This window comes from Molossus molossus, unplaced genomic scaffold (genome assembly GCF_014108415.1).
Source record: "Molossus molossus isolate mMolMol1 unplaced genomic scaffold, mMolMol1.p scaffold_m16_p_6, whole genome shotgun sequence".
Lineage (NCBI taxonomy): Eukaryota > Metazoa > Chordata > Mammalia > Chiroptera > Molossidae > Molossus > Molossus molossus.
Window position 1 is genome coordinate 54,787,352 of NW_023425399.1, and position 124,388 is coordinate 54,911,739.

Consider the following 124,388-nt stretch of genomic DNA (forward strand, 5'->3'; position numbering starts at 1 on the left):
TATATTCTTCCTGATTGGTGTTTCAGGCTTCTTAGGGTATATTCCCAGCAGTGGGATCACTGGGTCAAATGGGAGTTCAATTTTTAATTTTTTGAGGTAGCACCATATTGTTTTCCATAGCGGCTGCACCAGTCTGCATTCCCACCAGCAGTGTATTAGAGTCCCCTTTTCTCCACACCCTCAACAACACTTGTTGTTTGATGATTTGTTGATGGCGGCCATTCTGACAGGTGTGAGGTGATACCTCATTGTTGTTTTAATTTGCATCTCTCTGATGATTAGTGATGTTGAGCATTTCTTCATATGTCTCTTGGCCATTTGTATGTCCTGTTTGGAGAGGTGTCTATTCAGCTCCTCTGCCCATTTTGTAATTGGGTTCGTGTCTTCCTTTTGTGGAGTTGTATGAGCACTCTATACATATTGGAAATTAACCCCTTATCTGATTGGCAATGATGTTCTCCCATACAGTGGGTTGCCTTTCCATTTTGATGATTGTTTCTTTTGCTGTGCAGAAGCTTTTTAGTTTGATGTAGTCCCATGTGTTTATTTTCTCCTTTATTTCTGTTGCCTTAGGTGATGTATCAGTGAAAATTCTGCTCCGTATGATGTCCGAAATTTTGTTGCCTACATTTTCTTCTAGAATTTTTATGGATTCACGGGTCACATTTAAGTTTTTTATCCATTTTGAGTTTATTTTTGTGTATGGTGTAAGTTGATGGTCTAGTTTCATTTTTTTGCATGTAGCTGTCCAATTTTCCCAACACCATTTATTAAAGAGGCTGTCTTTACTCCACTGTATTATGCTCTTGCCACCTTTGTCAAATATTAATTGAGCGTATTGCCTTGGGTCCATTTCTGGGTTTTCAGTTCTGTTCCACTGGTCTATATGCCTGTTCTTGTGCCAGTACCAGGCTGTTTTGGTTACAGTCGCTTTGTAGTATAACCTGATATCTGGTATTGTGATCCCACCTACTTTGTTCTTCTTTTTCAAGATTGCTGTGGCTATTCGGGGTCTTTTTTGGTTCCATATGAACTTTTGAAGTATTTGTTCTGTTCTATGAAATATGTCGTTGGTATTTTGATGGGGATTGCATTGAATCTATAGATTGCTTTGGGTAGTATGGACATTTTAATGATGTTAATTCTTCCAATCCATGAACAGGGTATGTGCTTCCACTTTTTTATATCTTCCTCTATTTCTTTTTTCAATGACCTGTAGTTTTCTGCAAATAGGTCCTTTACTTCCTTGGTTAAGTTTATTCCTAGGTATCGTAATTTTTTTGGAGCGATGGTAAATGGGATTGTTTTTTCAGTTTCTCTTTCTGTGAGTTCATCATTGATGTACAAGAATGCCATCGATTTCTTGACGTTAATTTTGTATCCTGCTACTTTGCCAAATTCATTTATTAAGTCTAATAGATTTTTGATGGAGTCTTTAGGGTTTTCTATGTACTATATCATGTCATCTGCAAATAATGACAGTTTCACTTCCTCCTTTCCAATTTGGATCCCTTTTATTTTTTCTTCATGTCTGATTGCTGTGGCTAAGACTTCCAGTACAATGTTAAATAAGAGTGGCGAAAGTGGACATCCCTGTCTTGTTCCTGTTCTTAATGGAAATGTTTTTAGTTTCTGTCCATTGAGTATGATGTTGGCTGTAGGTCTTTCATATATGGCCTTTATTATGTCGAGATATGATCCCTCTATTCCTACATTGCTGAGCGTTTTTATCAGAAATGGATGCTGGATTTTGTCGAATGCTTTTTCAGCATCTATTGATATGATCATGTGGTTTTTATTCTTCATTTTGTTTATGTGGTGTATCACGTTTATTGATTTGCGAATATTGTACCAGCCTTGCATCCCTGGAATGAATCCCACTTGGTCATGGTGAATAATTGGCCTGTAGTTTTCTTTCTTCGTAGTGTCTTTTTCTGGTTTTGGAATTAGAATTATGCTGGCTTCATAGAACATGTTTGGAAGTCTTCCTTCTTCTTGAATTTTTTGAAATAGTTTGAGGAGAATGGGTGTTAGTTCTTTTTTGAATGTTCGGTAAAACTCCCCCGTGAAACCATCTGGGCCTGGGCTTTTGTTTGCTGGGAGAGTCTTGATTACCTCTTCAATTTCCTTAGTTGTCTGTTCAAGTTTTCTATCTCTTCCGGGAATAGTTTTGGGAGACTGTGTGTTTCTAGAAATTTGTCCATTTTGCTTAGATTGTCGAATTTGTTGCCATATAGTTGTTCGTAGTAGTTGTTAACGATCTTTTGTATTTCCGTGGTGTTGGTTGTTACTTCTCCTCTTTCATTTCTGATTTTGTGTATTTGGGTTCTCTCTCTTTGTTTCTTGGTGAGTCTAGCTAAGGGTCCATCAATCTTGTTTATCTTTTCGAAAAACCAGCTCTTTGTTTCATTGATCCTTTGAATTGTTTTTTTGGTCTCTATGTCATTTATTTCTGCTCTTATCTTTACTATTTCCTTCCTTCTACTTGCTCTGGGGTTTTCTTTTTGTTTCCTTTCTAATTCTTTAAGTTGTGAAGTTAGACAGTCAATTAGAAATTTTTCTTGTTTTTTGAGGTAGGCCTGCAGTGCTATGAACTTCCCTCTCTGAACTGCTTTCGCTGCATCCCATAGATTTTGTATTGTTGTGTCCTCATTTTCATTGGTTTCCAGGAAGTTTTTGATTTCTTCCTTGATCTCCTCGGTGACCCATTCATTGTTTAATAACATGCTATTTAGCCTCCATGTGTTGAAATGTCTTTGCATGTTCTTGTTGCAATTGATTTCTAGTTTCATGCCATTGTGATCTGAGAAGATGCTTGATATGATTTCAATCTTCTTGAACTTGTAGAGATTTAGTTTGTGTCCTATCATGTGGTCTATCGTTGAGAATGTCCATGTGCACTTGAGAAGAATTTGTATTCTGTAGTTTTGGGGTGTAATTCTCTGTAGATATCTATTAAATCCATTTGGTCTAGTGTTTCATTTAGAGTCTCAGTTTCCTTGCTAATTTTTGGCCTAGAGGATCTATCCAGTGCTGTCAATGGGGTGTTGAAGTCCCCTGCTATGATTGTATTGCTCTCGATTTCTCCTTGGAAGTCCTCCAGAAGATTTTTAATATATTTTGGTGCTTCTATATTGGGTGCATATATGTTTATCAAGGTTATATCTTCCTGTTGGATAGATCCTTTCAATATTATGTAGTGGCCGTCTTTGTCTCTAGTTATGGTCTTCATTTTGAAGTCTTCATTTTGAAATCTATTTTATCAGATATGAGAATTGCTACCCCAGCTTTTTTTTGCTTTCCATTTGCTTGGAAAATTTTTTCCATCCCTTTACTTTCAACCTATGTGAGTCTTTTGTTGAGAGGTGGGTCTCTTGTGAGTCATGCTTTCTTATCCAATCAGCTACTCTGTGTCTTTTTATGGGAGCATTCAATCCATTTACGTTTAAGGTGATTATTGATATGTACTTATTTATTGCCATTTTTGTTTAGTGTGGTTCTATTTTTCTTCCCATTTCTACTGCTAATTACAGCAGTCCTTTTAACATTTCTTGCAGTGCTGGTTTGGTGCTAATGTATTCCCTTAGCCTTTTTTTGTCTGGGAAGCTCTTTATTTGATCTTCTATTTTGAATGATAGCCTTGCTAGGTAAAGTAGTCTTGGATTCAGATTCTTGTTTTTCATGACTTTGATTACTTCATGCCATTCCCTTCTGGCCTTTAGTGTTTCTTGTGAGAAGTCAGCTGAGAGCCTTATGGGGTTCCCTTTGTAGGTAACCTGTTGCTTATCTCTTGCTGCTTTTAGGATTCTCTCTTTGTCTTTAATTTGTGGCATTTTAATTACTATGTGTCTTGGTGTGGGCCTGTTTGGGTTCTTCTTACTTGGGACTCCCTGTGCTTCTTGAACTTGAATGCCTTCTTCCTTCACCAAATTAGGGAAGTTTTCTCTCACTATTTTTTTGAATATATTCTCTATCCCTTGCTCATTTTCTTCTTCTTCGGGGACTCCTATGATGCGAATATTATTACGTTTCCAGTTGTCCCACAGTTCTTTTAAGCTGTCTTCCTGTTTTTTAATAGTTTTTTCCTTTTGTTTTTTTGATTGGTTGATTTTTTCTACCCTGTCTTCTAATTCACTGATCCGGTCCTCAGCTTTCCCTACTCTGCTTTTTAAACCTTCCAATGTGTTTTTCATTTCTGATATGTCATTTTTTATCTCTTCTTGTTGGTTTTTAATTTCCATTTGGCTTATTTTCAGTGTCTCTGTGTCCTTACTCATGCTGTTCAGCTTCTTCAAGATCATGGCTCTGAATTCTAGCTCTGTTAACATGCCTAATTGCTCCACATTGATCTCATCTTCGGTGGAGGTGTCTTGCTCTTTCATTTGGCTTCTGTTTCTGTGTTTCACCATTTTGGCTATCACTGTGGGCTTTGGAGCCTGTCAAGTTCTCCCTGTGGGTGTTGGTGTTCTGCTGTTTGTGGCTCCCTCTCCTGTGTTTAGACGAGCGAGGGAGGACCCACGTTGAACACCACTGTCAAGTCTTACTTTCCTGGTTAAAGTTGCCAGCCCAGGAAAGGTACTGTTATCCTCTAGCTTTTTGCCTGGAGGCTAGCAGTCTAGGTTAATTGATCAGTTTTGGGTTGTCAGTTGATTGACAAACTCCCTCTGGTGCTCAGCCAAGGGGCTTTCAGGAGGGTGGGGCAGATGCTGGTTGTTAGTGAGCCTCAATTAGCACTTCAATGGCCCACAGGGTGGGGTTGCATCTCCGAGGGAGGGGCTGCTGCCTCTCCTCAGAGCCCTGGGAAGGAGCAATGTGGCTACCGGTCTGGTTGGCAGCAACTCAGCCAAAGCTCTGAGCACCCTCCAAACCCCGAGTGTCCCGACGCAGTTCCAGTCCAGTCTGCCCTCTCTCTGCCGGAGCCCAAGGTGAGTGGCTGTGGCTGTTTCAGCCTCTGTCCCGGCGGCGCCGCTCCCAGCTAAGGCCGCTGCCGAGCTGCCGACCCTGGGCTCCCAGCCCCGTCTCGCGCCTTCGCAAGCCTACCGGGATGGAGTCTGTGTCCCTCGTTGTATGGTCCTCCAAGCTGCTTTTCTGTTGGTTTTTCCCGTCGATTTGTCTGTGTTATAGTTGTAATTCCAGTTTGGTTCTGGGAGACGGTCTGTGTAGCTCCGTTCACTCCGCCGCCATTTTTCTCTACCCCTCTCTGAGTTTTAATTGTATCATTTGTATGTTCTACCAATCCAGAGAACTGGGATGATAGGCACAATGAAAATATTAAATACTACTGTAGAATAGAGACCAAATATTACAAATTGGTTGCCTTATTTGCCCAGTAAAATGAGTCCCTTATTCACTGTAACTCAGAGGGAATTCCGAAATTGAAAATTAATTTTTTCTAATAATTTATATACCATTAATTCTCTTGCTCTCCTACAAGAAAATGCCTCAACCCATACAAAATCATACCTAATACATATTTGTATTCTTGAGATGGTGGCATTTGGATAAAATCCAATTACCATACCTCACATGGATCTATAGGAAGTGGAAAATGTCCTTGGAACCCACGGAATAATTTTCTAGGATTATAGTTGGTCAGATAAAACATTTGCTACTGCCCTGGCCAGTTTGTCTCAGTGGTTGAGTGTTAGCCTGTGGACCAGAGAGTCCCGGGTTTGATTCCTGCTAGGGGCACATATCACAAAAAAATAAAATAAAATAATGTTGCTACACACTTAATGTGCTACAGGAGCAGTAATATTGTCTACTCCATGAAATCACCTTTTAGGACTCCAATGTTTTAGCTCATGTACATGTTAATGTATAGGTAATTACTCCCCTATAGGTAAGATTGGTTTCTGATTGGGTTCAAGCCATATCTATTAGCCTGAGACAAAGTTTTCCCCCTTTTGTTCCTATATCCTCTTTTCTTCTGCAGCTGTCCATTGAAATTATAAAAGAGAATATTTTAAAAATTAATTTAATAGGAAGTAAGAAGCATTCTCAGGTCTGGGTAATTTGGTTGTTTAATGTTCCTGTCTATCTGCAACAGCAGCTAAATAATTTTCTTTTTTTTCCATGGTGGTAGCTTTAGAATGTCCTGAAATTTTGATAATAGCCAATTATTTTTATTTTTGTATGTCATTTAATAATTCTGCAATCTATTTTTCATTCTTTATGGGCTGCCCTGAGAAAATTAAGAACCTTTATTGCTTTAACTATATTCTAAAGTTGTGAGCTACACCAAAGGCATAGCTACTGTCACTAAATATTGGCAATTTGATCTTTGGCCAATTGACAAGCCCAAGTTAGAACAATCAACTAGGCTTGTTGGGTAGATCTTATTCAGGTAAATAAGAACCTTAATTATGTCAACCATAAAAGTTATTGCATATCCAGCTTGGTGACATCCCTGTTTATCTTTTGATAAAAGCCCATCTGTAAATCAAATTAAGCCAGCATTATCAATAAGAGTTTCCTGCAAGGAAGACAAAGAACCCAATTAAAAAATAGGCAGAGGGGCTGAATAGACACCTCTCCAAACAGGACATACAAATGGCCAAGAGACATATGAAGAATGCTCAACATCACTAATCATCAGAGAGATGCAAATTAAAACAACAATGAGGTATCACCTCACACCTGTCAGAATGGCCGCCATCAACAAATCATCAAACAAGTGTTGGCGAGGGTGTGGAGAAAAGGGGACTCTAGTACACTGCTGGTGGGAATGCAGACTGGTGCAGCCACTATGGAAAACAATATGGTGTTACCTCAAAACATTAAAAATTGAACTTCCATTTGACCCAGTGATCCCGCTTCTAGGAATATACCCTAAGAAGCCTGAAACACCAATCACGACGAATATACGTACCCCCATGTTCATAGCAGCACTATTTACAATAGCTAAGATCTGGAAACAGCCCAAGTGTCCATGAGTAGACAAATGGATAAAAAAGCAGTGGTACATATACACAACGGAGTACTATGCAGCTGTAAGAAAGAAAGATCTCTTGTCCTTTGAGACAACATGGAGGGACCTGGAAAGTATTATCCTAAGTGAAATAAACCAAGCAGAAAAAGACATATACCACATGATCTCACTTATACACGAAATATAATGAACATAACAGTCTGAGGAATACAGTAGACCCAGAAACATGGAAGTAGGGCACAGACTGACATCCCTCAGAAGAGGGGGTGGGGGAGTGGGAAGAGATAAACCACAGAACTTATATGCATGTAAGCATAACCAATGGACATGGACAACAAAGCTGGGGATGGGGCAGGGGGGGAGGAGTGGGGTGCCAATGGGGTAAAAAAGGGGAAGCATAAATAAATATATTTATTTTTACCTATTAAAATATATCAATTTTAAAAAAAATCAAAGAGTTTCCTGCAAAACATTCTTAGGAATAAGAAGGTGGTCAGTAAGCAAAATGTAACTGTGAATGCCTTCATCCTGCCAAGGTAGCAAAGTTGCTGGGTTAAGACTGTTACATCAAGTTCACATAAAATTAGATGCAGAAGGCAAGAGCCAGTCAACTGACAGAAGTGTTGTATAATTGCTGACTGTAATAGCCAATAGGTTTATGATAATCTCTATCTTTTGTAGTTAAAACCTTTTAAGTATTTTCTTCATTTTCATGTATAAAAAGTTAGAACGTTTATAATTAAAGTGTCCCAAAGTGAAAGCATTAGGTAATTCTTTATAAATTTTGCAGCTTGTTTTCCTGTGAGTTCCACTGAATTGGATCAGGTCAATTTGATATTAATAAGACATATGGAGGTTGGGCCATTAATAAAAAATTGAAATCTAATTGCAACAATATCCAGTCAAACCCAAACCCTCTGAGCTGGTTTTTTTTGTTGTTGCTTGTTTTTTATTTTATTTATTTTTAATACTCACCAGAGGATAATTTTTTTCCATTTATTTTTCGATAGAGTGAAGGGGAGGGAGGGAGAGAGAGAGAGAGAAACATTCATGTGAGAGAAAGACATTGACTGGCTGTGTGCTGGCATGTTTAAAATCCCATAATTGATGATTGATAAATTATTGTGCTGCTCCATAAATGATGATTGGGAAAGTCACTGTGTGCCCTCTAGCTGAACCCATTTAGTCAAAATAACCTCAGTAAATTGGAATACTCCCTGAACCAAGAAATTCTTGGGAACTGGCTACATGTCTGACAGAGTCCACAGAGCCTAGAGATCTTGAGTCAGAGACTTGACCTCCCCCACAATCTCAAGGAATTAAACTTGCATTGTGTTTGTGCAGCTCGGGGCTAAGTGTGACTCAATGTACCTTGAAACACCTAAAGTACCTTGATGTTCCTTGGGTGTGCCTGGGTGTTCCTGGGTGTGCCTGTTATCTGCAAGGCAAACTAATTTTATACAGCATTGCTGTAGCCCTGGGCATTATATCAAGAAGATCCTATTTTCTGTATGGTATAAAAGGCATGTAATAAAGCATATCATGGCTGATTCCGAAGACTCTGTCACAGGGGTGTTCAGAATTAGATGCCAGCCGGCTAATAAACGGCTCTTATTTGGACTTTAATTCTCTAGTGGTCTTTCTTTGAGTCTGGTGCGCCACAACATTTGGAGGCCCCAGGGCTGGTTTTTGAGAACTTGGAATTAGTCGCCAGCCGGCTTTGCTCTCTATTTGACTTTTATTTGGCTCTGGTGGTCTCTTGGTTCTCTTGTGCCACAACAACTGCCTCCTGCACAACCCTAAGCAGGGCTGGGAATGAACTGCAACCAAGGTACGTGCCCTTGGTTGGAATCAAACCCACAACTCTTTGGTCCATGGGCCAACACTCTAACCACTGTGCCAAACCAGCCAGTGCTTTATTTTTTAAAGAGGAAAGGATACTATTCCTCTGAGTCTTTCAGTATTAATTAATAGCCCATTTTTAGATATTAGGTAACCAAATTATTTTGCCTGGGGTAAAGAGAATCAGAGCTTGTCCTTTGATATTTATGTCCCTTTATAGCTAGCTCTTGTAATAGGTAAATTCTGTCCTTTAGGAAGTCTAATAATTTCCTAGAGCATAAAACTAAATCATCCACATACTGAATCTCTAGGAAATTTAACATTATTTAAATCAGCTTTTAGTATCTAAGACAATAGGTGGGTCTATATATCCCTGGAGCATTACTGTCTAAGTAAACTTGTGATCTTCCCAGGTGAAAATAAAAGGAGTAGGAGAGAATAATAGAATAAAAAATTAATCATAGTGGGATACTAGCCATACTTATAATAAATGGTAATCATTCTCACTCTGTTAATTGTAATTGCTCTGTTCTGATTAAAGAAAGCACATCTGACCTGGCTGAGAATTATATGCCCTGGGACCCAGGAATTAACCTTGAAATGTGACCCATTCTTCTTATCTGAGAACTGCCCCCTTATTATAAAAAGACTAACAACCTTGGAGTCCTGGAGATGGTGCACCAAAGACAAACCTTTCATAGTCCCCAGCTCACATTTTCTAGCCCACATTCTGTCTCCATGCCTGTAATCTGTAACCATTTTACCCATTGTTATTTCTTTTGCCTACTTCCTCCATGTAATATCTGTCCTTCCATCCAATATAAAGAGCAGATTATACAGGATGACCTGGCTGCTCTCCCATACTGCCAATGTTATTGGAATAAGTGCTCATATATGATTCAACCTTGTCTCTGCTTAATTGGCTCAAGTAGTTACAGTCAGCCCAGACCTATGTGTTGTCTGGGTTCATATTCTGGTGACTGTGGCAGGACTATAATAGGGACCCCTGTGGGATGAGTACTGAGATCCCACTGGCTGCGTGGATTTGGGGTTACTGAGGCTGAGGTCTGGGCTCTTTTATTCACAGTGTTTCCAGGAATTTTTCTGTTTTGAGTCCCACCTTCAGCTTCACCTAAGTTGAATTGAGCATTCTCTCACTCTGTCATGGGATGTGTCTGGTATCTGTTGCCTCCCATTTGATGTGAGCCTGATTAGCTCCTGGTTGCCAGTGACCTCTCATGGTCCTTGAGTGGTCTCCAAACCTATGCCTGATCAGCTCAGGATTTAGATACTCCTCTGCATAGTACAGGGTATTCTGTCTGGTTCCTGGCCTCTGAACCTGAGCCTGATTGGCTCAGGGTCAAGGCATTGCTCTGTGTGGTGCAGGGCATTCTGTTTGGTATTCTGTCTGGTAGTACAAGCAAAAGGGCATGGGAAGCCATAAAGCTTTCATTTGTCTGTTGTGTGCACTTGTAAATATTATATATTAGGGTTTTTGTCTTATGTAACTGCTTGTGGTTTTGCTTAATGTCTAAAGATGGGGGTATATTTCACTTAGTTGAGGGCCTTAGCTGTTTGTGGTCAGCTAATCCCATGGGAGGAATTGCAGAAACTTCCCAGCAGCTATTGAATTTTTTATCTCAGGGACCATTCCTGCTCTCCCTCTCAAGGCATCAGGCACCCCAAAACATTTAGCTAGTAAAAAAAACAAAAACAGGTATATTCTATTTAAGAGCTAGTAAGAGTTGTTTTCTGTCTGTAACATAACTTTGGTTGCTTTCTTTTTTTTTAAAGCTTTTTATTTATTTGTTTTATACTTTTAAATATTTTTTTCTTTATTGATTTGACAGAGGAAATGAGAGGTAGAAAGAGATAGAAACATCAATGAGAGAACATTAATTGGCTGCCTCCTGCATGCCCCCCACTGGGGACTGGACCCATAGCCTGGGCATGTGCCCTGACCAGGAATCAAACCAGTGACCTTTTGGTGCATGGGTTGATGGTCACCCAGTGAGCCAAACTGGTCAGGTATGGTTGCTTTCTTATCTTTTGGAGACTTGGTTTGCCCTTTGCTATTTTATGAACACAAGGACTCCTCTGTCTCTACTGTTTCGGCTTTGTGCCACTTAGACCTTGTGAGGGTCATTTTGCTGTGCTGATTGGTATGAGATAAAATTCTGAAGCTAGTGTCCCAGTTCATACTTTTGAGAGTACTCATTTATTTACTTTAGATGTTGTTTCTGTTTTGAGATAGGATAGAATCTCTTATGTGTAAGATTTCATGTTGTTACATCATCAGAATTTTACTCAGAAAGATCTAAATTGATGGTTCAAAGAGAGAAAAAGGTTTCACTCCCTGCCCAGGAAATAAAAATATATATATATTTTTTTCGTGGTACTTGCCCCTAGTGGGAACCGAACCCGGGACTTTCTGGTCCGCAGGCCAATGCTCAACCGCTGAGCCAAACTGGCCAGGGTGAAAAATGTGATAAAATAAGTCTTGTTTTTTTATTTTTATCCTCACCCAAGGATATTTTTTTCATTGATTTTTAAATAGAATGGAAGGGAGGGAGGGAAGGAGAGAACAAAATTGATGTGAAAGAGACAGGTCAATTGATTGCCTTCAACTAGGGCCCGGAATTGAACCTGCAACCCAGGTACATGCCCTTGACTGGGAATCAAATTTGTGACCCTTCAATCTATGGGCTGATGCTCTAACTGCTGAACCAAACCAGCCAGGGATAAAACAAATCTTTAAAACACTCTAAATCCTCCTGGAGGCCCAGGAACTACAGAAGTCCTGGGAATAATAGGGAAATTAATACCATCCCCAAACCCTGTGCAGACTGTGGAAGCAGTAGGGGCCAGTGTGAAGGAAAAAAATGGTACTTATAAATTCAAGCTTCTGGAGGCCTGGGAGTTGCTTCTGTCCCAGGAACAAGCTGCAGGGCCTAATATCTTCTTCTGCCTTTTCTCTATCCTCCTAGAAGCAGCCAAGAACACAAGATAATTAAACATCTCACTTTTGAGCACACTAAAGAATACAGTAATCACCAAGAATCCAAATGTGTGACTTAAGTTTAATTGATGTCTTTTAAAGTTATTAACATAAAATGTTTGTTTTTAATGGGTTTACAAATAGGATTTATGTTATCTCTGCTATGGCTCTTAAAAATAAGTGTATTTTCCAATAGGGGTAGGGGGAGCCTATTTCTGAAAGTCATAAAATATATTCATAAATTTGCCATTCTAAAGAATGGCAATTGTGCCTGGCTGGTGTGGCTCAGTAGATTGAGCATCATGTCATGGACTGAGAGGTTCTGGTTTGATTCTCGGTCAGGGCACATACCCAGGTTGTGGTCTAGATCCCCAGTGGGGAGTGTGCAGAAGGCAACTGATGGTTCTCTCACATGAATGTTTCCATCTCTCTCTCTCTTCCTCTTTCTCTAAAAAATTAATAAACAATTTTTAAAAAGAAAAAGAAAATGAAATGGGACTAGGAAAGTTAGAAGATTGCTGCAAGTTGCAGAGGGTTTGTGTAGAGAGAAGAAGCAAAAAGAAAAAGAATTAAGAATTAAAAATGAGAAAGGATAAAAGAAAGGGACAAACATATTACAGGAAGAAAGAACATTGGAGGAGGAGAAATATTTAAGAAAAAAATGGAAATGGGAAAAAAATAAGAAAGAAAAAAAAAGGCATATAGATAGTAAAGTGGAATGGTAATTTAAATGACAAATGAAAAAGCCCAGAAGCTCCCTTTGATTTTATAAAACCAATTGTAATTTCTCTACCAGACACCAGGTACAATTGACAGTGGGGAACAAATGAATTGATTTTTTAGTCTGATTTGTAATTCTGAGATTTATTTTATTTATTTTTTATTTTTTTCCTCTCAGTTTTTACTAACTTATTTTTGTTACAGATGTTTCTCCTTTTTACACCTTAGACACCCTCCTCCACCCTAGACACCAACTTCACAACATTGTTGTCTATGTCCATTGGTTATGCATACATGCATATAGGCTCTTTAGTTTATCTCATCCACCCCCCCCCCCCACACACACACCCCTCCTATGAGGTTTATCAATCTGAATCATTCTTCTTTCTATGTCTCTGTGTCTATTTTGTTCATCAGCCCTCCTTGTTTTTTATATTCCCCACAAATAAGTGAGATCATATGGTATTTGTCTTTCTCTGATTGGCTTATTTTGCTTAGCATAATGCTCTCCAGGTTCCTCCATGTCATTTCAAAGAATAAGAGATCTCTCTTTCTTACAGCTGCATAGTGTTCCAGTGTATATGTACCACAGCTTTTTTATTCACTCATCTATTGATGGACACTTGGGCTGTTTTCAGATCTTAACAATTGCAAATAGTGCTGCTGTAAACATAAGAATACATATATTCTTTCTGATTGGTGTTTGAGGCTTCATAGGATATATTTCTAAAATTGAAATCACTGGATCAAATGGCAGATAAATTTTTAATTTTTTGAGAAAACACTATATTGTTTTCCACCAGTCTGCTTTCCCACCACCAGTGTACTAGAGTCCCCTTTCCTCCATATCCTTGCCAGCACTAGTTTGGTGATTGGTTGATGGCAACCATTCTGGCAGATATGAGGTGATACCTCATAATGTTTTCATTTGCATCTCTCTGATCATTAGTGACATTAAGCATTTTTTCATATGTCTCTTAACCATTTGTATGTCCTTTTTGTAGAGGTGTCTATTTAGGTCCACTGCTCATTTTTAATTCACTTCTTTGTCATCCTTTTGTTGAGTTGTCTGAGGACTCTGTATAATTTGAAAACTAACCCCTCTTCTAATGAATTGTTGGCAATTATGCTCTCCCTAAAGTTGATTTTCTTTTCATTTTCATGGATGTTTCTTGTGCTGTGCAGAAACTTTTAGTTTAATGTCCCATGTATTAATTTTTTTTCTTTCTCTTGCCTTAGACATTCTATCAGTGAAAATTCTGCTGCATTTGATGTCTGCAATTTTGTTGCCTACATTTTCTTCTAAAATTTTTATGGATTCATGAGTCACATTTAAGTCTTTTATCCATTTTGAGTTTATTCTTGTGTTTGGTGTAAGTTGATGGTGTGGTTTCATTTTTTTTTTTTTTTTTTTTGCATGTAGCTGTCCAGTATTCCCAACCCCATTTATTAAAGAGGCTATTTTTACTCCATTGTATGCTCTTGCCACCTCTGTCAAATATTAATTGAGCATAATGTCTTGTGTTGTATCAACTTCTGGGTTCTCTGCTCTGTTCGATTGACCTATATACCTGTTCTGGTGCTAGTACCAGGCTGTTTAGATTACAGTGGCTTTGTAATATAACCTGACATCTGGTATTGTTATTCTTTCTACTTTCTCCTTTTTCAAGATTTCTGTGGCTAATTGGGGTCCTTTTGGTTCTATATAAACTTCTGAAGTGTTTGTTCTAGTTCTGTGAAATAAGTCATTTGTATTTTAATGGGTATTGCATTGAATTTATAGATTGTTTTGGGTAGTATTAACATTTTAATGATTTTAATTCTTCCAATCCATAAATAAGGTATGGGCTTCCACTTTTTTACATCTTCCTCTATTTCTTTTGTCAATGTCCAGTTTTCTGCAAATAGGTATTTTACTTCTTTGGTTCAGTTTATTTCCAGGTATCTTAATTTTTTTGCTACAATGGTAAATGAGATTGTTTTTCTACTTTCTTTTTCTGTGAGATAATTATTGATGTATAAAAATATCATCAATTTTTATGTTAATTTTGTATTCTGCTACTTTGCCAAATTCATTTATTAAGACTAGTAGATTTTTTTTTTTTTTATCCTCACCCGAGGACATTTTTCCATTTTTTTGTTCAGGTAGAGTGGGAGAGAGAGAGAGGAACAGAGAGAGAGAGAGAGAAACATCGATGTGAAAGGAACACATCGAGTGGCTGCCACCCGCACAACCGACCAGGGCTGGGGACAAACTGCAACCGAGGTACGCGCCCTTAGCGGGAACCGAACCCGGGTCTCTCAGGACCGCAGGCCGACGCTCTAACCGCTGAGCCAAACCAGCCAGGGCAAGACTAGTAGATTTTTGATGGAGTCTTTAGGGTCTAATATGTACAATATCATGCCATCTGCAAATAATGATAGTTTCATTTCCTCCTTTCCAATTTGGATCCCTTTTATTTTTATTTCATATCTAATTGCTGTGGCTAAGCTTCCTGTACCATTTTAAATAAGAGTGGCAAAAGTGGGCATCCCTGTCTTGTTCCTGTTCTTAAGAGACATGCTTTAAGTTTTTGCCCATTGAGTATGATGTTAACTGTAGGTTTTTCATATATGGACTTTATAATGTTAAGATATGATCCCTCTAGTCCCACATTGCTGAGCATTTTTATCAGAAATGGGTGCTGGATTTTTTTTAATGCTTTTTCAGCATCTATTGATATGACCATATGGCTTTTTTATTTTGTTTATGTGGTAGATCACATTCATTGATTTGCAAATATTGTACCAGCCTTGCATCTCTGGGATGAATCGCACTTGGTCATGGTGCATAATTTTTTAATGTATTGCTATATCCAATTTGTTAATATTTTGTTCAGGATTTTGGCATCTGTGTTCATCAGGGATATTGGCCTGTAGTTTTCTTTCTTTGTAGTGTCTTTATCTGGTTTTAAAATTAGCATTATGCCAGCCTCATAAAACAAGTTTGGAAGTCTTCCTTCTTCTTAAATTTTATGGAAGAGTTTGAGGAGAGTGGGTGTTAGTTCTTCTTTGAATGTGCAGTAAAACTCCCCCATAAAGCCATCTGAGCCTGTTTTGGGGTTTTTTTTTGCTGGGAAAGTCTTGATTACATCTTCAATTTCCTTAGTTATTATTGGTCTGTTCATGCTTTCTCTCTCTTCCAGGTTCAGTTTTGGAGACTGTGTTTTTAGCAATTTGTCTATTTTGCTTAGATTGTCCAATCTGTTGCCATATAATTATTTGGTATTTGTTAATGATCCTTTATATTTCTGTGGTGTCAGTTGTTATTTTTCCTCCTCCCTCCCTCCCTCCCTCCCTCCCTCCCTCCCTCCCTTCCTTCCTTCCTTCCTTCCTTCCTTCCTTCCTTCCTTCCTTCCTTCCTTCCTTCCTTCCTTCCTTCCTTCCTTCTTTCTTTTCCAATCCTTACCCAAAGACACTTTTTGCATTATCTTCAGATAGAGACAGGGAGAGAGGGAGGGAGGGAGAGAGAAACATCGATGTGAGAGAGACACATCGACTGGCTGCCACCCACATGACCCCAACTGGGGCTGGGGACAAACTGTAACCTAGATATGTGCCCTTAGCAGGAATGAAACCCAGATCTCTCTGGACCATAGTCCAATGCTTTAAACCACTGAGCCAAATGCGCCAGGCCTCTTCTTTCATTTCTGATTTTGTTTATTTGTGTCCTCTCTCTTTGTTTCTTGGTGAGTCTAGCTAAGTTTCCATCAATCTTGTTTATTTTTTCAAAGAACCAACACTTTGCTTCATTGATCTTTAGAAAAAATTTTTTTTTCTCTGTCATTTATTTCTGCTTTGATCTTTACTATTTCTTTCCTTCTACTTGTGCTGGTTTTTTTGTTTGTTTGTTTGTTTGTTTGTTTGCTTGCTTGCTTTTTAGTTCTCTAAGTTGTGAGGATAGATAGTCAATTAGAAATTTTTCTTGTTTTTTTGAGGTAGGCCTATAGTGCTAAGTTCTTCCTTGATCTCCTTGGTAACCCATTCATTGTTTAATAACATGTTATTTAGCCTCCATGTGTTCAAATGTATTTGCATGTTCTTGTTGCAATTGATTTCTAATTTCATGCCATTGTGATCTGAGAAGATGCTTGATATGATATGGTTTCAATGTTTTTAAACTTGTAAAGACTTAGTTTGTGTCCTAACATATGGTCTATCTTTAAGAATGTCCCATGTGCACTTGAGAAGAATGTGAATTCTGCATTTTTGGGTGTAATTTTTTATAGATATTTATTAAATCCATTTGATCCAGAGCATTCTTTAGAATATCTGTTTTCTTGTTAATTATTTGTCTAGAAGATTTATCCAGTGATGTCAGCGGGGTGTTGAAGTTCCTTGCCATGATTGTATTGCTGTCGATTTCTCCTTTGAAATTCTTTAGAAGGTTTTTGATGTATTTTGGTGCTTCTATATTGGGTGCATATATATTTACCAAGATTATATCTTCCTGTTGAATAGATCCTTTCAATATTATGTAGTGGCCTTCTTTGTCTCTAGTCATGGCCTCCTTTTTGAAGTCTGTTTTATTGGATATGAGTATTGCTACCTCAGCTTTCTTTGCCTTTCTGTTTGCTTGGAAGATTTTTTCCATCCTTTAACTTTCAAACTATGTGAGTCTTTTGTTGTGAGGTAGGTCTCTCGTAAACATATATGTCAGTCATGCTTTCTTATCCAGTTAGCTAGTCTGGTCTTTTGATCAGAGCATTTAATCCATTTGTATTTAAGGTTATTATTGATATGTACTTATTTATTGCCATTTTTGTTTATTGTGGTTATGTTTTTTCTTCCTAATTCCATTACTAATTACAGCAGACCTTTTAACCTTTCTTGCAGTGCTGGTTTGGTGGTAATATATCCCCTTAGCCTTTTTTTTGTTGTTGTTCTGGGAAGCTTTTTATTTCACCTTCTATTTTGAATAATAACCTTGCTGGATAGAGTAGTCTTAGGTTCAGAATCTTGTTTTTTATTACCTTTATTACTTCATGCCATTTCCTTCTGGACTGTAGTATTTCTGTTGAGAAGTCAGCTGATAGCCTTATGGGGGTTCCTTTGTAGGTAACTTGTTGCTTATCTCTTGCCGCCTTTAGAATTCTCTCCTTGTCTTTAATTTTTGGCATTTTGATTATTATGTGTCTTGGTGTGGGCCTTTTTGGGTTTTTCTTACTTGGGGCTCTCTGTGCTTCTTGAACTTGATTGACTCTTTTTTTTTTTTTTCACCAAGCAAGGGATGTTTTTTTGTCACTATTTCTTCAAATATGATCTCTAACCGTCGCTCATTTTCTTCTTCTAGAACTCCTATGATGCAGATGTTGCTACATTTGCAGATGTCCCACAGTTCTCTTAAGCTGTCTTCTTCTTTTTTAATTGTTTTTTCTTTTTGGTTTTCTGATTGGGTGATTTTTTTCTACCCTGTCTTCTAAGTCACTGATCCTGTCCTAAGGTTCCTCTCCTCTGCTGGTTATTCCTTCCAATGTGTTCTTTATTTCTGCTATGTCATTCTTCATTTCCAATTTGTTGGTTTTTAATGTTTCTATATCTTTACTCATGGTGTTGAGCTTTTTACTCATGCTGTTGAGCTTTTGAACTCTACCTCTGAAAACTTGCTTAACTGCATTTCAATTATCTTCAGTAGAGTTCTCTTGTTCTTTCATTTGGGATTTATTTATTTGTTTCACCATTTTGGCTGACTTGGTGGGTTTTGGAGCCTGGCAAATGTTTCTTGTGGGTGTTTGTGTTCCATTTATTGTGGTTTCCTCTTCTGGGTTTGGATGAGTTTGGGAGGACCCACATTAAACACCATTGTCAAGTCTTACTTTCCTGGGTAAATTTGCAAGCCCTGAAAAGGTTCAGTTATCTTCTAGCTTTCTGGCTGGAGGCTCTTAGTTTTAGGTACTTGATTAGCCTTGGGTTATAGTCCTCAACTAAATAAAAAATTCCCTCAAGTGTTCAAGGTAAGAGGATTTTTAAGAGGGTGGGTCAGATGCTGGTTGTTAATGAGCCTCACTTTGCATTTCTCTGGCCTGGCCAGGTGGTGTTAAATTTCTGAGAAGTTGTGGCTTCTCCCCAGGGCTCCTTGGAAGGGGCTCTTTGGGTAATGTGGCTACTGCCCTGTGAGGGAGTGATTCAGAAAAAAACTCTCATTGCCCTCTTACTTCTCCCAGCTCCAGAGTCTCCACACAGTTTTAGTACAATCCATCTTCCCTCTGCCAGAGCCCAAGGTGAGTGGCTATAGCTAATTTAGTGCTCTGTCCCAGCCCTCTGCCCTGTGGATCAGCTTGGAATTTTAACCCCAAGGGAGTGGCTCACAGCAGAAACAGCTGCTGTAAGTAGGCTCCCAGCTCTCCCTCTCACACCTCCCCAGGTCCTACCAGGCTTGATTCAGTGTCTTTTTTTCTTGTCCCTGTTTATATGGGTCCTCTTCAGCTTCCTTTCTGTTGCTTTTTTCTGACAATTTGTCTTTATTTTAGTTGTAATTTTAGTTTGGTCCTGGGAGATGGTCTGTGTAGCTTCTATGAAATCTATAATTGAAATCTATAATTCTAAGTTTTAATCTTTAAAATATTGTTACAAAATAAGTAATTTTTTAAATTTGTTTCATCTTTTAACTCATCTTTATTGTTGAATGTATTATAGATGTTTCCCCTTTTTTATCCCATTGACTCCCTACTTTCCAGTTCCATCCTCCTCCTGCCTTCCCCACACTATTGTCAGTGTTCATTGGTATGCATATATGCATAGAAGTTCTTTGGTTTATCTGATCCTACCCTTCTTCCCCCCTTTCCTTTGAGGTTTATCAGCCTAACAACAAATTTGTACTTCTTAAATCATTCATGTTTTTCACCCATCCCCCCAGCCCCTGCCCATCTGGCAAGCAACAAAAAGTTCTCTGTATCTATGAGTCTGTTTCTGTTCTGCTTGCTCGGTTTGTTTGTAGATTCAATTGTTGATAGATATGTATTATTTGCCATTCTATTGTTCATATTTTTGTTCCTCTTTTCCAAGAAGACCCTTCCACATTTTGTATAATACTGGTTTGGTAGTGATGAACTCCTTTAGCTTCTTCTTGTCTGAGAAACTCTTGATATGTCCATCAATTCTAAATAATAGCTTTTCAGGATAGAGTAATCTTGGTTGTAGGTCATTGCTTTTCATCACCTTGAATATCTCTTGCCACTCCTTTCTGGCCTGCAAAGTTTCTTTTGAGAAATCAGCTGACAGTCTTATGGGAGCTCTTTTGTAGGTTACAGACTGCTTTTCTCTTGCTGCTTTTAAGATTCTTTGTTTTTAACCTTTGGCATTTTTATGATGATGTGTCTTGGTGTGAACCTCTTTGGGTTTATCTTGTTTGGGAGTCTCTTTGCTTCCTGGATTTGTATGTCTGTTTCCTTCACCAAGTTAGGGAAATTTTCTGTCATTATTATTTCAAATAGGTTTTCAATTTCTTGCACTCTCTCTCTTCTCCTTCTGGCACCCCCATGATGCAAATATTGGTATGCTTGATGTTGTCCCAGAGGCTCCTTATAGTCTCCTCATTTGTTTGGATCTTTTTATTATTATTATTTTGCTGTTCTGATTGGGTATTCTTTGCTTTCTTATATTCAAAGTTGATGGTTTGCTTCTTGGCTTTACCTACTCTATTATTGATTCCCTGTAAATTATTTACTTCAGTTAGTGCCCCGTCATTTCTGATTTTTTGTTGTTGTTGTTGTTTTACTGATGTTGGTGTTCTCAGTTTCTTGGAGTTCTCCTTAAGTTCCTTGAAGGTCTCACTAAGTTCCTTGATTGTCTCACTAAGTTTCTTGAGAGTCCTTATAACCAGTGTTTTTAATTCTACATCTGATTGATTGCTCACCTCCATTTTATTTAGTTCTTTTCCTGGAGCTTTGTTCTTTTTTTTATTTGGGACATGTTTCTTTGTCTCCTCATATTGGCTGCTTTCTTGTTACTGTTTCTATATATTGGTAGGCTTGCTATATCTCCTAGGTTGGTAGGGTGACCTATTGTTGTAGGTGTTCTGTAGAACTTAGTAGAACAGCCTCCCTGATCACCCCAGCTGGGCCCTTGAGGTGCACCCCTCATGGGGACTGTACATCTTTCTGTTGTAATTGAGTCTTGCTTGCTGTTGGCACATCAATTGGAGAGAATTTACTCAGGCTGATGAGCTGCAAGGACTGGCTCTGCCCACTGACCACTGGCCTCTGACTACCTTGAAGTGTCAGTTGTGCAGGTGCCCACTGCATAGAACAAGACTTATTTCAGTAGGGCTCTGGTACCCACTGAATCCGCTCATTGAGTGTGTCACTTGTGGAGGTATTTAAGTGGTGGTGCTTTGATGTGGTCTGAAACTATCCACTGGGTGTACTGGCTCTGGGGAAAGGTTATCCACGGACTGTGTTCTATTTGGGGCCAACCAGCATAAGCTATAAAGTGATCTGCCGATGGCTGCTTCTTTTGCTGGCCTTAGAGGTGCCCAGGAAAAGCCATATTGTGAACCAAGGCTGGTTGCTTCTTGTGCCAGGCTGGGGCCACTTAATGAGAAGTATAGGGCTTGCTAAGACCAGGTGCTGCTTATTTGAGAGATTTTAGGAAAATCTGAAGGAGGATCCAAGACAAGCTAATCCTATGGTAAAACCTATGGAAATAGCTTGGGATGGGACAGGACCTCAGGGAATCACCAGTGTGGGGCAAACAGTGTGTTCTAGGTATCTGGAGTCCCAGATATGGTGGCTGTCTACTGCCTCAGGGAAGGGCTCACCAAAGGAACAATGGCCTCCAAAATGCTGTCAAACAGCTCAGTTCTTCTCTGTATGTTTCTGGTGCTTTTCAAGGTGCCTCCCCTCCAAGCTTAGAGGAAGTAAGTCCAAGTAAGTTCATGCACAGGCCCTTTAAGAGGAGCTGCGTGGGGCTCCACAAGCCTCAACCTCCCTCAGCCTCATTTCCCACTGGTTTCACAGCCAGAAGTGATGAGGACTTCTCTTCCTGGCACTAGAACCCTGAGCTGGGCCCTAAGCAAATTTTTAAATGTGTTTCATTAGAATCAAATCTATAACCATGTCATTTTAAGAGTTTGTTTGTTTGTTTTGTCATTTACAGACCATCATTGTTTTGTTATAAGGCATTTGCAAAGATGTTACATCTTCCGAAAGATCCATGGAAAGGACTCTGATTTTAAGTTACATATCTATGAGAATAAATGTTCAGATAACCCCTTGAATTGGATGGAAAGTACTAGAACTCTGGGGAACATCTGAATTTATGGAAGTACTGGCAAGAAAATCAGGAGAAGCAGAATTTGGTTATGGGACTGAATGAACCAAAAATAATTATAGTTTTTGTAATATTTTTTAGTATTGCTGATGTTTAATCTTTTTATTTTCCACACATAAGGAAACTTATTTATTTTCTTAAAGCAATTTGGTAAATTATGCTTTCATAAGCAATATTGAGGCATTTGTATTTTTCTCCCTACCTGATCCCTCCAAAATTTGGAGCTCTTATTGAGTGATTATTGTTGTCATGGCAATATGTTTGCTTGCAAAAATACAATAAAAATCTAATTTCTTCATAACAGGACATAACACCAGTTTCCAACTATGGTTTAATATTCCAAGACTTTGACTGGAATGTCTGAAAAACACATGCCATGACTCTAGAATGTCATCAGAAAACTTTAAGGAATAAAAATTATCTTTGAAGCCAATAAAGCCCTTTGGAGAAAGGGTCTCATACCTTGCTTATTCATATGGTTCATGACCATCTTTCCAAGTAAGGGACAAAGGTTGCTTTCCTGGGCGATGGCAAGAAAAAAACCTCAGGACATTTTGTGAGCCTCAAGGACTGAGGAAATAGCCCAAAACTGTAGGTATTTCAGGCACCATTTAATAACATTGTGGCTTTAGCTTCTCCAACCTGAGAGGCTGACAGTTGACTGCTTACTAGAGCTCAATCTAAAGATTCCTTATGAATGAATAGTATTCTATCAAAGTAAATTTAGGAAAACCTATCAATTGCTAAGCCTTGTTGTGTTTATGCAAATAATTAAGCCAAACTAGAACTAAACTGAATACAGTCTCTTTAACAGGAGGGTACTATTAGGGAGAGGAAAAAAAAATTTGTCTCAATGAAAACCACAATACCCAATTATGGGTATTGAACTCTAGTGCAGTTAACTGTCTTCAAAGTCCTGTTATAAGGCCATATCTGTGTGTGCCATACATGCCTCAGACATCACCAGATGTCTGATGACATCACCAGAGATGTTCTAACTGCAGACAATCTATTAAAATGTTATTGTGTGATTTCATTTTGGAAATAGTCTCAATTTGTTTATAATTTACTGTATATATTAACCTTTATATTTTGTGTTCTTCTGTAAAGGATGTATGCCTATGTCCTTGTTTACCTAATTGCTTGCTCACACAGTATAGGCCTTACTATAGAAGACACTTGCATCACTGTGTCCTGAAAATAAGACTCAACAATTTGGACTTCTGATTGAGTCAGTGAAATACAGATAGTCTATTGGCTTCACTTAAAAACTGCTTCCCCCGCCCGACCAGTGTGGCTCACTGGTTGAGCACTGACCCATGCACCAAGAGGTCGCCAGTTTGATTCCCAGTCAGGACCCATGCTCAGGTTGTGGGCCTGATCCCCAATGGGGGGCATGCATTTGGCAGCCAATCGATATTCTCTCTCATCAATGTTTCTATCTCTTTCCTCTCCTCTCTCTAAAAATATAAAGAAAAAATATTAAAAAAACAAAAACAAAAACAAAAAACTGCTTCCCCCTTTTGGCTCCCCCATTCTTTTGTCAGGCATGGAGAATCTTAGGACTCCATCTCCCATCAGCAGGAAGCAGTTACAGAAGAGACCTAATGCTCCTTTTCCTTCAAAGGATTCAGAGCCAATATCCATAAGGGGAAAATATAATAGGCCAGGATAATACTGTTCAAGAACCAGACACTTTCCATTTAAAACTAATCTCATAGATATGAGATGATAAAATCAACAGGAGAGAATGAAAGAGGCAGGAGAGAATAATAGCATAGAGAACTAATCACAGTGGAGTACTAACCATTGTTTTAATGTTACTCATCCTTGCTCTGTTAATCATGACTGCTTTGTTCTGATTAAAGAAAGCACATTCTGCCCTGGCCAATTTTGCTCAGTGGTTAGAGCGTCCGCCTGCGGTCCCCAGAGACCCGGGTTCGGTTCCTGCTAAGGGCACGTACTTCAGTTGCAGTTTTTCCCCTGCCCTGGTTGGGTTGTGCGGGTGGCAAGTACTCGATGTGTCCCTTTCATGTTGATGTTTCTCTCTCTCTCTCTCTCTCTCTCTCTCTCTCTCTCTCTCTCTCTCCCCCACTCTATCTGAACAAAATATTTTAAAAAATGTCCTCGGGTGAGGATAAAAAAAAAAAAAAAGAAAGAAAGCACATTCTGACCTGCCTGGGAATTGTATGCCCTGAGACCTGGAAGTTAACCTTGAAATGTGGCCCATTCTCTGAAATGTGGCCCATTCTCAATCTGAGAACTGCTTCCTCATTATGGAAAGACTAACAGCCTTAGAGTACTGGAAGTGGTGCACTGGAGACAACACTTCATAGGCCCCCGCCCATATTCCTCAGCAGGCATTACTTCCCCCCATGCCTGTAATCTTTAGCTATTTTACCCATTGTTATTCCTTTTGCCTACTTCCCCATGTAATCTTTGGCCTTCTAACCAATATAAGCAGTTAGTTTATGAGAAGAAGGAGCAGATTTTACAGTATGACCTGGCTTCTCTCCCATACTGACAGCATTTTTGGAATAAACACTCATATATGATTCAATCTTGTCTCTGCTTAATTGGCTCAAGTAGTGACAGGGGGCCTGGACCTGTTTATTGTCTGGTTTCAAAAACACTATAAACCTATCACTGAAAAATACTGGCAGTCCACAGAAATAGCTGGTAATAGGTTTTGTGGATTTGGAACTATAGGATGTATGAGAATATTTTATTTATAGCTATGGATTCTGTACAAATCTCCATCCTGTTTCATTGAGTTTCTTTACTGGAAGGATAGAAGAATTACAAGGGCTCATACATGGAATTATAAGCCCCTTTTTAAAAGTAATCTTGTGCCCTGGCTCAGTGGTTGGAGCATAGACCTGCTGACCAGAGTCCCGGGTTCAGGTCCCGCTAGGAGCACATACCAAATAAATAAATAAATAAATAAATAAATAAATAAATAAATGTAATCTTGTAGCCCTGGCTGGTGTTGCTCAGTGGTTAAAGCACTGGCCTATGCACTGAATGGTCAAGGGTTCAATTCTCAGTGAAGTGCACACACCTGGGTTGCAGGTTTGAGCCCCAGCCTGTTCAAGGCATGTGTGGGAGACAAGCAATCAATGTATCTCTCTCACAGTAATGTTTCTTTCCTTTTTCTTTTCTTTTTTATCCTCACCTGAGGACATTTTTTTTTTTTTTGTTCAGATAGAGTGGGAGGGAGAGAGAGAGAGAGAAACATCAACGTAAAAGGGACACATCGAGTGGTTGCCACCTACACAACCCAACCAAGGCCGAGGACAAACTGCAACTGAGGTATGTGACCTTAGCGGGAACCTAACCCAGGTCTCTCTGGACCGCAGGCTGATGCTCTAACTGCTGAGCCAAACTGGCCAGGGCTCCTTTTTTTTTAAATCCTCACCTGAGGGTATTTTTCCATTTATCTTCAGATAGAGTGGGAGGGAAGGAGGGAGGAAGAGATAGAGAAAGACAGAAACATCAATGTGAGAGAGACATATCATAGGTTGCTACCCGCACAACCCCAGCCAGGGCCAGGAATGAACTGAGGTATGTGCCCTTGTCTGGAAATCAAACCCACGACTCTTTGGTCCTCGAGCCAATGCTCTAACCACTGGGCGAAACTGGCCAGGGCTAAATATTCGAAGTGAAATAAGCCAAGCAGAAAAAGACAAATACCACATGATCTCACTTATATACAGAATATAATGACATAACAGTTTGAGGAATACGGCAGACCCAGAAACATGGAAGTAGGGCACAGACTGACATCCCTCAGAAGAGGGGGTGGGGGGTGGGAAGAGATAAACCACAGAACTTATATGCATGTATACATAACCAATGGACATGGACAACAAAGCCGGGGATGGGGCGGAGGTGCGGTGGGGTGGGGGGTGCCAATGGGGTAAAAAAGGAGAAACATCTGTAACAAAAAAATAAATAAAAAATTAAAAAAAAACTTACATATAAAATAAAATAAAATGTATTATAAAAGAAACTTTAGATAGTTTCAAATAGTATCTGTAAAAACAGAGAGAGAGAGAGAGAGAGAGGAATTTAATGTACTAGTTCATTTCCCCCTAATAGCTATTAAAAGAATTGCATAGTAATATAAACTTTTTTTAATGTTTAAACCTCTGACTACATACCTTGGCACAGGCAAGGTTAGTGTGGTCTGAGATGGGACTTGTGCCTCTTTTAGGCCACTAGCCTGGCCTCACCCTTCCTATGTGTGTGTCCCAGAACAACCAGAGTGAACTTTCAATTTTTTAAAAAAATTTATTGATTGATATTTAAAGAGAGAGGGAGAGAACCATTGATTTTTCCACTTACGTATTCATTTGTTGATTCTTATATGTTCCCTGACCAGAGATTGAACCCAAAACGTTGGCATATCCGGACAATACTGTAACCAACTGAGCTACCTGGCCAGAACCCAGAGTGAAATTTCAAAGATGCAAGTCAACCCATCACTTCCTGCTCATACCCCCTCTCTAGGTGCTCAGTATTTACAAACATATTAGGCTCATTACAACCAGTGCTGCTCTGAGTCCTTCACAAATAGTAGCTCAACACCCCAAGCGAGGAGAGAATTACTATCAAATCACCTCCCATTTATAGAGAGGCAAACAAGCAGAGTAGCGACCAGACAGTAAGAGAGAGCCAGGGTGGGAACTCCTGGCCTCTGGCCCTGGCCCTGGCCCTGGGTTCCGGCCATGCTGATCCCTCCAGTCTCATGTCAGGCTCCTTCAGGCTCCCAGGACTTTGCACAAACCCCTGCCCTCCATCCAGCAAGACCACTGGTCAGCTTGGTAAGCTCCCTGTCCCTACCCCTCCTCCCTGCCTGAATGCTAACTTATTCAACTGACCATTCATCTTGGTCATTCAGACCTTATAGCTTCCCCTACAACCAACACAAATGAAATGCACTGGGGAAGGAAAGGAAAAGATCCCCAAAGTTCTGGAGAATAACAAGAGTAAAAACGTGGGACTTGTGGGGTATGAGACAACTGCAGGAAGGGCCAACATGCCCAGCATTCAGCCTGTGAAAGAGCAATAATCTTCTGATGTTTCCCCAGGGCTGAGGGCACCACTCTGATTTCAGCCTGCTGTTTCCAATGCAGGATGGAGCCAAGAGGCCTTGGGGCATGGCTCTGTGTTGCTGGTAAAAGTGGGTTCTTGCAGTGTCCAGAGAAAAAGCACTTTTAGCAACCCACAAGGGAGGATAAGGTATGGTGGTAAGATTTGGGTGGAAACAGAGGTGGCCCCTGGGTTCCCAATGTTCCATCGCTGACCATCCACCATGGAAAATTGGGGCTGGAAATAGGGCCAATGTCAGATATTCTGTACCATATTAAATTTTAGTCCAGTCCAGAGTTTGTCACCATCTGGCTAGCTTAGCTTGTGTTCCTGGCTGCAATCCATTGCTATGCTGCTGTATCCAGGCTCCTGCCTGGAGCCTGCATTTGGAATCTGTGTGGCTGTTGAACACTGGGCCACTGGGCCACTAAGGCCACATGGCTACAGAGTGTGTGAAGGAACAGGGTGAGCTTGTGTTGAGAGAGAGAGAGAGAGAGAGAGAGAGAGACAGACACTGGCTTTGTTCCCTGGAGTTATATTATCTCAGGCTTGGGAAGGACCAGGACTTTATTCAAAATAATCAATCAATTTCCTAAGTTTTTTGGGGGGTGGGGGAGAGACTAATGAGTCTACCCTCTGATCAATCCATTCTTTCCCTAGGCTAGACTGACAGACCTCTATAGTTGTCATTTTGACTTCTGTACATGTGCTTACCTCCCTCTTCATTGTTCCTTCCCCCAGTTATCTGCAGAATGGACTGGTGGTTTCCTGGGAACTGTGGGAAGCTGTAACTTCCTGGTGAAACTGTGTCTGATTCCCTTTGCTCTTTAATAAAATCTAGCTACCTACACTAACATCTGGGCCTCAGGAACCAAATGGGGTGGGGTGGGGGATGTGGAGGGTTGTAAGCCTAAAGGACATCCTGAGAAAGCCACCTCTGACTTCCCCAAATAATGTCATAGCCTTGCAGGAAAGGCCAGGAGGCCCTCCTCAAGGAGGAGACTGGCCAGAGGCTGAGAGAAAATGGAGGTACAGTACCCATCCTGGAATGAGGCCCAACACAGCCAGAGGCTAGTGGGGTGGAAAGTTGAAGGAGCCAATCAGAAGGTCTCCTCCCCCTTTCACATCTCTTCATCAGCTTCTCCCTGCCCTTCATCCTGAGATTGCAGAGCAAGCTGCTACCAGGCTGGCCAGGGTTCTTCCCTGGTTCTGACTGTGGCTCATCCTCAGTCCCTGTGCCTGTGAAATGTAAGGCAATGATAATTTAAACACTACAGCTGTATGAACAACATTTGATATGTAGTAAGTGCTCAATAAGTGAGTGCTAAAAAGATTTATGGCTCAGAAGCCAGTCCTTATCAGGCCTGAGGGGGAAGCAGCCTCTGTGTCCTCAGTCAGTCTTATCCCACTAAAAATCTACCAGGGCTCCCAAGGGCAGGTAGTTGGGTGGGTAACTTCACCAGGAGGAGCTCAGAGGGGAAGCTGTGCCCTGAGAGGAGTCCTAAAATGTGGGGAGGGGTGTGATGAGGAGCTCAGCTGGGAGATTTTAGGACTCCCATAAACAAGGGCTGCCAACTCAAGGCCCATATGTCAGGGAACTACCTAACCCCTGAGGAGACCCTGCTGGGCAGCCAAACCTCTCCATGAGGATCCCCAACTCCAGAAACTGCCCCCACCCCATCCCCACCCCACCCCTTTCACTGGGGCTCAGGTTCCCAGTGAATTCAAGGTTTACTGCCACATAGACTCTCCTCTTACTCCCTCCTGGTCATCTCTGTGCCTATGAGAAGGTGGCTTGGATTTAAGAAGCACTCAGCAAGGAAGAACCAAAGTGGGGTGGGGAGGGGGTCCTGGGGAAGGAGGTTAAGAGATCCCACCCCAGGCCTAGCCCAGGGCCTTGGGGGCTGGTTTGTGCACTGGCAGAGGGAGCTCATTCCTAGGTGACCCTCCCTGGGACCTCTAAACACACCAGAGTAGGAAGCCCCAGTGAGCCTCTTCCACCTACCACAATGCCCTGGAAGGTGCAAGGAGCACATGGTCAACCAAACCACATGTGTAGTCCACAGGGAGCCTATGGCTCAGTGTCAGTCAGCAGTCCAGGCCAATGGACATCAGCAGGTCCTCAAGTGCGTATAACTGATGCTCCATCTCCTTCATGTTACTGTAGGTCTGCATCATGCTGGTCATGAGAAAATGATATCATCTATCAGTGGGAAGGAGTCTTACTCCGGCAGGGCCACCACGGCTGTTGCCTCATCCCTCACAACTTCTGAGAAGTCCTGCTCCACCAGCTGTGAACAGGTTGGCTCAGGGCTTGCCACTGCTCATCACCCACCACAGCCTGCCCCCATCCACTGAAGCTCCTACCAGTCCACCTTCTTGATAACTTTGGCCATGTACTCAGTGCACGGATCCTCAAGGCATGCCAAATGGAACAGCTTGGCCACATGCCACATGCCTACCATGCTGTCCTCATCCAGCAGCTGGGCCAGACTGCGGCCACACAGTTGTTTCAGGCTCAGTAACAGGTACATGTTGGCCATACTCAGTACGTTGCAGGCCACCTCGTTAGGCACCTGCAGTAAAATAATGGATGAAGGAGGGTGCACCCTAAGGTCACCAAGGCCTCTTAAGGGCCCGGCAGTAAGGCTGGGACCTGCTGGGCAGAGAGTGGAGGCTTTAGGCAGAGCAGGAGCTCCCTACCCTTACCAGGTGCCTGCCCCAGATCCCTGCAGCCACCTGTGGGACTAGAAGGGACACAAGAGTCTGGGGTTCCCATGCCTCAGGCAGGGCAGAGCCTGTGCTTGGATAAATCACTTCACCTCTGAGCTTCATATCCTCTGTGAGATGCAGACAATTATGCCTGCCTCAAAAGGCTGTCAGAAAAGTGACAAGTTGCTTCTCGAAAAACTGAGGCAGGGACCCTACTAAAAAGGTGGGGGAGTAACTATTTACTAGCTCCCTCACACCCATAGAGGCTGCAGGATTTAGGACACAGCCATAGTTGTACCCTGTGCTAGGAGAAACCACATGCTCAGCTCTGGCCCAGACTTTGCATGGCCACAGAGAGCAGGCTGGAAATAGAGCAGATAGGACCTCTGCTAAGCCCATCACAGGCAATGGTGCATGGTGCTTACTTGTGCCAGGCACTGTACTTGCAACATGCACATTCATTTGCACAAAACCTTAGGAAGTAACAATTATCAGTGTCCTCATTTTCTACAGGGGGAAACTGAGGCACAAAGCAGTTGAGTATATAGCCCAAGATCACACAGCTCTGTGGTGAGGGTGGGGGCAGCCCAGGTTTGGAGCCCAAGTCCTTGCTCTGAGTCATTAAGAAGCTGCCTTCTGGGTGGCAAAGCTCTTTCTGGAGTTGGGATGAGCCAGGGTGGATACTAGGTGGCAGGGGCCAAGGAGCTGAACTATCCACAGGAGAAATGAAATAAGGAGGTAGGAGGAGTTCTCTAAAGGGCTAGGTGGTTAAGTACTGTGTATTATAGGGTTTCTGTCACAGCTGTTCAGCTCTACCATGTGCAAAAGCTGCCACAGAAATGAATGGGTATTGCTGTTCCAGTGAAAATCCATTTACAAAACAGTCTAGATATGGCCTGCAGCCCAAGATGGAGTGGACAACCAGCAAATTGCTTCCCTGGGGGCACTCAGATCCACATGAAGGAGAAGTAAATTTCTCTCTTCTGTAAGTTACCATATTTGGGAGTTTCTTTGTTACAGTGGCATTTACACACACAAACACACACACACGTGTACCCTGGCAGAGAACACTTTTGGTACTATCTGCTGCCTACTCTGTCACCCTGTGTTAGGGAGGCTTTGGGGCAGGTGAAGACACAGGGAGGAAAAGAACCCCAGGAGTCTGCAGCAAACTAAAGGCAGGAGGCTCAGGGCTCCCTACTATTGTGGGAATCCAGGGTTACTGTCCTATGGCTGAAGTTAGGGACCTCACATGGCTGACACTATGTCCCCAAGTGTCATGTGCTCATGACACAGGTCTTGTCACTCTTTCCTGTTCTGGAATCTACTGAGGACCCCTCTGAAATGAGCCCCACACTTCCTCTCCAGCCTCATGGTAAATATGTCCCTCAGAGCCAGTCGGGACCTGGGCAAACCCTTGAAGCCCCACAGTGACATGGGCTATGTAGTGCTGACCACTGTGCCCTCCCACCCCTTGCCCCTGGCACAGTGCACACAGCCCACTTTAGCCTGCACCTTAATGTGATTGCTGAATATGTAGTGAAGCACATGGGTGAAGACGTAGGGAGAGAGACTATGCAGGGTGATTGGGGGAGGCCACCAGAGGCCTCTAGCCCTTTGTTTTCTCAGAAGTGGTCATCCAGCAGGGCCCAGAAGTTGTCACTATAGCCACAAAAGAAGTCCTGTGGGCAGGGGTCTAGGCTTAGGAAAGGCCAGGGCCAGGGCTGTGCCCAGAGAAGCTAGCCTAGCGCTTGAGGCAGGGGGTTAATGGGCTGTGAGCTGGACAGCACCTTGTGGCGGAGGAAACTGCAACCCTCCACTTGGAAGCAAACATCAGAACAGATGTTGAAGCCATCAGGGAAAGGGAAGGGCAGCTCCCCAAGATTGTCCTGGGGGATGGGATAAGAGAGGCCATTAGAGTACGTGAGAGAAGGCAGAGTGGCTGGCCTCAGTCAAGGGCCCATTCTAGCTTGGTCCTGGAGGGGCAGATTGCAGATTTAAATACAAGACAACAAAAGTAAACAACTAGGCTCAGAAAAGGAAAGTGACTGGCTCAAAGCCACACAAAGAATTGAACCCAAATGTGGGGCTTACCTACCACATCTCTGTCTCCAGATAAGTCTCCTGCTCACCAGGTCCAGTCCCAGGTCCATGTGCTTACTGGGAGTTCAGGGACCAGGACGCAGTCGGCCAATAGGGTCAGGTCCTCCAGAACCCAAGGGTCCTCTGAGGGGCCTGCTGCTCAGAACCTTCACATGAGTGTCTGGTTTGGATGCCACTACAGAGGAGACAGTGCAGCTTCAAGGTGCCAGGTTGGCCCTGCCAGTTCCTGCCCAAAGCTATGGACCCCAAAGCCTGGATGCACAGAACTCAGACACTTCCCTGCACTTGGCCTCCAGGTCATCGAGCAGATATAACAGCTGGAACTGCTTGGCCAGGTGCTCACATTCACTAATGTGTTCCACACTGATGTCCAGGCCACCTGGGTGCAGCGTAGGAGGCTCAGCCTGAAAGGGGCCATAAGCAGTACCCAGGCATATAGTTTCTTTTTTTTTTTTTTTTTAATTTTTTTTTTTATCCTCACCCGAGGACATTTTTCCATTTTTTGTACAGATAGAGTGGGAGGGAGAGAGAGGAACAGAGAGAGAGAGAGAGAGAAACATCGATGTGAAGGGACACATCGAGTGGCTGCCACCTGCACAACCGACCAGGGCTGGGGACAAACTGCAACCGAGGTACGCGCCCTTAGCGGGAACCGAACCCGGGTCTCTCAGGACCGCAGGCCGACGCTCTAACCGCTGAGCCAAACCGGCCAGGGCCAGGCACATAGTTTCATAGGTGGTCTATTCCACTCAGATACTTGGCTGCAGGACTGGGAATTCTGGGCCTATGCTGCCTTAATCAAGAGCCACTGTCTGAGTTCTACAGACCTCAGAACAGATAAAAGGGGGGCTTAGTTTGTGGGTGAAACAAGCTCTTGCTTAGCAGATAGACCAGCTCATTGTCTCCCAACCCAATCCAGGAGACAACAAGAACTGCCTCACACTGCAGGGACAAAGCACCAGCGGCCCAAGACCATAGCTAGGTCTGCTGTTAAACAGAAACGCAGCCCCCTCCCTGTCCACCCAACCCAAGTCTGAGGGGGTCACCTGTGTACAGGTACTGCAGCAGGGCCCTGAAGGCCACAGGGCTGATCTGCAGGCAGAGAGAGCTGGGAAGGAAGGTCAGAAGCATGGCCCAGCACAATCCCCCAACTGTCCCCCTGCTCTCCTACCCCAGGGAGGAATGCACAGTGCCTGAGGACCACGATGCTCTTGCCCTTACATCTGGTGTCCAGTGTGTTGGCAAAGAAGGCACTGCATGCACCCAGAATGGGTCCAGAAAGGTCTGTGCACTATGAAAAGCATATCACTGGATGCCTTGATACAGAAGCCTGGACAGGTGGAGGGGGACTCAGCAGAGTACCTCTCCTCAGTCTCACTACTCTTCCCCCATCTCATTCTGTAAGAGAGATCTCAGCTCCATGCAGCCCATGCCCATCACAGACCCACTGGGCAAAGGCCATCCAGATCCCTGGTGCTCCATCTGACCACTGCAGGAAGCTGTCATAGTAGTTTTGCCTCCTGCAGGAGGCTGTTACTTGCTTATAATCATGCAGCGCCTGGTGGATGATATCACTCACAGCTGGCTCCTGAGGGCAGCAGGGCTCATCAGTTAGCAAGCCCACGGGGCTGCTGGGTAGGGACCCGGGGAAATCCTAATCTCCATCCACCTCCTCACCTCCTCCCCACACATAGGGCATATACTCCTGGAGACTCCCTCCTAAATGACCTGAGTGCAGTCTGACCCCAGGGCTTAGGCACACAGGCAAAGTCCTATACATTCACACACACATTTACTCACACATACTACATAAAACAGAGTAGGCTCAGAGGCTGGCCCTGTTCCATGCACTGGGGACACTGCCATTAACAGACAGACAGGTCCCTGTCCTCACTGAAGTTACATTCTAGTGGGGCAGAAGAACAATAAACAGATAAACAAATGATATCAGGTGCTATGAAGAAAAACAAAGCAAGCAAGATAAAGGTTGACAGTGATGGCAACTGCCACAGAGGAAGACCAGAGAAAAGCACTGTGGCAGTGACAATGTGCAGAGACTTAAATGAAGTGAGGGAGTTGGCCATGCAAAGATCTGGGAAAGGGCAGTCTAAACAAGAGGGATAGCAAGTGCAAAGGCCCTGATGCAGAAGCAAATTTGGAGCACTGGGGCACCACAGAGGAGACCAGTGTGGCTGTAACAGTGAGCACCTGGGAGAACCAAAGAAGAGAGGCCAGAGAGGAAGGAGCAGGTCATGTAGCAGCTCTCAGGAAAAGCAAGGCATTCTAGTTCTATGCTAAATACAGTGAGAAGCCATCCGAGGATTTTAATAAGCCCATCACATTTGTTGAGCTTCACTTGGCTACAATATAGAAAATAAACTAGCTGGGGCGAAGGGGCAGCAGTAAAACTAGTGATATGATTGGCACTATATCCAGGGAGATGGTCCAGGGAGAGGTGCAGTAGCTGAGTTGGGCAGGAGCAGTAGAGATGGAAAGTGGACAGAGAATAGGTTCTGAAAGTAGAGCGCACAATACTCACTGGCTGTGTGTAGGCGTGAGGGAGAGGACTCAAGGGTGTTTGCAAATGTGTAGCACTTCACCACTGGCCAGAAGGTAGAATACCAGCTCTTCATGCCCACTTAAACAGACACAGTACCTGAAGGGGTGAAGGAAGGAGTACTAGGAGGCAGCTGTCAGGACTGAAGGGGCTGCTCCACCCATTCTGACTACTCATCCACCTGGCACTCACAAGGGGGTGCTATTGCACTAGTCCCATACATTCACACCCACTTCTCCCTGCTCCAGCAGGTACCTGGGCAGGAAAGGGGGAGGCCAGAGCCTGGTTCAAGACAGGCTTATGAGGAGAGGGGCCTGGGAGAGCATAGTCTGGGAAAGGAGACCTATGAAAGGGGAAAGACAGAAGACATTCTTTTTAGCTGAAGGAAGTCTCCCCCAGATGAGGGCAAGCAACAGGCTGACCAGAGCAGGTAAGGCATTCCAAACAAAAAGAACAGTGAGAAACATGTGGAAGTGGGAACACAAAAGGCAGACCCTAAACATCAGAGGCCAGGTCTCAGAGCTGAAGAGGCTGAGACTGGCCTGAAGGCATTTGGGATGAGGAAGTGATGAGGGCTCTTTTTCTGCCAGGACCCTCTCGCAGCTTGGGGAAGTTAGGTTGGCAGGAGGCAAGGGGACCAAAGAAGTTGCTTGTTGGAATTCTGGTAGTGTGGACACATGAAAAGAAGCAGACAGATTCTAGAAGGTGGAAGTCAGGAGACAGCCAATAGAATGTCAAGTTAAGGGGGTCCTCATGGATGGTGGTGGAGCCATCACTGAGCAGGGCAGCCTTGGGGAACATCCAGATTGAACCAAGGAGTGCTGAATAGCATTCAGCTTTGGGAGTTACCAACTAACTCCTAGTTGGCACCTGATATGAGGGAAGGGCCCAGGTAACCTGTGGAAATAAGTAATGGAGAAGGAAGGGCCAAGGAAGAGAGGTTCCCCACATCCCAAAGAGGCACTCTCTGCCATCCCACCAAAGCCATGGATATGGTGATTTCAGAGCTGCATTTATAAATTTCCGAATCCCTGGTGACCAGTGGCTGATTTTGGGCCCTACGTGTTACCAACGCCAGGTCCAGAGGCATCAGAGAGGGGAACCACATCAGGAGTCCCAGGTCTGCCCCAGTCTGGCGCCAAGTGCTCCTTCTCTCCGCCCACTTCTCTTGCCAGCCTCCTGTGGCAGTCTTCTCCAGGAAGTCCTACCCCTTACCCCGGAGTAAACCACCACCAGCACCCGGCCCCCGCATGCCCCGCTTGTAATGCTGCGGAGGTGTCGTGTCCCCCCCCCCCCCCCCCCATCTACTGGCGAATGGTCTTTGGTGGGTCGGGTGCTGAAGCCAAGTCACCGCCCGGCCCGTTCCATGGTTAACTGCACCCTTCACAAGCCGGGACAGAGGCGCTCTGAGGGCGCAGCTCCGCGGGGCTGCGGGGTCCTCACCGCACTTGGCCCACTCTCCCAGCTGGCGAAGAGATCGCTGATATCCGTGGTGCGGAGGGGGTGGACACGCGTGGATCTGTCACAGGCAGCGCTGACTGCTACAAGCCGGACTTAAACAGGCCGGCCCTGCCCCCAAAGTTCCCACTGCCCCGCCCGTTCTGCCCACCCCACCAGCACCCACCCCCGCAGCAAAAACCAGTCGGGCAGGCGGGCAGACTGGGCCCGGTGTGGGCTCCGGGCTGTTTTAATGGGGGTCCCGGGACCCACTCCTCGGGATGTCAGGTGTGGGTGGGGAGGGCTATGCCAAGACCGTTTTGGGTGGGGAGCAGGCGGAGCCGGCACCAGGCTGCAGGAGAGCGCAGGTCAGGAGGGAGGGGGCGCGACTGCGTGCCCTGGGTCCACCTTGCTTGTGCCAGCGCAGCGCCAGCGTGCGCCCTCACAGGTGCGTGTCCTCCTCAAACACGTCCGAGTCCTCCGGGTCCCGCTTGCCACCCAAGAGCACGCTCCAGCCCCCGGGACCGTTGAGGGCCCCGCCGCCGTTCAGGCTGGGTTGCTTCTCCTGCATCTCCGACTGGCTGTCGCTGGCCACATCCAGTGTGGGGTTGTCGTGGCAGCCGTTCTCTACGAAGCGCAGCTCCTCGCCGTGAGACTGCGGGCCGGGACCAGGTTGCTGGGCAAGCGCCTTGGCCCCGGCCCGACCCCGGCCCAACCCACCAGCTGCACATATGTGTCCCGTTGACCTGGCCTGTGACCTTGAACAAGTCAGTTCATTGCTCCTTCCCTGGTCTGTAAAACCCTACAAAGGGAACCCCAGGGACCCTCAACAGACGCCTCTTCCCTGCAGTTATGTTTCCACAGCCCAACTCCTTTCTTAAAATAATTCTACTGATTCTTTGACTAAACAAGCCTGATTCCACCCAACAGCCTCCTTATAGACTCCAGGGTACTACCAGGAAAAATGGGAGTCTTGCCCTGCCCTTTCCTTTGTGGGGAGTCTTTTCTTGACCCCTGGATACTGCTGACCCAGGACTTCTCTGGTGAGACATCCAGATGAGCTCAGGCCTGCAGGGCCACTCTGCCCCAGGAAGGGCTGGTGCCATGGAGGGCTCCTGCGGGTGGGACTGGTGCCCTGCACAGAAGGTCCACTGAGATGCAGGCACTGGACAAATGGCCTCACTCGCAGTGTCCCATCCCAGGACAATTACTGACAGCCCACCTGAAATGAAGACACTGAGTCTGCAGATGACAGAGCTTGCTGGGCACTCCCATCTCTACCAGCACTGTCCCCAGCCCACAACCTCTGCCCCACCTGCCCCTGCGCTCACCACATGTTTGAGCTTGGGCAGTCGGCGCTGCCAGCAGTTGTAGAGCAGGCCCAGCACAATGATGATCACGCAGATGGCACCGATGACCACCAGCACCACAAAGAGTGTCCCGTAGTCACTACGCACCTGGCTGGCCCGGGCCTGGCAGCTGCTTGTTGTGGAGTAGTTCTGGATGCCAATCTGGAGGTGGGAGGGCCAGGCTCCTCAGCTGAGGTCCCGGGGTTCCATGACTCCCACCCACTTGGGGTTGGGGCTTAAGATCAGGGATAGGCTTTGAGAAACAGCTGGCACACTCCTGGCTCCTGTGCTCATGAGGGACTCTCTGCCCTATTCCTGCCCTGTTCATCTGGGGGCAGCTTCAAGCCTCTGTACCTCACATTTCCATTTCCTGCCTCCACTCACATCCCCACCATGGCACTGCCTGACCCTGACCCTGACCTTGCTGGGAAAGAAGTCTGACTAGAAATCCATCTGGTTGTGACCCTGACCCCCCACTGAGTTTGCCCATCCCCATGCTGCCAGTCATAATCCAAACTAGACAGTCCCTATACCTGTCCCATAGTTTAAAAAAGAAGAAAACATAAGGGCAGCTAATCCCCTTGCCACACATTCTCCACTACACACCACCACTGAATTAGTCCCTTGGGATACTTCTACCTCGGGGGGAGGTGGGTATTCTAGTATCATTATGGGCCAGAGACAGTGCAGGAGATGCTGGGGACAGCCCACATCATGGGCCACCCTAGCCCCCCAGCTTCCTCCCTTTTCCCACTGGAGTCATCACCAATAGTATTTAGCTGCCCAAACTCACTCCCACATTGCAGGTTGTGTTGGGTGGGCCTGCTTTCTCTGGCCCAGAGGGTGCTATGCCCTGACCCAGCTCAGCTGATGTTCTCTCCCTAAATCAGCACCCAGGCAGGAAAGGAGCAAAGAAGGTGAGGTGTCCTCCTCAGAAGACAGGTGCCAGGATGAAGGTGTTCTCTCCTGGCTCCTAGTGCAAAGACCTGGGAGCCCCCTTTTTGCCTTGCACTCCCCTTTCTAATGCCAGGTATTCAGGTCTTCTTTGGTTTCTGTGAACCACCTGTATATTTTTAGTACCTTCCTCTATTGACTTTTTGTTATCAAGGATACATATTTCCTGCTTGCTAAATTTTCCCACTAATATGCTTCTAAAAGCCCGGCATGCCTTTGGCCACGTCAGTCAGCATTGAAGTATCCAGTAAAGCCAGAACACTCAGCGGCTGGGAGAAAAGTCAGGAGAGTCTATAAAAAAAAAGGTTAAGTCCAGCCTGTCCCACCAGCTCCTGGGGTACACAAACCCAGATGTTCACAGCTGGAGCAACCCTTACTATAATCATTCAGGCCTGGTCCAAATCCTGACTCTACCACTACTAGCTGTGCAATCTCAGGTGAGTCACTACCCTTCCCTGGGCTTCAGCCTTAACCTTAAATGGGGTACCAATAGTACTCAATAGGGTGCTTAATAGTACTTAATGCTCACAAGTCCTGAGATGGTGGTGAGGGAACCAAGCACAGTCTGGCACTCAGTAAGGATTCAAAATGCAAATTTAAAAAACATCTCACAGAATCCACCCCTTAACCTTGAGTGTACTAAATGAAGAGGTAGGACCACAGTCATGCACAGCTCACCTTTGTTGTCAAATATTGCATAGCCCTCAATAAGAAGGAGGACTGATGACAGACCACTGGATTTTACACTGAGTGAAAGGGGTTTTCTGTCCTCAAGAAGAGAAGTGGATGAGGAGCAGGAAGAAAAATGGGGCCCTGTCCCTCCCATCAGCCATGGTTCTGCTTCACCCTGCACTGGTGTCCAGCCTATCTCCTCAGCCAAGGTCTCCAGAATGGGCCAGACTGGGTTGGGGTGAATCTCAAAAAGGCAGGGCTGTCTGCTATGTCCTGAGCCCCACCTCTCAGCCCCAGCTGGCCAAGCACTGCAGACTCCCATGGTTTCTAAAGAAATGCCCAGACCTCTTGTGCTTTCTTTTGTGGTTCTGGAGCCACAGAACATTCTCCAATCTACCAGGGTTCTAAACAGTTCCTTGGCCAGACATAGTGTTTATCCCACTGTCTACCCAGAAAACTCCCACTTAACTATCCCCTAACTGTCCTATGCACAGCGCAATTGATAGTTAAGTGCTTGTACACTCTGTCTCTCCCATGGGAACTGTCATAGGAGATCTGAAAAGATGAGCCACAGAGCAAGAATCTGTGTTTTGCTCCTTTAAACCACATGGTACAGGCCACCCTCCTGCCCTCAAGGGAGTCAGCCCTGCTCACAGAGCTTTAAGGAACAGAAGGGGAACTCACCCCTGCCCTCTTACCTCCACCAGGCTCCTTCGGATATCACCCAGAATAGAAAGGACATCTTTAGTGGGCACCACCCCTAGTGAAAAACATCATCATCAATACAACCTTAGCCACTGAGGCACTCCCCCAGCAGACTCCTGGTCCCCTTGGATAGCCTCTGACCTGAGCTTCACTCCCTGGCTCCTGACCACACATAGATCTCATGGTGCATGCACAACTACTCTCTCCTCTGCTTGCTGCCCACTGATTGATTCATTAAAAAGATTTAGTAAGTGCCTGCTAAGTGACAATTTTGATACCAGACAGTCACTTCCACAGCTTCTTAAGGCTACATTCTCAACACATTCCTTCTCAGTCCACTTCAAAGTATACAGTGCCATTGTCTGGCACCTGTACTGAAACTATACCTCTTCCCCCTCCTATTCCCAATGTTCCCACCTTTCTCCTCCTCCTGCCTCCAAGCTTGCTAGTACTCCTGGATCCTAAACTAGGGAGTTCAAATAGCACCTCATCCTGCTATCCTAAAAGCCCATTCTATATCCAAAATCCCAAGCTGCATTTTTCCACAGTTCTGCGGGAGAGTTCTCATGGCTTTGGGAAATGTCTGCTGATTTGGCCTGCCTCCCACTGCTTTCTTGGACCCTCTCCTCAGACAGGCCAACACCCCAGTCCTGTGAGTGCCCCTCCACCCCCGCTCACCCTGTTCGCCCACCAAGGTCATTAGAAGGTGCTGCTCCTTCTCACTGGGCTTGCTCAAGGAGATGTGCCAGTCCCCGTGCTGGCCACTACCATGGCGGGGTAGCACCTCTTCCACGAGGGCCAGGAGCTGCAGCCCCCAGTGCTGCCGAAACACCTCCTAGAGGGCCAGAAAGAGAGCCTATGCTCAGTAAGGTAGACAGCTCCAATTACCCCTGCCTCTAGGCCCAGCCCCCACTCCAACCACTCCCCATCAGCCAAACACTGGGAAAGGCCATCTGGCTATTTCGGGGGGGGGGGGGGGGGCTGCTGTGAACAACTTGCAAGGCTGTGAGCTTGGCCTTTGGGAGCATTGTGGGTTTGTTCCCTACATGCATCCAAGTGCTCCTTTCTGCTTTGGCTTTGTACCATAAGGAGGGCTAGGGGCCTGTCCAGGGATACTTGCAGTTGAGCTTGGGGTACAGATATGCCCACATATGATGACATGTCCAGGAAGTAGGTGTGTAGTATGTGAAGGAGTATGGAAGACTGCTCATGGTGCCTGTGTGTTCAAGTGTAAAGTGCAAGGGATGAATATTTTGGGGTGTGGGGATAAGGAACCAAAAGATATTTACAACCATACAGCCACCAAAGACCAGGAGAATAGGTGGGAAGCAGCCTGTGCTCATCTCTCATCTGTCACTGTAGAGATACAGCACAAAGTTGGGGAATCTGAGTATTCTAATGGTGGTAGTAGTGACTAGAAAACTAAGCAGAGATGGTTAAAATGATAACACCCCACCACCACTGGAAGCAGGGCTGGGAGCAAAAAGAGAGGTGTAAGGAGACTGCTTTCTCATCTGACACTCCTACTGTTTAGATCTTCTTGACCTTGTATATACATAAATATATATATATATTGGAAAGCAAGATGCTGGCACTGAAGAGGAACTCAATGAGTGGCAGGAGCTCCAGCTGGGACTGGAGACCAAGATCTGCCTCTGGCTCCCAGGCTGCCACTGTTCCTACTTAGCCCGATCTAGGAAGAGACCCTCATTTGGCCCTGTGACTATTATCCACTCTCCATCTCCCCCGACCCTGAGCTCCTCTCCAGCAGCCTCCTTCCTGTATCTGGGAAGTCAATAATACCCTGCTCCTGGCCTCCAGAGCTCCCTTCCAGACACCTTTCTGTCAGCTGCTCAGCTCTCTGAGTGCCCTTCTGTGAAGCTGCAAGCCTGTGCTGTGGTCAAGGCACAGGCATCTCACCAGGCCACCCCCCTGACACTCCTATTCTCCTTTCTGTTAGAGCCCAAACTAATGAGCTTTCCCTGTGTGTCATGTCAACATGAAGGCCACCAGGGTAAAGTTCCTCATTACCATGGCAAATGCCAGGTTCATGATCAAGCCTTGGCGCTCACTGGCCTACCAGAAACCTGACTCAATTTTGAGAGGAGATTGGTACCTGGAGAGAGCCATATGCAACTAGGAAAGTCCTAGCTCCTGAAATGGTTCTTGCCATCTTCATGTGTGTGTGTGTGTAGGGAAGAGATGCATGCCCACACCTGCCTGAGTAGGGTACATAGAATGCACTGTGACAAAGCAGCCCCATTGTTTGAAAAAATAAACAAAACCACCCTCCTGCATAGGTAATGTCTCTCCCACCATGCCATAGCTCTATCCTCCACCACATGTGTATGCCCCACATTTTCGTGGGTCCAACTGTCCGCCAGGCTTAATCCTCACAGTAAGCCCAGGCTTTTAGTACCAATGCCCACATTTTCAGATGGGGAAACTGAGGCTCAGAGAGGTGCAGTATGTTTACTAAAGATCATGGAGGGGATAAATGGCAGAACCAGTATTTGAACCAAGATTATTTGGATTCCAAAGCCAGGGCTTTTCTCTCAGGCCACTGACACTTAGTTTCTACCCACAAAATGTATGGTATGAAATATATATTCATCAGATTCTTCCAGAAGTGATATTGTGGATCTGTGGGCTTCAGCCAGGCAATCCATCAAGCTTTGTACTTAAGATCTGCTTTTCTGGATGTATATTGTAAGTCATTAGAATTTTCTTAAGTGCAGTACACTCATGTGTATAAATTATCTTCCCTGCTGACTCCTAGGCAGATGATCCTTCTCACAAATCACACAGTTTTTCCCACTGTAGGGGCTCCAGCTCCACTGGTATGATTCTTATAAGAAACAGGAAGGGATGTATCATTAGTCATCAGATCATTTTGACTTTTGGCAATATGACAAAATTGAAAAAAGCTCTGTTCTCCTACCCTGCTATAAAGACATAGAAATACTGGATAAAGTACAACAAAACAATTAAGATGTTTTTTTGTTGTTGTTTTTTAAAACATGTCCAACCTCAAGCTCAAAGAAGGCAAAAACAAAGGGAATTCAAAGCCAGAAGAGTAAGCTGGCACTAAAGCCACAGTAATTCCTAGGGAATCCAAGACCCCAACATAGGATCCAGCAGTTGGAGACCTGATTTTCAATGCTCACATGGAGACAGAAAATGTAATCCTGGCCCAGGCGAGGTGAAAACTAGAACAAAATACCAGGACAGAGCTTCAAAGAAAAGCCCTTTCAGTGAAATGGGGACTCCAAAAACTTCCTACTCACTTGGAGGAGCTATGTATGCCATCTGCATGTGTCCATGGGTAGGAGAAAAAAAAAGTTACCTAAGATCACTTAAAAACCCCAGGCTTGCACTTCACCTGAAAGTGGAGTCCAAATGTGTAGTCTTTCGTGGTATAGACATCTAAGCCAAGAAATAAAATTAAAATAAGTCTAAGACTATTAGAACTCCTGAGGGTTCCTTGCAACCACTCTGTAGGAATTCTTTGACAACCTAGGGTTCAAGATGAGATCACAATAAATTAAGATGCATATGAGAGAATAAGGCATAAATGCAACAGACAGGAGAACTGACATGCCAAGATGTGGTGTCACTAAATATAAAAGAGATAATAAAATAAGTGTGTTTAAAATAAAGAATTAAAGGAACAGAAACCATAATGAAAGAAGAGAAAACATTTTTTTGAAAAAGGAAGAGATTTGAAATCAAATAGAAGTGCTAAAATATAAAATAGTTATCTATATTAAAGACTCAATGGATGAGTCAAACAGAAGATTAGACACAACTGAGGAGAGTTACTAATTTGGAAGCTAAAGCTAGGAAATCACCCAGAATGCATCAGAGTAATTTTGAAGACCTAGAATACATAAAAGTGTCTTATAAGACACTTTTTTTGTAGATGAACAAATAAGGCCCTAAACCTCTAAGAAGAATGTCAGAGAAATGGGAATTTGGCAATATCAACCTCAGTTCTAAGAACTTACTCTGAATATACAATTCCAACAACTCAAATATACATGCACACATTATTTACTGCAGCATTGGAAGTGATTGCAGAATATTGGGAACAACCTAAATGCCCATATAAAGGAAATTTGATAAACTGTGATACACAAACATAATGGAGTTATTATTCAGTTGTAAAAAAAATTATTAAGAATGATCTTCATAAATGCACACATGGTGATTTCCAGAATATATTGTTATGGGGGAATAAGACAAACAAAATGCAATAGTGTTGCTAACGACTGAGCTATATCCCCTTCAAATTCATATGTTGAAGTCCTAACCCCCAGTATATCAGAATTTGGCTATATTTGGAGACTGGTCCTTTAAAGAGGTAATTAAGTTAAAATGAAGTCATTAGTGAGGGCCCTAATCCAGTGATTGGTTTTCTTACAAGAGGAAAAGATGAAGACATAGATATGAACAGAGGGAGAATCCTGTGAGGACACAGGGAGAAGACAAGTCATCTACAAACCAAGGAGAGAGGGCTCAGGAGAAACTAAACCTGCCAACACTTAATCTTGGACTTTCCAATACAAATATAAATAGTATGTTGCCTTTTCTGCAAGAAAGAAAGAAGAAATTACACATCTGCTTGTTTCTATATAAAGGAACCCTGGAAAGATAACCAGAAATGAATGGGATTGGTTGTCTAAAGGGAGTGGGTGGGGTGGAGTGAAAGAGATAATGGGGGAAAGTGGTGTTTCTCTAAGTATACACATACATTTGTATATCATTTGGATGTTTAGAACCACAGTAATTTTTTTACATAATCAAAAAATACAATTAAATCAACAAGGATGAGAAAAAAACTAAAATTAAATAAACAGACAAATAAACCTAACTATACTTCAAATGTATAACTACACCAAAAGGAAAAAAAAGAACTAACCTATGATATTTTAGGTGAAAGAAGAGAAGCCAATGAGTCTACATTGCTCTTTCTAGATCTTGAGGATCAAATTCCTCAAACTGAAGCTCCAACTTGCAAGACTTTCCCTATACAACTATGAGCACTTTTGTCCTTATCTTTTTCTGAAGATGTGTTCTCTGTATAGCCCCATCATTTTTTATGCACTGCTGTTACTTTTTGATAATGTCAAGGTCATTAAACACAAAGAAAAGACTGAGGAACTGTTGTTCCAGATTAAAGGAGACTAAAAAAACATGACAACCAAATGCAATGCCTGATCTTGGATTAGATACCTAACCAAGGGAACAAAAGCTAAAAAGGACATCAATGAACTACTGGTAAAATACAAATAAGGTTTATATAGATTATAGTTTTCTATCAGTGTTGATGCCCTGATTTTTATAATTACACTGTCGTCTTCTTAAAAAAAAATTCTTATTCTGAGGAAATACACAGTAATATACTTAGGATAGGAGCAAAAGGGAATGATGCCTTCAACATACTTTCAAATGGTTTGAAAAAAATGCTAACAATGAATCTGGCTGAAGGATATATGGATTTCTGTGTACTATTCTTTCTGTAAGTGTGAAATTATATCAAAATAAAATGTTACAAAAAAAGAACATGAGAAAATGAAAGACATTTTTACATAAATAAAGGCTAAGATATCTTTGCAGAAAGCACCATATAAGGATATATTTCAGGAAGAAGGGAGTTAAACCTAGAAGGGCTGGGAATGTGAGAAGACATGTGAGCAAAGAAACAAATAAATATGTTGATAAAGCAAAATAAACATTGACTATTAACAATAATGATATGCTCAACATCATGAGAGAAATGCAAATCAAACCTATAATGAGATTCTACCTCACACCAGTTCACACCACTATAAAACATACAAACAAACAAAAACAAAAAATAACAAATATTGTTGAAGATGTTAAGAAATTAGATCACTTTTCCATTGTTGATGAGGATGTAAAATGGTACAGCCACTGCAGAAAACAGTATGCTAGTACCTCAAAAAATTAAAAATAGACTCACGACATGATCCAGCAATTCTACTTTGGGTCTACAGTTGGCCCTTGTTTTTTTGCGGTTAATAGTTCCAGACTCTACAGTGATAAATAAATTCCTACAAAGTAGAATTCTTTATTTATATACAGTCGTCCCTCCCCACTTCACACTTCAACTTCACCACTTCACACTTTGACATTCGCGGCTTTACTCTATCATGGTTTTTTGAAAAAACTGCGATACAGAGAAGCCGCTTAAGTCAAAGTGTGAAGTGGCGAGGAACGACTGTACACACAGAAGAATTAAAAGCAGGGTCTCGAAGAGATATTTGTACACTAATGTTCATACTAGCATTATTCACAATAGCCGGGAGATGGAAGAAACCCAAATATCTACTGATGGATGAATGGATAAGAAAACTGTGGTCTAACCATACAACAGATGATTATTTAGCCTTAAAAAGGAAGAAAATTCTGATATCTGTTACAATTTTAATGGACCTGTAGAATATTCTGCTAAGTGAAATAAACCAGTCACAAAAAGACAAATACTATATGATTACACTTCCATGAGGTCCCTAGAGTAGTCCAAGTCATAAAGACAGAAAGTAGAATAGTGGGTGCCAGGGACTGCGGGGGTGGAAATGGGGGGATTGTATAGTGGGTAAGTTTCCGTTTTGCAAGATTATTTGGAAAGAAGAGATATATTATCCCTATACTTTATTGTTCAAGTATGCACACCAAATATTTAAGGGTTCCCAGTACCTTTATTGTGGTCTCTAAGTACCATTTTTCTTTCCTTTTTATCCTCACCTGAGGACATTTTTTTTTTTTTTCTTGCATTTATCTTCAGATAGAGTGGGACAGAGAGGCAGGGGTAAGAAAGAGAGAGAAACATCAATGCGAGAGAGACACAGCGATTGGCTGCCACCTACACAACCCCAACCAGGGCCAGGGACAAACTGCAACAGAGGTATGTACCTTAGTGGGAACTGAAACTGGGTCTCTCTGGTCCATGGGCCAATGCTCTAACCGCTGAGCAAAACTGGCCAAGGCTCATTCTTTATTTTTTGAGGAACCTCCACACTGTTTTCCATAGTAGTTGCACCAGTCTGCATTCCCACCAAGAATGCACTAGGGTTCCCTTTTCTCCACATCCTCTCTAACTCTTGTTGTTTGTTGATTTTTTTGATAATAGGCAGTCTTACAGGTATAAGATAGTATCTCCTTGTGATTTTGATTTGCATTTCTCTGATGATTAGTGATGTTGAGCAACTTTTCATCTAAGTCAGGAAATTCTAACTCAGTCCATCCAGACTTTGTTGCTCTTATCTCTTCTGTTTTGTTTTGGTTTTGTCTTTGTGGTTTTAGACTTTTCTAAAAATGATTTACTCTCCCTGGCTGGTTTGGCTCAGCGGTTAGAGCGTTGGCCTACGGTCCAGAGAGAGCCGGGTTCGGTTTCCGCTAAGGGCGCATACCTCAGTTGCAGTTTGTCCTCAGCCCTGGTTGGTTGTGCGGGTGGCAGCCACTCGATGTGTCCCTTTCACGTTGATGTTTCTCTCTCTCTCTCTCTTCCTCTCTCTCCCTCCCACTCTGTCTGAACAAAAAAAATGGAAAAATATCCTCAGGTGAGGATAAAATAAATAAATAAAAAATAAAAATAAAAATAAAAATAAAAATGATTTACTCTAGTGGGTTTGAGGGAAGTGAAAGTACATTCCTATGTTTAATCCAAAACTGATCATTGAGGTGTTTTCTTTTTTCCAGCATCATTATAAATAAATGGATTTTAAGATATTGATATATTTTAATCCATCACAGTTATTATTCTTATTAATGTTCAAATACCATGTCTTTTAGTCAGTGAAAGCCTCTTTGAGTTGGCTTCTGAGTCCTTTTGACCAACCTATTAGTGTTGGTAGTTTCCTTGCTTTTTGGCATAATAAGATGTTCCAGGCTCATCTTGTATGTTCCCTCCCCCAGATTCAGAATCAATATTTCTCCAAGCTCTCATTCCTCTTATTGAAAAATGGCACTCAGCCCTGGCCAGTTTGGCTCAGCGATTAGAGCATCAGCCCGCAGACCAGAGAGACCCGGGTTTGGTTCTTGCTAAGGGCACATACCTCGGTTGCAGTTTTTCCCTGGCCCCAGTTGGGGTTGTGTGGGTGGCAGCCAGTCGATGTGTCTCTCTCACATCAATGATTCTCTTTCTCTTCCTCCCTCTGTCCCTCCCACTCTATCATATAAATGCAAAAATGTCCTCCAGTTAGAATAAAAAAAAAATTAACAATGTAATTGCCTTATGACTCAGCAATTCCACTTCTGGGAATATATCTGAAAAAATCCAAAAGACTAATTTGAAAGTATATATGCACCCCTACATTCAATGCAGTGTTATTTACAGTAGCCAAGATATGAAAGCAACCCAAGTGCCCATTAATAGATAAGTGGATAAAAAAGCTGTGGTACATTTACACAATGGAATACTATTTAGCCATAAAAAAAATGAAATCTTACCTTTGCAACAGCATGGATGGACCTAGAGGGTATTATGCTAAGTGAAATAAGACAGACAAAGAAAGACAAATACCATAGATATTTCACTTATATGTGGAATATAAAGAACAAAGTAAACAAAATAGAAAGGCTCATAGATATAGAGTATAGACTGACAGTTATCAGAGGGGAGGGGGCATAGGAGGGCTGGGCAAAACAGATGAAGGGATTAAGCAATATAAATTGGTTGTTCTAGAATAGTCAGAGATGTAGATTACAGCATAGGGAATATATTAATAATATCATGATAACTATGTATGGGGCCAGGTGGGCACTTCAAGCATGAGGGGACCACTCTGTAAAGTTCATGATTTCCTAACCACTTTGCTGTACATCTGAGATTAATACAGAATAATATTGAATGTAAACTTTAATTGAAACTTTTTTAAAAATTTAACTTTATAAAAAGGGAATTCCCTGATTTAGCAAGCCCCAAAGAGCTGAATCCTAAGCCCAAAACAGAGAAAGTTGAGAAGCAATTACTTATACTGTTGAACTTCCCAAATGCTCTGGAATAAGCAGCATTGTTTACCTTTGCAAGAAGGGATGAAACCATACTAAATATAGAAAAACTGTTTAAAAGTCTATTTAGGCAGCTGCTGGATCCCTAATTCCTCTCCCCAAAACTGAACAGCTGACAAATGCCTCTTCCCCCTAGCAGAAGACTGGAAGTTTATTCTTTAAAGGGGGTAAAACAAAGAGTCTCTAACCCAGCAGACACCAGGCACAACTATGGAAGGAGGCTCACACTCTAAACAAGGGGAGTAAAATATATTTATGCACACATGTTTCTAATACTGAGACTCCCAGTCCTCTCCCCACCCTGGCTCCCAGGATACTGGCAACCAGCCCTTTATACTTCCAGTAGAACAGAAATTCCCTTTTCAAAGAATTAATCACCTAGGAGGAAGGACCTAAAGATGTTGAGATTAGAAATTTTCAAATGAAATGACCAAGCCAGACTACCCTCCTGGGAAGCCATAGTTAAGAAACTCCATCACCACTCTCAAAACTTCTAACCAACTTTCTGGTGGCAAATGCCACCAGATATTTGAGGAGACTGTGCATGTGGAAAACCTGAGACTGAAATAAAGAAATGGGGAAAGCAACCTATATAAGGAGAAAATATTTTTAAAAACTATTTCAATATCCTCAGAGAGAAAAGATATTGTACATATGAACAAAACTATTCCTTTAAATTAAAATGGAGGAGGCAAAGAACAGAAGAGCCCTTAGAAATGTGAAAATACGAAAGCACTATTGGATATTGGTGGGCTCATGCTCTGAGTTAGGCTGGGGCCTGCTGACTTAAGAGCTAAGCCTTTTACCCCACCCACTGCCCATTTCCCAGTGCCTGCCCACTGTCCCCACTCTGCTCGCCTGCAGTCCTCAGCCTAGTTTGGCACTCACACAGTCTATGTTCTTTGTCATGTTCAGAATGATGTAATTTTTCCCAGCCAGATTGCTCCAGTCTTTGCAAACCACCTGTACAATGAAACAGAAAGAAGAGTGACAGTTACAAAGGCATAAGGAAAGGCATCCAGAGACAGCATGGGTAGAAACTCTTAGACAAGCTAGGAAGTGAAGGCTAGGTATAGGTCTGTGATAGCTGGTTGGGAGTTGACAGCCTCTGCAAGGTGATATGCCCAGGATCCAACCTATGGTTCACAAGCCCATATGTCTTCAGGGAGCAAGTGAGAGGAGGAGGCCAGAGTGACACAAAGGAAGAGGAAACTGTGCCAAAGGGGCCAGTCTACAAAGAGCTTGCCCCAGCTAGAAACAAACTTGTTTTTAATATTTTATAGGGCAAACAAAAACATGCATGTGGGTCAGATGCACAGGCTAAAAACTTAGGACCTCTTTCCTTTCCTTCTGATGTTGGAGGGTTTGAGCACTGACTTAGGCGTGTGTGTGTGTGTGTGTGTGTGTGTGTGTGTGTGTGTGTGTGTACTGGGCAGGGATAATGAGAAAAGGAGCAGAGGTCAACTGCTTATGTGGTAGTGGGCATGGAAACAAGGCTAGAGACAACACAGGTCAAGCACAAATTCTTGCCACTGCCATAAGTAGTGTGGAAACAAAGGGTACCAGCAGTAGCACCTGAACAGATGAAAACCATGCCAAGGTACCAGACTCTTCCAAAGCTTCTACTTTGCATGGTAAGTGTGGCGAGGACACCCACTGTTGAGCCATGAATCACTAACAGTTCTGCTGAGGCTCTACATGGTGTCAAGGGCCTCCATCCTCAGCCTGGCAGACCTCCCACCGCAGCACAGCCCCAAGATAGCCAATGGCTTGCAACCACCTCCACGTTACCTGAGTAGAATCCCAAGGGATTCTGGACTGAGCTTCAGCAGCCTGCCTTTCTTGGGGCTGCTGGCTGAGGTCTTCTTGTCCCAAGGTAGCAGAGGAAGGTGTCAGCTCCATGTCTTGGGGGTTCAAGGGGAAGGTAGCTGAGGCTCCAGGGTAAAAGGAGTCTTCATCAGGGGTGTCAGCCCCACTGGGGACTTCAATTTGAGGAAATGAGGCCAAGGACAGCACCCCTCCTTGCTTGCCATCCAACACAGGTATTCCCATGGTAGCCTCCTCACTTGCCTCCTGAGGAGCCTCAAACTCTACCTCATGCCCTGCAGCTGGAAGCATTGTGCCCCCTTCCTCCTGGTTGGTAAAGTCTTGACCCCTGAGAATCACTGTACTTGGGGTGACTGAGGGTGGTGACAGGCTTGGCTCCATGCTGCTCCCTACCTCCACACCCGAGGAGGCCTGGTCCCCAGAATCGCCATGCCTGTGTTTGGGGGCCAGGGGAGTCTGGATGCTGCTGGTGGGAGAAAAGTCATGAACCTGAGTTTGGGCTTCTTCTTGGGCTCTGTTCACAGGCAGCAGTTCCTCCTTCTCCTCCTCCTCTTCTTCCTTCTCTATGTCCTCCTCTCCAGGAGCTATATGCCAGGGTGGCTCTACCAGGTTCATCTTAGACAAGGGAAGGGGGAGGCTTGATACCTCTTGACCCTGGCTGGTGTCTTCTATGGGACCTGTCTTCTCAGTCAAGTCGGGGAAACCATAATCTAAGAACAGAGATGAAAAATTCATTCACTAGTTTTATTATTCATTGATCAGTATTTGCTAAATAGATGAACCACAAGACCCTTGAGGGAACACTGGGGAGGTCATGCTATTGGTTGTGTCTGAAAAGAGTGGGACATATGGCAGGGGAAGGGGAAGGAGTAGACTGCAGGGGAAACAGAGACTAGGCTGGTCCTCAGTTTCCTTCATGATAATAAAAATGACATAAATCTGACAAAAAATCCATGAATACAGAAATGTATAAATTAGAAAGTTTGTATGATTACACCCCTCAGAGATAGCCCTTGTTAACAGTTTGATGGATATCTTCTCTATTGTTTTTATCATTTGTTTGTTTCCTCATCTGGGGATTTCACCAAGAAGACCCCAGTAGGAAAGGGTCCCTTTATGAGGTCTAAGGACATTCTGATCACAGGAGCAGATGAGACATGTAGATTATGACCATTGTTCCTAAACTGTGCATTTATCCTGGAACTCAGGCCTTCACTGGGAAATGAAAATGATGCAAGGAAAACTAGCAAGAGGCTAAGGGCTGAGCCCACAGTTTTTAAAAGCCTTCCAGAACTTACAGGGACACAGTTAACAGTGGGTAAGAGGGTTTTTATTCTCCCTGCTATTCTAGGAAATATATTTTGAAGCAGAGAAATTAGGAGACTTCCTGGAAACCAGGACATTTTCTGGCTTTTCAGTGAATCCTAGTCCTCTTCAGGATAATGACATATGAAAAATACAAACCAGTTTTGTTGAAAATTCATTTAAAATATCAGAAGCTATATCTAGGTAGCAACTTTTACTGGCTGCCATTTTGTTTCAAAATAATAAATATCAACGACAGTTGTAAAATACTTTTTAGAAATGAGAGAGGTGGGAATAATTTATGGTGGTGAATTGGGCCTACTCATTCCCTTCCTCCTCTCCCTCTACCTCTTCCTCCAAAGTTTCTGTCAAATACCAAATGTTTTTTCCACTGTCAAAATGAAAGTTTTAAAAGTTTAGATAAATTTCTGGGGACATAGAAAGCAGATGAGAGCATAGGAACAGATAACCCCCCAGGCAAAATAAACATTGAAAAAGGTAGCAGTGGAGGAGAGAGGCACTCTTACCAACAGTTAAAGGACAAGGAACAAACTATTGAATTATTAAGGACTTAGAATATAGAAAATTCAGGAAACAGAATACAATTAATTAAAAATTCCAATTACCATCCTCAGAAAGAGCCAAAAATATTGCATTCCTAAAAAGAAAAAGTTCTTGGAAATTGAAATTCAGTTGTTGAAATGTAAAAATTCCATAGAACGTTTAGAAAAAAAAAGTCAAGGAAAAGTCTTCAAAGCAAAAGCAAAAAGACAAGATTTTTTTCTATGATTCCCAAAAAGATAGAATGAATAAAATGGAGATAATAAATAGCCAAAAAAAGAAGAAAATTTCTAAGGCCTGGAAGCAAAGGGTATGAAAACAAGGTGAATGATAGAAGACCACACCACGCTTCATTCTTATGACAACTCATAACCCTAAGGGGCAAGAGAAGATCCTAAAAACTCTCAGAGAGAAAATAAGTTACCCATAAAGGAACAAGAAACAGATTATAAAATTATTATCATGCTTCTAATTAATAACACTAGACTGCAGGAAGGAAACAGAAAAGTGCATTCCAAATTCTAAGGGAAGTTTATTTTGAACCTGGAATTTTGTACCCAACTAAACTATCATTCAAGTGTGATTTAATAATAAAAACAATTTTATATACACAATGACTAAAAGGTTTTATTATCCACAGATTCTGAGAAAATTGTCTAAGGAAATACTCCAAAAATCCACCCCCAACCCCAAAAAGACATGGGAAATCAAGAAACATGAGAGGAATGTCATAAAAATAAGCCTCAGGGTATAAGCTATGCAACAGGTCTATAGAGCAATTATTCAAATTAGAACAAAGATCTGGAGTTCTGAGAACCATTATAAAAAGAAAAATTGGTTCTGGGTGGTTTGGCTCAGCAGTTAGAGTGTCGGCCTATAGACGGAAGGATCTTGGGTTTAATTCCCAGCCAAGGGCATGTAACTGGGTTGCAGGTTCAATTCCCAGCCCCGGTCAGGGTCATGTGGGAAGCAACCAATCTATATGTCTCTCACATAAATGATGCTTCTCTCCCTCTCCCTCTCCCTCTCCCTCTCCCTCTCCCTCCCCCTCCCCCTCCCCCTCCCACTCCCCCTCCCACTCCCCCTCTCCCTCTCTCTCTCTCTCTCTCTCTCTCTCCCTTCCCCTCCTTTCCACTCTATCTAAAAATCAATGGAAAAGTATCCTTGGAAAAGGATTAACAAAACAAACAAAAAAATTGATTCCCTAAGAAAAGTATGATTTTTTAGAAGCTGAATGATAGTGATAATTGAAAGCCCACTATAATATTTCTGTTAATTCTCACCTGAAGAAATTTTTTCCATTGATTTTTAGAAAGAATGATAGGGAGGGAGGAAGGGAGGGAAGGAGGGGGAGAGAGAGAGAGAGAGAGAGAGAGAGAGAGAGAGAGACATCAATGTGAAAGAGTCACATCAATTGGTTGCCTCCTGCTCATGGGATCAAACTTGCAACCCAGGTATGTGCCCTTGACTGGGTATCTAACCTGTGACCCTTTGGTGCATGGGCCAACACTCTAACCACTGAGCCACACCAGCCAAGGCTCACTATAATATTTAAGTGAATAATTACAATATCCTACCTACCCCTCTTCTGTTAAATATACAACCCTTTTTGAATAGTACAGACTTAGTAACTTAAGATCTTCCATTATTCTAACCCCTGCACACACTCTGTAGGGAAGGATACCTACTCCCCACACAAAGCAGCAGGTCATGACATTCAGGAGAGAGGCCTGCTGCTGGAACAGTGACCACAGAACTGCTGAGGAAACCGACACCAAACTCTAATACTGAGCAATCTAGTATCATTTTTATAGAGGTGAAAAAACAATCAAGGTTCACAGGACATTTGAGAAAAGCTGGGTTTATTAAAACGCATGAGGACGAGAAAGCAAAGTAACTAACCTCTGACAGAAGAGTTAATATAGTAAACAAAATAGAACTTAGAAAACTTTCTTATTAACATCTTCAGAGATATTCAAGAGGAAATTACACCCATAAAACAAGTATATAAGGGAATAAAATATTTGACTTCAATATAAATAAAAACTTTATAATAGACAGATGTGTCTAAAATTGAAACATGCCCAGCTGGTATGGCTCAGTGGATTGAGGGTTGTCCCATGGAATGAGAGGTCCCAGTTCCTAGTCAGGGCACATGCCCAGGTTGCAGGCTTGATCCCCAGTGTGGGGTGTGCAAGAGGCAGCTGATCAATGTTTCTTTCTCACATCAATGTTTCTATTTCTCTCTTCCTTTCTCTCTCTATAAAAATCAATAAAAACATAAAAAAGAGAATAAATCTCATTAAAAATAATAATCAAATTTGAAATGCAATGCATAAAAACATAATTCAAATGGGTTGGATGACCACTTGGCAGGAATACTGTAGAATGGACTGTCAGATGGGTATGTGGGAAATAAAACAAATATAATCACTAAATTTCATTACTAGAAAATTAATCTGACCGCAAAGTGCAAGAATTAGATGAAGGAGGGAATGAGTGAAAGCAGAGAAAAGTGTTAGGGGGCATGTTGCAAGGGTTCAGGAGAGATAAATGAAGGTGATGATACTGAAAATGATGAGAGAAAAATAAATTCAGGACACGGCTGTGAGGTAGAACTGATAAAATGTGGTTGGCTAACAGAAGTTAGCACTTTGGCTGACTGTGGGAATAGCCATGCCATAACAGAAGTGGTGAAGTCTAGAAGAAAAGTGCATTGGTAACCCTTGGGAAGCACTTGAGTGAGCCAACAGATTAGAGAAAGTCTTAAATGTGGCAGGATGGTACTCACCAGCAGAATCTCATTGTGGAGGGCAGGGGGGCTCCCAAGAGGTCAAGCTGACCAAAACAATCCCTCTATTCAGTTTGATGAAGACTTCCCAAAAGTCTCCATACACCAAGGGAGAACCTGGCTCCCTGCAGAATTCCCTAAACTGTTTACACCCTCCTCTAAGATGGCGAATAATAGCAGTCGTGCTGTTGATGACATAATCTGGGAACCAGAAGATTTAACTACTTAAAATTAGTATCAGTTTTAAACCTGTCTAAGCAATTATCTGGGCTTCAGTTTTTCATTTGACAAATAAGGATGCTGGTATGTGTGATTTCTAAGGTTCTGTCTAGCACCAGTGTTCTAAGTCTTGGAAATGATTTTGATAAATGTGTCTTACACAGATGGCATTAAGAACAAACTCTTCTATTATCCTAAATAAGAATAAAATAGTCCTCACTAGATTACAAACTCTTACTGAGAAGCAAGGTGGTTTTCTTCATCTCTAGATTCCTAGCAGCTATCATAGTGCCTGGCCCAGAGTGGGGTATGCAGGAGGTAGCTGAAAGGACAGTGATGAATATTTGTCAAACTCTTGATTTTCATCTTCTGCCTCCTGTACCCAGGACATGTCTTGTTCCTTTAGGGAGAGAATAGAGCTTCCAAGCACAGTACAGACTTCCCTATCTGCAGGAGCTCCTTTCCTGTTTCCCTAAATGTGATCCCTCCCAAATAGTGAGCTTTGCCTCATCATTTCCACACATTTTTTTCCTACAGGTTTTGCTTCCAAACACTTTATCTATTGTCTCTATGCTAAAGGCTACCAAATCTATACCCTACCACCACCACCACCATCTCCCTTCACCCTTTGCAGCCTCTCATCTCCAATAATTTGACAAATCACTAAATGCTTGCTGGCACTTGGAATCAGCAGAATTTTTCCTAGTTCTTTACCACCTCTCAGCATTCAACATAATCCCTTTTCCTTTCACTGTGTGATCTCAGTTCCACTGCTTATTAACTGTGTGGCCTTGAACATAACACTTCACCTTGTGTGTTACTCATAATGCCACTTACACCAGAAACAAGAATCTATAGGGAGACCCACTTGGGGTACAGACTATAAACAGGAGTTGTGACAAGAAGTCTGCCAGGAACACTGAAAGTTTACAGGTTCAATTTCTGGTCAGGGCACATAGCTGGGTTGTGGATTCGATCCCTAGTTGGGGCACATACAGAGGCAACTGATTGATGTTTCTCTCTCACATCAATATTTCTCTCTTTCTCTCTTCCTTCTTCTCTCTAAGCATGTCCTCAGGTGAGGATTAAAAGTAAAAAAGAGCCCTGGCCAGTTTGGCTCAGCGGTTGGAGCATCAGCCTGCAGACCAGGGAGTCCTGGGTTCGGTTCCCGCTAGGGGCACGTATCAAATAAATAAATAAATAAATAAATAAATAAATAAATAAATAAATAAATAAAAGTAAAAAAAGAAACCAAGCTTTATCTAACAGTAGAACTATGCTATGATCTACTGAGAAAAATACAATATCACTTCTATGACATTCCTGCCAAAAATGCAGAACCCAAGTCTGAACAAAAATTCAGGGGTATTCTATTAAAAAACTGGCCTATGAACAATGTCAAAGTCATGAAAGACAAAGAAAACCTGGAGAATTTTCCAGAATAAAAGAGACCAAAGAGATATGACAACTAAATGCAGTATATGATTCTGGACTGGATAGTGGACTAGAAAAAAATATATACTTTTTTCATTTGCTATAAAAGATACTACTGGGAAAACTGGCAAAGTCTGTAATTATATAATAGTACCATATCAATTTCCTGATTTGTGATCATTGTACTGTGGTTTTGTAATAGAATGTCTTTGTTGTTAAGAAATACACACTGCCCTGGCTAGATGGCTCAGTTGGTTGGAGCATCGTCCCATGCACCAACGGGATGATGGTTCAATTCCTGTTCAGGGCACAAACCTAGCTTGAAGGTTTAATCCCCAGGCAACTAATTGATGTTTCTCTCTCACATCAATGTGTTTCTCTCTCTCTCTCTCTCTCTCTCTCTCTCTCTCAAAATCAATAAACAGATCTTCAGGTAAGGATGTAAAAAAAAAGACACACTGAAGTATTTATGAGTAAGGGAGTATCATGTCTGCAACTTACTGTCAAATGGTTTAGAAAAAATTCTATGTCATATGTATATGTTACATACATATACATATACAGAGTAGTAAAGCAATGTTAACAATAGAGGAATCTGAATGAAGGCTATATAGTAATTACTCTTGCACGTTTTCTATAAATTTGAACATTTAAAAAAGTAGGCAAGGGGGGGGGGAAGACTGAAAATATATCATTTTAACTACTACTGAGTGTGGTAGAACCACCAGAAGAGAAGAGAAAGAAGGTGTGGACAAGGCTGGTTGTCCTGGGCTAAGAGCTCAGAGTACTCCAGGAGGAAGGAATGCAGATGCCATGAGACAGAGAACAACCCTGGTGGAAAGGGAAGACTGCTTTTCTCACTCAGGTGTCCAAGACAGGGAGACTAGACTTCCAGGGACTTTCAACACTAAGAAGGGAAAAGAAGCCTTAGCAGTCATTTTGGAAGCAAAAGGGGAGTAAATTGGCAATGGAAGAAGATAAAAAAAAAGAAGTGAGATGGATCAGGAAAAGGAGAGTCAGAGATATGGAGAGAAAAGAAAGGGAGCAAAGAGGAGGGCACCAATAAGGGTAAGGAGGAGAGAGGAGGGAATGGGACTCCTCTCTAGGAAAGGGAAGCCAACTCCCAGTCCTCCAGTCTCCCCATGCAGTGATGGGCCCACTGCCACTGCCACAGAGAGCTGTGACTCCACACAAGGATAACTTGTTCTGTTTAGTGCCCTTCCTGGTCTGCCTTCCTGTTCCATTTACTGCAAGTATCTGGAGGTGGGACAGTAGGGCCCCACAAACCCCAAAAGCCTGTCTGAGATGAAGTCATACCCGCAAAGCACTCCTTACTTGTTGAACATATGTGTGAACAAGCAGAAGTTCCCAAAAAACATGTTGAAGACAGCAAGAAGCCTGTTTCCAGGAAAGTATCGACACCTGGGGCACTGAAAGAGATGCAAAAGGTCCCCCACAGCTCAGGCTCCCGGGGGAGTTCAACTTGGCCCCAAAATATGGAAGATCCAGGAATGGCTAAAGCTGCAAGGGGACTCAGAAGCAGCTAGTTCAGTCCTCTTCATTGTCTGAGAGAAATCAGAGGATAGCCAGTGCCTTGCTGTCCTCTAACCCTCCACCCGCAGGCTCATGAACTTCCTTCCTTTGATGACACACCAGGCAACAGCAACATGAAGCTGCAGTCCTTCTGGTGGCCATCATTGGAAACAACATCTTCCATAAGTCCTGGGGAAAATCCAGTCCCTCATCTCAGAAACAGGCTATCAGATAGGGAGGGGCCCTGTGAGATCCAAGGACCCATTGCCCTCCTCTTACAGATAAGGAAACACAAGCTTGGAGAGTAGAGAATACTTTCTCTAAGCTTTGAAGCTAAATTGTTCATGTAAAGTTGTTAAACCCAGGCTCATATGTGGTCAAAGCCAATCTTTCAAGACACCTTCTTGTCCAGCCAGCACTTTAGATACAGAGAAAAACAAACTGACAGCAGTAACATTACCTCTCCAAGTTCATCTGTACCTCTGGCCACAGCCGATCTTTTTATAGCTGGATTTGAATCACCGGACTAGATGATATGTGAGAGCCAAGGTCACACTTCAGAGTTCTGCAGGCAGGGACTAGAATTCTGGATGATTAGCCTCTAGGCTCCCCACACCCACTCTTGACACATGAGGCTCAGATGAAATGACATAATGAATGCAAAAACCCCTGGCCCATGGAAGGTACTCTTTTCTCCCCAAGGCAATCTCTGAAAGTCATACTACATGTCTTGTACTCCTCTAAACTTTCCACACAATCCAGCTCCCAGTAGGTATACCTGTGGTCAGCCTGTTATTATAATGGGACTGCAAGAAGTCCAGGGTCCTAACTCTAGGAGGCTATCTGATGGCCTCAGCCCTCTGGCAGGTGGCTAGTACATCTAGAAAAGGTAGGTTGGCAATCCTCTTCAAAAACATGTCTTGGCCTTCTTAGAGAGGAATTGCTGTGTCGTTGGCTTTTTTTCCTCCCTAATTCCCTTAAACCTAACTGTGATGGTTCATTTACAACTTAATAAGCCCATTTCTGTTTTATCTACCAAGTAAGAAACACCTGGGAAGCATCTCCTTCAGGATAAAAAAAACCCAAACCCTACACATTGTTTTAGTTGCCTTAATTTAGCCTTCTTTCCCTGGGGCTAAACAACCTTATTCACAACCCTTTCGGTGGTTTTTTTGTTTGTTTGTTTGTTTAATTGATTTTTAGAGAGAGGGGAAGGGAGAGGGTGAGAGAGATAGAGATATTGATGCGAGAGAACATCAAATGGCTGCCTCCTGCATGCCCCCACTGGGGATTTGGCCCACAATCTGGGCATGTGCCCTGACCAGGAATCAAACCGGAGACCTCTTGGTGCATGGGTCAACACTCAACCACTAAGCCACACTGACTGGGATTTTTTTTTTTTAACCCTTCCTGTTAATATTTTTCTTCTCTTGTGAAAACTCTGGATTTGCCACAGTTTTAACAGTGGTTATACAAAATCAACAGAGTAGTTGCACAACAAATATTTGCTGAATGAATTGTTGAAACTAGATGAGATCCACTAACTAGAGGCTAACTGATGCAAAATGTAAAGGTTCTTAACTCAGGTAACATCATTTATCAAGCACTTAATCTGCATTCTCCCCAGGTGATGTGATAGATGGCTCAGAGCCTGCTAGTTGTCACTAGGATGAAGAAGCCAGACAACGAGAGGTCTCTAGACAACTTGGATTCCCCAGGACTTCTTTTCTTTTACTCTCACTATGGTGCTGGCCTTTGTTCCCTAAATAGATCATGTTTCATTATCTTCCTCCTATATTTCAGCACAGTTTTTTTTTTTGTTTTTTTTTAGTCCTCACCTAGGGACATGCTTTCATTGCTTTTAGAGAGAGAGGAAGGGAGACAGAGAGAAACATCAGTGTGAGAGAAAAACATCAGAGATTGAAGCTGCAACCCAGGCATGTATCCTGACTGGAAATCAAACCCACAACCTCTTGGTCCACGGGATGACGCCCAACCAATTGAGCCACACCAGCCAGGGCTCATCACAGTTTTATTCCTTCTAGGAAAGCCAAATTTCAGAGATGACCTTTGGTATTAGCTTAAATATTAATGAACTGATTCCTCTGGTTAAGACATGGCATTAAAACAGGCATCAGGGTCAGTGGCCTTGAAAATCACTTTAAATATCCCTTTAGGTTAATGTCAAATCACTGAAAATTGTCCCCTGAATGAAACACTCAAGCCAGTTTTTCAACCAAATGCTAACATAAAAACACTCACAAAATTCATAATGGAACTGTATAAAACAGAGGTGCAAGGGAAGAAGCTTTCGGTATAATTAAAAACTATTTTGTGTTTGTTTGTTTGTTTATCCTTACCCGAGGACATTTTTGCATTTATTTTCAGATAGAGTGGGAGGGAGAGAAAGGGGGGAAGAGGAAGAGAGAAACATAGATGTGGAGCTGGGAACAAACTACAAACAAGGTATGTGCCCTTAGCAAGAACCAAACCCGGGACTCTCTGGTCTGTGGGCTGATGCTCTAACCGCTGAGCCTAACTGGCCAAGGCTAAAAACTACTATTTTTTCAAACTTATCTGTATTGTTGAATGTATTACAGATGTCCCTCCTTAATTCCCCCATTGACCTCCTCCTCCCTGCTCCTGCCCTCCTTTGAACTTCCCCATACTATTGTCTGTGTCCACTGATTATGCATATATGCATAAAAGTCCTTTGGTTTATCTATTCCCACTCCTCTGCCCCCTTCCCTTTGAGGTTCATCAGTCTAACAACCAATTTGTACTTCTTAATCCCTTCCCCTTTTTTGCCCATCCCCCCAAACCCCTCCCATCTAGCAGCCAACAAAAGGTTCACTGCATTTATGAGTCTGTTTCTATTCTGCTTGCTCATTTGGTTTGTAGCTTCTATTGTTGATAGATATGTATGTATTGTCATTTTATTGCCCATATTTTTTATCTTCTTCTTCAAGAAGACCTTTCAACATTTCATATAATACTGGTTTGGTGGTGATGAACTCCTTTAACTCTTTCTTGTCTGAGAATCTCTGTGTATGCCCATTGATTCTAAATGATAGCACTGCAAGATAGAGTACTCTTGGTTGTAGGTCTTTGTTTTTCATCACTTTGAATATTTCTTGCCACTCCCTTATGGCCTGTAAAGTCCTTTTGAGAAATCGGCTGACAATCTTATGGGAGCGCCTTTGTATGTAACTAACTGCTTTTCTCTGGCTGCTTTTAAGATTCTCTCTTTGTCTTTAACCTTTTGCATTTTTATTATGATTTGTCTTGTTGTGAGCCTCTTTGGGGACTCTCTGTGCTTCCTGGACTTGTATGTCTGTTTCCTTCACCATTTTAGGAAAAGTTTTCTGTCATTTTTTCAAATACGTTTTCAATTTCTTGTTGTCTCTCTTCTCTTTCTGGCACCCCCATTATGTGAATGCTGGTACACTTGAAGTTATTCCAGGGGCTCCTTACACTCTCATTTTTTTGGATTCTTTTTTCTTTTTGCTGTTCTGACTGGTTGTTTTTTATTTCCTTATATTCCAAGTCAATTGTTTGCTTCTTGGTTTTTCCTACTTTACTATTGATACCCTGTAAATTATTCTTTATTTAAGTCAGTGCATCCTTCACTTCTGACTGGTCTTTTTTATGCTCTTGAGGCCCTCACTAAGTTCACTGAGCATCCTTATAACCAGTTTTTTTTTGTTTTGTTTTTTTTTTACAGATGGGAAAGGGGAGGGATGGAAGCAGAGAGACAGAAAAATTGATGATATTTGGGGGCCCTGCATTGGCAGTTATTTTTAAGTTAAAATGTTTGTCTCTTCTCTTAGGCAGACAGAACAATAAGTGGGTAGGAAACTAAGCCTTTTTATTCAGGGCTTCCAGTTTTTTGTTTGTTTGTTTGTTTGTTTTATCCTCACCCGAGGACATCTTTCCATTTTTGTTCAGATAGAGTGGGGGGGGGGGGCATTGACGTGAAAGGGACACATCAAGTGGGCCACTTCCCGCACAACCCTAACTGGGGCCAGAGACAAATTGCAGCCGAGGTATGTGCCCTTAGGAGAACTGAACCTGGGACTCTCTGGACAACGGGCCAATGCTCTAACTGCTGAGCCAAACCGAAAAAGGCTATAACCAGTGTTTTAAACTCTGCATCTGTTAGATTGCTTATCTCCATTTCATTTAGTTTTTTTCCTGGAGTTTTGTTCTGTTCTTTAATTTGTGACATGTTTCTTTGTCTCCTCATTGTGGCTGCCTCCCTGTGTGTGTTTCTATGTATTAGGTAGAGTTGCTATGTCTCCTAGGTTTGGTAGAGTGGCCTATTGGAGTAGGTGTCCTGTAGAATCCAGTGGCACAGCCTCCCTTATCACCCCAGCTGGGCCCTCAAGGTGCACCCCTTGTGTGGACTGTACACCCTTCTGTTGTAATTGAGTCTTGACTGCTGTTGGCACATCAATGAGAGGGATATACTCAGTCTGATCTGCTGCAAGGACTGGCTGTGCCCACTGACCACTGACCACTGACCTCTGACTACCTTGAAGGATCAGCTGTGCTGGGGCCCACCGCACAGAGCAAGAGTTGCTTCCCCAGAGCTCTGGTACTCACTGAGTTCATTCACTAAGTGTGCCACTTGTGGAGGTGGTTGGATAGTGGCACTTCAACGTGATCTGAAGCTGTCCACTGGGTGTGCTGGCTCTGGGGCAAGGTCAGCCATTGCCTGTGTTCTACCTGGGGCCACCAGGCATAAGCCATAAAGCAATCTGCAGATGGCTGCTTCTTGTGCTGGGTTTGGAAGTGGCCAGGCACAGACAAGTTGTGAACCAAGGCTAGCTGCTTCTAGCACCAAGCCTGGGCCACTTAGATAAAGGTATGGGGCTTGCTGAGGCCAGATGCTGTTTGTTTGAGAGAATTTAGGAAAATCTGAAGCAGGAGCCACAACAGGCCAATACTATGGTAAAGCCACTGGAAACAGCTAGGGTGGGCCTGAAAATTGGATGGGGCAGGGCCTCAGGGAATCACCAGGGTGGGGCAAACAGTGTAAGCCAAGTTGCTAGAGTTTCAGATATAGCACCCATCTACTGACCCCATGGGGGAAGAGTTCTCCAAAGGAACAACAACCTTCACCAGCACATCTGTCCAGGAGAAAGCTGCTTCTCCAGCTCTCGCCCCGATGCCAAACAACTCAGTTCTTTCCTGTATGTCTCTGGTACCTTTCAAGCTGCCTCTCCCATGCTGGAGCCTGGAGAGAGTGAGTCTGAGTAAATCCATGCTTGGTACCTTTAAGAGGAACTGCCTGGGACTCCAGAAGCCTCCATCTCCCTGAGCCTCACTTCCTGCTGGTTTTTACAGCCAGAAGTTATGGGGACTTCTCTTCCTGGCACTGGAACCCTGAGCTGGGGGGCCTGGTGTGGGACGGGGACCACCCCCCACTTTTCAGGGAGGACCTTCACAGCCAAGGTATCCCTCCTAATTTTTTATCCAACACAGGTGGGTGTAGGACCAGCCCATCCATGTCTCTGCCCTTCCTACCAGTCTTCATGTAGCTTCTTGTTTAATTTTGTAGTTGTAGGACTTCCATTCAGCAGTTTTGAATGTGAGGCAGTTCTGAATAATAATTGTTCTGTAGTTTAGTTGTAATTTTGATGTCTAAAAACTACTTTTTAATGGTCAATCTCAGTTGTCATGAAAGAAATGTAAATTAAACAAAATGATAAATTTTTGGCCTACCAACTTGAATATATATATAATAGCCATTATTGAATCAGTACTGACTGGAACAGAAATCAGGCCACATTTTGGAGGGGGCACAATATGAATGAAAAGCTTTGAAAACATACATTATGAACCCACAATTTCACTTCTAGAAGTTTGCCCTAAGGAAACAATTACAGATGTCCATAACAATTTGCTTTTAAGAATTGCCATCATGGCACAGTTCACATAACAAAGACTGGAAACTACCCAGCTCTCACACAGCAGGGGGTAGACTGAGAAATGGGAGCCCATCACTTGAGATACTGTAGTTCAGCCCTACAGATGAGGTTGGAAAGCTGTGTTTACTGGCTTAGAAAGCTGTTGGTAACTGAAACAGCAAGCTCTGTACACTATAATTCCATTTTTTAAATTTTTTTATTTTGGTAAAAGCATATTTTATATATTTCTTAAATGGAGAAAGTTCAGAAAGTTATACAACATGCTAACATTTGTTAAGTCTGGGTGATAGGATTATAGGTAGTTTTTATTTTCTTCTTTAAACTTTTTTGCTTTTTCTAATTTTCATATAATGATATTTATCACTAGCATAAAACAAAAACAAATTTTTTTTTGGTGTCTAGGCAAAAGTGCTTCTGTCAACTGGTCCTCCTCTTGCCTGACTCAGAAGGTTAAATCATTCTATAGCAAATACAATCTCAACAAAGATTAACTGTATAGAAACCATGCCTAGGTCCCAGCAGACAGCCACTTTGACAATTTGGTTTCCACAAAATTCATTATAGGCAATAGTAATAAAAGTACTTTCATGAATGATTTCATATAGAGAAGGAGCAGCAGATCTTGAAGTAGAAATCTCAGATTTGAGATTTAGCTCTGCCATTTATTATTGCCTGTGTAATGTAGTGCCACTTTTAAACCTCTCTTAGCCAGTTTCCTTATCTATACAGCAGTGATACTAATCAGTCATGCTTTTACAAATTTCATCAGGTTGCTGTGAGGTAAAAAAAAAACAAATGTGAAAATAATTTATAAAATATAAACACTTTATGTTCTTTACTCAGCTGCAATGTGGTTTATGCCCAACCATCATTTCATTCCCATCTTTTGATTAATGGCACCTCAATTCTCCTTTGGGAGACACTCCTCCCCTCTTCTTAGTCCAGAAGTAGGGGTCCCTACCACGTAGCTTAAGGGGAATTCAAGACCCACTCTGAGCCAGTGAGAGAACTCTGTCCCCATGGCCTTAGGATTGGTTCAGAGATGGGCTCATGACACAGACCAAACTGATGAGCTTCCCCTCTAAATTTTTCCAAAAGTGATGGAAAGGCAGAGTTGTCTTATGCTGGGGTTGTTGAGTGAAAAAAGAATAAAAGTACAGGTACTGGAGGCTCTCGAAGCCACCATACAAAATAGCCTGCCTAAGAATGAAGCACGGTGGAGCAAGGCAGGCTCTGACTCAGGTTCAACCCCGGGACCCCACCTGCTTGGAGTTCTGCAGTTACTAAGCTAGAAAACACCTATGTGCCTGTTTGAGTAGGGTTTCTAGTACTTGCCAATCACAAAGAGTTATCTCTTTTTTTGTAGAACACCAATTAGCTTGTTCACTGAGGAAATTAAAATTGCTTGCAGAGAATTTTATTAAGGAGCTTTGAAAATAAAAGGAGTACAGGGTGACAACAGAGACAGTCTTGAGATGAATAGGTAACCTGAGAATATATGTTTAATCATTAACAATGCTGCATAAGTTAACTGATCTGGCATTATGCTGGCTTCATGCTAGCTGGTAGAGTGATAAGTTTACATTACATTTAGTTTTTCCTACTTTGTTGAGACTACATTTTTTCAAATGAAATATCAGAGAATCATAATATTTTAAAGCTGGAAAAGACTTCAATCTATCATTCCCATGGTCTCACAGATAAAGAGACTGAAGCCAAGATTAGAAAATGAACGCAGTCCTCATCAGTCAAGCAGAAACTCCACGAGCTATTTTTGCCATTGGACCCCTGCACCCCAAGACCTCTGCTACAGAAGGAGAAGAAAGGCACCAGCTCTAGTTCTTCAAAGCCTAACAAATTAGAAATTTGAAGTATAATAATATTAGTAACAATAAAATGTACCAGTTTCCGTCCTCACTTTGGCAGCACATATTCTAAAATTAGAATGACACAGAAATTAGTATGGTCCCTGTGCAAGGATGACACTCAAATTCATGAAGCATTCCATATTTTTTCCAATTTAAAAAAATGTAGAGAGGTCTCCTCTCTAACACATACCATCAACGTGCTCCCATGGCAAGAACCCAGGTCCATAGATGCCACTGCTCAGGGGACAATGATTCTAGACTCAGCTCTGCTGCACACAAGCTGTGTGACCTTGGGCAAAGCTCTTGCTGTAGGGAAGCACACCAATGAAAAGATGAGCAATGAAGGAGTCTGGACAAAAGCAGCTCTCCTTCCTGCACCTGCTCTTGGAGGGCATTTGTGTCCCTACCTCACAGTTCTTCAGGTATGTACAGTAGAGATAGGAAAACAGACCTGTGTTGTGAAGCTGGTACGTTGTGGACCTAGCAAGAGCAGGAGAATGCATGAAAAGTGCCCATTACATGGCTTGTGTTCAATGAAATAATAGGTATTTTTATTATAATGACATCTAAAGAAGCCAATGGGATTTAAAAAAAGAGGAAGTGAGAGAAAAAGAAGGGGAAACAAAGTGGGGAGGGGTACAAAGCAAATCTGAGTTTATTAAAACCAGGGCCTTCCTGCTGTGATCCTGAGGAAGGTCTAAGTGACTGCTTGTCTTAGACTAGACTCTCCATAGTTTGAACAAAAGGAAAAGCCCAGAGAAAGACTAAGTACATATAATTGTCTGGTACAGGTAAAAGTGGAATTTATTTTCAATGGTGAGAGGACAGACATCATTGGAGGCTGCTGCAGCAATAGGTTATATATACGTATGGGGAAAATGAATTAGAACCTATCTTACACCACACACCAGAATAAATTACAGTTAGAATAAAATATAAAAAATCAGGCCCAAAAAGAATAGAAAAAATAAAGGTGCATATATCTCAGGGAGGGAAAGGTTTTTCTAAACATAAAGCAAAGACAAACATTTAAAAAGAAAGATTGTTTTAAGCGTATAAAAATTAAATTTATATATATATATAATTACTATAATAAATATAAAGGTAATTGACAAACCAGAAAAATGTTTTAATATATGTCAGAGAAATTATTAGTATCCTTTTTTAAAAATATGTTTTGATTTTTTAGAAAGTGAAGAAGGGAGAGAGAGATAGAAACATCGATGTGAAAGAGAAACATCTATCAGCTGCCTCCTCCATGACCCCTGCCAGGGATCAAGCCAGCAAACCAAGCATGTGCCCTGACCAGGAATTGAACCAGGATCTCTAAGTCCATGGGATGACACTCAATCCACTGAACCACACTGGCCGAACATTAGAATCCTTTTTATATGAAAATGTGTAAAATGATAAAAATTTAAAGCCTCTGTAGAAAAAAATAAAAAGTAGCTAATATTTACAGAGGACTTACAATGTGCCAAGCTCCATGTTAAGCACTTTAAATGTATGATTTCATATAAATCTCACAACCCTATGATACTGACACTGTTATAATAATCTAGTTACTATTTAACAGGAGAAGAATAAAGGGAAGACCACATAATATAGGCGTGCCATTTATATAGCTTTGTCAGAAAGCTATAGTTTAAGACTTTTCAAGTCTGTTCCTCAGAGATTGATGGGGGAAAGGACTGGACAAAGACAGTTTAGACGCATGCCCAGTAAGGTTTGGGTGACGTGGAAGGTGCCTACTTGTCAGTCACACTTGGGAACAAATTAGTGGCCAGAATAATTGTGGCCAGTGCAAGGGCATGAAACCTGAATATTTAAACTCCTAGACAAAGGGAGTTACTCTTTCTAGCCTCTTGGTTCTCCTGGCCCTCTTGGGACTCTAGTTACATGGGAAACATTTCCCTGCATTCGCCCTCATAGCTCATGGCCATGTGGCACCCCCATAATGAACTCATGGACTGTGACTAGCCTGATGCTCTATATCAGACCCAGCTCCACCACAGAACTCTGGACACTGGCCCTGCTTCTAGCTTTGCTGAACACATAGCTGCCCTTCTTTCAGGACTGGACCAAGGGACATGGGACTCTGCAACCCATGAAATGTAACTCCATGCAAATAAAATATTTTGCCACATCTCATTCTCTCGTGGAGGCTTCTGAAAATGCTTATTTCAGTGGTACCAGGAGTGATGGGGAAATCTGGCCCACTGATTTTTCTCATAACAATACTACTATTATCCCCATTTTTTAGATGATAAAACTGAGGCTTAAGTTGTTGTCAAAAAATCACACAGCTGTTCAATGGTAGTGTTGGAACTGTGGAATCTGCCTGAATACAAACCTGTTCTGTTAATTACACTATACTTCAAATCAAATAGGAATATTATAAATGGACAGAATATGTATATTTCATATATAGAAAAAGACAATATAGAATATGTACATATATATGTATATGAATATATACATATATAAGTTAAAATTTACTAATAATCAAAGACCATTATAATCTTGTTTATCAAATTAACAAAATTCAGTGGTGGGAAGGGTTCAAAAAACTGGCATTCACTATATCTCTGGTGGGTATGCAAACTGGACTCACCTTTCTAGAGGGTGATTTGCAAATGCTAAACAAGACCCTGTTGAAAGATTCACATCCTTTGTGTCAGGCATGCACCATCCCCTACAGATCCAATCTCTACCCTTTTCTACCCTGCCTTTGCCCAAGAAAATGGATCCAGTGGATTATATCAACAGGCTATGCCTTGCTTCCTGAACTGACTCCTGGGCAAAGGAGAAGGGATAATTAGGGGGGTCTTGGCAGGAGATAGGAGAAGGGAAGTTGAGTCCTTATTCTCCTGGTTCCTTTCCTGTCTGGCCACCTATCTCCACCACAGTCTGTCCTTTTAGGTTCCTTTCATCCTTCCCTGCCTTGTCCCTTTGGGTGTAGGACACTGATAGTTCTGTTCCTGTTGGCCCTGGATTGCTCTGTGGTCACCCATGCCATGCTCATACCTTTGTAAATTCACTGCTCTATAAATAAACTCTCCTTAGATTAACTTAGTTTGATCATGTCTTAAGTTTGTGGCTGGGATGCGGACTGACACACCTTTAGACCCAGCAGTTTTATTTTACAAATTTATCTAAACAATCAAAAAAGTACAATAACATATGACGATATTTATAGCAGCATTAAAATTAAAAATAACCTAAATATTCAAACCTGTGATCCTTCAGTCTGCAGGCCAATGTTCTAACCGCTGAGCCAAACTGGCCAGGGCTATAATCTGATTCTTAATGACTACATAGTATTTCATCATGTGGTTCATCATATGTATGTACCTGGGTTGCAGGTTGAAGCCCCAGCCCTGGTTGTGGTTGTGCAGGAGGCAACCAACCGATGTGTCTTCCTCACATTGATGTTTCTTTCTCTCTCCCCCTCCCTCCCTTCCACGCTATCTAAGAACTAATGAAAAAATATCATCAGGTGAGGATTAACAACAACAAAAAAATCAGGTTATAAAAGACTATTAATGATGTGGAAATTCATTTATGAAATATTTTAAGTAAAGACATTATGTCCCCTGTGATTCCAATTTTGCATATAAAAGTAATTAGAAGGATGTACTCCAAACTATTATTAGTAGTAATTGTCTTTTAGTTGTGAGATCATGGGAGGATTTTATTATATTTGTACTGTTTTTGTATTTTCATATTTTTTATAATTTCAATAGATTATTTTTATAATTAGAGAAGATGAATCCAAAATATTATACATTTTAAAAAGAAAAATTAAGGATAAATTTTGTAACATCCCACCCCACGTGCATGCATGCATGTACACACACACACACACACACACACACACACACAATTTGACAGTCTAACATTTCAAATGAACTCCTGCTGGCCAAAGACATATGCCAGCTGCTTTAGCTAGAAGCATGGAAGCTCTGTTGCATCTGTAACCAGCCGTGGTATGTGCATTCGTGCTGAGCCCAGGTCCTACATGTCCATCATCCATGTTCTGTAAGTCCAGAAACTAGCTCTGGTCCCTGACTGAGGGCAGGGCAGTGAGAACACTTTGATGGGGCCAGCAGACTTAAGGCAGGACATGGCATGTGTGGCCCTCTGGGAACTTTCAACAAAGACAATACAGCACCGTACAGAAAAACAAACAAACAAACAAACCCCAGACCTCAGCTTGAATCATGACTTGAACATATAAATAGTTGTATGACCGTAAGCATGCTTTTAACCTTTGTAAGCTTAGTTTTCTCACATGTAAAATGGGGTTAATAGTATTAACACAGAATGCAGGGTCACTAAATAGCAGTAAATATTTAAGAGAAAAGGGCCTCCTGAGCAAATAAGACATTCAGAATCCCAGAAACTTGGCTTTGATACACAGAAAAAGCTGGTGAAGAGAGAGAGAAATGATGTGATTTGAGCAAGGAAATGGCCCTTTGGCATTTTGCCAAGACTGCCTCATACTCAGCTGCAATTAGCATATACATACTCTTAGGTAAGAAGAGCTACCTGCAGTGGGTCCCAGGTCCAGATTAGAGGCATTCAGCTCCTCCTCCTCTTCCCAGAAGTACTGTGGTGGCTGCAGAATTCGGGACTCTTCACTGTCTTCACTGGAGAAGCCGGACCCAGGGGCTCCCAGGCCAGCTCCCAGTCCCATGGCCTCACTGGGCTCCTCTGAGTCCAGCCGCTCCAGGCCAGTGGGCAATAGAAGGTCCATCAGGGAGGTGGAGGTGAGGCCTTCTGGGCCAGGTTCATCAGACCCAGCTGCATACACACCCAGGGACACCCCTGCACAAATACAAAAGCCAAATGGATATGAGAAGGCAGAGGACAGGCTGCTGTTGGGTTAAAACATGTGCCATAACAAAGAACTGAGTGGGAATGGGACTTTGGGGGATAGTCCTGACACTCAGCGACTGTGAGGGGATTCTGAGAAGCCATTCTCATTTTAAAAGAGCCAAAATGCTTAGCCCTCCCAGTGGATGGGACAAAAGGGAGACAGATGGAGATAAGCAGGAGAGAGTGAGAAATAGATTGACTCAGCATCCACTGGGCATCAGCTCACTCAGAAACGTAGACAGAGTACCCATTCTTCGCCACAGCTGTGATAGGTGCTAGGGGCACAAATGCAGCTAAGAAGAAGTCCCTGTTTTTAAGGAACTTGTGTGGACATTGCTGCTATCCTAGGCTGAAATGTTTCCAAAACTTCATTAGTGTGATTTGTATTTCGGCGATATGGCATCCTGAACACAGTCTTTAAAAAATCCATATGAGCCCAGCTGGTGTGGCTCTGTGGATTGAGGGTACTCTCATGGACTGAGAGGTCTCGGTTCAATTCCTGGTCAGGGCACATGCCCAGGTTGCAGGCTGCATCCCCAGCAGGGGCCGTGCAGGAGGCAGCCGATCAATGTTTCTCTCCCACATCAATGTTTCTATCTCTCTCTCCCTACCTCTCTCTCTAGAAAATCAATTAAACCATATATATAGCCCGCCTGGTGTGGCTCAGTGGATTGAGCTTCATCCCATGGACTGAGAGGTCCTGGTTCAATTCCTGGTCAGGGCACATGCTCGGGTTTCGGGCTCAATTCCCAGTGAGGGCTATGCAGGAGGCAGCGGATCAATGTATCTCTCTCACATTGATGTTTCTATCTCTCTCCTTTCCTCTTTCTTTAAAAAAATCAATGAAAACATATTTAAAAAAACATATATATAAAAAACCATGTGAGGTCACAGCAGTGTTGGTATGATATAAGTTTGTTCAGAATCTTCAATCCCTCTCTCCTATTTTACAAAACAAATTAAAAATAATGAACTAAAGGGCATCTTTGTTACAAAATAAACAAACAAAAAAATCAAAAGACATCTTTTCCTTTCTTTATATCTATATATCTATATCTGTGTCTGTGTCTGTGTCTGTGTCTCTCTATCCATCCATCTATATCTTCAAGAAAGATGTTTAAAACTTCTGGGTCTCTCAGTATCCTCATCCAAAAAAATGAGAGAGGTGAATGAAATGACCTCTAAAATTTCTTTTCTACAACTAACATTCAGTGATGCAGGAAAGAAACAATTTCAGGAGTTATTTCCTGCTCTGCCCCTATTATGCACTGTGACCTAACTTGACAGTAGTTCATGGAAATTTTTAGTGATATTTATAATAAAAGTAAGAGCTAACATTATTGATGCTGTGTGCTAAATGCTTTGCAAGCATTATCTGAATTTTAATCTTTATAACTACCTCATGAAATAGTAGGCCATAAGCTTGGCATGTGCCAGCACAGTGACTGGCCACTGAAGAAAACAGGGCATTCCAGACTCAGAAATAAGTTCTGTTCTATCAAAAATAGAATGAGAATCCCAAATAAGATAAAGTCTGTGCATGCTATACACAGTCAGACAACACACAGGTGCACGAATAACATCCAGTCGTAAGGACAGCATTCTGGGGTATAGTGAAAGGGATTTAACAAAGTAAAAGTTATGCAGATGAGGATAAATAAGTTTTGAAGTCAGACACAGAAGGATGTTGTAGTGGAGACAATTTGTCGCCATGAAAGTAGGTTTGCATTCTGGTTCCCTAGTTGAGTGACTTTGAGTAGCCACTTTGCCACTAGTAGCCTTAGTTTCCTCATCAGTAAAGAAAGGACAATTCCTCCAGCCCTCACAAAGGCAGGGACATCAAATGAAGTAAGCACCATGTCATGTGTATGAACTGTGCTACAAAGAGCAAATTATATTCTACAAATGTGTTATTAATCTATACAAAGAACAAAGAATTGGGACATTTTTGGCCAGAAAAACAGAACATTTAAGAGAGACAATGATCAGCATCTTCAAATATATATATATATATATATAATGTTGATATGAGCCCTGACCGGTGTAGCTCTGTTGGTTGGAACATCATCCTATACACCAAAAGGATGTGGGTTCAATTCCCAGTCAGGGTTGTGGGTTTGATCCCTGGTCAGGGTGTGTGGGGGAGGCAACCGATTGATGTTTCTTTTTCACATAAATGTTTCTTTCTCTCTCTCTCTCTTTCTTCCTCTCTCTAAAATCAATTTTAAAATGTTGATGTGAATAATACAGATCAGCTATTCTTTGTATCTTTGGAGAAAAACTAAGACTAATGGATGGAAACATGGGACAGCATCAGAGGGCCCAAAAGCCTTTAACCAGAAGCTGGTCACCTCTACCCAACCACCCGCCTAACTCTTTCTCCTGCTTCTAGCTCAGCTTCTGAGAAGTGTTCTCTGGCCACTCCTAATCTATGCTAGGTTCTACTCCTGTTACCATAGCCTTCTGAACAAATTACTTTTCTCACTAAATTATAACAGACCATTTTATAGGCTCCCTTAATGAATATTGAGACCAAAGTCAGTGGGTCCTTTCTCAGATTTAATCTTGTCATTCCAGTGCCTCAACAGTCTCTAAAATATAATAGAGGCTCAATACATGTTTGAAAGAATGAAGGAATATTTAATAAATAACCCTCTTGTTTTACAGATGAAATAACTGAAGCCTCATGAGATTAAGGTCAAGTAGCTAGTTAATAGAAGAGCTGTAATTTAGTTGTTTCTCCCCACAAAAAGGTCTTGCTGATCCTCCATGAAAAAAGACTGGAAAGCTATCAGTTGCTAGGCTAGGTACCCTTCTTCCAAAGTATACATAAAGAAAGAGAATGCCCAAAATAGCATAACTACTTCATAGGAGTTAAGGAGTCAAGAAAGAGGCCAGAGCTAAAGACTGAAAGACATTATTTTCCTCAGGGAAAATCCAAAACATGATGGCTCGGAGTGTAGGAATCTTTCCTCTTATAAAAGACCTCAAGTCAGTAGAGTGGATCCTTATATTTTCACCAAGAATCCCCTTTACTTATATTTCTGTGTGTAACCTATGTTTGGAAATATGTGATCTATAAAACTGTACTCATTCTTTTTTAAAAAGTAAATCAGAATCATATAATATGCCAATTAGATACAATGCCAATTAGAATTAAACTTTGCTTTTAGGTAGGCTGTAGTGTGTAGTTGGAGATAACATTTTCATTAGACTTTCAGTTACACAGAAGAATATGGTCAACCCTGAGCTCCTTCCGTGTCACATATTATACCAGGCACTCTCTGAAGATACAAGGATAAATATGAGACATCCTCTGCCCTAGGGAAAATGACCACTGTTTGGTCATTTCTAAGTCTAGTAAAACTGGTAATCTAAGTTTTATATAAGATATCAGCTGACTTAACAGTCCTACTCTGCAGAGGTGATGTCCCTAGGGTGAGGAAAACAAATACAAGAAACTAATACGGAAAAACTCATGCAGTCCAGGGGAGGGGGAAAGTGGACCAATGAGAAATGTTTGTAATAATTAAATAGCAGAAATTTTACAGGTTCCAAGGGTACCTGCACAGCCAATTTTTGAGAGGGCCATGAAGTGAAGATCTTTATCTACATATACCAGTCTTTTTCAGGTATGTTGGGAAAGATATTACTTTAGCACTTTTAGAAAAGTGCAAACTGATTTTTTAAATTCTTGGAATTTTACCTTTCACAAAACAACTAGAGGATCAAACATACATTGCCTCTTCAAAATCTAAGAACTGTTTTTCTCAGAGCTGAACTGTGGTGGGGTGGTAGACAAGTCACAGCCTCTAGGCTTCGGCCAGGCTCTCCAAGACCCCTTGGATCTTGAGAAAACTGTGTCCGTCCTCTTGAGGAAAGTCTGACCAGCAATCCTGTTGATTTCCCACCTCTGGGGATAAAATTTTGATAACCTTGCTGAAAAGCTGTGTGTAAAAAAAAGGAATATAGTTTTTCATTCTTTCTACAACAAACAGTTCCATGTTTTTGACGTTACTTTTCCATATTTTTTCTTTTTATAGACCTTGGTATTTTCAAAAGCCTTGGCAATGGGTAATTATTTAGGTTGTTACAAGAGGTTACTTATTTTCAAACTTGCCTATCAAAATAGTAGATAAGATGTAACCACTTTTGCACTTAACTAATCTGCCTTAATTGAGACCCGACCTGATTTAAAATTTCAGAATATACTCTTTGTAATTGATTTTTTCTCTAACACCTGTAATTTTCTGTTACTTCACCACTGCCAACAGAGTAAGGAAGAGAAAAATAAGGGACATAAAAGGATTTGAGGATCAGCCTCAAATAATTGAAAATCTGATCCAAATACACTCAGAAAAACAGGCAAATGAACAGGCTTATATCTTGGGGCGTGTAAAAACAAGGCCTTAGTAATTCAATGTTTTATCTTCCCTGCAGTCTGCTCCTGATCCAAACACCCTTTTCTGATTTCCACCATCAGCTCCATCCCTACCCTCCTTCTAATCAGCAACTCTGAAGTCCAGATCTCTCTAAGCCCTTGCCAGACACCAATACTGGAGCAGCCCACAGTGTCTGTTACACAGCCGTCACACCCTTGCGTGCCAGCTACAACGGAAATTGCCTAGCACTGTCACCTTACCACATACATACTTATACTCATGTGTGTGGTCTGTACATGTCGGAGAAACAATGCTGAAGAGTTTTTGTAGAGTTTCCACACAAAGGTGTGTAAGAAAGAGACATACTGCTAAATAGGCACATGTGGTTCATACATGGAGGTAATAATGTATGTCATGAGGGGAGAATACGGGAGGAAGGAAAAGGTAGAAAGAATAGAAGGGAGAAAAGTTGCCCACAGTAATCCACGGCTAGCCATGTAAGGGTACATGCAGTCACAAATGGGCATGGGTCCTGACACACTTTGCTGGCCAGTTCCAGTGTGGCTGTCATAAAAAGAATTAGTAAATTAATTAGTATTTAATTTATTTGTTGATTCTCACCTTCTTCAAGGAGGACTTAAGATAAGCAAATATGGGGGTAAGTGTGTGTGAGTGTCTGAAAGAAACACTTGTGGACACTTTTTCTGTGCACACCACTTAGGTCCTTACCCATCCCTGATTGACAGTGGAGAAAAAGTACCCCTGCTGAACTGAGTCTTCTTGGGATATGCTCAGGAGTGGCCCCTTTCCCATCCCAGACATTTTTCTTGGGATTCTGTCGCTATGGTCCTAGTGGCTAGGATTCTGTCGGTAATGGCACATCTCATTGCCACCATCAAGCAGACTTCCTCCCCTCAGGAAGATCCTTCACAAGTCTCTATTCCACTCACACACATCACATAATATGCCTGTCTTTGTGAGTTAACTCTATGGGAAGTACCTATTAGTCCCTGTCCCGGGCACACTGCTAAATATAAACATGTTATACCCCTGTGTGTTCATTGGAAGTGAAGTCATTTTAGGCTATCTGATATAGGAGTGCACACACACAAGCATGCACACATTTCAGTTCTCTTTTCCACCAATAACAATTACCAATCAGACCCTCATGACACCTCTCCCCATTACTCTGTCAGCTACGTGGAGAAGCTATTTAGCCATGTCCTGATTTGACCCACTCTTGCAGACAGCCCTTCTTCCTACCCGCATTCTGTCACATACCTTGTGCGCTCCTCCCCCCATACACACACACCAAAATCCCAAGTATGCCTCTCAGAAGCTGTTCTCAGGCTCTGTCTCTTTCTCACAGGCACATCCATTGCACACCTCCAACCTATCATCACCCACATATATTCCAGCGCCCTTGAGTAACTGCTGAATGGAAATTATCTCTCACACATCCCTGCTGTTAGCTGCGCAGGAGCTATCCATCACTGTCAATGTCACAGAGACCTTCTGGAGCTGCCATACCTCTTTTTTTGTAAGTTCCTAATACAGTAAGTTGCTCAACACAGCCGAGGATACGCATTCACAATGACACACCCCTCCTCCTGTCCAGGAACACCACATACACGTAAACACACTCCCCACTGTCGCAGCAACTGTATGTAGAAGCTTTTTGGTAGTCTCCCCTCGCAGCCGCAGGCATTCCCACCCCACGCTCACTGTCGCGGCCCCATGGGACCTTTAAATGCTGTCTCCCATTCTTGTGTGGCTGTCTCAGAGGCTGGTGAACCCCTTCGCCCTCCTCTTAGTCACAGGGCCAGCCCCCGAATACCCCTCGTTCAGAGCCGCAGGGGGCATGCTCAAGCACCTGGCGACACTCCGGGCTCACTCCTTGATTTGTGTATGTGTGGGTGTGGCGCTCACTCATGGAGCCACTCACACTGCAGGGACATGCGCCCCCCCCCCCCCCCCCCCCCCCCCCCCCGCCACCCCCGCGAGCGCGCCTGTGGCGGAAGGACCGTGCCACAGCCCACCCAGACCGCGCTCCCGTCCCATGCTGGTCCTTTGTTAGTGGCTAGGAGCTGTCCAGCACGGCGGCCTGCAGTCCTCCGGACTAGCCCCATCGCCTCCCTCCGGATGCCAGCGCGCACTCACCGCCTGCCAGCAGCAGGAGGAGCGGCTGCAGCAATGGTGGTCGCGGGTCAGCCCTTAGTAACTCGCCCATGGTGCAGCCGTCGCCGCCTGCAGCAGCCGGGGCAAGGCGCCCTGGCGTACGTCAGGGACCGAGCTGGCGGCGGCGCGCGCCCGCCCCATTGGACCACGCAGCCGTCACTCACCCTCGGCCCTGCCCAGTCGCGTGCCACGGGCGCGCCCCCGCAGAGATGAGGAGGGCGGGTTAGTGGCTGCCCCTCCATCTTGTTGCCTTTACCAGGCCAGCCAATCAGCGCCACAGAGGCCTGGAGGGGGCGGTGCCCCGACCTTGAGGCCTGGAATTTGGGGCCTCGCACCTAGCGCCTTGGAGAATCTGCAGTCGCCTATGGGCCTCAGTGACAGAGGTGCGCACCAGAACAACCCAGTTTCACATCTCCTGAAAACATTTCCTGCGCTCCCAGAAGGCAGGAAGTGGTCACCAGCATCAAATGAGATTGATCAGAGGACAGGGGAGTGACCACTAACGCTGTCGACAAGGAGTATTACCAGTTATACATCACAGAGGTTGAAGAGCTAGCTGCTCCAGGAGGAGTGGGGTTAGGAAAGCTTCTCAGCGGCAACTGGGCAGGTGAGTCATGAACACTATTGTAAGAGAAGGACAGACAAAGGCCATGGGCCAGGAGGGAGCAAAGAACCATCCTGGAGCCAGTCTTGTGCACATCCTTACTGATAATTGACTCTGAGACCTTGAGTGAACCTCTTTGCACCTCTAGGATCCAGCTGTTTCGTCATTTATTTATTTATTTATTTATTTACTGATTTATTTATTTATTTATTTATTTGTTACAGATATTTTACCTTTTTTACCCCATTGGCACCCCCCCCACCCCATCCCCGCCCTGTCCGCTGCTTAGTTGTCCATGTCCATTGGTCATGCATACATGCATATAAGTTCTCTGGTTTATCTCTTCCTACCCCCCCTCCACCCCCTGTTCTGAGGGATGTCAGTCTTTGCCCTACTTCCATGTTTCTGGGTCTACTGTATTCCTCAGACTGTTATGTTCATTATATTCCGTATATAAGTGAGATCATGTGGTATTTGTCTCTTTCTGCTTGGCTTATTTCATTTAGGATAATACTTTTCAGGTACCTCCATGTCGTCTCAAAGGATAAGAGATCTTTCTTTCTTACTGCTGCATAGTACTGCATTGTGTATATGTACAACTGTTTTTTTATCCATTCGTCTACTGATGGACACTTGGGCTGTTTCTAGATCTTAGCTATTGTAAATAGTGCTGCTATGAACATGGGGGTACATATATTCTTCCTGATAGGTGTTTCAGGCTTCTTAGGGTATATTCCTAGAAGTGGGATCGCTGGGTCAAATGGCAGTTCAATTTTTAATTTTTTGAGGTAACATATTGTTTTCCACAGCGGCTGCACCAGTCTGCATTCCCACCAGCAGTGTATTAGAGTCCCCTTTTCTCCACACCCTCGCCATCAGTTGTTGTTTGATGATTTGTTGATGGCGGCCATTCTGACAGGTGTGAGGTGATACCTCATTGTTGTTTTAAATTGCAATTCTTGGATGATTAGTGATGTTGAGCATTTCTTCATATGTCTCTTGTCCATTTGTATGTCCTGTTTGGAGAGGTGTCTATTCAGCTCCTCTGCCCGTTTTTTAATTGGGTTCTTTGTCTTCCTTTTGTGGAGTTGTATGAGCACTCTATATATATTGGAAATTAACCCCTTATCTGATACATCATTGGCAATGATGTTCTCCCATACAGTGGGTTGCCTTTCCATTTTGATGATTGTTTCTTTTGCTGTGCAGAAGCTTTTGAGTTTGATGTAGTCCCATGTGTTCATTTTTTCCTTTGTTTCTGTTGCCTTAGGTGATGTATCAGTGAAAGTTCTGCTCCGTATCATGTCCGAAATTTTGTTGCCTACATTTTCTTCTAGGATTTTTATGGATTCACGGGTCACATTTAAGTCTTTTATCCATTTTGAGTTTATTTTTGTGTATGGTGTAAGTTGATGTTCTAGTTTCATTTTTTTACATGTAGCTGTCCAATTTTCCCAAAACCATTTCTTAAAGAGGCTGTCTTTACTCCACTGTATGCTCTTGCCACCTTTGTCAAATATTAATTGAGCGTGTTGCCTTGAGTCCATTTCTGGGTTTTCAGTTCTGTTCCACTGGTCTATATGCCTGATCTTGTGCCAGTACCAGGCTCTTTTGGTTACAGTCGCTTTGTAGTATAACCTGATATCTGATATTGTGATCCCACCTACTTGGTTCTTCTTTTTCAAGATTGCTGTGGCTATTCGGGGTCTTTTTTGGTTCCATATGAACTTTTGAAGTATTTGTTCTAGTTCTATGAAATATGTCGTTGGTATTTTGATGGGGATTGCATTGAATCTATAGATTGCTTTGGGTAGTATGGACATTTTAATGATGTTAATTCTTCCAATCCATGAACAGGGTATGTGCTTCCACTTTTTTATATCTTCCTCTATTTCTTTTTTTCAATGACCTGTGGTTTTCTGCAAATAGGTCCTTTACTTCTTTGGTTAAGTTTATTCCTAGGTATCTTAATTTTTTTGGCACGATGGTAAATGGGATTGTTTTTTCAGTTTCTCTTTCTGTGAGTTCATCATTGATGTACAAGAATGCCGTCGATTTCTTGACGTTAATTTTGTATCCTGCTACTTTGCCAAATTTATTTATTAAGTCTAGTAGATTTTTGATGGAGTCTTTAGGGTTTTCTATGTATAATATCATGTCATCTGCAAATAATGACAGTTTCACTTCCTCCTTTCCAATTTGGATCCCTTTTATTTTTTCTTCATGTCTGATTGCTATGGCTAAGACTTCCAGTACAATGTTAAACAAGAATGGTGAGGGTGGACATCCCTGTCTTGTTCCTGTTCTTAATGGAAATGTTTTTAGTTTCTGTCCATTGAGTATGATGTTGGCTGTAGGTCTTTCATATATGGCCTTTATTATGTCGAGATATGATCCCTCTATTACCACATTGCTGAGCGTTTTTATCAGAAATGAATGCTGGTTTTTGTCGAATGCTTTTTCAGCATCTATTGATATGATCATGTGGTTTTTATTCTTCATTTTGTTTATGTGATGTATCACATTTATTGATTTGCAAATATTGTATCAGCCTTGCATCCCTGGAATGAATCCCACTTGGTCATGGTGAATAATTTTTTTTTATGTATTTCTGGATCTGATTTGCTAATATTTTGTTCAGGATTTTGGCGTCTATGTTCATCAGGGATATTGGCCTGTAGTTTTCTTTCTTCGTAGTCTTTTTCTGGTTTTGGAATTAGAATTATGCTGGCCTCATAGAATGTGTTTGGAAGTCTTCCTTCTTCTTGAATTTTTGGAAATAATTTGAGGAGAATGGGTGTTAGTTCTTTTTTAAATGTTCGGTAAAACTCCCCCGTGAAACCATCTGGGCCTGGGCTTTTGTTTGCTGGGAGAGTCTTGATTACCTCTTCAATTTCTTTAGTTGTTATTGGTCTGTTCAAGTTTTCTATCTCTTCCGGGTCCAGTTTTGGGAGACTGTGTGTTTCTAGAAATTTGTCCATTTGGCTTATATTGTCGAATTTGTTGCCATATAGTTGTTCATAGTAGTTGTTAACGATCTTTTGTATTTCCGTGGTGTTGGTTGTTACTTCTCCTCTTTCATTTCTGATTTTGTGTATTTGGGTTCTCTCTCTTTGTTTCTTGGTGAGTCTAGCTAAGGGTCCATCAATCTTGTTTATCTTTTCAAAAAACCAGCTTTTTGTTTCATTGATCCTTTGAATTGAATTTTGGTCTCTATGTCATTTATTTCTGCTCTGATCTTTACTATTTCCTTCCTTCTACTTGCTCTGGGGTTTTCTTTTTGTTTGCTTTCTAATTCTTTAACTCATGAGGTTAGACAGTCAATTAGAAATTTTTCTTGTTTTTTGAGGTAGGCCTGTAGTGGTATGAACTTCCCTCTCAGAACTGCTTTCGCTGTATCCCATAGATTTTGTGTTATTGTGTGTTCATTTTCATTGGTTTCCAGGAAGTTTTTAATTTCTTCCTTGATCTCCTCGGTGACCCATTCATTGTTTAATAACATTCTATTTAGCCTCCATGTGTTGAAATGTCTTTGCATGTTCTTGTTGCAATTGATTTCTAGTTTCATGCCATTGTGATCTGAGAAGATGCTTGATATAATTTCAATCTTCTTGAACTTGTAGAGATTTAGTTTGTGTCCTATCATGTGGTCTATCTTTGAGAATGTCCATGTGCACTTGAGAAGAATGTGTATTCTGTAGTTTTGGGGTATAATTCTCTGTAGATATCTATTAAATCCATTTGGTGTAGTGCTTCATTTAGAATCTCTGTTTTCTTGCTAATTTTTTGCCTAGAGGATCTATCCAGTTTTGTCAACGGGGTGTTAAAATCCCCTGCTATGATTGTATTGTTGTCCATTTCTCCTTGGAAGTCCTCCAGAAGATTTTTAATATATTTTGGTGCTCCTGTATTGGGTGCATATATGTTTATCAAGGTTATATCTTCCTGTTGGATAGATCCTTTCAATATTATGGCCTTCTTTGTCTCTAGTTATGGTCTTCTTTTTGAAATCTATTTTATAAGATATGAGAATTGCTACCCCAGCTTTTTTTTGCTTTCCATTTGCTTGTAAAATTTTTTGCCATCCCTTCACTTTCAACCTATGAGAGTTTTTTGTTGTGAGGTGGGTCTCTTGTAAACAACATATAGATGAGTCATGCTTTCTTATCCAATCAGCTACTCTGTGTCTTTTTATGGGAGCATTCAATCCATTTACATTTAAGGTGATTATTGATATGTACTTATTTATTGCCATTTTTGTTTAGTGTGGTTCTATTTTTCTTCCCATTGCTACTGCTAATTACAGCAGTCCTTTTAACATTTCTTGCAGTGCTGGTTTGGTGCTAATGTATTCCCTTAGCCTTTTTTTTGTCTGGGAATCTCTTTATTTGACTTTCTGTTTTGAATTATAACCTTGCTGGGTAGAGTAGTCTTGGATTCAGATTCTTGTTTTTCATGACTTTGATTACTTCATGCCATTCCCTTCTGGCCTGTAGTGTTTCTTGTGAGAAGTCAGCTGAGAGCCTTATGGGGTTTCCTTTGTAGGTAACCTGTTGCTTATCTCTTTCTGCTTTTAGGATTCTCTCTTTGTCTTTAATTTGTGGCATTTTTATTACTATGTGTCTTGGTGTGGGCCTGTTTGTGTTCTTCTTACTTAGTGCTCTCTGTGCTTCTTGAACTTGCATGCCTTCTTCCTTCACCAAATTAGGGAAGTTTTCTGTCACTATTTTTTTGAATATATTCTCTATCCCTTGCTCATTTTCTTCTTCTTCGGGGACTCCTATGATGCTAATATTATTACATTTCCAGTTGTCCCACAGTTCTCTTAAGCTGTCTTCCTGTTTTTTAATAGTTTTTTTCCTTTTGTTTTTTTGATTGGTTGATTTTTTCTACCCTGTCTTCTAATTCACTGATCCGGTCCTCAGCTTCCTCTACTCTGCTTTTTAAACCTTCCAATGTGTTTTTCATTTCTGATATGTCATTTTTTATCTCTTCTTGATGGTTTTTAATTTCCAATTGGCTTATTTTCAGTATCTCTATGTCCTTACTCATGCTGTTCAGCTTCCTCACGATCATGGCTCTGAATTCTAGCTCTGTTAACTTGCCTAATTGCTCCACATTGATCTCATCTTCAGTGGAGGTCTCTTGCTCTTTCATTTGGCTTCTGTTTCTGTGTTTCACCATTCTGGCTATCACTGTGGGCTTTGGAGCCTGTCAAGTTCTCCCTGTGGGTGTTGGTGTTCTGCTGTTTGTGGCTCCCTCTCCTGGGTTTAGATGAGTGAGGGAGGACCCACGTTAAATACCACTGTGAAGTTTTACTTTCCTGGTTAAAGTTGCTAGCCCAAGAAAGGTACTGTTATCCTCTAGCTTTTTGCCTGGAGGCTAGCAGTCGAGGTTACTTGATGAGTTTTGGGTTGTCAGTTGATTGAAAAACTCCCTCAGGTGCTCAGCACAAGGGGATTTCACGAGGGTGGGGCAGATGCTGTTTGTTAATGAGCTTCAATTAGCACTTCAATGGCCCACAGGGTGGGGTTGGATCTCCGAGGGAGGGCTGCTGCCTGGGAAGGAGCAATATGGCCACCATCCTGCGTGGCTGCACTCAGCAAAAGCTCTGAGTGACCTCCAAATCCCGAGTGTCCCGACACAGTTCCAGTCCAGTCTGCACTCCCTCTGCCGGAGCCCAAGGTGAGTGGTTGTGGCTGTTTTAGCCTCTGTCCCGGCTCTGTGCTGTGGAGCTGCTTGGGAGTGTAGCCCCAGGGTGCTGCTCCCAGCTGAGGCCACTGCGGAGCTGCGGACCGTGGGCTCCCAGCCCCCACTCGCGGCCTCACAAGCCTACCAGGATGGAGTCAGTGTCCCTCGTTATATGGTCCTCGCAAGCTGCTTTTCTGTTGCTTTTTCCCATCAATTTGTCTGTGTTATAGTTATAATTCCAGTTTGGTTCTGGGAGACGGTCTGTGTAGCTTCCGTTCACTCCGCCGCCATTTTTCCTCCCAAATCTGTTTCATCTTTTAAAATCAGGCTTTGGGTTATTAGGGCAGTATTTCTTTCTTCATTTATTTTTCAAAGTTATAAGATAAAGTTTATTTAGAAAGTCACAGAGGTAGAAGAAGTGAGCCCTAGGAGAAATGGGTTTAGGAAACAAGTTACAGAAGCAAAAGAGGGGCCCATGCAGCTTAGGTGAGAAGGGCAAGGAAAAATGGCCCCGGGGAAAGGAGATAGGGAAAGGTGTGGGTGCACTCCATAGAGTCGCTAGGGCAGTGTTTCTCCACTGTTGTTGTGTTTTGTCCTTGTGCCAACTGCAACTAAAATTCATTCATGTGCCAAACACCATGGTAGTGAACAAAACAGTCACATCCACACCCTCATAGTTTAGTCTAATGAAGAAGACAAGAAAAATCAACACTACACATCTGATCACATAACAACTGTAATGAAGGAGGTCTGTCAAGAAGTAGAAGGGGCGCCCTGGCTGGTTTTGCTCAGCTGTTAGAGCATCGGCCCCAGACTAGAGAGTCCTCAGTTGGGTTCCTGCTTTGGGCAGGTATCTTGGGGGCGGTTTGTCCCTGGCCCCGGTTGGAGTCGTGTTAGTGGCAACCACTTGATGTGTCTTTCTCAAGTCGCTGTTTCTCTCTCTTCCTCCCTTTCTCCCTCCCACTCTATCTGAAGATATATGCAAAGATGTCCTTGGGTGAGGATTTAGAAGGGGCAATGAGACAGTATAGAACAGAAGGTATACATTTGCCTTCCTGAAGACACATTTAAGCTGGCACCTGAAAGGATGAGTGGGTAGTAGGTTGGGTTGAGAAAAGAACATTACAGGCAGAAAGAAAAGTGCATAGGTAATTCCTAAGTTAGAAAGGAGCTCAACCTCTTGGAGGAACAGAGGAAAGTTCCAACCCTTTTGGAATTACTGCAATTTGAATATCTCCAGCAGTCATAATTTTGTGAAATTTTTACTTTACATAAAGCATATTCAGAAAACACTTATTTAACATAAATTATTGTATTGAGTCTGATTTTTCTTTTTTTTTTTAACTCATCTTTATTGTTGACTGTATTACAGATGTGTCCCCCCTTTTTTCCCCATTAACCCCCTCCTCCCCAATCCCATCCCCCTTCCCCACACTATTGTTGGTGTCCATTGTTTATGCATATATGCATAGAAGTTCTTTGGTTTATCTCATCCCGCCCTCCCACCCCCCTTCCCTTTGAGGTTCATCAGTCTAACAACCAATTTGAATCTCTTAATTACTTCATCTTTTTCACCCATCCTCCCAGCTGCCATCCATCTGGCAAGCAACAAAAAGTTCTCAGTATCTATGAGTCTGTTTCTGTTCTGCTTGCTCATTTTGTTTGTAGATTCAATTGTTGATAGATATATATTCATTACTATTTTATTGTTGCTATTTTTGTTCTTCTTCTCCTTCAAGAAGACCCTTTAACATTTCATATAATACTGGTTTGGTGGTGATGAACTCCTTTAGCTTCTTCTTGTCTGGGAAACTCTTGATGTGTCTATCAATTCTAAATGATAGCTTTGCAGGATAGAGTAGTAGTCTTGGTTGTAGGTCTTTGCTTTTCATCACCTTGAATATCTCTTGCCACTCCTTTCTGGCCTGCAAAGTTTCTTTTGAGAAATCAACTGACAGTCTTATGGGAGCTCCTTTGTAGGTTACAGATTGTTTTTCTCTTGCTGCTTTTAAGATTCTCTCTTTGTATTGTCTCTTCATAGGGTGGCCTATTGTTGTCAGGTTAACATTTTGATGATGATGTGTCTTGGTGTGGTCCTCTTTGGGTTCATTTTGTTTGGGATTCTCTGTGCTTCCTGGACTTGTATGTCTGTTTCTTTCACTAAGTTAAAGAAGTTTTTTTGTCATTATTGTTTCAAATGAGTTTTCAATTTCTTGTCCTCTCTCTTTTCCTTCTGGTACCCCATGATGCAAATGTTGGCATGCCTGAAGTTGTCCCAGAGGCTCCTTAAACTATTCTCATCACTTTGAATTCTTTTTTCTTTTTGTTGTTCTGATTCAGTGTTTTTTGCTTCCTTATATTCCAAATCTATGGTTTGCTTCTTGGCTTTACCTACTTTACTATTGATTCCCTGTAAATTATTCTTTATTTGTTAGTACATCCTTTGTTTCTGACTGATCTTTTTTTATATTGTTGATGTTTTCACTATGTTCCTTGGAGTTCTTCTTAAGTTCCTTGAAGGTCTCACCAAGTTCCTGGAGCAACCTTATAACCTGTTTTCTGAACTCTATCTGATTGAATGCTTATCTCCATTTTGTTTAATTCTTTTCCTGCAGTTTTGTTCTTTTCTTTTCTTTGTCCCCTCATTTTGGCTGCTTCCCTGTGATTGTTCTATGTGTTAGGTAGAGTTGCTATGTCTCCTAGACTTCATAGGGTGACCTATTGTTGTCAGTGTCCTGTAGGATCCAGTGGCACAGCCACCCTGATCACCCCAGCAGGGTTCTCGCGGTGCCTCCCTAGTGTGGACTGTACACCCTTCTGTTATAATTGAGTCTTGATTGCTGTTGGTATGTCAATGGGAGGAATTTACTCAGGCTGATCAGCTGCAAGAACTGGCTGTGCCCACTGACCACTGGCCTCTGACTCCCTTGGAGGATCAACTATGTAGGGGCCCACCACACAAAGCAAGATTTACTTCATCAGGGCTCTTGTACCCACTGAGTTCACTCATTGAGTGTGTCACTTGTGGAGGTGGTTGGGTAGTGGCACTTAGACGTGATCTGAAGCTTTCCACTGGGTGTGCTGGCTCTGGGGAAAGGTCAGTCACTGCCTGTGTTCTATCCGAGGCCACCAGGCTTAAGCTACAAAGTGATCTGCCAATGGCTGCTTCTTGTGGTGGACTTGAAGGTACCCAGGCACAGCCAAGTTGTGAACCAAGGCTAGCTGCTTCTAATGCCAGGCGTGGGGCCACTTAATAAGAAGTATGAGGTTTGCTGAGACTAGATGCTACTTATTTGAGAGATTTTAGGAAACTGTGAAGCAAGATCCAAGACTGGCCAATCCTATAATAAAGCCTTTGGAAACAGATTGGGTGGGCCCGAAAGTTGGGTGGGGAAGGGCCTCAGGGAATCACCAGGGTGGGGCAAACAGTGTGAGCCAGGTTGCTGGAGTCCCAGATATAGTGGCTGTCTGCCACCCAGGGAAGGGCTGAGCAAAGTAACATTAGCCTCCGCCAGCACGTCTGTCCAGGAGAAAGCCGCCTCTCCAGCCCAGATCCTGAGGCCAAACTGCTCAGTTTTTCCCTGTGTGTCTCTGGTGCCCCTCAAGCTGCCTCCCCTCCAAATTACAGGGAGCAAATCCAAGTAAGTCCGTGCATGGGCCCTTTAAGAGGAACTGCCTGGGGCTCCAGCAGCTGCAGCCTCCCTCTGCTTCAGTTCCCACTGGTTTTCCAACCTGAAGTTATGGGGACCCTGAGCTGGGCACCTAGTGTGGGACAGGGACCCCTCACTTCTCAGGGGGAACCTTCCTAGCCACGGTATCCTGATTTTTATCTGCCACATATGGGTGTGGGACAAGCCTGTCCACACCTCCGCCCCTCCTACCAGTCTTGATGTGACTGCTTCTGCTTCTTTAATTTAGTAGTTGTAGGACTTCCATTCAGTTTGATGTCAGGCAGTTCTAAATTATGGTTGTGTTGTAGTTTAGTTGTAATTTTGATGTGGGTGGAGGCAATAACGCATTTACCTACGCCACCATCTTGACCAGAAGTCCTTGAGTTTGATTTTTCAAAAGCTATCTTCACCTTTCTATCATTAGACATTGTAGAGGATCTCAAAGGACTCTTCTAGGACTAAATACTTAGGAGTATAGACAAAAATGAGCCATATACTAAACCTGACAAGCTCAGGGGAGGCCTGCATGGTGGCCTTACAAACTTCAGAGACCTAAAGTAACTACATAAGATGGTCTGAAATTAAAACTTTTTTTTTTTTTTTTTTAGGTACGTGCCCCTAGCGGGAACCGAACCCAGGACTCTCTGGTTCACAAGCCAACGCTCCAACTGCTGAGCCAAACCGGCCAGGGCAGTGAAATTAAAACTTTTTAAGTTAAAGCAGTTTATGGCAGGTAGTCATGTCCTAGGCTAGAATTTTCCCTGACAGAAGTCAATCTTTACCTTCATGGAATCTGTCTATTGTCTTTTTTAGAGAGAGAAGAATGGAGCAGGAGAGAGAGAGATAGAAACATCTATGAGAGAGAACATCGATTGGCCACCTCCTACATGTCCTCCACTGGGGATTGGGCCCACAACCCAGGCATGTGCCCTAACAGGGAATGGAACTGGCAACCTCTTGGTACGTGGTTCAATGCTCAGCCACTGAGCACACCAGTTATCTATTGTCTTTTTGCATCTATGATAATATACATAATATAATATGTCAAAGTGATTTCTTTTTTCCAGACCCCTCAAAGCACAGACACCACACCTGAGCAGAGGCCACAAAACCCTCATTGTTGGTGTTATCATGTTACTTATTGACTGTTAACTGTCCTGTACCCACCTATGTAAAAAGAAGTATGTGTTTATCATTCTACTTTTTATATAATCCCAGAGGTCCTATGTCTCTCCCTGCCTTACCCCAACCCTGGGCTTTGCTTTCTCCTGCCTCCCTAATCCCCTAACCTATCACCAGTGAATTTCATGTAACCCACTGGTTTTTCAGAGAGAAAGGAAGGGAGGAAGAGAGTGAAACATTGATTGGCTGCCTCCTGCATGCCTCCTATGAGGGATTGAGCCAGCAACCCAGACACGTTCCCTGACCTGGAATCAAATCAAACTGTTGACCTCTTGGTGCAAAGGACAATGCTCAACCAACTGAGCCACACAGGCCAGGGTTGTTTCCTGTTTTTATTGTACTGTATAAAATAAGGTGCAGAACTGCTATTTTCTGGAGCATCTTCTCATTCCATTGAGGTTTTACTTCCTAGCAATAGCCGTCAGTTTGGCTCAAATAAACTCCTAAAAATTCTCTACAGGTTTGAACATTTCTTACGTTGACAGGAGAAATAGGAATTGGTATGGAAGGTGGAATTGGTATTGGAATTGGATAGAGTGGAAATGGATCTTAATCAAAGGAAATAACATGAGCAAAAGATACCTCAGTGTGATAGTATTTGCTACATCAAATTTGGGAAATGATAGTTTCATAATCAGCATGGGGAAGACAAGGTTAAAAAGATACATAACTTACTAGCTAAAAATTTTACTGAATTTTTTGTTAATTCATACAAAATAGTAGACCCTTATATTATAAATTAAGCAGTGAAACACAAGGAAAATGTGACAAGTCTAAGAACATAATGAAAATCAGTACATAAAATTAGAAATTTATTTTTTTTATCCTCACCCAGGTACATTTTTGCATTTATTTTCAGATAGAACAAATGAGAGAGAAGGAGCAAGAGAGAGAGACACACTTCTACTGGCTGCCACCGACACGACCCCAACTGGGGCCAGGGACAAACTACAACCAAGGTACATGCCCTTAGCAGGAACCATATCTGGGACTCTCTGGTCCATGGGCCAACACTCTAACCACTGAGCCAAACTGGCCAGGGCTAAAATTAGAAATTTTAGATAAAGATATTCTTTCTTAATTTATAGGACTACATCATTTTATTTAGCCTGTGGTCAATTTAAACTCCACAGCCCATTTTATTCATTTGACATTGTGGGTTCTAGAAAGGTAGGTGAGGACCTAGTAGTAAGGATCTTGAAGGTCATGATGAGCAGTTTAGACTTTATTCTCCAGAAATTAATTTCTTATATAAGAATCATAGCATGGTTAGGGCTATATTTTAGATAGACAATTCTGAGGGCAACAAGGAGTAAGGACTAGAGAGAGAAGAAAGAGCAAAAAGGCCAGTGGAGTTCCAGTGGCAGATGATACAAGTTTAACTTAGGGTTAGCACAGCAAATTTGAGAACACACCCCAGAGACAACCCTAATATGATTCAGAGCATGACTGAATTGAGTCCTGTTGACTGCGGTGTTATTCTCTACCCAAATACAAATTAGACAAGAACTAGTTTATAACAGTTAACACAAATGACTACAAAGTGTAAAGTAATTTTGGACTTAAAATAAGGACAGTGTCCAGAACGAGGAAGTTAATGGTCCTGTTATTATTCTGAACTATTTGATCTTTGTCAACATTATATTTTAATAGTAAACTTTTTTTGTTTGTTTAATGAAGGACCAAGTAACAGAGGAGAAATCCAAGAAGATATCATAAAAAAGCAACTGTTAAAGCTGGGAGTATCTGGCTTGAAAAAAGAGAAAACTAGGTGCATCTAAACCCATCATCTACCTCCTTTTCTCAGTTGCAATGAAGGAAACATCCCTCCTATATCACAGGCCAGTTTCCTCCACTTGTGCTCATCATTGCATTATTTGTCTTCTTTTCAAGGACTTTCATTTAAGAGCATCTCTTTTCTGACAGTGTCAGTGTTTTTCTCTCTCTTCTGGGCCAGTCTCAGTAGGTATAAACATGATCTGGAATCTCTCACCTTTAAAAAAATACTGGTAGAAATGAGACCATGCTGCTGGTACACGGAATTCATGTGCCTGCTTTTTCCTCTAGCTCTTGAGCAAAATGTATATCAGTCCAAAACAGCACTGGGAAACAAGATGAGATCAATTGGTGGGTATAAAATTATAAGGAATCACTTGAAAAATAAAAATCAAATGAGATTAAATTGGTGGAGAAACCAGTTAAAATGCATGCTGTTCTAAATAGTTCTTAGGTTAAAAGGTAAATCACAATATAAATTTTAGTGTACTAGAAATTAATGACAACATGAGAACATTGCATGTCAAAATCCATGGGATGCTTGCCTGGCCGGTGTGGCTCAGTGGTTGAGCATCAAATCATGCACCAAGAGGTTGCCGATTTGATTTCTTGTCAGGGCATATGCCCAGGTTGTGGGCCCAATCGCCAGTGGGGGACATGCAGGAGGAGGCCAATCAATAGTCTTTCTCATGGATGTTTCTATCTCTCCCTTTTCCTTTCTCTCTCTCTCTAATCAATAAAAAGAAAAAAAAATTTTTTTTTTAAATCTATGGGATGCAGCCAACAATTCACAGAGGATATTTTATAGCCACAAATACATTTATTGGGGGAAAAAGACAGATTAAAAATAAATGAGCCAAATGATTTAAATTTCTATATTCGCCAAGCCCAAGGATAATCTGTGGCTGCCAGGATTCCAATTTTAATTGGAGAGCTAAATAAGTAAAGTTTATAATATTAAATTTCTTAATGATCATATCTTGCAGTTTTAGAAAAAATGATATATTACTATTTATTAAATATACTTCCCCCATGCCATGAAAAGGTTAATTTTGCTGAATTTTTTAAGTTGAAATTGATATTGTATTTATGATATGCTTTGGACAAGATACAAAGGATTCTTTTTCTTTTCTTTTTTTAAATTTTAAGTACCAAAGGTGGTCTGGTCTAAGACATAGTAAGTTAATAAGCATTGGCTTTTCTAATTAGTCCTATAACATCCTGATACTTGCTATTCTAAGTGTATCTGTTTCTTAAGTAAACAACTTAGATATTTTTCACACCCCCTTTTTTTTTCTGATGCAGAGTTCAGGTTAATTAATATTTTACTGCATCTGCTAATGTATTATATGTTTGAAGCCTAGTGACTTTGTATTTGGACATTCTTGTGATTTCATATGCTGTATTCTTCAAGCAATAAAATTCTGATGTATTTTATTAAAAAGAAAAGAGGAAATGAACCAAGCATTGAATTTAGGAAGCTTTAAAACACATACACATCAATGAATTTCAATTGCTGTTAAAATAACAATAAAACCTGGTAGAACCCATTACTAAAAGTCTATTACTTAAAAAGCTGAACAAAGCAGTCAAACCTTTAGTATCAAGATAAAAAAGAGAAGCCATAAGAAACATATCATTAGGAATAAAAAAAGGGAACAAAACTACAAATAAGATTTTTAAATTATAAGCAAAATTTGACATAATTTATTAATAACATTTAAAATCTAATTGAAATGAATAATTTATTTTGTTGTTAATTCTCACCCAAGGATATTTTTCCACTGATTTTTAGATAGAGTGGAAGGAAAGAAGGGAGAGAGAGAGAGAGAGAAACAATGTGAGAGAGACATATTGATTGGTTGCCGCCTTCATGGTCCCAGCTGGGGAAAGAATCCAGGACCGTTAATTAGGTCTATGTGCGATGCTCTAACTGCTGAGCCAAACTGTCCAGGGCTGAAATTTGTGGGGTTTTTTTATCCTCACCCGAGGACACTTTTCCATATTTTGTTCAGATAGAGTGGGAGGGAGAGAGAGAGAAAGAAACATCGACGTGAAAGGGACACATTGAGTGGCTGCCACCCGCACAACCCAACCAGGGCTGGGACAAATTGCAACCAAGGTATGCGCCCTTAGCAGGAACCAAACCCGGGTCTCTCTGGACCGCAGGCCAACGCTCTAACTGCTGAGCCAAACTGGCCAGGGCTGAAATGGATACTTTTCTTTTTTTTAATATCTAAACAGATGAAGACCACACTTTTTTTTTCCTTGAGAGAGGGGGGGGAGAGAGAGAGAGCGAAACATCAATGTGAAAGGGACACATCGAGTGGCTGCCACCTGCACAACCAACCAGGGCCAGGGACAAATTGCAACCGAGGTACGCACCCTTAGTGGGAACCAAACCCTGGTCTCTCTAGACTGCAGGTTGACGCTCTAACCGCTGAGCCATACCAGCCAGGGCTGAAATGAATACTTTAAAAAAAAATACAGAAGCCCAGCTGGTGTGGCTCAGTGGTTGAGCATCGACCCAGGCACCAAGTGGTTGCTTGTTTGATTCCTGGTCAGGGCACATGCCCAGGTTGTCGGCCCAATCCCCAGTGAGGGGCAAACAGGAGGCAGCCAATCGATGTTTCTCTCATTGATGTTTCTCTCTCTCCCTCCCTCTCCCTTCCTCTCTTTCTAAAAGTTAATAAAAGAATTATAAAGATATATATATATATATGAACACCCTCAAAAATAAAAAGAAAATACAAAATATTGAAATTGATTCTAGTAGTAGAAAAGCTAAACAAACTAATAACAATGGGGGCGGGGGGATCTACCCTTAAAAGACATAAGGTCCATTTGAAATGAGTATATTCTGTTTTGTTTTGTTTTTTAATCCTCACCTGAGGATATTTTTTAAATTTATCATCAGATAGAGTAGAAGGGAGAGAGAGAGAAACAGTGACATGAGAGAGACACATTGAGTGGTTGCCTCTAGCATGACCTGACCAGGGCCAGGGACGAACTGCAACCAAGGTACGTGCCCTTGACCAGAATCGAACCTGTGACTCATTGGTCCACAGGCGATGCTCTAACTGCTAAGCCAAACCAGCCAGGGCTGGAATTAGTATATTCTAGCAAACCTTGAACATGACTCTTCCAGAGAAAAATTAGAAAGCATCCCCATTTACTTTATGAGGCTAATATAACTCTGATACCAATATAATACAACAACAAAACAGAAAAAAAACTAAGAATAATATAAATACAAAAAACATAAGTCAATCTTACTGAACACAGATACAACTTTTATAGAGAAAATATGAGCAGCAATATATTAAAATATTGATATATTCTGATTAAGTAGGGCTTATCCTAGGAATTCAAAATTGGTTCAGTATTAGAAAAAAGCCACTAATTTAGTTATCTGCATTAAGAAAGCCAATAAAAAAATGTTTTTAGGAGATTTCTTGCCCCTCCCAAAAAAGGCAAGCAATGAAACTTAGTATTTACTTCTGTTAAAAGGAACAAATAAAACCTTTAGAAGCAAACAAGAAATAGAAAGAAATTTACTTAATTTAATAAAGGATGTCTCCTAGAAACCTACAGTAATCACCATACAAATAAATAAATATAAGAAACATTCCCATTTAAGTGAGGGACAAGAAAAGGATAATTATTACTACCATAAACATTCTGTAAAAGATAATGCAAAAAGGCAAAATGAAGAAAATTAATATAAAATATTGATGGAAAATAGGTAAAACTAATTATTTGCAAGTGTACCTAGAAAATTCAAGATAATCAACTGACAGACTAATTGAAAACTGAGTTCAGCAAGATTTCTGGATACAAAATAACATGCAGAAATCAATAACTTTTCTATGTATTATCAATAACCAATTCGAAAATATAGTAGGAACGGAGATTCTACTCACAATAGCTGTTAATGCCATGAGCAAACCAAACTAAATGTATAAGATCTAAATGAAGAAAATTCTAAAGCTTTATATAATACAAGAAAAAGGGGGGAACTGTATCTTGTCCCTGGATAGGAAGACTCAATATTGTAAAGATGTTAATTCTTCCCAGATTAATCAACAAATTCATTGCAATGCCTACCAAAACTTCTATAGAATGTTTTATGAAATTTGACAAGATATTTTTAAAAATCCTCACCAGAGGATATATTCATCAACTTCAGAGAGGGAGGGAGGGAGGGACAGAGAGAGAAACATCAATTCAAAAGAAAAATATCACTTGGCTGTCTCCCACACATGCCCCAACCTGGGATCAAATCTGCAACTCTCTGGCATAAGGGACAATGCTCCAACCAAACTGAGCCACCTGGCCAGGGCAAGATAATTTAAAAATTCAACTAGAAGATAAAATGTTCAAGAAGAGCCAAGGAAATTTAAATCAAAACACAATTAAAAATATAGAAATTAAAGGATTATGGTATTTAATCTGACTGGAATAGATGCATAAATCAATAAAATAAAAGAAGTTAGAAACAGACCCCTATACACTTAGAAATTTATGTTAAAGAAACCTTTTCAAAGTAGTTGAGAATGGATGGATACTCAGTAAGTTGTGTTGTGTCAATTATATTTGAAAATATAAATTTAAATTTATACGTTACATTCATATGCAAGATAGACTGCAGAACAAAATATAGTAATTCTAAAAAGCTACTTTAATCAGAAGTAATATACAAAATATATTAACTAACATGAAATGCATAAAAGAAATGACTGATATACAACTGTATAAAAATGAACCCTGCCCAGGTGGCTCAGTTGGTTGGAGCATTGTCCCATACATCGAAAGGATTGTGGGTTTGATTCCCAGCAAGGACACATATCTAGGTTGTGACTTTGCTCCCCGGTCAGGAAGCATATGGAAGGAAACTGATTAATATTTCTCTCTCATATCAATGTTTCTCTCTCTAATATCATTAAACATATCCTTGGGTGAGGATAAGAGGAAAAAAAATAGTGTTGCTTACACCTTTATTCCTGGCCACAGCTGCAGCAGGTGGCAGTGCATTAGTGGAATCTGAGTGGTGGGAGAACCTGGAGATCAGCTGCCTCAGGTGCCTTTACACTATCTGGAAGTAGGTAATGCAGTGAATAGTCACTGTGCAAGCCCAGCTCCTGTATCTGCACGTAGCAGGCAGGGAATGCATGTGCCCTTGTAAGCCTCAGTGTGAGACGAGGGGTAATAAGGCAGCAGCTGAGATCCTTGGGGGCTGCTGCACCTGTACAACAGCTCACACAAAGTGGTTGAATTTGATCCTCACATTCTGATAATCTGAAAGGAGATCCACCCTTAAATGGGACAACAACAACCAAGACCCAATTGTAACAGAAGAGCCCATATAACCCACAAAAGACACTCCTAGAGCACTTAGTTCAGGAGTTCAAGGAGACTGCATCACTGGGTCCAACAGGACATTTACAACAAAAGTCCACCCCAAAAAGACTAGGAGTCATAGCAATTCTTTTTAATACATAGAAACAAACTCAAAGAGACAACTAAAATGGGGAGACAAAGAAACAACCCCCAAATGAAAGAAAGGAGGAAACTCCAGAAAAAGAGCTAAATGAAATTGAGGTAAGCAACTTATCAGACATAGAGTTCAGAGTAATGGTTATAAGGATGCTCAAGGAACTTAGTGAAAACTACACAGAAATCAATGGGAACTACAAGAAACTTAGTTGTAACTACAGCAGCATAAAAAAGTACATATAAACCATGAATAAGAACCAATCAGAAATAAAGAATATTATATCTGACATCAAGAATACTGGAAGGAATTAAAGTAGGCTGGATGAAGCACAGGATATAATCAGCAACTTGGATGACAAAGTAGAAAAAAACACTCAATTAGAGCAGCAAAAAGAAAAACACAGAAAAACATGAATATAGTCTAAGGAAAATTTGGGACAACATGAAACATTAATATTAGCATCTTAGGGGTTACATTGGAAGAAAAAGTGAGCAAGGAAAAGAGAACCAATTTGAAGAAATATTTTTTAAATGCTGTTTCTTTTCTTTTCTTTTTTTTATTTTTTCTTTATTGATGTGAGAGAGAGGAAAGGAGAGGAAGATAGAAATATCAATGAGAGAGAGCATTAATTGGCTGCCTCCATGTTTCCACTGGGAATCAGGCCCACAACCTGGGCATGTGCCCTGACCAGGAATCAAATTGGCGACCTCTTGGTGCATGGGTTGACACTCAACCACTGAGCCACACTGGCCAGGCCAATTTGAAGGCATATTGACAGAAAACTTCCTTAACCTGGTGAAGGAAAAATGCATGCAAGTTCAGGAAGCACAGAGAGCCCCAATCAAGATGAACACAAAGAGACCCAAACAAAGACACATCATAATTAAAATGGAAAACATTAAATACAGAGAGAATCTTAAGGGCAGCAAGAGAGAGACAGTCAATTATCTACAAAGAAGTTCCCAAAAGATTGTTAGCTGATTTTGCAACAGAAACACTACAGGCAAGAAGGGAATGGCATGAAGTATTCACAGTAATGAAAAGCAAGAATCCAAAACCAAGACTACTCTATCCAGCAAGGCTATCATTTAAAACTGAAGCTGAAGTAAAGAGCTTCCCAGACAGGGGGGTAAAAGGCAAAGGAGTTTATTACTACCAAGCCAGTATTGCAAGACATGCAGAAAGGAGTGTTGAAAGAAGAAGAGTTTTTAAACACATTTAGGTGATCATATATTGGGTGCATGTATGTTTACAAGAGTTGGATTAATCCTTTTATTTATTTATTTATTTGTTTTTCTTTATTGGTTTTAGAGACTGAGGAAGAGAGAGTTAGAAACATTAATGAGAGAGAACATTGATTGGCCACCTCCTGCATGCTTCCCACTGGGGATCAGGCCCACAATCTGGGCATGTGCCCTAACTAGGAATCAAACTGGTGTTTCTTGGTGCATGCTTAACCACTGAGCCACACTGGTCAGGAAGATCAATCCTTTTAGTATTATGTAGTGACCTTCTTTGTGCCTTGTTATGGCCTTTGTTTTGAAGATTATATTGTCAGATATAAATATAAATATATGGAGAGAGAGAAAGGAGAGACAAGAGAGAGAGAAATATAGGCATAAAGAATATAATGGCAATAAATAAGTACCTATTAAGAATAACCTTAAATGTAAATGGATTAAATGCTATAATCAAAAGGTAGGACAGCTGAATGGATAAGAAAATATGACATATATACGCTGTCTATAAGAGATCCATCTGAGAAAAAAAAAAAAACTCACACAGGATGAGTGAAAAGATGAAAAAAATTCATTCACACAAATGGAAACAAAAAAAGAGGGGGTAGTAATACTTATATCTGACAATTAGACTTCAAAACAAAAGCCATAACAAGAGACAAAGAAGGACTACATAATACTAAAAGGATTGATTCAACCCTTGAAAACATATATGCACCCAATATAGAAGCACCTAAATATATTTTTAAATTTCTGCAGTAATATACAGGAGAAATAGACAGCCATACAGTAATAGTAGGGACTTTAACACCCTACTGACATCACTGGATAGATTTCCAGACAAAAAAAAATCAACAAGGAAACAGTGACCTTAAACACACAAGATAAGATGGATTTAATTGACATTTACAGAACATTTTATTCCAAAGCTGCAGAATATATGTTCTTCTCAAATGCACATGGAACATTCACCAAGATAGACCACATGTTAGAATACAAAATAAGTCTTCACAAGTTCAAGAAGATTCAGATCATATCAAGCATCTTTTCAGATCACAATGACATAAATTTATAAATCAATTGCAAGAAAAACACAACATTCAAACACATGGAGGCTAAATAATATGTTATTAAACAATGAATGGTTTACCAAGGAGACCAAAAAGTAAATTAAAAACTTCCTGAAAACAATTGAAAATAAAACACACAAAAACCCAAAATCTGTGGGATACAACAAATCTGTCCTGAGAGGGAAGTTACAGGCCTACCTCAAGAAATAATAAAATGCTCAAATGAACTATCTAGCTCTACATCTAAAAAAATAAAAAAACAACAACAATTTTTAATTTTTTGAGGTAACACCATATTGTTTTCCATAATGGCTCCACCAATCTGCATTCCCACCAGCAGTGCAATAGAGTCCCCCTTTCTCCACCCCGTCACCAACATTTGTTTGATGATTTGTTGATGGCGGCCATTCTGACAGGTGTGAGGTGATACCTCGTTGTTTTAATTTGCATCTCTCTGATGATTAGTGATGTTTGAACTTCCATTTGACCCAGTGATCCCGCTTCTAGGAATATACCCTAAGAAGCCTGAAACACCAATCAGAAAGATATTTGTACCCCCATGTTTATAGCAGCTAAGATCTGGAAACAGCTCAAGTGTCCATCAGTAGATGAATGGATTAAAAAGCTGTGGTACATATACACAATGGAGTACTATGCAGCTGTAAGAAAGAATGATCTCTTATCCTTTGAGACCACATGGAGGGACCTGAAAGTATTATCCTAAGTGAAACAAGCCAAGCAGAAAAAGATAAAGACCACATGATCTCACTTATATATGGAATATAATGAATATAACAGTCTGAGGAATAGGGTAGACCCAGAAGTACGGAAGTAGAGTACAGACTGACAACCCTCAGAAGAGGGGGTGGTGGGGGGTGGGAAGAGATAAACCACAAAACTTATATGCATGTATGTATAACCAATGGACGTGACAACAAGGCTGGGGACGGGGGGGGGGAGTGGGGGATGGGGAGGAGGGTGTCAATGGGGTAAAAAAGGAGAAACATCTGAAATAAATAAATAAATAAATAAAATCTGAAATAAATAAATAAATAAATAAATAAATAAATAAATAAATAAGAACAACAAGAAAAGCCCAGGAAAATACAAGGAAGGCAATAACAAAAATCAGAGTTGAAATAAATGACATGAAAACTAAAAAAAAAAATACAACAGATCAATGAAACCTAGAACTGATTCTTTGAAAAGATAAACAAGATTGATGAACCTTGAGCCAGACTCATCAAGAAAGAGAGAGAGGACCCAAATAAACAAAATCAGAAATGAAAGAGGTGAAGTAACAACTGACACCACATAAATACAACAGATTGTAAGAAAATACTATGAAAATCTATATGTCAACAGAATGAACAACATGGGCCATATGGACAAATTCCTAGAAAATACAATCTTTTAAAACTCAATTAGGAAAAATCACAAAACCTAAATAGACCAATAAAAACTAATGAAATAGAAGCAGTAATAAAAAACAAACTCCCAACAAACAAAAGTCCTGGACTGGATGGCTTCACAGGTGAATGTTACCAAACATTCAGAAAAGAACTTACATCTATCCTTCTCAACTCTTCCAAAAACCTCAAGAGGAGGGAAAACTTTGAAGCTCTTTTTACAAGTCTGTCCTTATTCTAATTTCAGAACCAGATAAAGACACTATAAAAAAAAAAAAATTACAAGCCAATATCTCTCATAAACAGATGCTAAAACCCTCAACAAAATATTAGCAAATTGTATTCAGTAATACATTAAACAGATGATATACCATGACCAAGTGGTATTTATTCCAGGAATGCAAGGCTGGTACAATATTTACAAATTAATAAACATGATACATCACCGCTGTCTCTCGGCCTGCTGGGATTGGTGCAACTCAATGAACCTACAACCACGTGCTGCTTGGAGTGAGAGGGGACTTTGCAAGAGAGCAAATGGTCCATTTATTTGCATATCGGTACCCCCAGGTTAAAATTATTTCCTTGAAGCCAAAAGATCACAAACTCTTATTCACATGCAAATGAAGCACCCAATACATCTGGGCGGGCCAGGTTTCCCTTGGGTCAGGTGAGAGTGTTTAACACAAGGTTACAAAATGTCCATCTTTCAACCCCCTAACCTCACATCTCCCCCCCCCCCTTTTTGTTTTCTTGAAATTGTGAGATTGTCACTGCTGCAGTGGTCAGGAGCATCATCACTTGTTTTTTGGTTTTCTGCATAGAGGAAACCATTCGCCAGAGTTCTCAGAGAATCACACTGAGTCCACAGGCTGAAAAGGGTGCACGGGGTCCAAGGTCAGCACTGGCAGGGTGTCACAGATGAGTTTATGGACAGCTTTATGGGTGGAATGCAGGGCCTGCTAGAACTGTACCAGAGTGAGGGGGAGCAGAGTGGTCCAGTTTTCACTGGTTCCTAAAGTAAATTCAGTTAAGGTTTCCTTTAAGGTCCTGTCATTCTGCAATAAGTATGTCCCTTTCTTAATCTTTCTTTAACTTGCATAGACCCTCTGCAACTCTCCTAGTCCTTTCCCTGACATAACCCTGAGAGCTTGCTTAATCTATCTGCTGTTTACACATGGCCCAGTTTTCCTTCTTGTCCTCCCTACTCAGGCCTACACATTCCTGCTTCTCTCTGCCTTCCCCCTTTCCCTGTGAATTTACTGGATATAACCTATATCTCAGAAGTTTAGTAAGCTTGGAGTAACCTAAGTGGGTAGTCTGGTGCAGCTGGTTGACTAAAGTTTAACCTAAAGCTTCTGGGACTAACAACCTCCCATCAGGCAGTGTCCATCAACCACTGATTCTTGGGTGGCTTGCTTCTGTTAAGTCAGGTCATTTTCTGACCTAGTATATCTGGAGAGGTCCCACTGGTTTTAGGGCTGCCTCCCTAGCTTTCTGGTTTATAGCAGATTTTTCTTGTCCCATTGGAGAGCCTGGATTAGGGCTATGAGTTCAGGCCATTGGGCTGAAGTTCTCTTCTTAATGACTGATACCAAATGACACAGTCCAGAGTTATTGCTGCTGCCTCAGAATACCTGATTTCTTCCTGGACATAGCTGCTCCTATCCATGAATAATACCTCTTCTGATTATGGCAGTGGAACATCCTTGAGGTCTGGGTGGGGCCATCTGCACTTGTCAATTACCTCCATGTAGTCCTATAGAGGTTTCTCTGGGTCATCATGCAGGAGGCAGGCTGGCAAGATTGATGGCCAACATCTTGTAGAACTTGATGTGGGACTGGCTTGGAGTGGCAGTGGCCAGCAATTGAACAGTCACTGAAGAAGATCACATTCGAGTAGGGGATATGGGCACTCCAGCATGGCCAGAAACAAATGAGTCACAGTATTTCTCTCATGGTCCATAGTTCTCTTTGAAGTTCAAGGGTAGGTTAGGGGCCCATTGGCTCAGTCAGGACTGAGTCTGCTGCACCAGTATTGTCTACACCTGACTTAGTCCTAGTCTTTTCTATCTCTAATCGGGACCTAGGCCTGTCATCCTGACCCTTCTTAGGGTGATCCTTCCCTGAGGGCCCTGTTTCCCTTAAGGCTGCTATTACCACCTTTGCTATTTCAGCCAATTGGGACAATAGGTGTAATAGGAGAACATGGTGAAAAGTGTCGAAGGAAGCCCTCCCCATGGCAATATTTGGGTCCCACCATGGGCAGAGGGATGGAAGAATATCCTCTGACCCCAGTTTTACAAGTGAACGCAGGAAAGGGGAGCATTGTCCTAGCATGCAAGTTTACTCAGGACAGAGTGTTTCTTCAACTCTCCAAGAGCACTTTGCGCCCACTCCTGGGATTCTTATTTTCAACTCCCCAAAGTTCAGAGAAGCCTGTTGGAAACTAGCTGCTGCCAAACCTGGGACAGCAGACAGATGAGCTGCGCAGGCTGGCACTCAAGGAACATGCCCATTCCATGGCCTGACACTCTCCCCAGGGAGCCCTGTGACCTCTGAGTGAGTGCCTGTGTGTCTGCCCACCCACTGCCCCTATTTCCCAAGATGAGGGGCTCTCCACACCAACCCCAGTCCCAAAGCATGGTGTCATGCAGGATGCACAGAGTGGCCCACAAGAAGGGATGGCCCCTGAAACATAAATTATTCTGTCAACTGCCTTTAGCATCCAAGCTACAAAATCTAGATATGGCTCTTCAGGTCCTTGTTTGATGGATGTAAGATCTAGCAAATTTTTTCCTTTTTGGGGGAGCTCTTTCCAGGCCTACAAAGCACAAATATTAATCATAACTTTAGTGAAGATGGTGGGGGAGTTAGCAAGGACTCAGCCTTTTTTGACTTTCCTCAAGTCTTCCACTATACCTTGCTTTCTCACCTTATTAGCCTCCTGAACAGGATCAAGGCAATCTCAAATTAGAGCCCAAAGAGTAAATGTTTGGGCCAGAAAACTTGTTTGAGCCTTTAGCTGTAAGTCTGCCTCACAGGCACTGCTCTATCTTTGCCCAGGTTTCTCTTGGGGTCTATTTTGGGGCCCACTATCAGTTTATGTGCCCTAATCAAAACCTTCCTCAAATCCTTCTCTAAGAATGTTTCAAAATTCATTATATTCCATAAATAAGTGAGATCATATGAAACTTGTCTTTCTCTGTTTGGCTTGTTTCACTTAGGATGATACTTTCAAGGTCCCTCCATGTAGTCTCAAAGGATAAGAGATCTTTATTTCTTACAGCTGAGTAGTATTAACAGTCTGAGGAATGGGGTAGTCCCAGAGATGCAGAAGTGGGGTACAGACTGACAATCCCCTAAAGAGGGGGGGTGATGGGGGAGAGATAAACCACAGAACTTATATGCATGTATGCATGAACAGTGGACATGGACAACAATCTGGGGAAAGGGCAGGGAGGGAGGGGGAGGAGGGAATCAGTGGGGGGAAAAGGAGAAACATCTGTAACAAAAATTAATTAATAAAAAAAAAATCAACATTAAAAAAAAAAAAGAAGAAGTCCCAAGGTTGGGGGGAGAATGTTTCAAAATTCAACTCAATGAGGTCTTCTGGTCACTAGGGTTACTATCTATGATTAGACTAACTGTAACAAAGTTGAGGGAGACACATTAGGGAGGCAGATGAGGACAAAAACAAGGAAGACATACAAGACAGAAACTTTTGCTTCATCCACCTGTCCACTCCCCACACAGGTATGGACTCACACAGGCTCTGCAACAAGTGCCATGGAGCATGGTCACTCACACATAATTAAGTTCACACAGTCACACTCACACACCATTTGAATTTCATTCCAGAAATTTCCTATCCTGAGTGGTGCCTATGCCACTTGGGAGGTAATCAGTCTCCCTTTCTGCCCAAGTGGTGGGTCTGAATGAATAGAATTTGCCAGATTTGAACCAGAATTTGCCAGATTTGCACCCCACCTAACATCTAAGGTTCATCCCAGAAGAGGAGAGACTGTGCCACATTTGGCCCTCTCACTCTCATCCAGATAGACCGGTCACCCAGAACTCACCTCTGGAGGCTTTACCAGGTCTCCTTTAATCTTTTTGGGGATATCTTGCATCTCCTCGCCACTCATCAGGAACCCAAGTAGGATCTTTGAAATCCTGGAACTCGGGGTGCCTCCCCTCAGATCTATAGGGGTCTGGCAGCCAGATCAGGAAAGGCTGTCCATCCTAGGCATCTAACCCTTAGTGTAGCAAAACACCAGGGAATCTTGCTGGGGCCTCCAAATGTTGTATCTGCTACAGGGTTCAGTAATATAGGTAAGCAGCATATAACACCTACCCTAGATTGAGTGGAGATCATAGACAAGTAAGCCAAAAAATATTCTCTGGGGTAAGAGAAGCCCCCATTCTAGTTAGCATTTTTTCAGAACATTGTTGCAACTGCTTAAGGCTTCCCCAGGTAACCCTAGAAAGGGTTTGAGAGGGGCCCTGGGACTGAGTCTGGGACTAAGTGCGAGTTTTATAATCAGTGTCCACAGTCAACTGTCATTTGGGGAGTCAGATTGAAGGGCAGGTCCTTCCTGTTCATGGTAAGGTTTTATCCACTGTGTCGCAAGACACTTGGGACCTGTAGGAGACAAAAAACAAGCATACCCCACCCCATAAGTCAGTAACTCTGCAGGACCTTGCCATTCAGGCCCTTGCTGTGGATCTTTGTACCAGACTAAAGGCTTGGGCCCTGTGGCAGAAGCCTTTTGTTGAATGATGTAGGGTATGGTGCAGTGGGATAAACAAATAGTCTAATAGAGTCTTTTAATGACCGACGATGAGATTGTCTGGTTTATATTTGAGTAGTTATTTTTTTAAGTTCCTGTTGTGCCTCTATAGAGTTCTAGGTGAATTTAGTGCTGGATCACCTTTGAGAGTATTAAATAAATGAGGGACCAAGTAGTGATACCAAGCATAGGTTGAAGCCAATTGATGGCTTCCAGTAATTTTTGTACTTCATTTAAAGTTGTCATTTTGACTGGAATGATAAGTTTCTGGGGGTGAATAGTTCTTGTCCCTATTATCCATCCTAAGCAATGCTAAGGTTCTAATTGCTGTACCTTGTCTGGAGCAATTTTTAATCCTGCCTCTTTTAAAGTCTCCTGAAGCAATCCATAGGCCTGATTTAATTCTTTTGGGGTACAGGCAACTAATAAAATATCATCCATATAATGGTAAAGATAAACAGCAGGAAATAGTTTCCTTACTGGCTAAATATCATGATGCACATAATATTGACAAATTGTCAGACTATTTATTATTCCTTGGGGTAGTACCTCCCATTGAAACCATTGCATAGGTTTACTATTGTTAATGAAGGGAACAGGAAAAAAAAGAGTTCTCTCTATCTGTAAGAAACAAAGGGATAGTGAAAAAATAATCTTTAAGATCTATAACAATTACATGCCAATTTTTAGGAATCATTGTAGGATTGGGAAACCCAGGTTATAATGCTCCCATGGGTTTTATAATAGCGTTGATTGCCCTCACATTATGTAGTAATTTCCATTTACCACCTTTTTTTGGAATTACAAAGATACAAGTGTTCCAGGGACTGACAGAAGGTTCTATACAACCTGCTTCTAATTGCTCTTTCACGAAACTGTTTGCATGTAACAATGTTTCCCCTTTTAAGGGCCACTGATCAACCCATACTGGCTCCGTTGTTTTCCAGACCAATGAAAGGAGGGGAATTTTACCAGTGATCCGTAGCCAAAAGGCTGAGTTTCAATAACCATTTCTTCTTCTTTATTTATTTATTTATTTATTTTTGATTAATTTTTGTTACAGATGTTTCTCCTTTTTTCCCCACTGATTCCCCCCCTCTCCCTCCCTCCCTGCCCCTTCCCCAGATTGTTGTCCATGTCCACTGTTCATGCATACATGCGTATAAGTTCTGTGGTTCATCCCTCCCCCACCTCCCCACTCCTTAGGGGATTGTAAGTCTGTACCCCGCTTCTGCATCTCTGGGACTGCCCCATTCCTCAAACTGTTATGTTCATTATATTCCACAAATAAATGAGATCATATGAAACTTGTCTTTCTCTGTTTGGCTTGTTTCACTTAGGATGATACTTTCAAGGTCCCTCCATGTAGTTTCAAAGGATAAGAGATCTTTCTTTCTTACCGCTGCGTAGTACTCCATTGTGTATATGTACCACAGCTTTTTGATCCATTCGTCTACTGATGGACACTTGGGCTGTTTCCAGATCTTAGCGATTGTAAATAGTGCTGCTACAAAGATGGGGGTACATATATTCTTTCTTATTGGTGTTTTATGCTTCTTAGGGTATATTCCTAGAAGTGGGATCACTGGGTCAAATGGAAGATCAATTTTTAATTTTTTGAGGTGACACCATATTGTTTTCCATAGTGGCTGCACCAGTCTGCATTCCCACCAGCAGTGCATTAGAGTCCCCTTTTCTCCACACCCTCGCCAACACTTGTTGTTTGATGATTTGTTGACAGTGGCCATTCTGACAGGTGTGAGGTGATACCTCATTGTTGTTTTGATTTGCATCTCTCTGATGATTAGTGATGATGAGCATTTCTTAATATGTTTCTTAGCCATTTGTATGTCCTGTTTGGAGAGGTGTCTATTTAGTTCCTCTGCCCATTTTTTAATTGGATTCTTTGTCTTCCTTTTGTGGAGTTCTATGAGCACTCTCTATGTATTGGAAATTAACCCCTTATCTGATATATCATTGGCAATTATGCTCTCCCATACAGTGGGTAGCCTTTCCGTTTTGATGATTATATCTTTCGCTGTGCAGAAGCTTTTTAGTTTGATGTAGTCCCATGTGTTCATTTTCTCCGTTGTTTCTATTGCCTTAGGTGATGTGTCAGTAAAAATTCTGCTGCGTATGATGTCTGAAATTTTGTTGTCTACAGTCTCTTCTAGGATTTTTATGGATTCATGAGTTACATTTAAGTCTTTTATCCATTTTGAGTTTATTCTAGTGTAGGGTGTAAGTTGATGGTCTAGTTTCATTTTTCTGCAAGTAGATGTCCAATTTTCCCAGCACCATTTATTAAAGAGGCTGTCCTTACTCCACTGTATGCTTTTGCCACCTTTGTCAAATATTAATTCAGCATATTGCCTTGGGTCCATTTCTGGGTTCTCTATTCTGTTCCACTGGTCTATATACTTGTTCTTGTGCCAGTACCAGGCTGTTTTGATTAAACCATTTCTTCTTATTGAGACAGAAGATCCCTTCCCCACAAATTTAGGGGAGAGTCCACGACATAAGGTTGAATCCATCTTTTTGTCCATCTGGACCTGTACAGAAAAGGGAGTGAATACTTTGTTGAGAAGTTTTAGTTCCTCCCCCTCCTGTAGTTAATAAGGACACCAGGGCTTTGAGCAATTCCCATGTTGTTATAATAGAAATGTCTGCTCCTGTATCCACTAATCCTGAAAATAGTTGCTCTTGTATATTCATGGAGAGCAGGGGCTTTTGGCTATTAATAGCTGCAGTCCAGAAAACATCACACTGACCAGTGCTCCCAAACCCTGCATTCCCTTTAATTGTGGAGTTCGCTTCAGGAACCCAGTAAGGTAACAAAAGAAGTTGAGCTATTCAGGTTCCTAGTGTTAATACATGAAAGCCCACAACCTTAAGCATTACTTTAATTTATCTTTGAAAATCTGAGTCAATTACCCCTGGCATCACCTGTAATTTTTTTTAATCTTTATTGTTGAATGTAAATGTATTATATTTTTCCCCCATTGACCCCCTCCTCCCCACTCCCACCGCCCTCCTGCCTTTTCCCACACTATTGTCTGTGTCCATTGGTTATGCATATAAGTTCTTTGGTTTATCTCTTCCCACCCCCCCAACCCTTTCACTTTGAGGTTTGTCAGTCTAGCGATGAATTTGTACTTCTTAATCTCTTCACCTTTTTCACCCATTCCCCCAACCCCCCTCCCAACTGGCAACCAACAAAATGTTCTCTGTATCTATGAGAATGTTTCTGTTCTGCCTGTTCATTTTGTTTGTAGATTCCATTGTTGATAGATATGTATTTATTGCCATTTTGTTTGTTCATATATTTTATCTTTTTTCTTCAAAAAGACCCTTCATCATTTCATATAATAACAGTTTGGTGGTGATGAACTCCTTTAACGTTTTCTTGTCTGGGGAACTCTTTATATGGCCATTGATTCTAAATGACAGCTTTGCAGGATAGAGTAATCTTGGTTGTAGGTTCTTGCTTTTCATCACTCTGAATATTTCTTGTTACTCCCTTCTAGCCTGCAAGTTTCTTTTGAGAAATCAACTGACAGCCTTATGGGAACTCCCTTGTAGGTAACTAGCTGCCTTTCTCTTGCTGCTTTTAAGATTCTCTCTTTGTCTTGAACCTTTTGCATTTTGATGATGATGTGTCTTGGTGTGGGCCTCTTGGGGTTCATCTTGTTTGGGACTCTCTGTGCTTCCTGGACTTGTATGTCTGTTTCCTTCACCAAGTTAGGAAAGTTTTCTGCCATTATTGTTTCAAACAGGTTTTCGATTTCTTGTTCTCACTCTTCTCCTTCTGGCACCCCCGAGATGTGAATGTTGGCATGCTTGAAGTTGTCCCAGAGGCTCCTTACATACACTATCCTCATTTTTTTTGGATTCTTTTTTCTTTTTTGCTGTTCTGATTGGGCATTTTTTGCTTCCTTATATTCCAAATTGATGGTTTGCTCCTCGGATTTACATACTCTACTATTGAAGCTGTGTAAATTATTCTTTATTTTAGTTAATGCCTCCTTCAATTCTAACTGTGCATCTATGATTTCTGACTGGTCCTTTTTTATGCTCTTGAGGCCCTCACTAAGTTCACTGAGGTTCTCACTAAGTTCATTGAGCATCCTTATAAGCAGTGTTTTGAACTCAGCATCTGTTAGGTTGCTTATCTCCATTTTGCTTAGTTATTTTCTTGGGGTTTTTTTCTTTTCTTTCATTTGGGACCTGTTTCTTTGTCTCCTCATTTTGGCTGCCTCCCTGTGTTTGTTTCAGTGTATTACTTAAGGAGAGGTATGGGGCTAGCTGAGACCAGATGCTGCTTGTTTGAAAGAATTTAGGAAAAACCTGAAGCAGGATCCAAGACAGGCCAATCCTATGGTTAAGCTAGTGGCAACAGCTTGGGTGGGCCTGAAAGTTGCGTGGGGTGGGGCGGGGCCGCAAGGAGTTACCAGGGTGGGGCTACCAGTGTGAACCAGGTTTCTGGAGTCCCGGATATGGCTTCTGTCTGCTGCCCCAAGGAAGGACTCACCAAAGGAACAAAGGCCTCTGACAGCACGTTTGTCCCAGAGAAAGCCCCCTCTCCAGCCTTCGCTCCAGTACCAAACAGCTCAGTTTTTTCCTGTATGTCTCTGGCGCCTCTCGAGCTGCCTCCCCTCCAAGCTTAGAGGGAGAGAGTCTGATAAGTTTATGTGCGGGCCCTTTAACGAGCTGCCTGGGGCTCCAGCCGCTTCAGCTTCCCTGAGCCTCAGTTCCCGCTGGTTTTTCCAACCAGAAGTTATGGGGACTTCTCTTCCTGGCACTGGAACCCTGAGCGGGGCACCTGGTGTGGGATGGTGACCCCTCAATCCTCAGGGAGGACCTTCCCAGCCAAGGTATCCTCCTGATTTTTATCCGCCACACAGGGGTGTGGGACCAGCCCGCAGTGCCTCCGCCCCTCCTACCAGTCTGGATGTGGCTGCTGCTTTAATTCTGTAGTTGTAGGGCTTCCATTCAGCTCGATTTCAGGCAGTTTTGAATGATGGTTGTTCTGTAGTTTAGTTGTAACTTTGATGTGGTTGTGGGAGGACACGATACTGCGTTTACCTACCCCGCCATCTTGACCGGAAGTCACCTGTAATTCTTTTATTGTTAAATTAGATCTTCCAATAACTATACCTACTTTCCCCTCCAACAAGGGGCCATACACTCCTGTGGAAACTAAACAAACATCATCAGACTCTTTAATGATTAATTCTGTGATGGTAATAAGATCCAGGCCGGTACTTCCTGCTGTGGATGCTCAGAGGTCTCCAACCCTTTGTTTGAACTTCCACATGGCAAATTGGGCCAGCGTCAACACTGTTTTTACTAGTACTGCCCAATCCCAGGAAGTCATCAGATAACTACCAGCTATTTTCTCTAACATTCCTATAGTAAAGGAACTTTGCAAACCATTCTCCTTTATGCTTTGCCTGAATCCTTTTTTTTTTTTATGTTCACCAGAGGACATTTTTGTATTTTCTGTTCAGTCAGAGTGGGAGGGAGAGAGAGGAAGAGAGAGAGAAACATTGACATGAAAGGAACACATCGAGTGGCTGCCTTCCACATGACCCAACCAGGGCCAGGGACAAACTGCAACCAAGGTATGTGCCCCTAGTGGGAACCAAATCCAGGCCTCTCTGACCACAGGCTGATGCTCTAACCACTGAGCAAAACTGGCCAGGACTGCCTGAATTCTTTAAAAACCTGATAGGGCAAATATTTGTGTACAGGTTGTTGACCTAGCCATATTATAGCTGGGAAAGCCCCAAAGTCACCCCTTTCTCAGCCCTTCATTGCTGGGTGTGGTAACCACACTGAACAAAAATGGCAATAAATAATTACATATCAATAATCACCTTAAATGTAAATGGATTGAATGCTCAGATAACAAGACATAGAGTAGCTGATTGGATAAGAAAGCATGACTTGTCTATATGTTGTTTACAAGAGACCCACCTCACAACAAAGGACTCACACAGGTTAAAAGTGAAAGGATGGAAAAAAATTTTCCAAGCAAACAAAAAAGAAAAAAAAACTGGGGTAGCAATACTCATATCTAATAAAATAGACTTCAATATGAAGGCCATAACTAGAGAAAAAGAAGGCCACTACATAATATTGAAAGGATCTATCCAACAGGAAGATATAACCTTGATAAACATATATGCACCCAATATAGGAGCACCAAAATATACTAAAAATCTTCTGGAGGACATCAAAGGAGAAATCGACAACAATACAATCATAGTAGGGGACTTCAACACCCTATTGACAACACTGGATAGATCCTCTAGACAAAAAATTAGCAAGGAAATAGAGACTCTAAATGAAGAACTAGACCAAATGGATTTAATAGATACCTACAGAGAATTACACTCCAAAATTACAGAATTCACATTCTTCTCAAGTGCATATGGGACATTCTGAAAGATAGACCACATGATAGGACACAAACTAAATCTCTACAAGTTCAAAAAGATTGAAATCGTATCAAGCATCTTCTCAGATCACAATGGCATGAAACTAGAAATCAATTGCAACAAGAAATGAAAAGACATTTGAACACATGGAGGCTAAATAGCATGTTATTGAACAATGAATGGGTTTCTGAGAAAATCAAGGAAGAAATTCAAACTTCTTGGAAACCAATGAAAATGAACACACAACACAAAATCTATGGGATGCAGCAAAAGCAGTTCTGAGAGGGAACTTCATCGCACTACAGGCCTACCTCAAGAAACAAGAAAAATTTCGAATAGACTGTCTAACCTCACAGCTTAAAGAATTAGAAATCAAACAAAAGGAAAACTCCAGCACAAGGAGAAGGAAGGAAATAGTAAAGATCAGAGCAGAAATAAATGACATAGAGACCAAAAAAAGAAACAAAAACAATTCAAAGGATCAATGAAACAAAGAGCTGGTTTTTCAAGAAGATAAACAAGATTGGTGGACCCTTAGCTAGACTCACCAAGAAACAAAGAGAGAGAACCCAAACACACAAAATTAGAAATCAAAGAGGAGAAGTAACAACCGACACCACAGAAATAAAAGATTGTTAACAGCTATTATGAACAAGTATATGGCAACAAATTCAACAATCTAAGCAAAATGGACAAATTTCTAGAAACACACCGTCTCCCAAAACTGGACCCGGAAGAGATAGAAAACTTGAACAGACCAATAACAACAGAAGAAATTGAAGATGTAATCAAGACTCTCCCAGCAAACAAAAGTCCAGGCCTAGATGGCTTCACGGGGGAGTTTTACCGAACATTCAAAAAAGAATACCCATTGTCTTCAAACAATTTCAAAAGATTCATGAAAGAGGCAGACTTCCAAACTTGTTTTATGAAGCCAGCATAATTCTAATTCCAAAACCAGAAAAAGACATTACAAAGAAAGAAAATAACAGGCCAATATATCTGATAAACAGAGGCGCCAACATCCTGAAAAAATACCAGCAAATCGGATCCAACAATACATCAAAATATTATTCACCATGACCAGTAGGATTCATTCCAGGGATGCAAGGCTGGTACAATATTCGCAAATCAATAAATGTGATACAGCTCAAAAACAAAATGAAGAATAAAACCCACATGATTATATCAACAGATGTTGAAAAAGCATTCGACAAAATCCAGCATCCATTTCTGATAAAAATGCTCAGCAATGTGGGAACAGGGAAACATATCTTGACATAATAAAGGCCATATATGGAAGACCTACAGCCAACATCATACTCAATGGGCAGAAACTAAAACATTTCACTTAAGAACAGGAACAAGACAGGGATGTCCACTTTTGCCACTCTTATTTAACATAGTACTGGAAGTCTTAACCATAGCAATCAGACAAGCAGAAAAAAATAAAGGGATCCAAATTTGAAAGGAGGAAGTGAAACTTTTATTATTTGCAGATGACATAATATTATACATAGAAAACCCTAAACACTCCATCAAAAAACTCCTAGACTTAATAAATGCATTTGGCAAAGTAGCAGGATACAAAATTAATGTGAAGAAATTGACAGCTTTTGTATACACCAATAATGAACGCACAGAAAGAGAAACTGAAAAAACAATCCCATTTACCATTGCGGCAATAAAATTAAGATACCTAGAAATAAACTTAACCAAAGAAGTAAAGGACCTATTTGCAGAAAACTACAGAACATTGAAAAAAGAAATAGAGGAAGATATAAAAATATGGAAGCACATATCTTGTTCATGGATTGGAAGAATTAACATGATTAAAATGTCCATACTACCCAAAGCAATCTATAGATTCAATGCAATACCCATCAAAATACCAATGACATACTTCACAGAACTAGAACAAATACTTCAAAAGTTCATATGGAACCAAAAAGTACCCAAATAGCCACAGCAATTTTTAAAAAGAAGGACAAAGTAGGTGGGTTCACAATATTAGATATCAGGTTATACTACAAAATGACTGTAATCAAAACAGCCTGGTACTGACATAAGAACAGGCATATAGACCAGTGGAACAGAACAGAGAACCCAGTAATGGACCCTAGGCAATATGTTTGATTAATATTTGACAAAGCTGGCAAGAGCATACAGTGGAGTAAAGACAGCCTCTTTAATAAATAGTGTTGGGAAAATTGGACAGCTACATGCAAAAAACAACAACAACAACAAAAAAAAATGAAACTAGAACATCAACTTACACCATACAAAAAAATAAACTCAAAATGGATAAAAGACAAATGTGACCCGTGAATCCATAAAAATTCTAGGAGAAAATGTAGGCATCAAAATTTCAGACATCATATGCAGCAGAATTTTCACTGATACATCACCTAAGGCAACAGAAACAAAGGAAAAAATGAACAAATGGGACTACATCAAACTAAAAACTTCTGTACAGCAAAAGAAACAATCATCAAAATGGAAAGGCAACTTCTGTATGGGAGAACATCATTGCCAATGGTACATTAGATAAGTGGTTAATTTCCAAAATATATCCAGAACTCATACAACTCAACAAAACGAAGACAAAGAACGCAATTAAAATACGGCCAGAGGAGCTGAATAGACACCTCTCCAAACAAGACATACAAATGGCCAAGAGAAAGAAGAATAAATGCTCAACATTACTAATCATCAGAGAGATGCAAATTAAAACAACAATGAGGTATCACCTCACACCTGTCAGAATGGCCACCATCAACAAATCCTCAAACAACAAGTATTGGCGAGGGTGTGGAGAAAAGGGGACTCTAGTACACTGCTGGTGGGAATGCAGCCACTATGGAAAACAATATGGTGTTCTTCAAAAAATTAAACATTGAACTTCCATTAGACTCAGTGATCCCACTTCTAGGAATATACCCTAAGAAGCCTGAAACACCAATCAGAAAGAATATATGTACCCCCTTTTTCACAGCAGCACTATTTACAATCGCTAAGATCTGGAAACAGCCCAAGTGTCCATCAGTTGACGAATGGATGAAAAAGCCGTGGTACATATACACAATGGAGTACTATGCAGCTGTAAGAAAGAATGATCTCTTATCCTTTGAAGCAACGTGGAGGGACCTAGAAAGTATTATCTTAAGTAAAACAAGCCAAGCAGAAAAAGACAAATACCACATGATCTCACTTATATACAAAATATAATGAATATAACAGTCTGAGGAATATGGTAGACCCAGACACGTGGAAATAGGGTACAGATTGATAACCCTCAGATGAGGAGGTGGTGGAGTGGGAAGAGATAAACCACAGAACTTACGTGCATGTATGCATGAATAATGGACAACAAAGCTGGGGACGGTGCGGGGGGAATGGGGAGGGGAGTGCCAATGGGGTAGAAAAGGAGAAACATCTGTAACAAAAATAAAATTAAAAAATAAATAAAAATAAAAAAACTGCCAAAAAAAGAACTCATACAACTCAAGAAAAGGAAGACAAATAATCCAATAAAAACAAACAAACAAAAATGGGAAAAGGTCTTAAATAAACACTCCTCCAAAGAGGACATAATGGCCAATAGACATATGAAAGGATGCTCAACATGACTAATCATCAGAGAGATGAAAATTGTAACTTTAATGAGGTATCACCTCACACCTGCCAGAATGGCTACCATCAATAAATCAACAAACAACAAGTACTGGAGAGGAAGTGAAGAAAAGAAAACCCTAGTTCATTGCTGGTGTGAATGCAGACTGCTGCAGCCACTGTGGAAGATAGCATGGAGTTTCCTCAAGAAATTAAAAATGGAACTGCCATTTAACCCAGCAATTCTACTTCTGGGAATTTATCCTAAGAATCCTGAAACACCCATCAAAAAGAATATATGGACCTTTATGTTTATAGCAGTGCTATTTACAACAGCTAAGATCTGGAAACAGCCTGAGTGCCCGTCAGTAGATGGGTGGATAAAAAACTGTGGTATATTTACAAATGAAATATTATGTGGCTGTATAAAAGTAGTATCTCTTACCCTTTACAACAGCATGGATGGACATGAAGATTATTATGCTAAGTGAAATAAGCCAGACAGAGCAAGACAAATATCACATGATCTCAGTTATTTGTGGAATTTCATGAATAAAATAAACTGACAAACAAAATAGGTTCAGAGACATAGATGAATGGAACAGATTGGGAGATCTCAGAGAAAAAGATAAAATGGGGGCCATGAGAAAGAGATTAATTAAAGAACTTATGTGCATATATATGCTTTGCCCATGAATACAGACAGTAATGTGGTGAGGACCTGGGGTGGGTGAAATTTGGGTGGAGGAGGGCTAATTGGGGGTAAAATAGGGGACATCTGTAATAACATCAACAATAAATAAATAAATACATACATACATACCTGCATAAAATAACCAAATATCTAAAGAAGAAGCAATACCAAATTCTTCCAAAAAAAAAAAAAGAGCTAGGAATACTTCTCAAGTCTTTTTTTTTTAATCCTCATCAGAGGACATTTTTGCATAGAGCAAGAGGAAGAGAGGGAGGAAGAGTGAGAGTGAAGCATCAATGTGAGTGAGAGAAAAATGGCGGAAGAGTGAATGGAAGCTACGCAAATGATCTTCCAGGACCAAACTGGAATTACAACTAAAATAAAAACAAATTATTGGGAAAAGCAACAGAAAAGCAGCTCAAGAGGACCATTTAACCAGGGACACTGAATGAGCCTGGTAGGATCTTTGGTGGTGTGAGAGGGGGCTGGGAGCCCATGAACAGCAGCAGTTTTAGCTGTTGGCAGTGCCCTCAAGGTTAAAATCCCAAGCCTGCTCCACAGCTCAGAGTGCTGGGACAGAGCACTAAAAAGCTACAGCCACTCATGGGCTTCAGCAGAGGGAGGGTGGACTGGACTGGAACTCTGTGGGGACACCTAGGACTTTGAGGGCACTCAGAGTTTGTGTGGAGTTGTGACCACACAGGACAGTGGCCACCTTGATCCTTCCCAGAGCCCTGGGAATAAATAACAGCCCCTCCTTTGAGCGTCACCCCCACCCCTCCCAGCAGGGCCAAAGGAATGCAAATAGAGGCTCATTAACAACCAGCATCTGCCCCACCCTCTTGAAATTCTTTTACTATGAACATCAGAGGAATTTTTGTATACAGCTAAGGGCTAAAACCCCAAGTAACCAAAACTAATAGCCTTCAGGCAGAAAGCTAGAGGATAACGCAACATTTCCTGGACTTGCAAATCTACCCAGGAAAGTAAAACTTGACAGGAGTGTTTAACATGGGTTCTCCCACACTCATCTGAACCAAGTAGAGGGAACCACAAACAGCAGAACACCAATACCCACAGGGAAAATTTGACAGCCCCTAAACCCACTGAGATAATCAATATGGTGAAACAAACAAAAAAATCCCAAATAAAATAACAAGAGAACTCTACCAAAGATGAGATAAATAAAATGCAGTTAAGCAAATTATCAGAAATAGAGTTCAGAGCCATGATCTTGAGGAAGATCAACAGCATGAGTAAGGACATCAGCACCATGAGTAAAGACATCAAAACATTGAAAACCAATCAAGTGGAAATAAAGAATGATATAGCAGAAATAAAGAACACATTGGAAGAACTAACCAGCAGAGCAGAGGGAGCTGAGGACCAGATCAGTAAATTAAAAGACAGTGTAGAGCCCTGGACGCTTTGGCTCAGTGGTTGGAGTGTCAGCCTGCAGACCAGAGAGTCCCGGGTTTGGTTCCCGCTAGGGAAATATACCCCCCCCCCCCAAAAAGAAAAAAAAACAGGGTAGAACAAAATCAACCAATCAGAAAACTAAAAGGAAAAAACAATTAGAAAACAGAAAGACAGCTTAAGAGAACTGTAGGACAATTGCAAATGTAATAACATTCACATCATAGGAGTCCCCAAAGAGGAAGAAAATGAGCAAGGGTTAGAAAATATATTTGAAGTAGTAGTAACAGAAAACTTTCCTAACTTGGTAAAGAAAGAAGGCATTCAAGTTCAAAAAGCACAGAGAGCCCTGAGTAAAAAGAACCCAAACAGGCACACACCAAGACACATAGTAATTAAAATATCAAAAATTAAAAACAAAGAGAGAATCCTAAAGGCAGCAAGAGATAAGCAACAGGTTACCTACAGAGGACCCCCCATTAGGCTATCATCTGACTTTTCAACAGAAAAACTACAGGCCAGAAGAAAATGGCATGAAGTAATAAAGGTCATGAAAAAACAAGGCTCTGAATCCAAGACTACTCTATTCAGCAAGGCTATCATTCAAAAGAGAAGGTCAAATAAAGAGCTTCCCAGACCAAATTTAAAAAAAAAAAAAAAAAAAGGCTAAGGGAATATATTAGAGGCAAAACAGCGGTACGAGAAATATTAAAAGGACTGCTGTAATTAGTAGGAAAAATATAACCACACCAAACAAAAATGTCAACAAATAACTACATATCAATAATAACCTTAAATGTAAATGGATTGACTGCTTCAATAAAAAGGCACAGAGTAGATGATTGGATAAGAAAGCATGACCCATGTATATGTTGTTTACAAGAGGCCCACCTCACAACAAAAGACTCACATAGGTTGGAAGTGAAGGGATGGAAAAAAATCTACCAAGCAAACAAACAAAACAAACAAAAAAAGCTGGGGTAGCAATACTTATATCTGATAAACTAGACTTCAAAACAAAGGTCCTAACTAGAGACAAAGAAAGACACTACATAATATTGAAAGGATCTATACAACAGAAAGATATAACCTTGGTAAACATACACACACCCAATATAGGAGCATCAACATATATTAAAAATCTTCTGGAGGACTTCAAAGGAGAAATTGACAGCAATACAATCATAGCAGGGGACTTCAACACCCCGCTGACATCACAGGATAAATCATCTAGACAAAAAAATTAACAAGGAAACAAAGACTCTAAATGAAGAACTGAATCAAATAGATTTAATAGATATCTACAGAGAATTACACCCCAAAACTGCAAAATTTACATTCTTCTCAAGTGACATTCTCAAAGATAGAACACATGTTAAGACATAAACTAAGTTTGTACAAGTTTAAGAAGATTGAAATTATATCAAGCATTTTATCAGATAACAGTGGCATAAAACTAGAAATCATTTACAGCAAAAACATTTAAACACATGGAGGCTAAGTAGCATGTTATTAAACAACAAAAGGATTACCAAAGAGAACAAGGAAAAAAATTAAAACTTCCTGGAAACCATTGAAAATGAACACACGACAACACAAAATATATGGGTTGCAGCAAGAGTAGTTTTGAGAGGGAAGTTCATAGCACTACAAGCCTACCTCAAGAAACAAAAAAAAAAAATTCTAATTGACTACCTAACCTCACAACTTAAAGAACTAGAAAGCAAACAAAAGAAAAACCCAGAGCAAGCAGATGGAAAGAAATAATAAAGATCAGAGCTGGAATAAATGACAAGAAATTGAAAAGCAATTCAAAATATGAATGAAACAATGAGATAGTTCTTTGAAAAGATAAACAACATTGATGGACCATTAGCTAGACTCACTAAGAAACAAAGAGAGAGGATCCAGATAAACAAAATCAGAACAGAAGAGGAGAAGTAACAACTGAGTACACAGAAATACAAAGGATTGTTAACAGATATTAAGAACAATTATACTCCAAAAAGTTGGACAATCTAGGCTAAATGGACAAATTTCTAGAAACACATAGTCTCCCAAAACTGGACCAGGAAGAGATAGAAAACGTAAACAGACCAATAACAACTAAGGAAATTGAAGATGTAATCAAGATACACCCAGCAAACAAAAACCCATGCCCACATGGCTTCACGGGGTGATTTTAATGAACATTAAAAAACTAATACCCATTCTCCTCAAAGTATTCCAGAAAATTCAAGAAGAAAGAAGACTTTCAAACTCACTTTATGAAGCCTGCATAATTCTAATTCCAAAACCAGATAAAGAAACTACAAAGAAAGAAAACTACAGGCCAATATTTCTGATGAACACAGATGCCAAAATTTTTTAACAAAATATTAGCAAATAGGATACAGCAATACATTAAAAAATTATTCACCATGACCAAGTGGGATTCATCCCAAGAATGCAAGGCTGGTACAATATTTGCAAGTCAGTAAATGTGATATACCACATAAACAAAATGAAAGATACAAACCATATGATCATATCAATAGATGCTGCAAAAGCATTAAAAAAAATTCAGCACCCATTTTTGATAAAAATTCTCAGCAATATAGGAATAGAGGGAACATATCTTGACACAATAAAGGCCATATATGGAAAACCTACAGCCAATATTACTCAATGGGCAAAAAGTAAAAATATTTCTCTTAAGAACAGAAACAAGACAGGGATGTCCAATTTTGCCACTCTTATTTAACATAGTACTGGACATCTTAGCCACAGCAATTAGACATGAAGAATAAAATAAAAGGGATCTAAATTGGAAAAGAGGAAGTAAAACTGTCATTATCTGCAGATGACATAATATTGTACATAGAAAACCCTAAAGACTCCATCAAAAATCTACTAGATTTAATAAACATATTTGGCAAGGTAGCAGAATACAAAATTGACATCAAGAAATCAGTGGCATTCTTATACGGTGATAGTGAAATGACAGAAAGAAATACTAGAAAAAAAATTCCACTTACCATTGTGACAATAAATTAAGATACCTAGGAATAAACTTAACCAAAATAGTAAAGGAACTATTTGCAAAAAACTATAGGACACTGAAAAAAAAAAATAGAGGGTGATATAAAAAAGTGGAAGCACATACCTTGTTTGTGAATTGGAAGACATAACATCATTAAAATGTCTATACTACCCAAAATAACCTATGGATTCAATGCAATCCCCACTAAAATACCAATGACATATTTTACGGAATTAAAACAAATACTTTAAAAGTTTATATGAAACCAAAAAAGACCCTGGATAGCCACAGCAATCTTGAAAAAGAAGAACAAAGTAGGAGGGATCACAATGCCAGCTATCAGGTTATACCACAAAGCCACTGTAATCAAAACAGTGTGGTACTGGCACAAGAACAGGCATATAGATCAGTGGATCAGAACAGAGAATTCAGAAACTGACCCAAGACATTAGGCTCAATTAATATTCAAGAAAGCTGGCAAGAGCATACAATGGAGTGAAGACAGCCTTTTTAATAAATGGTGTTGGGAAAATTGGACAGCTACATGAAAAAAATAAAGCTAGACCACCAACTTACACCATATACAAGAATTAACTCAAAATGGATAAAAGACTTAAATGTGACTCGTGAATTCATAAAAAATCCTAGAAGAAAATGTAGGCAACATAATTTTAGACATCACATGCAACAGATTTTTCAATGATACAAACCTAAGGCAAGAGAAACAAAGGAAAAAATTAATACATGGGACTACATCAAACTTAAAAGCTCCTGCACAGCAAAAGGAATATCCATCAAAGTGGCAAGGGAACCCACTATATGAGAGAGCATAATTGCCAATGATACATCAGATAAGGGATTAATTTCCAAAATATATAAAGTGCTCATACAACTCAACAAAAGGAAGACAAACAAAACAAAACAAAAACAACAATTAAAAAATGGGCAGAGGACCTAAATAGACAATTCTCCAAAAAGGATGTACAAATTGCCAAGAAACATATAAAAAAAATCCTCAATGTCACTAATCATCTGAGAGATGCAAGTTAAAACAACTATGAGGCCCTGGCCAGTTTGGCTCAGTGGTTAGAGCATCGGCATGTGGTCCAGAAAGACCCATGTTCAGTTCCCACTAAGGGCACGTACCTAGGTTGCAGTTTGTCCCCGGCTTTGGTTGGGTCGTGTGGGTGGCAACCACTCGATGTGTCCTCTTCCCGTCAATGTTTCTCTCTCTCTCCCTCCCACTCTATTTGAACAAAATATGGAAAAATGTCCTGGGGTGAAAATAAAAAGAAAAACTGTGAGGTATCACTTCACACCTGCCAGAATGACTGCCATCAATAAATCATTAAACAACAAGTGCTGGTGAGGGTGTGGGAAAAGGGGGACTCTAGTACACTACTGGTGGAAATGCAGACTGGTGCAGCCACTATGGGAAACAGTATGGTGTTTCTTCAAAAAATTAAGAATTGAACTGCCATTTGGCCTAATGATCCCACTTCTAGGAATATATCCTAAGAAGTCTGAAACACCAATTAGAAAGACTATATGCATTTCTTTGTTCGTAGCAGTACTATTTACAATTGCTCAAATCTGGAAACAGCCCAAGTGTCTATCAATAGATGAGTGGATAAAAAGATTGTGGTACATGTACACAATAGAACACTATGCAGCTGTGAGAAAGAGAGATGTCTTATCCTTTGAGAGGACTTGGAGGGACCTGAAGAGTATTCTGCTAAGTGAAATAAGGCAGAGGAAAACAAATACCACATGATTTCATGTGGTATTGGTGAATTATAATGAACAAAATAAGTTGATGACCCAGAGACATAGAAAAGAATACAGTTCAGACTGACAAACCTTAGAGAAGGGGGTGGGGGAATGAGGTAAACCTAAGAACTTATATGCATGTATGTGTAACCAATGGTCATAGACAACAATGCTGGGGGGAGGAGGTGAGATTGGGAGGAGGATGTCTAGGGGAATAAAAGGAGAAACAGATGTAACAAAAATTAATTAATATAAAAAACAGCCACAATGAGAAACCACTTCACACATTAAGATGGCTAAAATTAAAACAATAACAACAAAAAAAGTGTTACACAGGATCTGTAGAAACCAGAATTCTCATGTGCTAATGATAGGAATACCAAACGGTGCAGCTGCTTTGGAAAAGTCTGCTGGGTCCTCAAAAGATTTAACATAGAGTCACCATATGGTCCTTGTACTCCTAAGTACATATCTAAGAGAATAAGAAACACATGTCCACACAACAATTTGTTATAGGAATGTACATAGCAGAATTATTCATATTAATATAAAGGTAAAACCTGCCTACATGCTCACCAGCTGATGAGTGGATAAATAAAATGGGGCATAGCCATACAATGGAATGTTATTTAGCAATAAAAATAAATAAATACTAAACTTGATATAACATGGATGAACCTTAAAAAATTTAAGCTAAGTAAAAAAAGCCCATCATAAAACATCAAATATTATATTATTTTATTGTACAAAATGACCAGAATAGGCAAATCTATATATAGAGAAAGTACATTTGTGTTTGCCTAGGGTTGGGAGTGGAGAAGCAGAGACAGAAAGAGAAGTGACTGTTGATGGGCATGGGTTTTGGGGTCAGGGATGATGAAAATGTCCTGAAATTGATTGTGAGGATGGTTGCAAAACTCTGTATTAAACCATTGACTTGTACATTTAAAATCATATATTTTTTAAAAAATTATTTTCCTTTATTGATTTTAGAGAGAGAGGAAGAAAGAGAGAGAGAGAGATAAAAATATTGATAAGAGAGAACATTGATTGGCTGCCTCCTGCATGCCCCCGACTGGGGATTGGGCCCACAACCTGGGCATGTGTCCTGACCAGGAATTGAATGAGTGACTTCTTGGTGCATGGGTTGACATTCAAGCACTGAGCCATACCGGTTGGACTAAAATCATACTTTAATGAATGGCCCAGTTTGTTGGAGGATCATTTCATACACCAAAAAGTGGTGGGTTCAATTCCTGGTCAGGGGACATACCCTATTGGAGAGTGGGCAGGAGGCAACTGATCCATGTTTCTCTCTCACATTAATGTTTCTCTCTCTCTCTCATGTAAATTATAGCTCAATAAACCCGATATTAAAAAATACATTTTATATTTAACATTCCTAACACATATACATAAACAATATTTGGTATCATTATATTTAAATTTTTTATATATTTGATACATCTTTGGTATCTTACTCTGTTACTCAAAATTATCTTTTAGGTTAATCCATTAATAAGCTTTTATTGCATGAATAAAAAATATAATTATTCAATCTTAAAATAAATACCTAAGAAAAAGCCTTCCCTTGATTCTGTGTACCTTGCCAGCTGTCCCATTTCACTTCAGAAAAAACTTCTCAAGATTTTACATGTACAATTTCTATTTTCTAACCTCCCCTTTATTCTACTTACACTGCATTGAAAGTGTTCATCAAAGTCACCACCAACCTCCACAGTACCACAAATACCACATTTCAACCTAAGATGCACATTTAAAACAATTTTTCAACATCTCTAAATGGGGATGTCTTATGGTTGATTGTATCTAATTATTCTAAATGTTAGTGTTTTTGTCTTAGTTGCACATAAAACAGGGGTGGGAAGCATCCAGCCCATGGAATCATTTGGTCTGACCCTGCCAAGGCAACCACAGGTGGGACTCCAAATCTAGAATAAATCTAGGATCTTTTTGCATAGCAACATAAATTTACATTAAGTGAATGATAATAATAATATAAATTTTGAGGAACAAGCAAGAAATGTCCATTACAGGATAGACAGGGCACATATGAGTATACAACAAGACAGACATGTATGCTTCTCATCGACTATCCACAGCTCATCTGCCTGTATTGTGGTGACTCAGAGGACAGTCAGTTCCAGGCAGGCTGGGAGTGTACACATGGCAAAAGTGTTAATACAACTGTGGCGAAACTATGGAGATCCGGCGATGATGAGATGAGATGTGATGAGATGATTCTTCAAATTGATAACCTTGCCCCTGATGATTGACAACAATGTTGTCCACTTTTTTGTTGACACAGATGATAATGCCAATCCAACCTTAATCCACAATCAACAATCCTCAAAAAAACTAAATCTCAGATGAAGATTAAGGAAATTACAGCACACAGAAAAGACCTCAAGAGTGGGTGATATGAACATTGGATGTGTTCCAAATCCAAGATGCAGGATTAGAACAGTGATCAAAGCAAAATAATCATATTTGTAGCAACACACATACTAGATAGTTATTAAAACTTAAGTGGTGTAACATACTACAAATGGCAACTACAAAGAAAAGTTGATGAAGAGTGTTGATCTTTCCAAGAGAGGTAAACGAATAATTTTTGTTGATGTCAAAGGCAAACCTGTGTGCCTAGTATGTGCCAATGCATTAACAGTAATGGAAAAAAGCCAATCTGGATCAGCATTAGAACTCAAAACATGCTAAACGCAATTAATTGGGAGGCCAAATGCATCTGGATAAAATCAATGCTCTTCAGTGAAGTTTGGAATCAAAACAAGCTGCTTTCACTAGGCCTCATTGTGACAGAGAACATTATTCAGACAAGTTATGTAGAGAGTGAGCTAATTGCAAAGAAGCTGAGGACTCATGTAAAGAAATAGTTTGTGAAAGAGTGCATGGTGGTTGCTGTGGAGTTGTGAGCACCAAACAAAAATTGTTTCAGAGTGTTAGTTTGTCTCAGAGAACCACCTCAGATAAGATTACTGATTTAGCACAAGATATTGGAAAAACACTGAAGGATTCTGCAGGAGATTTCCAATTTTTCTCTCTGGCTTGTGATGAGACAATGGACATAACAAATACTGTCCAACTGGCCATTTTCATTCACAGGATAACTGCAGGGTTTGACACGTGA

At 41.4% G+C, this 124,388-nt stretch overlaps 2 protein-coding genes, 1 long non-coding RNA gene and 1 other non-coding gene across 5 annotated transcripts; 2 read left to right on the top strand and 2 right to left on the bottom strand.

The window, feature by feature from the left end:
- Positions 1-28,982: 28,982 nt before the first annotated feature.
- Positions 28,983-35,518, bottom strand: ABTB1 (ankyrin repeat and BTB domain containing 1). The gene is given in 17 exon segments (XM_036245938.1): positions 28,983-29,089; positions 29,092-29,185; positions 29,270-29,470; positions 31,122-31,204; positions 31,207-31,288; positions 31,397-31,495; positions 31,768-31,840; positions 31,842-31,884; positions 31,972-32,088; positions 32,756-32,801; positions 32,881-32,977; positions 32,979-33,020; positions 33,022-33,039; positions 33,197-33,297; positions 34,305-34,365; positions 34,459-34,521; positions 35,475-35,518. Coding segments are annotated over 17 exon segments (1,371 nt in total).
- A 482-nt stretch (positions 35,519-36,000) lies between these two features.
- Positions 36,001-77,397, bottom strand: PODXL2 (podocalyxin like 2). Of its 2 annotated transcripts, none has more exons than XM_036245351.1 (8): positions 77,314-77,397; positions 70,442-70,720; positions 50,211-50,956; positions 49,308-49,382; positions 40,062-40,218; positions 39,377-39,438; positions 37,161-37,214; positions 36,001-36,358 (listed from the first exon to the last, which is right to left on the bottom strand). In XM_036245351.1, the coding sequence occupies exons 1-8, from the start codon at positions 77,381-77,383 to the stop codon at positions 36,146-36,148; spliced, it is 1,656 nt and encodes a 551-aa protein (XP_036101244.1). In that variant the 5' UTR covers positions 77,384-77,397; the 3' UTR covers positions 36,001-36,145. The 2 variants fall into 2 exon arrangements, with proteins under 2 accessions (XP_036101244.1, XP_036101243.1); XM_036245350.1 differs by having other exon boundaries at positions 37,035-37,214.
- On the top strand, positions 65,933-66,036 carry LOC118619412. Its single transcript, XR_004957192.1, has one exon. It is a non-coding gene; the product is annotated as a U6 spliceosomal RNA (small nuclear RNA).
- LOC118618836 lies at positions 74,321-87,958 on the top strand. Its single transcript, XR_004957108.1, has 3 exons — positions 74,321-74,403; positions 76,523-76,693; positions 87,906-87,958. It is a non-coding gene; the product is annotated as an uncharacterized LOC118618836 (long non-coding RNA).
- Positions 87,959-124,388: the final 36,430 nt, after the last annotated feature.

Coding starts and splice junctions, on each gene's coding strand:
- PODXL2 (XM_036245350.1), bottom strand. CDS start 77,383: ATGGGCGAGTTACTAAGGGCTGACCCGCGACCACCATTGCTGCAGCCG. Junction 50,957..70,441: donor GGACCTGGGACCCACTGCAG/GTAGCTCTTCTT, acceptor CTCTGTTCTTAG/ATTATGGTTTCCCCGACTTG. Junction 40,219..49,307: donor TGACAAAGAACATAGACTGT/GTGAGTGCCAAA, acceptor CTGGCCCTCTAG/GAGGTGTTTCGGCAGCACTG.